General features: G+C 44.6%; 1 protein-coding gene across 1 annotated transcript; it reads right to left on the bottom strand.

The window, feature by feature from the left end:
- Window positions 1-119,444: 119,444 nt before the first annotated feature.
- On the bottom strand, window positions 119,445-120,382 carry LOC123452874 (photosystem I reaction center subunit II, chloroplastic). Its single transcript, XM_045129602.1, has one exon. The coding sequence runs from the start codon at window positions 120,264-120,266 to the stop codon at window positions 119,649-119,651; it is 618 nt and encodes a 205-aa protein (XP_044985537.1). The 5' UTR covers window positions 120,267-120,382; the 3' UTR covers window positions 119,445-119,648.
- Window positions 120,383-144,179: the final 23,797 nt, after the last annotated feature.

The raw sequence follows: 144,179 nt of genomic DNA, 5'->3' as shown, positions 1-144,179 counted from the left end.
TGAAGCACAACGAGAGCATCCTAAAGCATGTGAAAACCACATTTAAGTCTAACTTACTTCCTATGCATAGGCATTTTATAGTAAAACAGATTTTCAAGACAACCAATAGTTGCCATATGAAAGGAAGAAGGAAGAGACAATAGCAATCTCCACATAACGAGAGGTAATTTGGTAACATAAAAGTTTCTACCAAAATATTTTCCTCTCTCATAGCAATTACATGTGGGATCATATTCGAATTCAACAATGTAACTATCACAAAGAATATTCTTTTCATGATCCACATGCATGCAAAGTTGATGCTCTTCAACAATAGTGGGATTATCATCAACTAAAGTCATGACGTCTCCCATCCCACTTTCAATATTATTGCAAATATCATATTCATCATGAGGTTTAAACAAATTTTCAAGATCATAAGAAAGGTCATCACCCCAATCATGATTATTGCAACAAGTGGTGGACAAAGCAAAACTAGCATCCCCAAGCTTTGGGTTTTGCATATTTCACTACTGAAATTCAGAAATTTGTCGTCTGCCAAAGGGGACGGCAAAGGGTGCAACCACGGACGGCAAAGGCTTTGCCATCGGTCAGCAGACGACAAAGTAGACGGTAAAAAAAATCCGGTGAAGAGGTTCTTTGCCGTCTGCTTTCCCAAAGTGGACGGCAAAGAATCTTTGCCATGAGGGGGCAGACGGCAAATTAACTGGGACGACAAAGGGTGCAACGTCCCTGTTAAGTGTTAACGGCAGGCCTCCTCCCTTTGCCGTCTGCCTCCCCCCCTTTGCCATGTGGGGGCAGACGGCAAAGAGGGGAAAAAGAGGGGGCAGATTCCCCCCTTTGCCGTCTGCCTCCCCCCTTTTCCATGTGGGGGCAGACGGCCAAGAGGGGAGACAGAGGGGGGAGATTCCCCCCTTTGCCGTCTGCCTCCCCCCCTTTGCCATGTGGGGGTAGACGGCAAAGAGGGGAACCAGCCCCTTATTTATTTATTTTTTGTTATATCCAGCATTTTTAACAATAATCAGGATATATATATATATATATATATTTGACATAAATAAATTTCTTTCCGTACTCATAACCATATTAAAATAACCTCTTATATCCAGCTTTCAAGTTGCATCCCACGTGCATACAAAGTTTCATATATTACACCAGTTTCATCCACGTGCATACAAAGTTTCATATATTCATATACTACAATAGTTTCAATACAACCCATGGTACAAGAAATCATCTTCAAGCATTCCATCAATAGTTTCCAAGCTTCCCGTGAAGTGAAGGTAATCTGCAAAATGAGAAATAAGAAAGTTAGAAGAATAATACTAGATGAAGTAGTGTATATATAGGTTATTTCGGAGAGAAATTAGCTAAGTATAGACCATTTAGGAGCTAACTAAGCTAATTATGTCATTTAGGTGGAACCCTAGCTAACTATAGGTCGTTTCGGAGCTAACTTGGGTAAAATAGGTCATTCCGGAGCAAACTATGCTTATTAAGCCATTTTTGATCTAGCTAGGTTAATTATAGGCCATTTAATACCTAAGTTAGGGGGAATAGGTCATGTTGCAGCTACATAAGCCTTATTATGTCATTTAGGAGAGAACTTAGCTAAGTATAGGTCATTTTTTATTAAATAGACCATTTAGGAGCTAACTAAGCTAATTATGTCATTTAGATGGATAATTAGCCAATTTAGGCTTTGTTGGATGAGTCTAAGCTACGTAGAAGAAGAGAAAGAGAAGAAGAAGTAAAAGAAGGAGGAGGAGGAGGAGGAGAAGGAGAAGGAAGAGGAGAAGAAGAAGAAAAGAAGAAGGAGAAGGAGAAGGAGGAAGAAGGAGGAAGAAGAAGGAGAAGGAGGAGCTCCTTCTCCTTCTTCTCCTCCTTCTTCTCCTTCTTCTTATCCTCCTCCCTCTCCTTCTTCTTCTTCTCCTCTTCTTCTTCCTTCCTTCCTTTCATTTTTCCTCTTCCTTTCTTCGGGCTAAATTGGCTAAGAATGCCTTTTTGGAGCTAATTATGTCATTTCGAGGATAATTAGCTAAGTATAGGTCATTTTTTTATTAAATAGGTCATTTTGGAGCTAATTAAGCTAATTATGTCATTTAGATGGATAATTAGCCAATTTAGGCTTTGTTGGATGAGTCTAAGCTACGCAGAAGAAGAGAAAGAGAAGAAAAAGTAAAAGAAGGAGGAGGAGGAGGAGGAGAAGGAGAAGGAAGAGGAGAAGAAGAAGAAAAGAAGAAGGAGAAGGAGAAGGAGGAAGAAGGAGGAAGAAGAAGGATAAGGAGGAGCTCCTTCTCTTTCTTCTCCTCCTTCTTCTTATCCCCCTCCCTCTCCTTCTTCTTCTTCTCCTCTTCTTCTTCTTCCCTCCTTTCACTTTTCCTCTTTCTTCCCCTCTTGTCCCCTTCTTCGGGCTAAATTGGCTAAGAATGCCTTTTTGGAGCTAATTATGTCATTTCAAGGATAATTAGCTAAGTATAGGTCATTTTTTATTAAATAGGTCATTTTGGAGCTAACTAAGATAATTATGTCATTCTGGGGATAATTAGCTAAGTATAGGTCATTTCGAGGGTCAGGGGCGTCGGGGGTCGGGGGTCGAGGGTCAGTGGCGTCGGGAGTCGAGGGTCAGTGGTGTCGGGCGTCGGGGGTCGAGGGTCGAGGGTCAGTGGCTTCTGTAGTCGAGGGTCAATGGCGTCGGGCATCGGGGGTCGGGGGTTAGTGGAGTCGGGGGTCGGGAGTCGGGTCGGGGGTCAGTGGTGTCGGGCGTCGGGGGTCGGGAGTCGGGTCTCAGTGGCGTCGGAGGTCGGGGGTCGAGGGTCGGTGGTTGGTAGCGTCGGGCGTCGGGGGTCGTGGGCCGGGGGTCGGGGGTTGGGTTCCTTTTCTTTCTTCTTCTCCTCTGTCCTCTTCTTCTTCTTCTTCTTGATCATCATATTATTATTCTTCTTCTTCTTTCTCCTCCTCCTCCTCCTCCTCCTCTTCTTCTTCTTTCTTTTATCTTTCTCCTCCTTTCCTCTTTCTTCTTCTTCTTCTTCTTCTTCCTCTTCTTCCTTTTTCTTAAAGTTTATTATTCCCTTATTTTCTTCTACGTTTTTTTCTATCTATTGTTTTTTTTCTCTATCTACTTTTTCTACCTAATAAACTGACTATCTAATTTCACATAAGAAACGGAAAAAAACAAACTATCCAATTTAACACACACAAGTATATGTCATGTGAAGCCTAAACATGACATGTGAAGCCTAAATAAATGACACACTATATGTGAAGTGGGGGAGAGGAAAACGAGAGGCAACTGGCAACAAAAGTAAATGCAAGAGAAGAGTTTGTGAGACCTACTTGGATAGATCTTGATTTCTCCTCCCCGGCAACGGCGCCAGAAATAGGCATGTTGTCGGAAGAATATTCTTGACGATCCTCTTCCCCGGCAACGGTGCAAGAAATACTTCTGATTGTTCTGTTGTGTATCCCTTGCAACGGTGCCAGAAATACTTCTGCTACCTCAAAAAGATCCCTGGCAACGGTGCCATGAAGTAGTTGTGTCGACGGCACCAGAAATCATTCAGCTACGGCTATGCCTTAAGGGACTTCCTAGGCAAGTATGCAAAGGATTTCCCCCGTGGCCTTGGAGCCTTGCGTTGGTGTTCCCTCGAAGCGGAAAGGGTGATGTAGCACAGCGACGGTAAGTATTTCCCTCAGTTTGAGAACCAAGGTATCAATCCGGCGGAAGAGTATCTCAAGATCCTGCACAAACACAAAAGCTTGCACCCAACGCTATGAAGGGGTTGTCAATCCCTTATAGATTGTTCGCCAAGTGAGAACTGAAAGCAACAAAGTAACAAAGCAAAGTAAAAGCGGAGATGTAAACGATGGATATGAATAGACCTGGGGGCCGTAGTGTTTACTAGTGGATTCTCTCATAAAAGCAAGTAGACGGTGGGTGAACAAATTACTGTCGAGCAATTGACAGAACTGTGCAGAGTCGTGATGATATCTATGCAATGATTATTTCTATAGGCATCACGTCCGAAACAAGTAGACCGATACTTTCTGCATCTACTACTATTACTCCACACGTCGACTGCTTTCCAGCATGCATCTAGTGTATTAAGTCCATAAGAACAGAGTAACGCCTTAAGCAAGATGACATGACGTAGAGGGATAATCTCAAACCAATGATAAAACCCCATCTTTTTACCCTTGATGGCAACTGCTTGATGTGTGCCTTGCTGCCCCTAGTGTCACTGGGAAAGGTCACCACATGGCAGAACCCAAAACCAAGCACTTCTCCCATTGCAAGAATCATAGATCTAGTTGGCCAAACAAAACCCAAGACTCGGAGAGACTTACAAGGATATCAAATCATGCATATAAGAAATCAGCAAAGACTCAAATATATATCATAGATAATATGATCACAAGTCCACAATTCATCGGATCTCGAAAAACACACCGCCAAACAAGATTACATCGGATAGATATCCATGAAGATCATGGAGAACTTTGTATTGAATATCCAAGAGAGAGAAGAAGCCATCTAGCTACTAACTACGGACCCGTAGGTCTGAAGTGAACTACTCACGAGTCATTGGAGGGGCGACGATGATGAAGAAGAAGCCCTCCACCTCCAAAGTCCCCTCCGGCAGGGTGCCGGGAAGGGTCTCCAGATGAGATCTCGCGGAAACGGAAGCTTGCGGCGGCGGAAAAGTATTTTCGAGGCTCCCCTGATTTTTTGCGGAATATTTGGGAATATATAGGCGCAAGATCTAGGTCAGGGGTCGGCCAGGGTGGCCACAAGCTTGCCCACCGCCGCCTCCCCCCTGGTGGCGTGGTGGGAGCTTGTGCGCTCCCTGGGGCCCACCTGGCTTGGCCCAAAGGCTCCCTGGTCTTCTTTTGTTCGGAAAAAAATCATTTCGGGGTTTTTATTCCGTTTGGACTCCGTTCCAAAATCGGATCTGAAAAGAGTCAAAAACACGGAAAAAAACACGAACTGGCACTTGGCACTGAATTAATAAGTTAGTCCCAAAAAGATATAAAAAGGTACATAAAACATACAAAGAAGGCAAGATAATAGCGTGAAACCATCAAAAATTATAGATACGTTTGAGATGTATCACTATGTTACTTGCCCGAGATTCGATCGTCGGTATTTGCATACTTAGTTCAATCTCGTTATCGTCAAGTCTCTTTACTCGTTCCGTAATACATGATCATGTGACTAATTCATTTGTACCATTCCTTGCAAGCTTCTTGTAATGTTGTATTACCAAGTGGGCCCTAGAGATACCTCTACGTCATACGGACTGACAAATCCCAGTCTCGATCCATGCCAACTCAATAGACATCCTTGGAGCTACATGTAGAGCACCTTTATGGTCACCCAGTTATGTTGTGACGTTTGATACACACAAGGCATTCCTTCGGTGTCCGGGAGTTGCATGATCTCATGGTCATAGGAACAGGTACTTGACATGTAGAAAACAATAGCAATAAACTAACACAATCATATGCTACGTTCATAGTTTAGGTCTTGTCCATCACATCATTCTCCTAATTATGTGATCTCATTATCAAATGAAAACTCATGTGTATGGCCAAGAAACCTTGACCATATTTGATCAGCGAGCTAGTTCTTTAGAGGCTCACTAGGGACAGTGTGTTGTCTATGTATGCACACATGTATTTGAGTTTCCAATCAATGCAATTCAAGCATCGATAATAAAGGATTATCATGAACAAGGAAATATAATAATAACCACTTTATTATTGCCTCTAAGGCTTATTTCCAACAGTCTCCCGCTTGTACTAGAGTTAATAATCTAGCTCACATCACTATGTGATTTACATTGTAATGAATCTAACACCCATATAGTTCTGGAGTTGATCATGTTTTGCTTGTGGGAGAGGTTTAGTCAACGGGTCTGCAACATTCAGATTTGTGTGTACTTTTCAAATACTTATGTCCTCCTCCTTGATGTAATCACGGATGGAATTGAAGCATCGCTTTATGTGTCTGGTCCTCTTGTGAAACCTTGGTTCCGTGGCTAGAGCAATGGCACCAGCTATATCACTAAAAAAGTAATTGGATCGAGTGCACTTGGCACAACTCCAAGAACTCCTTCATACAAACACCTTCTTTAGCCGCCTTCGAGGAAGCTATGTACTCTGCTTCACATGTAGAATCAGCTACCAAACTTTTCTTGGAACTGCACCAGCTTACCACACCCACATTGAGAATAAATACATATCCAGTTTGAGACTTAGAGTCATCCGGATTAGTGTCAAAGCTTACATCAACGTAACCCTTTACGATGAGCTCTTGATGACCTCCATACACAAGAAACATTTCTTTAGTCCTTTTTAGGTACTTCAGAATATTCTTGACCGTTTTCAAGTGTTCCATTCATCGATCACTTTGAAACCTTCCTGCCATACTTATGGCAAGGCTGACATCAGGTCTTGTGCACAACATTACATACATGATAGAGCATATGGATGAAGCATGGGGGACGACACTCATCTTTTATCTATCTTCTGCAGTCACTGGGCATTGAGTCTTACTCTACTTCACACCTTGCAATACAGGCAAAAACTCTTTCTTGGACTGATCCATTTTGGATTTCTTCAAAACTTTGTCAAGGTATGTGCTCTGTGAAAGTCCTATTAAGCGTCTTGATGTGTCTCTACAGATCTTGATGCCTAATATGTAAGAAGCTTCTCCTAGGTCGTTCATTGATAAACTCTTATTCAAGTAATCCTTTACGCTTCCCAAAAATTCTACATTGCTTCCAGTCAGCAATATCTCATCCACATATAATATTAGAAACTCTATAGAGCTCCTACTCACTTTCTTGTAAATACAAACTTCTCCATTAACTTGTATAAACCCAAAAGCCTTGATCACCTCATCAAAGCGTTGATTCCAGCTCCAAGATGATTGCACCAGTCCATAAATGGATCGCTGGAGCTTGCATACTTTGTGAGCATTCTCTGGATCGACAAAACCTTTCGGTTGTGTCATATACAACTCTTCCTTAAGGAAACCGTTAAGGAACGATGTTTTGACATCCATGTGCCAAATTTCATAATCAAAAAATGCAGCTATTGCTAACATGATTCTGACGGACTTAAGCATTGCTACGGGTGAGAAAGTCTCATCGTAGTCAACTCCTTGAACTTGTGAAAAGCAGTTTTCCACAAGTCTAGCTTTATAAACGATGATATTTCTGTCCGCGTCCGTCTTCTTCTTAAAGATCGATTTATTATGAATGGCCTTTCGCCCTTCAAGTAATACTTCCAGAGTCAACACTTTGTTATCATACATGGATCATATCTCGGATTTCATGGCCTCTAACCATTTGTTGGAATTTTGGCCCACCATCGCTTCTCCATAGCTTGTAGGTTCATTGTTGTCGAGCAACATGACTATTAAGACAGGGTTACCGTACCACTAAGGAGAAGTACGTGCCCGTGTCGACCTAGAAGGTTCGACAGCAACTTGATCCAAAGCTTCATGATCATCATCATTGGCTTCCTCTTCAACTGGTGTAGGCTCCACACAAACACCTTTCTGCGTTGCGCTACTCTGTGGTTGAAGCAAAGGTTCAATAACCTCATCAAGTTCTATCTTCCTCCCACTCAATTCTTTCGATAGAAACTCTTTCTGAAGAAATGTTTCATTTTTAGCGACAAACACTTTGTCTTCAAATCTGAGATAGAAGGTATACCCAACTGTCTCTTTTGGGTATCCTATGAAGATGCATTTCTCCGCTTTTGGTTCCAGCTTTTCAGGCTGAAGATTTTTGACATAAGCACCACATCCCCAAACTTTAAGAAATGATAACTTTGGTTTCTTATCAAACCACAATTCATATGGCATCATCTCAATGGATTTAGATAGTGCCCTATTTAAAGTGAATGCGGTTGCCTCTAATGCATAACCCCAAAATGATAGTGGCAAATCGGCAAGAGACATCATAGAACGCACCATATGTAATAAGGTTCGATTATGACATTCAGACACACCATTGCGCTGTGGTTTTCCAAGCGGTGTCAATTGTGAAACAATTCCACATTGTCTTAGGTCAGTGCCAAACTCATAACTCAGATATTCTCCTCCTCGATCAGATCATATGAATTTGATCTTCTTGTTATGACGATTCTTCACTTCACTCTGTAATTGCTTGAACTTTTCAAATATTTGAGACTTGTGTTTCATGAAGTAAATATAACCATATCTACTTAAGTCATCGGGAAGGTGAAAAAATAATGATATCCACCGCGCGCCTCAATGCTCATTGGACCTCACACATCAGGATGTATGATTTCCAATAAGTAACTTGCTCGCTCCATTGTTCCGGAGAACGGAATTTTGGTCATCTTGCCCATGAGGCATGGTTCACATGTGTCAAGTGATTCAAAATCAAGTGACTCCAAAAGTCCATCAGCATGGAGTTTCTTCATGCGTTTTACACCAATACGACCTAAGCGGCAGTGCCACAAGAACGTGGTACTATCATTATCAACTCTACATCTTTTGGCATCAATGTAGTGAACATGTGTGTCATCACTATCAAAATGCAATAAGAGAAAGCCCCTCACATTGGGAGCATGGCCATAAAAGATATTACTCAAATAAGTAGAACAACCATTATTCTCATATTTAAATGAGTAATCGTCTCTCAATAAACCAGATCCAGATAAAATGTTCATGCTCAACGCAGGAACTAAATAATAATTATTTAGGTTCATCACAAATCCTGATGGTAATTGAAGTGAGAGCGTGCCAACGGCGATCGCATCAACCTTGGAACCATTTCCCACGCATATCATCACTTCGTCCTTCGGCAAGCTCCATCTATTCTGTAGTTCCTGCTTTGAGTTGCAAATGTGAGCAACCAAACCGGTATCAAATACCCAGGCACTACAACAAGAGTTGGTGAGGTACACATAAATAACATGTATATCAGATATACCTTGTTTGGTGTTGGCCGCCTTCTTGTCGGCCAAATACTTGGGGCATTTCCGCTTCCAGTGACCAGTCCCCTTGCAATGAAAGCACTCGGTTTCTGGCTTGGGTCCAGCCTTGGGTTTCTTCACGGGAGGGGCAACTGCTTTTCCACTCTTCTTAGAGTTACCCTTCTTTCCCTTGCCATTTTTCTTGAAACTAGTGGTTTTATTGACCATCAACACTTGATGCTCCTTCTGAATTTCTAACTCGGCGACTTTCAGCATCGCAAACAGCTCGGCGACTGATTTATTCATCCCTTGCATGTTATAGTTCAACAGAAAACCTTTATAGCTAGGTGGCAGTGATTTAAGAACTCTATCAGTGATTGCCTCTGGCAGGAAAACAATTCCCAATTCAGCTAGACGGTTGGAATACCCATACATTCTAAGTACGTGTTCACTAACAGACTCGTTCTCCTCCATCTTGCAAGCATAGAACTTATCGGAGGTCTCAGACCTATCGATATGGACAATCTTTTCAAAAATGAACTTCAACTCCTAGAACATCTCATATGTGCCATGACATTCAAAATGTCTTTGAAGTCCTGGTTCTAAGCCAAACAAAAACGTACATTGAACTACTGAGTAGTCATCTAGATGCGACTGCCAAACGTTCATAACGTCTTCATTCGCCGAGAGGGGGTGCATCACTAAGAGGTGCATCAAGGACATAAGCCATTTGGGAAACCATGAGGACAATCCTCAGATTACGGGCCCATTCTACAAAGTTACTTCCATCATCTTTCATCTTGGCTTTCTCTAGGAACGCATTCAAATTCAAGGGTGCTACTTTGGGAGCCATTGATCTACAACATAACTTTGCAAAGATTACTTAGACTATTGTTCAACATAATGAGTTTAGTTAATCATATTACTAAAAAATCCCACTCAAATTGACATCCCTCTAGTCATTCGAGTGATACATGATCCAAATCACCAACCCAAGTCCGATCATCACGTGAGATGAGCTGGTTTCAATGGTGAACATATACATGTTGATCATATCTACTATATGACTCATGTTCAACCTTTCGGTCTCTTGTGTTTCGAGGTCATGTCTGTACATGCTAGGATCATCAAGTTTAACACAAGTGTTCCACATGTGCAAAACTATCTTGCACCCGTTGTATGTGAACGTAGAGCCTATCACACCCGATCATCACGTGGTGTCTCGAAACGATGAATTTTTACAATGGTGCACACTCGGGGAGAACACAATTTTATCTTAAAATTTTAGTGAGGGGTCACCTTATAATGCTACCGTCGCCCTACGCAAGATAAGGTGCATAAAAAGGATTGACATCACAAGAAAATCATAAATGAAATGATGTGGCCATGATCTTGTGCTTTAGATCTCCATCTCCAAAGCACCGACATGATCTCCATCGTCACACGCACAACACCATGATCTCCATCATCGTGTTGCCATCAAGGTTGTCGCACAAACTATGTTTGTACTACTATTGCTACCATTTGGAGATAAAGTAAAGCATTACATAGCGCTTAATGATTGACACGCGGGTCATACAATAATTATATACAACCCTATGACTCATGCCGGTTGCCGTAGCAATGACATGCAAGTTGATATTAACTATTACAACATGATCATTAAATATATGCCATCGTGTCTTTGGCCATATCATATCAGAACATACCGTGCAAACACAAGTTAGACATCCTATAATTTGTTGTTGCGAGTTTTACGTGGCTGCTATGGGTATCTAGTAAGAATGCTTCTTACCTATGCAAAACCACAATGGTGATATGCAAGTTGCTATTTAACCTTCTGCAAGGACCGCCTATGTCGAATCTGATTCAACTAAAGCGGGAGAGACAAACACCCGGTAGCCATCTTTATGCAACAAGTTGCATGTCAGTCGATGAAACCGGTCTCTCGTACGTGGACGAGTAAGGTTGGTCTCGGCCGCTTCATCCCACAATACCGCTGAATCAAGAAAAGACTAAGGAGGAAAGCAATCTCGATGTCAACACCCACAAACTCCTTTGTGTTCTACTCGAGATGGCATCTACGCATAGACCTAACTCATGATGCCATTGTTGGGGAACGTTGCATGGGAAACAAAAAAATCATGCTCACATGCAAAATATAGCCATGGTGATGAGCATCTACAAGAGGAGAGATCGGATCAACATACCCTTGTATATCGGTAAGAGAGAAGCGTTAAGAAATGGGGTTGATGTAGTCAAACATCTTCGTGATCCAAACCGCAAGTCATCCCGTGATCCAATCACGATCTAATACCGAACGAATGGCACCTCTGTATTCAGCACACGTACAACTTGATGACGATATCCACCTCCTTTTGATCCAGTAAGCGAGGGTGGAGATTTAGATGAGTTCTTCGGAAGCACAATGGCGTGGTGGTGATGGTGGTGAACTAATCCGGCATGGCTTCGTCGAGCTCTACCAAACTAATCTAGAGGAGGAAGACGATCAAGAGAGGAGAGGGCATCACGTGGATTTTCAGGTGGTGGCTGCCCTCTAAACCTCCACCATATATAGGAGGAAGGGGTGGAGGAGGCACCCTAGGGTTTCCCCTAGGGCCTTTGGCCGCCAACCAGGGAGGTGGAGTCCACCTCCTACAAGGAGGTGGGCGTGGGGAGAAGTCCTACTCCAACAAGGACTCCTCTACCCTCCACCTTTTTCCCATTGGGCGCATGGGCCCCTTATGGGGCCGGCTACCCAGTCCACCAGGGGGTGGTGCACTGATGCATCTCCATTGTATCTACTTTTCCAAACTCTTTTGCCCTTGTTTTGGACTCTAAATTGCATGATTTGAATGGAACTAACCCGGACTTACGCTGTTTTCAAAAAGAATTGCCATGGTGTTGTTTTTGTGGAGAAATAAAAGTTCTCGGAATGACCTGGAAACTTACGAGGATTTTTTGTAGAATGTATAAAAAATACTGGCGCGAGAATTACCCGAAGACACGGAGCAAGGGGCCCACGAGCCCAGGAGGCGCGACCCCCCCCTAGGGCGCGCCTCGCAGGCTTGTGGGGCCCACGTGGCTCCGCAGCCTCCAACTCCAACTCTATATAATGTCTCTCGCCCAAAAAAAATCAGGAGAGAAGAGTTCATCGCGTTTCACGATACGGAGCCGCTGCCACCTCCTGTTCTTCCTCGGGAGGGCAGATCTGGAGTCTGTTCTGGTCTTCGGAGAGGGGAAATCGACGTTGTCATCATCATCAACCATCCTCCATCGCCAATTCCATGATGCTCTCCATCGTCCGTGAGTAATCTCATCGTAGGCTTGTTGGACAGTGATGGGTTGGATGAGATCTATCATGTAATCGAGTTAGTTTTGATGGGGTTTGATCCCTAGTATCCACTATGTTCTAAGATTGATGTTGCTACTACTTTGCTATGCTTAATGCTTGTCACTAGGGCCCAAGTGCCATGATTTCAGATCTGAACCTATTATTTTTTCATCAATATATGTGTGTTCTTGATCCTATCTTGCAAGTTGTAGTCACCTACTATGTGTTATGACCCGGCAACCCCAGAGTGACAATAGCCAGAACCACTCCGGGAGATGACCATAGTACGAGGAGTTCATGTATTCACTATGTGCTAATGCTTTGTTCCGATTCTCTATTAAAAGGAGACCTTAATATCCCTTAGTTTCCATTACGACCCCGCTTCCATGGGAGGGATGAACAAAAGATGTCATGCAAGTTCTTTTCCATAAACACGTATGACTAAATACAGAATACATGCCTACATTACATTGACGAACTGGATCTAGTTGCACATCACCCTATGTTATAACTGTTACATGATGAATGCCATCCGACATAATTATCCATCACCGATCCAATTCCTACGAGCTTTTCCTATACTGGTCCTTGCTAAGTTACTTTACCGCTACTGCTGTCACACTTGCTATACAAATTACTACTGCTACTGTTACCGCCGCTACCGTTACTGTCATACTACTTTGCTACTAAAACTTTTCTGCACATACTAAGTCTTTCAGGTGTGGTTGAATTGACAACTCAACTGCTAATACTCGAGAGTAATCTTTGGCTCCCCTTGTGTCGAATCAATAAATTTGGGTTGAATACTCTACCCTCGAAAACTGTTGCGATCCCCTATACTTGTGGGTTATCAAGACCTTTTTCTGGCGCCGTTGCCAGGGAACATAGCTCTATTCTCTGAGTCACTTGGGATTTATATCTGTTGATCACTATGAGGAATCCGAGAGATCCAAAAACTAAAGTCTTGCCCTCAACTACGAGGACAGGTAAGGAACTGCGATCTAGCTCTGCACTTGATTCACCTTCAGTTATGAGTAAATTTGCGACACCACCACCTACTAGTAATTCTGATATGTCGCATGTGCTTGATGATGCTACTTCTGCTATCCATGATGCTTATGATGATGCTTTGCTTGATAATGATATGTCACTGGGTGAATTTCTTGATGCACAAATTGCTAGAGTCACTGCTGAATCTGATGATACTTCTGAAACTCATGAAATTATTGAAATGGAACCTGCTGTTTCACTTGTTAGACCTATCTCTCCTAGATATGAATTGCCTAATATACCTAAGGGTTATGTTATGGAGGGAGAGGTAGATGAAGACTTTCTTGCTTGTAAGGATATCTATGATCTTGAGAATTTATTACGCAAGTGGAAAGAAAAATCTCTGAATGCTAGAATGAAATATGATCCTAAGTTTGCTACTTCACCCATCTTTGTTACTGATAAGGATTATGAATTCTCTGTCGATCCTGAGTTAATCACTTTGGTGAATCTGATCCTTTTCATGGTTATGAATCTGAAACTGTTGTGGCACATCTTACTAAACTGAATGATATAGCCACCCTATTCACTAATGAGGAAATAATTCACTATTGCTATATCCTTAAGTTGTTTCGTTTCTCACTAAAGGGTGATGCTAAAACTTGGTTTACTTCTCTTGCTCCTGGTTGTGTGCGTAGTCCCCAGGATATGATTTACTACTTCTCTGAGAAATATTTTCCTGCCCATAAGAAACAAGCTGCCTTGCAGGATATATATAACTTTGTGAAAATTGAAGAAGAGAGTCTCCCACAAGCTTGGGGGAGGCTTGTCCAGTTACTTAATGCCTTGCGTGATCACGCTCTTAAGAAAATGAAATACTTGATATCTTTTACAATGGACTAACCGATGCTTCTAGGGACCACCTAGATAGTTGTGTTGGTTGTGTTTTCAGGGAACGAACTGTGGAACAATCTGAAATTCTATTGAATAATATCTTGAGCAATGATAATGCTTGGACTATTCCCGAACCACCTCTGAAGCCAACTCCGAAGAAAAGAGGTATTCTATTCCTCAGTCCTGAAGATATGCAAGAAGCCAAGAAATCTATGCAAGAGAAAGGTATTAATCTGAAGATGTTAAGAATCTACCACCTATTGAAGAAATACATGGTCTTGATAACCCGACACAGGTAGTAAAGGTAAATTCTCTTCATAGATTCAATGAGAGTGATATTCCTTATGATAAACCTGCTAGTTTATGCTTAGATGAATTCGATAATTTTGTTGCCAAACAACAAAGTTTTAATGATTATGTTAGCACACAACTGAAACAAAATGCTCGTATGATTAGTCATATAAGTGCTTGTGTGGATAGAAATGTTAATGATCTTAAGCTTATTGGTAAACATGCTTCTATTGTCACTACTCAAGTAGAACAAGTACTTAAGGCTCAAAATGACTTGCTTAATGAATTGAATGACAATTCTGTTAGAGTTGTTACTCAAGATGGTAGAATGACTCGGGAACCTTTGTATCATGAGGGCCATCCTAAGAGAATTGAACAAGATTCTCAAGGAGTTAATACTGATGCACCTAGTCATCTTGGTAATAGGAAGAAAAAGAAAGATGATAGGGACTTGCATGCTAGTAAACATGTTGCTGTTACACCTGAGAATCCAAATGATGTTTCTATTTCTGATGCCGAAATACAATCTGGTGATGAACATGACCCTAGTAATAATATTGATAATGGTGTTCATGTTGATGCTCAACCTAGTAATGATAATGATGTGGAGATTGAACCTGTTGTTGATCTTGATAACCCACAACCTAAGAACAAGAGATATGATAAGAATGATTTTATTGCTAGGAAGCATGATAAAGAAAGAGAACCATGGGTTCAGAAACCCATGCCCTTTCCTCCCAAACCGTCCAAGAAAAAGGATGAAGAGGATTTTGAGCGCTTTGTTGAAATGATTAGACCTATCTTTTTGCAAATGTGTTTGACTAATATGCTTAAAATGTCTCCTTATGCTAAGTACATGAAAGATATTGTGACTAATAAAAGGAAGATACCTGATGTTGAGATTTCCATCATGCTTGCTAATTACACTTTTAAGGGTGGGACTCCTAAGAAACTAGGTGATCCCGGAGTGCCCACTATACCTTGCTCCATTAAAGGAAATTATGTTAGAACTGCTCTATGTGATCTTGGAGCCGGTGTTAGTGTTATGCCTCTCTCTTTATATCATAGACTTGAATTGGATAAGTTGGCACCTACTGAAATTTCTTTGCAAATGGCCGACAAATCAACTGCTTTACCTATCGGCATTTGCGAGGATGTGCCTGTTGTGGTTGCGAACGTTACTATCTTAACGGACTTTGTCATTCTTGATATTCCCGAGGATGATGCCATGGCGGTCATCCTTGGAAGACCCTTTTTAAACACCGCAGGGGCTGTTATTGATTGCACCAAAGGCAATGTCACTTTCCATGTTAATGGTAATGAGCACACGATGCACTTTCCGAAGAAACAATATCGAGTTCATTGCATTAATGCTATTGAAAAATCTTCATCAATTATTATTCGAAGCTTTGAATTCCCTATACCTACTGTCAAGATGAAATATGATATACTTATTGGGGATATGCACATCCCCGTTGAGGTAACCTAGTGATTATTCGAAAATTCTCCGGTTTTATGTGATTCGAAAAAAGTTTGTCAAGGAGACTTGATCAACCTCATTGACGAATTTCTTTTGATGACCATGAGATGGATGAATCTAGAAGTCACAACCTTCTGTTCCCAACTTTTACTTTCTGTTATTTAGTAGAAAAATAATATTTATAGCTTTATTTTCCTGTTTTCTGCTTTTCCTTTCATTGAAAAAAGTGACCTGAAAATAAAAGTCCTCCAAATGCCCTGAAATTCAAGTATGATTTTTTCTGGAATATTTAAAAATTTCTGAGATAGATAACTAGTGAGGGGGATGCACGAGTGGGCCACGAGCCCAGGAGGCGCGCCCACCCCCCCCCCCCCCCCCTGGGCGCACCTGGCAGGCTCGTGGGTCCCACGTGGCCCCCCTTCACTTATTCCAGCACCCATCTCCTTCGTCTACCTCCATAAAAAATCATTCCACAGCTCAAACCCGTGTTCTTGCTCATTTTGCTGCATTTCTCGATCTCCTTGTGCAAAGCCCCATTCACCAAACTGTTTTCGGGAATTGTTCCTTGGTATGTGACTCCTCCATTGGTCCAATTAGTTTTTGTTCTAGTGATTTATTCATTGCATATTATTGCTACCTTGACGACCCTGTTCTTGAGCTTTGCACGTTAATTTTAGTTGGTCCCAAGTAGTTTTGATGCATGATATGGCCTCTAGGCACTTGTAGGAGTAGTTGCTATGAGTTTTGTTAAGCCTTGTTCACTTTTATTTTGATTCACTAAAATTTTCAGAATTATTTCAGAAAAAGGAATATGTTCAGGAAAAACTATATGGTGGTTCCTCAAGCAAAAGGCGTCCCGGTCTCGTGATTCGGGAGCCAGATCTTTATCAGCCGAGGAACGCATCGGTGCAACCATGTGAATGGCCTTCCGATGAATTCATGATTGATGCAGGTTTCAAGGACGAGTTTGATACATTTGTTCGCAACGCCGGGCTCGAAGAATTCATTTCCAATAAATGTGAATAGTATACTACACTCACTACCTCTTTTGTTCATAGATTCAAATTTTCACTTGTCCGTGACACATCCATACTGTTCGATCTTTATGACAAATCGTATAATATGGATTTAGAGGATTTTAATAGAATATGCAAGATACCTGATTGAGGTAGTCCCAATGACCCTCCTAAGTCTTCGGTTAGAGATTTTATTTCTAGTATAACTGTTGGAGAAACTAGAGATATTACGCAGGCTACCATGGGGAGCATTCATTTTCCTGCTTTACATTATTTTTCCCTCTTCATAGGTAGATGCATTAACGGAAAGCATGAGCATAGTCACCTCTGCGCACCTGACCTTAGTTTTCTTAAGAGCGCAGTAACGGGTGATAGAAGTTTTAACATGGGAGCTATAATTTCGAGGAGGCTAAATAATAATGCTAATGAAGTGGATTTCTTTGGTGGGATCTATGTCACTCACATAGCAAATTTTCTTGGAATACCCATCCGCACAGGAGATCCCCCGCTCCATACAGCTTTCCTTGATCGCGCCGCTATGATACGTTATCAGTTCCTTGAGAGGGATAATGAATCCCTCCTATACCAGTTAATATTTAACCGACAGCGTGTTTTCCATATTACCCTTCCTGCTCCTGCCTTCTTTGACTTTCAGGGAAAACGGAGATATTAGATAACCAGAGGAGGGGTAGAGTAGTATGAGAAGGAGGTGAAGGCTGCTCGCCTCCGTGAGGCAGCTATTCAGGCGGTAGCTGTCGCGTTCCAGTATAACCCCCATTATAATTTTGGATATCGCCCGGACCAGCCGTGGAACTAAACCAACTTAGGCCAAAAGCCTAAGCTTGGGGGAGTACGTCTTTCTCACGGACTTTATATTCATGCTCACACATTCACTTTGATAGTCGGTGTTCACACTTTTCCATTGTATCATCCATGCTAGTTTATTTCTTTTTCTTGCTTTCTTCTCGTGTGTTTTTTAAAAAATGAGAAAAACAAAAAAAATAGTCGTAAGTTTACTTTCCAGCATGCTTAGTGGTAATTAAAACGAAAACCCAAAAATATTTCCCATTTTTCTCTTGCTTGTTGGGAGCTTTCCCGTGTAAATTGTTTTCTTTTTCTTTGGGTCGAGGTAGAAGACCATGATTAAAATGATTTGTGGCTCTCATATGCATTATTGTTTATCCATCAAAGAGTCATATTACTTTGTCTTCTCCTCTGAGTTTGCTTGCAGATTCCAGCTTAGTCCAATGCACGAACACTCTTATTATTATTCACATCATTCGGTCGTGCAAGTGAAAGGCAATAATGACGATATATGATGAAGTGTCTGAGCCTGGAAAAGCTGGTATGAACTCGACCTATTTTGTTTTTTGTAAATATGACTAGCTCATCGTTCCTAATTCAACATTTTTATGAGAGAAACATGTTTGCAATGACAAATTAGAGGTCATAGTTTGTGATGCCATGCTTAATTAGCTAGGAGCTTATAATGGTTTGTGTTGGATGCCAACATGAATTTCAAGATGATTATGATGTAGTATGATAGGATGGTATCTGCTGCGGCAACAAAAGCCCTTCCTTGGCACTAGGAATTCTTCTTGTTACTTCTCTGGTTTGCGTCGGTTTTTCCCTTGAAGAGGAAAGGGTGATGCAGCACAGGAGCAGTAAGTATTTCCCTCAGTTTGAGAACCAAGGTATCGATCCATAAGGAGGGTCTCGTCAAGTCCAAAGTACCTGCACAAACACAAACAAGCTTGCACCCAACGCTTCAAAGGGGTTGCCAATCCCTTCAAAATTGTTTGCAAAGTGAGATCTAAAGGCGGAAAGTGCAACAAAGTAAAAAGTGTAAGGCTGAAAATATGGTGTGGAGTACACCCTGGGGCCATAGTGTTCACTAGAGGCTTCACTCATAATAGCAAATATCATGGTGGGTGAACAAATTACTGTCGAGCAATTGATAGAACTGCGCAAAGTCATGACGATATCTAAGGCAATGATCATACATATAGGCATCAAGTCCGAGACAAGTAGACCGATACTTTCTGCATCTACTACTATTACTCCACACATCGACCGCTATCCAGCATGCATCTAGTGTATTGAGTTCATGATGAACAGAGTAATGCCTTAAGCAAGATGACATGATGTAGAGGGATAATCTCAAACCAATGATGAAAACCCCATCGTTTTACCCTTGATGGCAACAACACGATGCGTGCCTCGCTACCCCTTCTGTCACTGGGTGAAGTCCCACACGGTATGAACCCAAAACCAAGCACTTCTCCCATTGCAAGAGTCATAGATCTAGTTGGCCAAACAAAACCCACAACTCGAGGAGAATTACAAGGATATGAAATCATGCATAACAGAGATCAGAAGAAACCCAAATAAGATTCATAGATAATCTGATCATAAATCCACAATTCATCCGATCTCGACAAACAGACCGCAAAAGAAGATTATATCGGATAGATCTCCATGAAGATCATGGAGAACTTTGTATTGAAGATCCAAGAGAGAGAAGAAGCCATCTAGCTACTAGCTATGGACCCGTAGGTCTATGGTGAACTACTCGTGCATCATCGGACAGGTCATGGTGTTGATGAAGAAGCCCTCCGTGTCCGAATTCCCCCTCCGGCAGGGCACTAGAACATGCCCTAGATGGGATCTAGCGGAGACAAAAGCTTGCGGCGGCGGAAAAGTAATTTGATGATCTCCTAATTTTTTTGGTATTTTTAGGGAATTTATAGGAGCAACCCCTAGGTCAGGGGGCGCTCAGGGGGCCCACAAACCTATGGGCCACGGCCTACCCCCCCTGGGCGTGGGGTGGGGGCTTGTGGGGCCTCTAAGGCTCCCCTGCCTTGGCTCTCAAGCTTCCCGATCTTCTTCCGTTCTGGAAAAAATCTTTTCGGGGATTTTCTTCCGTTTCAAAATCTTCTCTGAAAGGGGTCAAAAACATGGAAAAAACAGGAACTGTCACTTGGCACTGAGTTAATAAGTTAGTCCCAAAAAATATATAAAAGGCATGCAAAACATCCAAAGTTTGAAAAGATAATAACATGAAACCATCAAAAATTATAGATACGTTGGAGACGTATCAAGCATCCCCAAGCTTAACTCCTGCTCGTCCTCGAGTAGGGAAGTGATAAAGAATGAATTTTTGATGTGGAATGCTACCTAGCATAGTGATGGGGAACGTCGCATGGGAAACAAAAAAAATTCTACGCGCACGAAGACCTATCATGGTGATGTCCATCTACGAGTGGGGATTTCCGATCTACGTACCCTTGTAGATCACACAGCAGAAGCGTTAGTGAACATGGTTGATGTAGTGGAACATCCTCACATCCCTCGAACCGCCCCCCGAACCGTCCCACGAACCGTCCCGCGATTCGTCGTACGATCTAGTGCCGAACGGACGGCACCTCCGCGTTCAGCACACGTACAGCTCGACGATGATCTCGGCCTTCTTGATCCAGCAAGAGAGACGGAGAGGTAGATGAGTTCTCCGGCAGCGTGACGACGCTCCGGAGGTTGGTGATGATCTAATCTCGGCAGGGCTCCGCCCGAGCTCCGCAGAGACGTGATCTTGAGGTAAAACCGTGGAGGTATGTGATCGGGCTGCCTTGAAAAAGTTGTCTCAAATCAGCCCTAATTGCTCCATATATATAGGAGGAGGGAGGGGAGGCTTGCCTTGAGGCTCAAGGAGCCCCAAGGGCTGCGCCACCAAGGGAGGAGGATTCCTCCTCCAATCCTAGTCCAACTAGGATTGGAAAGTGGAGTCCTTCTCTACTTTCCCACCTCCTTTTTTTCTTTCTCTTTGATTTTCTTCCTATGGCGCATAGGGCCTTCTTGGGTTGTCCCACCAGCCCACAAAGGGCTGGTGCGCCACCCCCAAGGCCTATGGACTTCCCCGGGGTGGGTTGCCCCCCCCAGTGAACACCTGGAACCCATTCGTCATTCCCGGTACATTCCCGGTAACTCCGAAAACCTTCCGGTAATCAAATGAGGTCATCCTATATATCAATCTTTGTTTCCGGACCATTCCGGAAACCCTCGTGACGTCCGTGATTTCATCCGGGACTCCGAACAACATTCGGTAACCAACCATATAACTCAAATACGCATAAAACAACGTCGAACCTTAAGTGTGCAGACCCTGCGGGTTCGAGAACTATGTAAACATGACCGGAGTGACTCCTTGGTCAATATCCAATAGCGGGACCTGGATGCCCATATTGGATCCTACATATTCTGCGAAGATCTTATCATTTGAACCTCAGTGCCAAGGATTCATACAATCCCGTATGTCATTCCCTTTGTCCTTCGGTATGTTACTTGCCCGAGATTCGATCGTCGGTATCCGCATACCTATTTCAATCTCGTTTACCGGCAAGTCTCTTTACTCGTTCCGTAATACAAGATCCCGCAACTTACACTAAGTCACATTGCTTGCAAGGCTTGTGTGCGATGTTGTATTACCGAGTGGGCCCCGAGATACCTCTCCGTCACACGGAGTGACAAATCCCAGTCTCGATCCATACTAACTCAACGAACACCTTGTGAGATACCTGTAGAGCATCTTTATAGTCACCCAGTTACGTTGCGATGTTTGATACACACAAAGCATTCCTCCGGTGTCAGTGAGTTATATGATCTCATGGTCATAGGAACAAATACTTGACACGCAGAAAACAGTAGCAACAAAATGACACGATCAACATGCTACGTCTATTAGTTTGGGTCTAGTCCATCACATGATTCTCCTAATGATGTGATCCTGTTATCAAGTGACAACACTTGCCTATGGTCAGGAAACCTTGACCATCTCTGATCAACGAGCTAGTCAACTAGAGGCTTACTAGGGATAGTGTTTTGTCTATGTATCCACACATGCACTGTGTTTCCAATAAATACAATTATAGCATGGATAATAAACGATTATCATGAACAAAGAAATATGATAATAACTAATTTATTATTGCCTCTAGGGCATATTTCCAACAGTCTCTCACTTGCACTAGAATCACATAGTTCTGGGGTTTGATCACGTCTTGCTCGTGAGAGAGGTTTTAGTCAACGGTTTTGAAACTTTCAGATCCGTGCGTTCTTTACAAATCTTTATGTCATCTTATAGATGCTGCTACTACGTGCTATTTGGAAATGCTCCAAATATCTACTCTACTATACGAATCTGTTTCACTACTCATTGTTATTCGGATTAGTGGCAAAGCTTGCATCGACGTAACCCTTTACAACGAACTCTTTAACCACCTCCATAATCGAGAAAAATTCCTTAGTCTATTTAGTTACTAAGGATAACTTTGACCGCTGATCAGTGATTCAATCTTGGACACTCTGTGTACCTCTTAACAGACTTGCTGCAAGGCACACATCAGGTGCGGTACTCAGCATGGCATACTTTAGAGTCTACGGCTAAGGCATAGAAGACGACCTTCGTCTATTCTCTTTATTCTGCCGTGGTCAGGTTTTGAGTCTTACTCAAATTCACACCTTACAACACAGTCAAGAACTCCTTCTTTGCTAATCTATTTCGAATTCCTTCAAAAACTTGTCAAGGCATGCATCTTGTTGAAACTTCTATTAAGCGTTTTGATCTATCTCCATAGATCTTGATGCTGAACGTTCAAGTAGCTCAATCCAGGTATTCCTTTGAAAAACTCCTTTCAAACAACCTTTTATGCTTCACAGAAATTCTATATTACTTCTGATCAACAATATGTCAACCCTATATACTTATCAGAAATTCTATAGTGCTCCCACTCACTTCTTTGGAAATACAAGTTTCTAATAAACCTTGTACAAACCCAAAATCTTTGTTCATCTCATCAAAGTGTATATTCCAACTCCGAGATGCTTGCACCAGTCCATTGAAGGATGGCTGGAGCTTGCATACTTGCTAGTATCTTTAGGATCAACAAAACCTCCTGGTTGTATCACATACAATGTTTGCTCAAGGAAACCGTCGAGGAAACAATGTTTTGACATCCTATGTGCAATATTTCATAAATAATGCAGCAACTACTAACATAATTCTAACAGACTTTTAGCATCGCTACGAGTGAGAAAGTCTCATCATAGTCAACTGTTTGATCTTGTCGGAAACATCTTTGTGACAAGTCGAGCTTTTCTTAATAGTAACTTATCACCATCATTAGAGCGGTGTGGAGGCACAATGCTCCCCAAGATGCCACTAAGGCCACCGTAATCTCCTCACGCCCTCGCACAATGCAAGATGCCGTGATTCCACTAAGGGACCCTTGAGGGCAGTCACCGAACCCGTACAAATGGCAAACCTTGGGGGCGGTCACCGAACCCGTACACGTGGCAACCCTTGGGGGCGGTTATCGGTACCCGGACAAATTGCTCGGGGCTATCTCCACAACCTAATTGGAGGCCCCGACGCTTGCCCGGAGCTTCACACCACAATGATTGAGCTCCGAGACACCACCAAGCTTCTAGGATGCCAAAGCATCCACGAAGAACAATACCAAAGGTAATAAGCTTCTCAACCTTCACTTCCGCGTATCACCGTGGAGAACTCAAACCGATGCAACCAATGCAATGGCAAGAACACACGAAGTGGTCAAGTCCCTCACACTCAAATCCCTCCACAACAACGAAAGCTATGGAGAAATATGAGAGGAAGAACAAGGAGCTCATAAAGAACTCCAAGATCAAGATCCAAGGGGTTCCCCTCACATAGAGGAGAAAGTGATTGGTGGAGATGTGGATCTAGATCTCCTCTCTCTTTTCCCTCTAGAACAAGCAAGAATCATTGGAGGGATTGAGAGTTAGCAAGCTCTAAGAATGTCAACAATCGAGGTAGAACAAGAGCTCAACGGATAGATGAGGCCAAGGGGGAAGAAGGCCCCCTTTATATAGTGGCACTCCAGCGGTACTACCGCTGACCAGGGGCGGTACTACCGCCAGCTAGCGGTACTACCGCTGGCACTCCAGCGGTACTACCGCTCGTCCCAACGGTACTACCGCTGGGCCCCTAGTAGTGCAAAGGCACTACCACCGCCAAGAAAGTCTTCGCAAAAAGGTCCGACGCAGTACAACCGCAAAGATGACGGTACTGAAAACTTGGAGCGGTACTACCGCTGGCCAGGGGCGGTACTACCGCTGGACAGTGGTACAACCGCCAGTACTAGCGGTACTACCGCTAGGGCCGGCGGTACTACCGCCAACTCTAGCGGTACTACCGCTAGGTCCAGCGGTACTACCGCTCGCCACTGAAACAGCCATAACTTTCGCATACGAGCTCCGAATCGAGCAAACCCAAGCTTGTTAGAATCACGTATCGTCGTCTTTGGTGTTCAAACCATAAGTGGCCCTCATCATGGATTCATAAGGCAATCTTATTTCTTTCTAGGAAAGTGTTCCATGCCCTTCCTTAAAGTAAATTGAAATCTAATATTCCCTTCCTTCATATCGATGATAGCACCGATAGTCCTTAGGAAAGGTCTACCAAGAATAATAGGGCATGTAGGATTGCAATCAATGTCAAGCACAATGAAATCCATGGGTACATAGTTCCTATTTGCAATAATAAGAACATCATTGATCCTTCCCATGGGTTTCTTGATAGTAGAATTAGCAAGATGCAAATTAAGAGAACACTCTTCAATCTCATTAAAACCCAGAACATCACATAAAGACTTTGGAATCGCAGAAACACTAGCACCCAAATCACACAAAGCATTGCACTCATAGTTTTTTATTTTGATTTTGATAGTAGGTTCCCACTCATCATGAAGCTTTCTAGGGATAGAGACTTCCAATTCAAGTTTCTCTTCAAGAGATTTTATCATAGCTTCGACGATATGATCGGTAAAGGCCTTGTTTTGGCTATAAGCGTGTGGAGAGTTTAACATGGATTGCATCAAGGAAATGCATTCAATCAAGGAGCAACTATCATAATTGAATTCCTTGAAATCCAAGGTAGTAATTTCATTACTACTCAAAGTATTAATATCTTCTACTCCACTTTCAATGCCTTTAGCATCAAGATAGATGGACTCCGAATCATTGGGGCATTTTTCAACCAAAGTGGATTCATATCCAGCCCCATCATCATTGGGTTTGACACAATAAAACAAAGATTCAATGGGAGTCACACCAAGTACTTTAAGATCTTCGTAATTCTCATCACGAGAACACGCCTTTTTAAGCCATTCATGTCTAGCACGAATTTGGGCGGTTCTTTCTTGGCTCTCAGTCATGGAAACACGCATAGCTTTCAAAGTTTCATCCATGTTGATTTTGGGAGTACCACATCTAACTTTCAAAGCATCAACATCACTAGAAATTCTATCAACGCTCTTAGCCAAATCGTCAATTTTGAGTAGTTTTTCCTCTATGGATGCATTGAAAATATTATGAGAGTTGATTAACTCTTTGATATTACTCTCTAGATCAGAGGGTAATCTATTGTAATTTCCATGAGTATTGTTGTAGGAGTTGCCAAAGTTATTAGAGGAGTTACTAGGAAAAGGCCTAGGAACATAGTTTCCTCTAAAAGCATTGTTGTTGCCAAATTATTCCTACCAACAAAACTAACGTCCAAGCTAGCGTTGCTAATCTCAATCAAAGAAGACAAGGGCATATCATTAGGATCCAAAGGAGCACTTCTACTAGCAACCAAATTCATTAACTTATCCATCCTAGCACTTAACGAGTTAATTTCTTCTATAGCGTGTACCTTCTTACTAGTAGGTGACCTTTCAGTGTGCCACTGATAGTAGTTCGTCATGATGTTGTCTAAGAGCTTTGTGGCTTCCCCTAACGTGATTTCCATGAACGTTCCACCTGAGGCGGAGTCCAAGATATTTCTAGAAGCGAAATTCAAACAAGCGTAAAAGATTTGAATAATCATCCAAAGACTCAAGCCATGAGCGGGACAATTTCTAATCATTAATTTCATTCTCTCCCAAGATTGTGCAACATGTTTATGATCAAGTTGCTTGAAATTCATGATACCTTACGGAGAGAGATGATCTTAGCCAGCGGAAAATACTTGGATATATAAGCATCTTTGCACTTATCCCAAGAATCGATACTATTTTTGGGCAAAGAAGAAAACCAAGTTTTTGCGCGATCTCGCAACGAGAAAGGAAAAAAGCTTCAATTTAATCACGTCATTATCCACATATTTTTTATTTTGCATATCGCAAATCTCAATGAAGGTATTGAGACGGGATGCGGCATCTTCACTAGGAAGGCCAGAGAATTGCTCTTTCATAACAAGATTCAGCAAAGCGGCATTGATTTCGTATGGCTCCGCACTAGTGGCGGGAGCAATCGGAGTACTAATAAAATCATTATTATTAGTATTTGAGAAGTCACAAAGTTTGGTGTTTTCGTTCATGGTGACTTCAGCAAGCAAGCACACAAGCAAACAAAGAGCAGGTGAGAAAAAGGGCGAACGAAAAGGCAAACGAAAAAGGCAAACGAAAAAGGCAAATTGGTGAAGTGGGGGAGAGGAAAACGAGAGGCAACTGGCAAACAAAGTAAATGCAAGAGATGAGTTTGTGACACGTACTTGGATGAATCCTTGACTTGATCTTCCTCCCCGGCAACGACGCCAAAAATTCTTCTGCTGCGGCAACAAATGTCCTTCCTTGGCGCTAGGAATTCTTCTTGTTACTTCTCTGGTTTGCGTCGGTTTTTCCCTTGAAGAGGAAAGGGTAATGCAGCAAAGGAGTAGTAAGTATTTCCCTCAGTTTGAGAACCAAGGTATCGATCCAGAAGGAGGGCCTCGTCAAGTCCAAAGTACCTGCGCAAACACAAACAAGCTTGCACCCAACGCTTCAAAGGGGTTGTCAATCCCATCAAGATTGTTTGCAAAGTGAGATCTGAAGGCGGAAAGTGCAACGAAGTAAAAAGTGTAAGGCAGAAAATATGGTGTGGAGTTGACCCTTGGGGCCATAGTGTTCACTAGAGGATTCTCTCATAATAGCAAATATCACGGTGGGTGAACAAATTACTGTCGAGCAATTGATAGAACCGCGCAAAGTCATGACGATATGTAAGGCAATGATCATACATATAGGCATCACGTCTGCGACAAGTAGACCGATACTTTCTGCATCTACTACTATTACTCCACACATCGACCGCTATCCAGCCTGCATCTAGTGTATTGAGTTCATGACGAACAGAGTAACGCCTTAAGCAAGATGACATGATGTAGAGGGATAATACAAACCAATGATGAAGACCCCATATTTTTACCCTTGATGGCAACAACACGATGCGTACCTCGCTACCCCTTCTGTCATTGGGTGAGGTCACCGCACGGTATGAACCCAAAACCAAGCACTTCTCCCATTGCAAGAATCATAGATCTAGTTGGCCAAACAAAACCCACAACTCGAAGAGAATTACAAGGATATGAATCATGCATAAGAGAGATCAGAAGAAACTCAAATAAGATTCATAGATAATCTGATCATAAATCCACAATTCATCGGATCTCGACAAACACACCGCAAAAGAATATTACATCGGATAGATCTCCATGAAGATCATGGAGAACTTTGTATTGAAGATCCAAGAGAGAGAAGAAGCCATCTAGCTACTAGCTATGGACCCGTAGGTCTATGGTGAACTACTCACGCATCATCGGAGAGGTCATGGTGTTGATGAAGAAGCCCTCCGTGTCCGAATCCCCCCTCCGGCAGGGCACCAGAACGTGCCCCAGATGGGATCTTGCGGAGACAGAATCTTGCGGCGGCGGAAAAGTAATTTCGATGATCTCCTGATTTTTTGGTATTTTTAGGGAATTTATAGGTGCAACCCCTAGGTCAGGGGACGCTCAGGGGGCCCACAAGCCTATGGGTTGCGGCCTACCCCCCTGGACGCGGGGTGGGGGCTTGTGGGGCCCCTGAGGCTCCCCTGCCTTGGCTCTCAAGCTTCCCGATCTTCTTCCGTTCCGGAAAAAAAAAATCTTTTCGGAGATTTTCTTCCGTTTGGACTCCGTTTCAAAATCTCCTCTGAAAGGGGTCAAAAACATGGAAAAATAGGAACTGGCACTTGGCACTGAGTTAATATGTTAGTCCCAAAAAATATATAAAAGGCATGCAAAACATCCAAAGTTTGACAAGATAATTGCATGAAACCATCAAAAATTATAGATACGTTGGAGACGTATCAGTCTCCTCCTTTGAATGATTCAAGTGGCTTGACTTGGCACATGTTCACGCATGTAGTTGACACAAAATCAACATAGCCTCTACGATATTCATGTTTATGGTGATTTATATCCTACTCATGCTTGCACTCAACATTGGTTAATTTCAATTCATATTGATGACTGTTGTCGCTCTCTAGTTGGTCGCTTCCCAGTCTTTTGCTAGCCTTCATTTGTACTAAGCGGGAATACTGCTTGTGCACCCACTTCCATAAACCCAAAGTTGTTCCATATGAGTCCACCATACCTACCTATATCCGGTATCTACCTGTCGTTCCAAGTAAATTTGCATGTGCCACTCTCTAAATCTTCAAATAATAATTGGTTTTGTATGTCCGAACCGCTCATGTGGTGACAAGGGGCGGTCAGTATCTTCCATGCTAGGCGTGTTATCCTCGATACGTGTTTATTCACTATCACTCACGATAAAGGGGTCGGTAATCGGAATGCCCAGTTCCATGCTCAAATCAAATCAAAAGTATAATTGCAAACAAATCTTAAGACCATGCAGATATGAAAATGCCAATGATATAGAGATGTGAGTCATCTATGAATGAAGAACTGGCAAAAACTCCAACATCGAAAACATCATAGTAGATGCATATGGACTCCGTTTTCGATGAACTCGAGCTTGTCACCAAGATGACCATAAGCTCTAAAACTCACAAAGAGAAACACCAAACAAGAACCTACAAGTATGATGCAAGGATGCAAATGGTTTGAGCTCTCAACGAACGATACGATCAAGCTACTCACTTTAGAGACCCCCCTTGATAGTACAACAATCTATCCTAAACGGAAAACCTATCAAGGGCAAACCTATACCTTGCACCTCGTCCTCTTGAGCTAGATGATGATGATCTTGGCTTCCTCAAGATGAACCACCTTTCTTGATTGCGTTGGCTTGATGAAGACTAGTTGATTGCTCCCCCATACTCACTATGGGTGAGCCACTCTTTAGCATATCTTCACAAGTCCATTGCCACCACAATGGACAGCAAGCTTCAAGCATGATATCTTCGTGCTGATCCACTTGAACTTGCACATCGCAATCTTGATGACGATCACAACTTGACGTCATACTTCATGGGTTGTATGAGATCTTCTCTTTGACGCAAGCCCATGGAAACACACCTAACCCCCACATAGAACTCTCACGAAGACCATGGGTTAGTACACAAACACGTAATGGACAATGCTTACCATACCATGGGATCACTTGATCCCTCTCGGTACATCTTGTACGCTTTGTGTGTCGATCATCTTGATTTACTCTTTGTATGAGATCTTGATCAACCTTGTGTCTCTATGACCATTCTTTGGATAATACCTTGAATACCACCTTGGTCATCATATAAACTCCTTGAACCCAACAGATGGACTTCAAGAAGTGCCTATGGACAAATCCTATAAATATAACTTAAGGCAACCATTAGTCCATAGGAATTGTCATCAATTACCAAAACCACATATGGAGATATATGCTCTAACACCTATGACCATCAAGTAGTTCTTCCAAAGTCTACACTTTGTTTTCATACATGGATCCTCTCTCGGATTTCATGGCTTCCAGCCATTTGTCGGAATCCGGGCCCACCATTGCTTTCTCCATAACTCGTAGGTTCACTGTTGCTCAACAACATGACCTCCAAGACAGGGTTACCGTACCACTCTGCAGTAGTACGCGACCTTGTCAACCTACGAGGTTTGTAGTAACTTCATCCGATGCTCGATGATCACCATCATCAGCTTTCACTTCAATTGGTCTAGGCGCCACAGGAACAACTTCCTGCGCCCTGCTACACACTGGTTGAAGTGATGGTTCAATAACCTCATCAAGTTCTACCACCCTCCCACTCAATTCTTTCGAGAGAAACCTTTCCTCGAGAAAGGATACGTTTCTAGAAACAAACACTTTGCTTTCGGATCTGAGATAGGAGATGTACCCAACTGTTTTGGATATCCTATGAAGATGCATTTATCCGCTTTGGGTTTGAGCTTATTCGACTGAAACTTTTTCACACAAGTGTCGAAGCCCCAAATTTCAAGAAACGACAGTTTAGAATTCTCTAAACCTCAGTCTATACTGTGTCATCTCAACGGAAATACGCGGTGCCCTATTTAAAGTGAATGTGGTTGTCTCTAATGCATAACCCATAAACGATAGTGGTAATTCGATAAGAGACATCATAGCATGCACCATACCAAATAGTGCGTGGCTATGACGTTCAGACACATCATCACACTATGATGTTCGAGGTGGCATGAACTGGGAAACAATTTCCATATTGTCTTAACTGCGTACCAAAACTCGTAACTCAGATATTCATTTCTATGGTCATATCGTAGACAGTTTATCCTCTTGTTACGACGAACTTCACTCCTGAAACAGAATTGAACTTTTCAATATTTCAGACTTGTGATTCATTAAGTAAATACTCTTGTATCTACTCAAATCGTCATTGAAGTAAGAACATAATGATATCCACTGCGTGCCTCAGCACCCATTGGACTGCATACATCAAAATGTATCACTTCCAACAAGTTACTATCTTGTTTCATCTCAATGAAAACAAGGCCTTGCTCATGTGGTATGATTTGCATGTCACTAGTGATTCAAAATCAAGTGAGTATAAAGATCCATCAGCATGGAGCCTCTTCATGCAATTTATACCAACATGACTCAAGCGGCAGTGCCACAAGTAAGTGGTACTATCATCATTACCTCATATCTTTTGGCACCAATATCATGAACATGTGTAACACTACGATCGAGATTCAATAAACCATTGAAGGTGATTATTCAAGCAAATAGAGTAACCATTATTCTCTTTAAATGAATAATCGTATTGCAATAAACACGATCCAATCATGTTCATGCTTAACGCAAGCACCAAATAACAATTATTTAGGTTTAACACCAATCCCGATGGTAGAGGGAGTGTGCGACGTTTGATCATATCAACCTTGGAAACACTTCCAACACGTATTGTCACCTCGCCTTTAGCTAGTCTCTGTTTATGCCGTAGCTTTCTTTTTGTGTTACTAATCACTTAGCAACCGAACCGGTATCCAATACCCTCATGCTACTAGGAGTACTAGCAAAGTACACATCAACATCATGTATATCAAATATACTTCTTTCGACTTTTGCCAGCCTTCTTATCTACCAAGTATCTAGAGTTGCTCCACCTCAGTGATCGTTCCACTCATAACAGAAGCACTTAGTCCCGGGCTTGGGTTTAATCTGGGGTCTCTTCATTAGTGCAGCAAATTCTTTGCCGTTTCACGAAGTATCCCTTCTAGCCCTTGCCTTTATCGAAACTTAGTGGTTTTACTAACCATCAACTATTGATGCTCCTTCTTGATTTCTACTTTCACAGTGTCAAACATCACGAATCGCTCAAGGATCATTGTATCTATCCTTGATATGTTATAGTTCATCACGAAGCTCTCACAGCTTGGTGGCAGTGACTTTGGAGAACCATCACTATCTTATCTGGAAGATCAACTCCCACTTGATTCAAGCGATTGTCGTACTCAGATAATCTGAGCACACGCTCAACGATTGAGATTTTCTCCTTTACTTCATGGACAAAGAATCTTGTCGGAGGTCTCATACCTCTTAACAAGGGCACAAGCATTAAATCACAATTTCATCTCTTTAGAACATCTCTTATGTTCCGTGACGTTTCAAAACGTCTTCGGCGCCTTGCTTCTAAGCCATTAAGTATTTTGCACTGAACTGTCGTGTAGTCATCAGAAACGTGTATGTCGGATGTTCACAACATCTACAGACGATGCTCGAGGTGCAGCACACCGAGTGGTGCATTAAGGACATAAGCCTTCTGCGCAGCAACGAGGACAATCCTCGGTTTTACAGACTCAGTCTGCAAAGTTTGCTACTATCAACTTTCAACTAAATTTTCTCTAGGAACATATAAAAACAGTAGAGCTATAGCGCAAGCTACATCGTAATTCACAAAGACCATTAGACTATGTTCATGAAAATGAGTTCAATTAATCATATTACTTAAGAACTCCCACTCAAAAAGTACATCTCTCTAGTCATTTGAGTGGTACATGATCCAAATCCTCTATCTCAAGTCCGATCATCACGTGAGTCGAGAATAGTTTCAGTGGTAAGCATCTCTATGCTAATCATATCAACTATACGATTCATGCTCGACCTTTCGGTCTCATGTGTTCCGAGGCCATGTCTGCACATGCTAGGCTCGTCAAGCTTAACCCGAGTGTTCCGCGTGTGCAACTGTTTTGCACCCGTTGTATGTGAACGTTGAGTCTATCACACCCGATCATCACGTGGTGTCTCGAAACGAAGAACTGTCGCAACGGTGCACAGTCGGGGAGAACACAATTTCGTCTTGAAATTTTAGTGAGAGATCACCTCATAATGCTACCGTCGTTCTAAGCAAAATAAGGTGCATAAAAGGATTAACATCACATGCAATTCATAAGTGACATGATATGGCCATCATCACGTGCTTCTTGATCTCCATCACCAAAGCACCGGCACGATCTTCTTGTCACGGTTGCCGTACCATCGTGCCGGTGCTTTGGTGATGGAGATCAAGAAGCACGTGATGATGGCCATATCATGTCACTTATGAATTGCATGTGATGTTAATCCTTTATGCACCTTATCTTGCTTAGAACGACGGTAGCATTATGAGGTGATCTCTCACTAAAATTTCAAGACGAAATTGTGTTCTCCCCGACTGTGCACCGTTGCGACAGTTCTTCGTTTCGAGACACCACGTGATGATCGGGTGTGATAGACTCAATGTTCACATACATCGGGTGCAAAACAGTTGCACACGCGGAACACTCGGGTTAAGCTTGACGAGCCTAGCATGTGCAGACATGGCCTCGGAACACATGAGACCGAAAGGTCGAGCATGAATCGTATAGTTGATATGATTAGCATAGAGATGCTTACCACTGAAACTATTCTCGACTCACGTGATGATCGGACTTGAGATAGCGGATTTGGATCATGTACCACTCAAATGACTAGAGAGATGTACTTTTTGAGTGGGAGTTCTTAAGTAATATGATTAATTGAACTAATTGTCATGAACATAGTCTAATGGTCTTTGCGAATTACGATGTAACTTGCGCTATAGCTCTACTGTTTTTATATGTTCCTAGAGAAAATTTAGTTGAAATTTGATAGTAGCAACCTTTGCAGACTGAGTCTGTAAAACCGAGGATTGTCCTCGTTGCTGCGCAGAAGGCTTATGTCCTTAATGCACCACTCGGTGTGCTGCACCTCGAGCGTCGTCTGTGGATGCTGTGAACATCCGACATACACGTTTCTGATGACTACACGATAGTTCAGTGCAAAGTACTTAATGGCTTAGAAGCAAGGCACCGAAAACGTTTTAAACGTCACGGAACATAAGTGATGTTCTAAAGAGATGAAATTGTGATTTCATGCTTGTGCCCTTGTTAAGAGGTACGAGACCTCCAACAAAATTCTTTGACCACAAAGTAAAGGAGAAAAGCTCAATCGTTGAGCGTGTGCTCAGATTGTCTGAGTACGACAATCACTTGAATCAAGTGGGAGCTAATCTTCCAGATGAGATAGTGATGGTTCTCCAAAAGTCACTGCCACCAAGCTTTGAGAGCTTCGTGATGAACTATAACATATCAAGGATAGATACAATGATCTTTGAGAGATTCGCGACGTTTGACACTGCGAAAGTAGAAATCAAGAAGGAGCATCAATAGTTGATGGTTTGAAAAACCACTAAGTTTCAAGAAAGGCGAGGGCTAGAAGGGATACTTCGTGAAACGGCAAAACAGTTGCTGCACTAATGAAGAGACCCAAGATTAAACCCAAACCCGAGACTAAGTGCTTCTGTAATAAGGGGAACAGTCACTGAGGCGGAGCAACTCTAGATACTTGGTAGATAAGAAGGCTGGCAAAAGTCGAGAGAAGTATATTTGATATACATAATGTTGATGTGTACTTTACTAGTACTCCTAGTAGCACGAGGGTATTGGATACTGGTTCGGTTGCTAAGTGATTAGTAACGCGAAATGAAAGCTACGGCATAAACGGAGACTAGCTAAAGGCGAGGTGACGATACGTGTTGGAAGTGTTTCCAAGGTTGATATGATCAAACGTCACACGCCCCCTTTACCATCGGGATTGGTGTTGAACCTAAATAATTGTTATTTGGTGCTTGCGTTAAGCATGAACATGATTGGATCGTGTTTATTGCAATACGATTATTCATTCAAAAGGAATAATGGTTACTCTATTTGCTTGAATAATCACCTTCAATGGTTTATTGAATCTCGATTGTAGTGTTACACATTGGTGCCAAAAGATACGAGTTAAATGATGATAGTACCACTTACTTGTGGCACTGCCGCTTGAGTCATGTTAGTATAAATTGCATGAAGAGGCTCCATGCTGATGGATCTTTACTCACCTGATTTCGAATCACTAGTGACATGCAAATCATACCACATGAGCAAGGCCTTGTTTTCATTGAGATGAAACAAGATAGTAACTTGTTGGAAGTGATACATTTTGATGTATGCAGTCCAGTGAGTGTTGAGGCACGCAGTGGATATCATTATGTTCTTACTTCACTGACGACTTGAGTAGATACAGGAGTATTTACTTAATGAATCACAAGTCTGAAATATTGAAAAGTTCAATTCTGTTTCAGAGTGAAGTTCGTCGTAACAAGAGGATGAACTATCTACGATATGATCATAGAAATGAATATCTGAGTTACGAATTTTTGGTACACAGTTAAGACAATGTGGAAATTGTTTCACAGTTCATGCCACCTGGAACATCATGGTGTGATGATGTGTCTGAACGTCATAGCCACGCACTATTTAGTATGGTGCATGCTGGGATGTCTCTTATCGAATTACCACTATCGTTTATGGGTTATGCATTAGAGACAACCACATTCACTTTAAATGGGGCACCGCGTATTTCCGTTGAGATGACACAGTATAGACTGAGGTTTAGAGAAATCTAAACTGTCGTTTCTTGAAAGTTTGGGGCTTCGAAACTTATGTGAAAAAGTTTCAGTCTGATAAGCTCGAACCCAAAGCGGATAAATGCATCTTCACAGGATATCCAAAACAGTTGGGTACATCTCCTATCTCAGATCCGAAAGCAAAGTGTTTGTTTCTAGAAAAGGATCCTTTCTCGAGAAAAGGTTTATCTTGAAAGAATTGAGTGGGAGGGTAGTAGAACTTGATGAGGTTATTGAACCATCACTTCAACCAGTGTGTAGCAGGGCGTAGGAAGTTGTTCCTGTGGCGCCTACACCAATTGAAGTGGAAGCTGATGATGGTGATCATTGAGCTTCGAATCAAGTTACTACAAACCTCGTAGGTCGACAAGGTCGCGTACTGCTGCAGAGTAGTACGGTAACCCTGTCTTGGAGGTCATGTTGTTGAGCAACAGTGAACCTACGAGTTATGGAGAAAGCGATGGTGGGCCCAGATTCCGACAAATGGCTGGAAGCCATAAAATCCGAGAGAGGATCCATGTGTGAAAACAAAGTGTAGACTTTGGTAGAACTACTTGATGGTCATGGGACTATTGGGTAAAATGGATCTTTAAAAGAAGACAGACGATGATGGTGATAAGTCACTATTAAGAAAAGCTCGACTTGTCGCAAAGATGTTTTCGACAAGATCAAACAGTTGACTATGATGAGTCTTTCTCACTCGTAGCGATGCTAAAGGTCTGTTAGAATTATGTTAGTAGTTGCTGCATTATTTATGAAATATTGCACGTAGGATGTCAAAACATTGTTTCCTCGACGGTTTCCTTGAGCAAACATTGTATGTGATACAACCAGAAGGTTTTGTCGATCCTAAAGATACTAGCAAGTATGCAAGCTCCAGTGATCCTTCAATGGACTGGTGCAAGCATCTCGGAGTTGGAATAAGCACTTTGATGAGATGATCAAAGATTTTGGGTGTGTACAAGGTTTATGAGAAACTTGTATTTCCAAAGAAGTGAGTAGGAGCACTATAGAATTTCTGATAGGTATATGTGGTTGACATATTGTGGATCAGAAGTAACGTAGAATTTCTGTAAAGCATACAAGGTTGTTTGAAAGAAGTTTTCAAAGGAGTACCTGGATTATGCTACTTGAAGGTTGAGCATCAAAGATCTATGGAGATAGATCGAAAGCGCTTAATAGAAGTTTCAACAAGATGCATGCCTTGACAAGTTTTTGAAAGAGTTCAAAATAGACCAGCAAAGAAGGAGTTCTTGGTTGCGTTGTGAGGTGTGAATTTGAGTAAGACTCAAAACCCGACCACGGCAGAATAAAGAGAATAGATGAAGGTCGTCTTCTATGCCTTAGCCGTAGAATCTAAAGTATGCCATGCTGTGTACCGCACCTGAAGTGTGCCTTGACTCAAAGTATGTTGAGAGGTACAGAGAGTGATCCATGTTTGAATCACTAGCAGCGGTCAAAATTTATCCTTAGTAACAAATGGACTAAGGAATTTTTCTCGATTATGGAGGTGGTTAAAGAGTTCGTCGTAAAGGGTAACGTCGATGCAAGCTTTGACACTAATCTGAATAACTATGAGTAGTGAAACGGATTCATATAGTAGAGTGGATATTTGGAGCATTTCCGAATAGCACGTAGTAGCAGCATCTATAAGATGACATAAAGATTTGTAAAGAACGCACGGATCTGAAAGTTTCAGAACCGTTGACTAAAACCTCTCTCACAAGCAAGACATGATCAGACCCCATAACTATATGGGTGTTGGATTCGTTGGAATCACATGGTGATGTGAACTAGATTATTGACTCTAGTGCAAGTGGGAGACTGTTGGAAATATGCCCTAGAGGAAATAATAAATTAGTTATTATTATATTTCTTAGTTCATGATAATCGTTTATTATCCATGCTATAATTGTATTGATTGGAAACACAATACTTGTGTGGATACATAGACAAAACACTGTCCCTAGTAAGCCTCTAGTTGACTAGCTCGTTAATCAAAGATGGTCAAGGTTTCCTGGCCATAGGCAAGTGTTGTCACTTGATAACGGGATCACATCATTAGGAGAATCATGTGATGGACTAGACCAAAACTAATAGACGTAGCATGTTGATCGTGTCATTTTGTTGCTACTGTTTTCTGCGTGTCAAGTATTTATTCCTATGACCATGAGATCATATAACTCACTGACACCGGATGAATGCTTTGTGTGTATCAAACGTCGCAACGTAACTGGGTGACTATAAAGATGCTCTACAGGTATCTCCGAAGGTGTTAGTTGAGTTAGTATGGATCAAGACTGGGATTTGTCACTCCGTGTGAACGGAGAGGTATCTCGGGGCCCACTCGGTAATACAACATCACACACAAGCCTTGCAAGCAATGTAACTTAGTGTAAGTTGCGGGATCTTGTATTACGGAACGAGTAAAGAGACTTGCCAGTAAACGAGATTGAAATAGGTATACGGATACTGACGATCGAATCTCGGGCAAGTAACATACCGAAGGACAAAGGGAATGACATACGGGATTATATGAATCCTTGGCACTGAGGTTCAAACGATAAGATCTTCGTAGAATATGTAGGATCCAATATGGGCATCCAGGTCCCGCTATTGGATATTGACCGAGGAGTCTCTCGGGTCATGTCTACATAGTTCTCGAACCCGCAGGGTCTGCACACTTAAGGTTCGACGTTGTTTTATGCGTATTTGAGTTATATGGTTGGTTACCGAATGTTGTTCGGAGTCCCGGATGAGATCACGGACGTCACGAGGGTTTCCGGAATGGTCCGGAAACGAAGATTGATATATAGGATGACCTCATTTGGTTACCGGAAGGTTTTCGTGCATTACCGGAAAAGTTTCGGGCTCATCGGTAGTGTACCGGGAGTGCCGGGAGGGGTGCCGGGGACCATCGGGAGGGGTGTCACGCCCCAAGGGGTCTCATGGGCTATGGGAAGAGATAAACCAGCCCCTAGTGGGCTGGAATAAGTTCCCACTAAGGCCCATAAGGTTTGAGAAGGAAAAAAACACAAGGTGGAAAGAGTTTCCAAGTGGGAAGGTGGAATCCTACTCCAAGTAGGATTGGAGTAGGACTCCTCCACCTCCAATTTCGGCCAAACCTTTAGGTTTTGAGGCTGCCTCCTCCCCTCCCTCCCACCTATATATACGGAGGTTTTAGGGCTGATTTGAGACGACTTTTCTCACGGCTGCCCGACCACATACCTCCATAGTTTTTCCTCTAGATCGCGTTTCTGCGGAGCTCGGGCGGAGCCCTGCTGAGACAAGATCATCACCAACCTCCGGAGCGCCGTCACGCTGCCGGAGAACTCTTCTACCTCTCCGTCTCTCTTGCTGGATCAAGAAGGCCGAGATCATCGTCGAGCTGTACGTGTGCTGAACGCGGAGGTGCCGTCCGTTCGGTACTAGATCGTGGGACTGATCGCGGGATTGTTCGCGGGGCGGATCGAGGGACGTGAGGACGTTCCACTACATCAACCGCGTTCTCTAACGCTTCTGCTGTACGATCTACAAGGGTACGTAGATCACTCATCCCCTCTCGTAGATGGACATCACCATGATAGGTCTTCGTGCGCGCAGGAAAATTTTTGTTTCCCATGCGACGTTCCCCAACATTAACATCACATGCAATTCATAAGTGACATGATATGGCCATCATCATGCGCTTCTTGATCTCCATCACCAAAGCACCGGCACGATCTTCTTGTCACCAGCGTCACACCGTGATCTCCATCAACGTGTCGCCATCGGGGTTGTCGTGCTACTCATGCTATTACTACTAAAGCTACGTCCTAGCAATATAGTAAACGCATCTGCAAGCACAAACGTTAGTTTAAAGACAACCCTATGGCTCCTGCGTGTTGCCGTACCATCGACGTGCAAGTCGATATTAACTATTACAACATGATCATCTCATACATCCAATATATCACATCACAAGCATATCCTGCAAAAACAAATTAGACGTCCTCTAATTGTTATTGCATGTTTTACGTGGTGACCATGGGTATCTAGTAGGATCGCATCTTACTTACGCAAACACCACAACGGAGATATATGAATTGCTATTTAACCTCATCCAGGGACCACCTCGGTCAAGTCCGATTCAACTAAAGTTGGAGAAACCGACACTCGCCGGTAATCTTTGAGCAACGGAGTTACTCGTAGCGATGAAACCAGTCTCTCGTAAGCGTACGAGTAATGTCGGTCCGAGCCGCTTCGATCCAACAATACCGCGGAATCAAGAAAAGACTAAGGAGGGCAGAAAAACGCACATCACCGCCCACAAAAACATTTGTGTTCTACTCGAGATTACATCTATGCATGAACCTAGCTCTGATACCACTGATGGGGAACGTCGCACGGGAAACAAAAAAAATTCTACGTGCACGAAGACCTATCATGGTGATGTCCATCTACGAGAGGGGATTTCCGATCTACGTACCCTTGTAGATCGCACAACACAAGCGTTAGTGAACGCGGTTGATGTAGTGGAACGTCCTCACGTCCCTCGATCCGCCCCGCGAACCGTCCCACGAACTGTCCCGCGATCCGTCCTACGATCTAGTGCCGAACTGACGGCACCTCCGCGTTCAGCACACGTACAGCTCGACGATGATCTCGGCCTTCTTGATCCAGCAAGAGAGACGGAGAGGTAGATGAGTTCTCCGGCAGCGTGACGGCGCTCTGGAGGTTGGTGATGATCTAATCTCGGCAGGGCTCCGCCCGAGCTCCGCAGAGACGCGATCTAGAGGTAAGACCGTGGAGGTATGTGGTCGGGCTGCCTTGAAAAAGTTGTCTCAAATCAGCCCTAATTGCTCCATATATATAGGAGGAGGGAGGGGAGGCTTGCCTTGAGGCTCAATGAGCCCCAAGGGCTGCACCACCAAGGGAGGAGGAGTCCTCCTCCAATCCTAGTCCAACTAGGATTGGAAAGTGGAGTCCTTCTCTCCTTTCCCACCTCCTTTTTTTCTTTCTCTTTGATTTTCTTCCTATGGCGCATAGGGCCTTCTTGGGCTGTCCCACCGGCCCACAAAGGGCTGGTGCGCTACCCCCAAGGCCTATGGACTTCCCCGGGGTGGGTTGCCCCCCGGTGAAGACCCGGAACCCATTCGTCATTCCCGGTACATTCCCGGTAACTCCGAAAACCTTCCGTAATCAAATGAGGTCATCCTATATATCAATCTTTGTTTCCGGACCATTCCGTAAACCATCGTGACGTCTGTGATCTCATCCGGGACTCCGAACAACATTAGGTAACCAACCATATAACTCAAATACGCATAAAACAACGTCGAACCTTAAGTGTGCATACCCTGCGGGTTCGAGAACTATGTAGACATGACCCGAGTGACTCCTCGGTCAATATCCAATAGTGGGACCTGGATGCCCATATTGGATCCTACATATTCTACGAAGATCTTATCGTTTGAACCTCAGTGCCAAGGATTCATACAATCCCGTATGTCATTCCCTTTGTCCTTCAGTATGTTACTTGCCCGAGATTCGATCGTCGGTATCCGCATACCTATTTCAATCTCGTTTACCGGCAAGTCTATTTACTCGTTCCGTAATACAAGATCCCGCAACTTACACTAAGTCACATTGCTTGCAAGGCTTGTGTGTGATGTTGTATTACCGAGTGGGCCCTGAGATACCTCTCCGTCACACGGAGTGACAAATCCCAGTCTCGATCCATACTAACTCAACGAACACCTTCTGAGATACCTGTACATCATCTTTATAGTCACCCAGTTACGTTGCGACGTTTGATACACACAAAGCATTCCTCCGGTGTCAGTGAGTTATATGATCTCATGGTCATAGGAACAAATACTTGACACGCAAAAAACAGTAGCAACACCTTTTTTGAGAGAGAGAAACATGCACTCATCGTGATTTTGCTAGAATGCTCATAGTGCTTCACTTATATCTTTTGAGCTAGATACTTTTGCTCTTTGTGCTCTTTGTATGAATCCTTGGCACTGAGGTTCAAACGATAAGATCTTCGTAGAATATGTAGGATCCAATATGGGCATCCAGGTCCCGCTGTTGGATATTGACCGAGGAGTCTCTCGGGTCATGTCTACATAGTTCTCGAACCCGCAGGGTCTGCACACTTAAGGTTCGACGTTGTTTTATGCGTATTTGAGTTATATGGTTGGTTACCGAATGTTGTTCGGAGTCCCGGATGAGACCACAGACGTCACGAGGGTTTCCAGAATGGTCTGGAAATGAAGATTCATATATAGGATGACCTCATTTGATTACCGGAAGGTTTTCGGAGTTACCGGGAATGTACCGGGAATGAATAATGGGTTCCGGGTGTTCACCGGGGGGGCAACCCACCCCAGGGAAGCCCATAGGCTTTGGGGGTGGCGCACCAGCCCTTAGTGGGCTGGTGGGACAGCCCAAGAAGGCCCTATGCGCCATAGGAAGAAAATCAAAGAGAAAAGAAAAAAAAGAGGAGGTGGCAAAAGGGGGAAGGACTCCTCCTTCCAAACCTAGTTGGACTCGGTTTGGAAGGGGAGGGTTGCCCCCCCCCTTGGCTCGGCCGAAGCCCTTGATGGTCCTTTGACCCCAAGGCAAGGCTCCCCCTCCTCCCCCTATATATACGGAGGTTTTAGGGCTGATTTGACACAACTTTGCCACGACAGCCCGACCACATATCTCCACGGTTTCACCTCTAGATCGCGTTTCTGCGAAGCTCGGGCGGAGCCCTGCCGAGACAAGATCATCACCAACCTCCGGAGCACCGTCACGCTACCGGAGAACTCTTCTACCTCTCTGTCTCTCTTGCTGGATCAAGAAGGCCGAGATCATCGTCGAACTGTACGTGTGCTGAACACGGAGGTGCCGTCCGTTCGGCACTAGATCGTGGGACTGATCGCGGGACGGTTCGCGGGGTGGATCGAGGGACGTGAGGATGTTCCACTACATCAACCGCGTTCACTAACGCTTCTGTTGTAAGGTCTACAAGGGTACGTAGATCACACATCCCCTCTCGTAGATGGACATCACCATGATAGGTCTTCGTGCGCGTAGGAAAATTTTTGTTTCCCATGCGACGTTCCCCAACAGTGGCATCATGAGCTAGGTTCATGCGTAGATGTCTTCTCGAGTAGAACACAAAAGTTTTTGTGGGCGGTGATGTGCGTTTTGCTGCCCTCCTTAGTCTTTTCTTGATTCCGCGGTATTGTTGGATTGAAGCGGCTTGGACTGACATTACTCGTACGCTTACGAGAGACTGGTTTCATCGCTACGAGTAACCCCGTTGCTCAAAGATGACTGGCAAGTGTCAGTTTCTCCAACTTTAGTTGAATCGGATTTGACCGAGGAGGTCCTTGGATGAGGTTAAATAGCAACTCATATATCTTTGTTGTGGTGTTTGCGTAAGTAAGATGCGATCCTACTAGATACCCATGGTCACCACGTAAAACATGCAACAACAAAATTAGAGGACGTCTAACTTGTTTTTGCAGGGTATGCTTGTGATGTGATATGACCAACGATGTGATGTGATATATTGGATATATGTGATGATCATGTTGTAATAGATAATATCGACTTGCACGTCGATTGTACTGCAACCGGCAGGAGCCATAGGGTTGTCTTTATACTAACGTTTGTGCTTGCAGATGCGTTTACTATTTTGCTAGGATGTATCTTTAGTAGTAATAGCAGGAGTAGCACGACAACCCCGATGGCGACACGTTGATGGAGATCATGGTGTGGCACCGGTGACAAGAAGATCGTGCCGGTGCTTGGTGATGGAGATCAGGGAGCACGTGATGATGGCCATATCATGTCACTTATGAATTGCATGTGATGTTAATCCTTTTATGCACCTTATTTTGCTTAGAACGACGGTATCATTATGAGGTGATCTCTCACTGAAATTTCAAGACGAAATTGTGTTCTCCCCGACTATGCACCGTTGCTACAGTTCGTCGTTTCGACACACCACGTGATGATCGGCTGTGATAGACTCAACGTTCACATACAACGGGTGCAAAACAGTTGCGCACGCGGAACACTCGGGTTAAGCTTGACGAGCCTAGCATGTGCAGACATTGCCTCGAAACACATGAGACCGAAAGGTCGATCATGAATCATATAGATGATATGATTAGCATAGGGATGCTTACCACTGAAACTATACTCAACTCACGTGATGATCGGACTTGAGCTAGTGTAAGTGGATCATGAACCACTCAAATGACTAGAGAGATGTACTTTTTGAGTGGGAGTTTAGCGAGTAATTTGACTAAGTTAAACTCTAATTATCTTGAACATAGTCTAAGTCCACTTTGAATATATTTGTGTTGTAGATCATGGCTCACGCGACAGTCACCCTGAATTTTAATACGTTCCTAGAGAAAGCTAAGTTGAAAGATGATGGAAGCAACTTTGTAGACTGGGCTCGTAATCTTAAGCTAATCTTACAAGCTGGGAAGAAGGATTATGTCCTTAATGCTGCGCTAGGAGATGAACCACCCGCTACGGCTGATCAGGATGTTAAGAACGCTTGGTTAGCACGTAAGGAGGACTACTCAGTAGTTCAATGTGCAGTCTTGTATGGCTTAGAACCGGGACTTCAACGTCGCTTTGAGCGTCATGGAGCATTTGAGATGTTCCAAGAGTTGAAGTTTATCTTTCAGAAGAACGCCCGGATCGAGACGTATGAGACCTCCGATAAATTCTATGCTTGCAAGATGGAGGAGAACTCGTGTGTCAGTGAACATGTGCTCAAAATGTCTGGGTACTCAAACCGTCTAGCAGAGCTGGGGATTGAACTCCCGCAAGAGGCTATCACTGACAGAATCCTTCAATCATTGCCGCCAAGCTATAAAGGCTTTGTGTTGAACTACAACATGCAAGGGATGAACAAGTCACCCGGCGAGTTGTTTGCGATGCTGAAAGTCGCAGAGTCTAAACTCCGTAAAGAGCATCAAGTGTTGATGGTGAATAAGACCACTAGTTTCAAGAGAAACGGCAAAGGCAAGAAGGGTAATTCAAAAAAGAGCGGCAAGCCTGTTGCCAATCCGACGAAGAAACCCAAAGCTGGACCTAAGCCTGAAACAGAGTGTTACTATTGCAAGGGTATGGGTCACTGGAAGCGCAATTGCCCCAAGTATCTGGCAGATAAGAAGGCGGCCAAAGAAAAATCAGGTATATTTGATATACATGTTATTGATGTGTACTTAACCGGCTCTCGTAGTAGTGCCTGGGTATTCGATACCGGTTCTGTTGCTCATATTTGCAACTCGAAACAGGAACTACGGAATAGACGAAGGCTGGCGAAAGATGAAGTGACGATGCGCGTAGGAAATGGTTCCAAGGTTGATGCAATCACCGTCGGCACAGTTTCACTTCAGTTACCATCATGATTAGTTATGAACTTAAATCATTGTTATTTAGTGCCTGCGTTGAGCATGAACATTATATCTGGATCTTGTTTATTGCGAGACGGTTACTCTTTGAAGTCAGAGAATAATGGTTGTTCTATTTCTATGAGTAACACCTTTTATGGTCATGCACCCAATGTGAGAGGATTGTTCATATTGAATCTTGATAGCGGTACACACATACATAACATTGAGACCAAAAGAGTTAGAGTTAACAATGATAGCGCCATATTTTTGTGGCACTGTCGCTTAGGTCATATTGGTGTAAAGCGCATGAAGAAACTCCATGCTGATGGACTTTTGGAGTCACTTGACTTTGATTCACTTGACATGTGCGAACCATGCCTCATGGGCAAGATGACTAAAACTCCGTTCTCCGGAACAATGGAGCGTGCAAGTGACTTGTTGGAAATCATACATACCGATGTGTGTGGTCCGATGAGCGTAGAGGCACGCGGCGGATATCGTTATTTTCTCACCTTCACTGACGATTTGAGTAGATATGGTTATGTCTACTTAATGAAGCACAAGTCTGAAACATTTGAAAAGTTCAAGCAATTTTAGAGTGAAGTTGAAAATCATCGTAACAAGAAGATCAAGTTCCTACGGTCTGATCGTGGGGGTGAATATCTGAGTTTCGAGTTTGGTGCTCACTTAAGACAATGTGGAATTGTTTCATAGTTGACACCGCGTGGAACACCAAAGCGTAATGGTGTGTCCAAACGTCGTAATCGTACTTTATTAGTGATGGTGCGATCTATGATGTCTCTTGCCAATTTGCCGTTATCGTTTTGGGGTTATGCATTAGAAACAGCTGCATTCACTTTAAATAGGGCACCATCAAAATCCGTTGAGACGACACCATACGAACTGTGGTATGGCAAAAGGCCAAAGTTGTCGTTTCTTAAAGTTTGGGGATGTGATGCTGATATCAAAAAGCTTCAGCCTGAAAAGCTGGAACCCAAAGCGGAAAAGTGCATCTTCATAGGTTACCCAAAATAGACAGTTGGGTACAATTTCTATCTCAACTCCGAGGGCAAAGTGTTTGTTGCTAAAAACGGAGCTTTTCTCGAGAAGGAGTTTCTCTCGAGATAATTGAGTGGGAGGAAGATAGAACTTGATGAGGTTGTCGAACCTCTCATCCCTCTAGGTGGTGGCGCAGGGCAAGGGGAAACCTCTATCGTTGCGACGCCGGTTGAGGAGGAAGTTAATGATGATGATCATGAAACTCCGGTTCATGTTTCTGTCGAACCACGCAGGTCGACGTGACCACGTGCTCCTCCAGAGTGGTACGGTAATCCCGTCTTGTCAATCATGTTGTTAGACAACAATGAACTTGCAAATTATGAAGAAGCAATGGTGGGCCCAGATTCCAACAAATCGCTAGAAGCCATGAAGTCCGAGATAGGATCCATGTATGAGAACAAAGTGTGGACTTTGGAAGTACTACCTGAGGGCCACAAGGCTATTCAGAACAAATGGATCTTTAAGAGGAAGACGGACGCTGACGGCAATGTGACCGTTTATAAAGCTCGACTTGTGGCAAAGGGTTTTTCACAAGTTCAACGAGTTGACTACGATGAGACATTCTCACCCGTAGCGATGCTTAAGTCCGTCAGAATCATGTTAGCAATAGCTGCATTTTTCGATTATGAAATCTTGCAGATGGATGTCAAAACGGCGTTCCTTAACAGTTTCCTTAAGGAAGAGTTGTATATGATGCAACCCGAAGGTTTTGTCGATCCTAAGAATACTAACAAAGTGTGCGAGCTCCAGCGATCCATTTATGGACTGGTGCAAGCATCTCGGAGTTGGAACAAACGCTTTGATGAGGTGATCAAAGCATTTGGGTTGATAGAAGTGGTTGGAGAATCTTGTATTTACAAGAAAGTGAGTGGGAGCTCTGTGGTGTTTCTAATATTATATGTGGATGACATATTGCTGATTGGAAACAACGTAGAGATTTTGGAGAGCATAAAGGATTACTTGAATAAAAGTTTCTCTATGAAGGACCTAGGAGAAGCTGCTTACATTCTAGGCATTAAGATCTACAGGGATAGATCAAAACGCCTGATAGTGTTGGAATTATGCCCGAGAGGCAATAATAAATATAGTTATTATTATAATTCCTGTATCAAGATAATCGTTTATTATCCATGCTATAATTGTATTGAATGAAAACCCATTTACATGTGCGGATACATAGACAAAACACTGTCCCTAGCAAGCCTCTAGATGGCTAGCCAGTTGATCAAAGATAGTCAGTGTCTTCTGATTATGAACAAGGTGTTGTTGCTTGATAACTGGATCACGTCATTAGGAGAATCACGTGATGGACTAGACCCAAACTAATAGACGTAGCATGTTGATCGTGTCATTTTGTTGCTACTGTTTTCTGCGTGTCAAGTATTTGTTCCTATGACCATGAGATCATATAACTCACTAACATCGGAGGAATACTTTGTGTGTATCAAACGTCGCAACGTAACTGGGTGACTATAAATATGCTCTACAGGTATCTCCGAAGGTGTTCGTTGAGTTAGTATGGATCAAGACTGGGATTTGTCACTCCGTGTGACGGAGAGGTATCTCGGGGCCCACTCGGTAATACAACATCACACACAAGCCTTGCAAGCAATGTGACTTAGTGTAAGTTGCGGGATCTTGTATTACGGAACGATTAAAGAGACTTGCCGGTAAACAAGATTGAAATAGGTATGCGGATACTGACGATCGAATCTCGGGCAAGTAACATACCGAAGGACAAAAGGAATGACATACGGGATTATATGAATCCTTGGCATTGAGGTTCAAACGATAAGATCTTCGTAGAATATGTAGGATCCAATATGGGCATCCAGGTCCCGCTATTGGATATTGACCGAGGAGTCTCTCTGGTCATGTCTACATAGTTCTCGAACCCGCAGGGTCTGCACACTTAAGGTTCGACGTTGTTTTATGCGTATTTGACTTATATGGTTGGTTACTGAATGTTGTTCGGAGTCCCGGATGAGATCACGGACGTCACGAGGGTTTCCGGAATGGTCCGGAAACGAAGATTGATATATAGGATGACCTCATTTGATTACCGGAAGGTTTTCGGAGTTACCGGGAATGTACCGGGAATGACGAATGGGTTCCGGGAGTTCACCGGGGGGGCAACCCACCCCGGGGAAGCCCATAGGCATTAAGGGTGGTGCACCAGCCCTTAGTGGGCTGGTGGGACAGCCCAAAAGGTCCCTATGCGCATTGGAAGAAAAATCAAAGAGAAAAGAAAAAAAAGGAGGAGGTAGGAAAGGAAAGAGGGACTCCACCCACCAAACCAAGTAGGACTCGGTTTGGGGGGGAGTCCTTCCCCCCTTTGGCTCGGCCGACCCCCCTTGAGCCCCAAGGCAAGGTCCCCCCTCTCCCGCCTATATATAAGGAGGTTTTAGGGCTGATTTGAGACGACTTTTCCACGGCAGCCCGACCACATACCTCCACGGTTTTTCCTCTAGATCACGTTTCTCCGGAGCTCGGGCGGAGCCCTGCTGAGACAAGGTCATCACCAACCTCCGGAGCGCCGTCACGCTGCCGGAGAACTGTTCTACCTCTCCGTCTCTCTTGCTGGATCAACAAGGCCGAGATCATCGTCGAGCTGTACGTGTGCTGAACGCGCACGTGCCGTCCGTTCGGCACTAGATCGTGGGACTGATCGCGGGATTGTTCGCGGGGCGGATCGAGGGACTGATCGCGGGATTGTTCGCGGGGCGGATCGTGGGACGTGAGGACGTTCCACTACATCAACCGCGTTCACTAACGCTTCTGCTGTACGGTCTACAAGGGTACGTAGATCACACATCCCCTCTCGTAGATGGACATCACCATGATAGGTCTTCGTGCGCGTAGGAAATTTTTTGTTTCCCATGCGACGTTCCCCAACAGTGGCATCATGAGCTAGGTTCATGCGTAGATGTCTTCTCGAGTAGAACACAAAAGTTTTTGTGGGCGGTGATGTGCGTTTTGCTGCCCTCCTTAGTCTTTTCTTGATTCCGCGGTATTGTTGGATTCAAGCGTCTTGGACCGACATTACTCGTACGCTTACGAGAGACTGGTTTCATCGCTACGAGTAACCCCGTTGCTGAAAGATGACTGGCAAGTGCCAGTTTCTCCAACTTTAGTTGAATCGGATTTGACCGAGGAGGTCCTTGGATGAGGTTAAATAGCAACTCATATATCTCCGTTGTGGTGTTTGCGTAAGTAAGATGCGATCCTACTAGATACCCATGGTCACCACATAAAACATGCAACAACAAAATTAGAGGACGTCTAACTTGTTTTTGCAGGGTATGCTTGTGATGTGATATGGCCAACGATGTGATGTGATATATTGGATGTATGAGATGATCATGTTGTAGTAGATTACATCGACTTGCACGTCGATGGTACGGCAACCGGCAGGAGCCATAGGGTTGTCTTTATACTAACGTTTGTGCTTGCAGATGCGTTTACTATTTTGCTAGGATGTAGCTTTAGTAGTAATAACATGAGTAGCACGACAACCCCGATGGCGACACGTTGATGGAGATCATGGCCTGGCGCCGGTGACAAGAAGATCGTGTCGGTGCTTTGGTGATGGAGATCAAGGAGCACGTGATGATGGCCATATCATGTCACTTATGAATTGCATGTGATGTTAATCCTTTTATGCACCTTATTTTGCTTAGAACGACGGTAGCATTATGAGGTGATCTCTCACTAAAATTTCAAGAAGAAATTGTGTTCTCCCCGACTGTGCGCCGTTGCTACAGTTCGTCGTTTCGAGACACCACGTGATGATCGGGTGTGATAGACTCAACGTTCACATACAACGGGTGCAAAACAGTTGCGCACGCGGAACCCTCAGGTTAAGCTTGACGAGCCTAGCATGTGCAGACATGGCCTCGGAACACATAAGACCGAAAGGTCGATCATGAATCATATAGATGATATGATTAGCATAGGGATGCTTACCACTGAAACTATGCTCAACTCACGTGATGATCGGACTTGAGCTAGTGTAAATGGATCATGAACCACTCAAATGACTAGAGAGATGTACTTTTTGAGTGGGAGTTTAGCGAATAATTTGATTAAGTTAAACTCTAATTATCTTGAACATAGTCTAAGTCCACTTTGAATATATTTGTGTTGTAGATCATGGCTCACGCGACAGTCACCCTGAATTTTAATACGTTCCTAGAGAAAGCTAAGTTGAAAGATGATGGAAGCAACTTTGTAGACCGGGCTCGTAATCTTAAGCTAATCTTACAAGCTGGGAAGAAGGATTATGTCCTTAATGCTGCGCTAGGAGATGAACCACCCGCTACGGCTGATCGGGATGTTAAGAACGCTTGGTTAGCACGTAAGGAGGACTACTCAGTAGTTCAATGTGCAGTCTTGTATGGCTTAGAACCGGGACTTCAACGTCGCTTTGAGCGTCATGGAGCATTTGAGATGTTCCAAGAGTTGAAGTTTATCTTTCAGAAGAACGCCCAGATCGAGAGGTATGAGACCTCCGATAAATTCTATGCTTGCAAGATGGAGGAGAACTCGTGTGTCAGTGAACATGTGCTCAAAATGTCTGGGTACTCAAACCGACTAGCTGAGCTGGGGATTGAACTCCCGCAAGAGGCTATCACTGACAGAATCCTTCAATCATTGCCGCCAAGCTATAAAGGCTTTGTGTTGAACTACAACATGCAAGGGATGAACAAGTCACCCGGCGAGTTGTTTGCGATGCTGAAAGTCACAGAGTCTAAACTCCGTAAAGAGCATCAAGTGTTGATGGTGAATAAGACCACTAGTTTCAAGAGAAACGGCGAAGGCAAGAAGGGTAATTCAAAAAAGAGCGGCAAGCCTGTTGCCAATCCGACGAAGAAACCCAAAGCTGGACCTAAGCCTGAAACAGAGTGTTACTATTGCAAGGGTATGGGTCACTGGAAGCGCAATTGCCCCAAGTATCTGGCAGATAAGAAGGCGGCCAAAGAAAAATCAGGTATATTTGACATACATGTTATTGATGTGTACTTAACCGGCTCTCGTAGTAGTGCCTGGGTATTCGATACCGGTTCTGTTGCTCATATTTGCAACTTGAAACAGGAACTACGGAATAGACGAAGGCTGGCGAAAGATGAAGTGACGATGCGCGTAGGAAATGGTTCCAAGGTTGATGCAATCACCGTCGGCACAGTTTCACTTCAGTTACCATCAGGATTAGTTATGAACTTAAATCATTGTTATTTAGTGCCTGCGTTGAGCATGAACATTATATCTGGATCTTGTTTATTGTGAGATGGTTACTCTTTTAAGTCAAAGAATAATGGTTGTTCTATTTCTATGAGTAACATCTTTTATGGTCATGCACCCAATGTGAGAGGATTGTTCATATTGAATCTTGATAGTGATACACACATACATAACATTGAGACCAAAAGAGTTAGAGTTAACAATGATAGCGCCATATTTTTGTGGCACTGTCGCTTAGGTCATATTGGTGTAAAGCGCATGAAGAAAATCCATGCCGATGGACTTTTGGAGTCACTTGACTTTGATTCACTTGACACGTGCGAACCATGCCTCATGGGCAAGATGACTAAAACTCCGTTCTCCGGAACAATGGAGCGTGCAAGTGACTTTTTGGAAATCATACATACCGATGTGTGTGGTCCGATGAGCGTTGAGGCACGTGGCGGATATCGTTATTTTCTCACCTGCACTGACGATTTGAGTAGATATGGTTATGTCTACTTAATGAAGCACAAGTCTGAAACATTTGAAAAGTTCAAGCAATTTCAGAGTGAAGTTGAAAATCATCGTAACAAGAAGATCGAGTTCCTACGGTCTGATCGTGGGGGTGAATATCTGAGTTTCGAGTTTGGTGCTCACTTAAGACAATGTGGAATTGTTTCACAGTTGACACCGCCTGGAACAACACAGCGTAATGGTGTGTCCAAACGTCGTAATCGTACTTTATTAGAGATGGTGCGATCTATGATGTCTCTTACCGATTTGCCGTTATCGTTTTGGGGTTATGCATTAGAAATAGCTGCATTCACTTTAAATAGGGCACCATCAAAATCCGTGGAGACGACACCATACGAACTGTGGTATGGCAAAAGGCCAAAGTTGTCGTTTCTTAAAGTTTGGGGATGTGATGCTTATGTAAAAAAGCTTCAGCCTGAAAAGCTGGAACCCAATGCGGAAAAGTGCATCTTCATAGGTTACCCAAAAGAGACAGTTGGGTACACCTTCTATCTCAAATCCGAGGGCAAAGTGTTTTTTGCTAAAAACGGAGCTTTTCTCGAGAAGGAGTTTCTCTCGAGATAATTGAGTGGGAGGAAGATAGAACTTGACGAGGTTGTCGAACCTCTCATCCCTCTGGATGGTGGCGCAGGGCAAGGGGAAACATGTGTCGTTGCGACGCCGGTTGAGGAGGAAGTTAATGATCATGATCATGAAACTCCGGTTCAAGTTCCTGTCGAACCACGCAGGTCGACGTGACCACGTGCTGCTCCAGAGTGGTACGGTAATCCCGTCTTATCAATCATGTTGTTGGACAACAATGAACCTACAAATTATGAAGAAGCAATGGTGGGCCCAGATTCCAACAAATGGTAGAAGCCATGAAGTCCGAGATAGGATCCATGTATGAGAATAAAGTGTGGACTTTGGAAGTACTGCCTGAGGGCCGCAAGGCTATTTAGATCAAATGGATCTTTAAGAGGAAGACGGACGCTGACGGCAATGTGACCGTTTATAAAGCTCGACTTGTGGCAAAGGGTTTTTCACAAGTTCAAGGAGTTGACTACGATGAGACATTCTCACCCGTAGCGATGCTTAAGTCCGTCAGAATCATGTTAGCAATAGCTGCATTTTTCGATTATGAAATCTGGCAGATGGATGTCAAAACAGCGTTCCTTAACGGTTTCCTTAAGGAAGAATTGTATATGATGCAACCCGAAGGTTTTGTCGATCCTAAGAATGCTAACAAGGTGTGCAAGCTCCAGCGATCTATTTATGGACTGGTGCAAGCATCTCGGAGTTGGAACAAACGCTTTGATGAGGTGATCAAAGCATTTGGGTTTATACAAGTGGTTGGAGAATCTTGTATTTACAAGAAAGTGAGTGGGAGCTCTGTGGCATTTCTAATATTTTATGTGGATGACATATTGTTGATTGGAAACAACGTAGAGTTTTTGGAGAGCATAAAGGATTACTTGAATAAAAGTTTCTCTATGAAGGACCTAGGAGAAGCTGCTTACATTCTAGGCATTAAGATCTACAGGGATAGATCAAAACGCCTGATAGGACTTTCACAAAGCACATACCTTGATAAAGTTTTGAAGAGGTTCAAAATGGAACAGTCCAAGAAGGGGTTCTTGCCAGTTTTACAAGGTACGATATTGAGTAAGACTCAATGCCCAGCAACTGATGAGGATAGAGAGCATATGCGCTCCGTCCCCTATGCTTCAGCCATAGGCTCTATCATGTATGCAATGCTGTGCACTAGACCGGACGTTAGCCTGGCCATAAGTATGGCAGGTAGGTTCCAGAGTAATCCAGGATTGGATCACTGGACGGCGGTCAAGAATATCCTGAAGTACCTGAAAAGGACTAAGGAGATGTTTCTCGTGTATGGAGGTGACGAAGAGCTCGCCGTAAAAGGTTATGTCGATGCAAGCTTTGACACAGATCCGGACGACTCTAAGTCGCGAACCGGATACGTATTTATTCTTAATGGGGGTGCGGTAGGCTGGTGTAGTTCCAAGCAAAGCGTCGTAGCAGATTCTACATGTGAAGCGGAGTACATGGCTGCCTCGGAGGCGGCTAAGGAGGGTGTCTGGATGAAGCAGTTCATGACGGATCTTGGAGTGGTGCCAAGCGCACTGAATCCAATAACCTTGTTCTGTGACAACACGGGTGCCATTGCCTTAGCAAAGGAACCACGGTTTCACAAGAAGTCCAGACACATCAAACGACGCTTCAACCTCATCCGCGACTACGTCAAAGGGGAGGACGTAAATATATGCAAAGTGCACACGGATCTGAATATAGCAGACCCCCTGACTAAGCCTCTTCCACGGGCAAAGCATAATCAACACCAGAACTGTATGGGTGTTAGATTTATTACAATGTAATTCGCATGATGATGTGAGGGCTAGATTATTGACTCTAGTGCAAGTGGGAGACTGTTGGAATTATGCCCTAGAGGCAATAATAAATATAGTTATTATTATAATTCCTGTATCAAGATAATCGTTTATTATCCATGCTATAATTGTATTGAATGAAGACACATTTACATGTGTGGATACATAGACAAAACACTGTCCCTAGCAAGCCTCTAGATGGCTAGCCAGTTGATCAAAGATAGTCAGTGTATTTTGATTATGAACAAGGTGTTGTTGCTTGATAACTGGATCACGTCATTAGGAGAATCACGTGATGGACTAGACCCAAACTAATAGACGTAGCATGTTGATCGTGTCATTTTGTTGCTTCTGTTTTCTGCGTGTCACGTATTTGTTCCTATGACCATGAGATCATATAACTCACTGACACCGGAGGAATACTTTGTGTGTATCAAACGTCGCAACATAACTGGGTGACTATAAAGATGCTCTACAGGTATCTCCGAAGGTGTTAGTTGAGTTAGTATGGATCGAGACTGGGATTTGTCACTCCGTGTGACGGAAAGGTATCTCAGGGCCCACTCGGTAATACAACATCACACACAAGCTTTGCAAGCAATGTGACTTAGTGTAAGTTGCGGGATCTTGTATTACGGAACGAGTAAAGAGACTTCCCGGTAAACAAGATTAAAATAGGTATGCGGATACTGACGATCGAATCTCGGGCAAGTAACATACCGAAGGACAAAGGGAATGACATACGGGATTATATGAATCCTTGGCACTGAGGTTCAAACGATAAGATCTTCGTAGAATATGTAGGATCCAATATGGGCATCCAAGTCCCGCTGTTGTATATTGACCGAGGAGTCTCTCGGGTCATGTCTACATAGTTCTCGAACCCACAGGGTCTGCACACTTAAGGTTCGACGTTGTTTGATGCGTATTTGAGTTATATGGTTGGTTACCGAATGTTGTTTGGAGTCCCGGATGAGATCACGGACGTCACGAGGGTTTCCGGAATGGTCTGGAAACGAAGATTGATATATAGGATGACCTCATTTGATTATCGGAAGGTTTTCGGAGTTACCGGGAATGACGAATGGGTTCTGGGTGTTCACCGGGGGGCAACCCACCCCGGGGAAGCCCATAGGCCTTGGGGGTGGCGCATCAGCCCTTAGTGGGCTGGTTGGACAGCCCAAGAAGGCCCTATGCACCATAGGATGAAAATCAAAAAAAAAGAAAAAAAAAGAGGAGGTGGGAAAAGGGGGAAGGACTCCTCCTTCCAAACCTAGTTGGACTCGGTTTGGAAGGGGAGGGTTGCCCCCCTTGGCTCGGCCGAAGCCCTTGAGGGTCCTTGGACCCCAAGGCAAGGCTCCCCCTCCTCCCCCTATATATACGGAGGTTTTAGGGCTGATTTGACACAACTTTGCCACGACAGCCCGACCACATATCTCCACGGTTTCACCTCTAGATCGCGTTTCTGCGGAGCTCGGGCGGAGCCCTGCCGACACAAGATCATCACCAACCTCCGGAGCGCCATCACGCTGCCGGAGAACTCTTCTACCTCTCCGTCTCTCTTGCTGGATCAAGAAGGCCAAGATCATCGTCGAGCTGTACGTGTGCTGAACGCGGAGGTGCCGTCCGTTCGGCACTAGATCGTGGGACTGATCGCAGGACGGTTCGCGGAGCGGATCCAGGGACGTGAGGACGTTCCACTACATCAACCGCGTTCACTAACGCTTCTGCTGTACGGTCCACCAGGGTACGTAGATCACACATCCCCTCTCGTAGATGGACATCACCATGATAGGTCTTCGTGCGCGTAGGAAAATTTTTGTTTCCCATGCGACGTTCCCCAACACTTTCATAGCATAAGCCAACTACCAAATCACGCACCGCCGTGCTCTAAAAGATATAAGTGAAGCACAAAGAGCAAAAGTATCTAGCTCAAAAGATATAAGTGAAGCACTATGAGCATTCTAGCAAAATCACGATGAGTGCATGTCTCTCTCTCTCAAAAAAGGTGTGCAGCAAGGATGATTGTGACACAACAAAAGGAAAAGACTCCTACAATACGATATGCTCCAAGAAAAAACACATATCATGTCGTGAATAAAAATATAGCTCCAAGTAATGTTACCGATGGATTGAAGACGAAAGAGGGGATGCCTTCCTGGGGCATCCCCAAGCTTAGGCTTTTTGGTGTCCTTGAATTTGGCTTGGGATTCCTTGGGCATTCCCAGGCTTGAGCTCTTTCCACTCCTTATCTCTTTGTCCATGAGAACATCACCCAAAACTTGAAAACTTCACAACACAAAACTTAAACAGAAACTCGTGATAACATTAGCACAAGAAAACAAACTACCACTTCTTTTGGTACTCTATCAAACTTGAATTCTATCTATATTGATGATGGGCTACTGTATTCTCACTTTTCCATGCCTAGTACCCCCCCCCCCCGATACTAACCATAGTTTCATCAAAACAAGCAACCAACTCAACAAAAACAGAATCTGTAAAAAACAGACCAGTCTGTAGCAATGTGTATACTTCGTATACTTCTGGTACCTCAAAAACTCTGAAAAATTATGAAGGCCTGGGAAAAAAGCAAATCAACCAGCAGCAAAAAGAATCAACTCAAAATCTCTTTCTGAATAAAAATGAAAAACCATCTCGTGAGCGAAAAAGTTCCTGTCTTTTTCCAGCAGGATCAAACAACCATTACCAAGACTAGTCATAAAGGCTTTGCTTGGCTCAAACACAAAAAGAAACACAAAAAACACAATCACAATAGAATTATGAAAGTGTGGACGCAAAAAAACAAAAATAAAAAGATATATTCATTGGGTTTCCTCCCAACAAGCGCTATTGTTTAACGCCCTTAGCTAGGCATAAAAGCGATAGAATCACGTATCGTCGTCTTTGGTGTTCAAACCATAAGTGGCCCTCATCATGGATTCATAAGGCAATCTTATTTTCTTTCTAGGAAAGTGTTCCATGCCCTTCCTTAAAGTAAATTGAAATCTAATATTCCCTTCTTTCATATCGGTGATAGCATCAATAGTCCTTAGGAAAGGTCTACCAAGAATAATAGGGCATGTAGGATTGCAATCAATGTCAAGCACAATGAAATCCATGGGTACATAGTTCCTATTTGCAATAATAAGAACATCATTGATCCTTCCCATGGGTTTCTTGATAGTAGAATCAGCAAGATGCAAATTAAGAGAACACTCTTCAATCTCATTAAAACCCAGAACATCACATAAAGACTTTGGAATCGCAGAAACACTAGCACCCAAATCACACAAAGCATTGCACTCATAGTTTTTGATTTTGATTCTGATAGTAGGTTCCCACTCAGCATGAAGCTTTCTAGGGATAGAGACTTCCAATTCAAGTTTCTCTTCAAGAGATTTTATCATAGCTTTGACGATATGATCGGTAAAGGCCTTGTTTTGGCTATAAGCGTGTGGAGAGTTTAACATGGATTGCATCAAGGAAATGCATTCAATTAAGGAGCAACTATCATAATTGAATTCCTTGAAATCCAAGGTAGTAATTTCATTACTACTCAAAGTTTTAATATCTTCTACTCCACTTTCAATGCCTTTAGCATCAAGATAGATGGACTCCGAATCATTGGGGCGTTTTTCAACCAAAGTGGATTCATATCCAGCCCCATCATCATTGGGTTTGACACAATAAAACAAAGATTCAATGGGAGTCACACCAAGTACTTTAAGATCTTCGTAATTCTCATCACGAGAACACGCCTTTTTAAGCCATTCATGTCAAGCACGAATTTGGGCGGTTCTTTCTTGGCTCTCAATCATGGAAACACGCATAGCTTTCAAAGTTTCATCCATGTTGATTTTGGGAGTACCACATCTAACTTTCAAAGCATCAACATCACTAGAAATTCTATCAACGCTCTTAGCCAAATCGTCAATTTTGAGTAGTTTTTCCTCTATGGATGCATTGAAAATATTATGAGAGTTGATGAACTCTTTGATATCACTCTCTAGATCAGAGGGTAATCTATTGTAATTTCCATGAGTATTGTTGTAGGAGTTGCCAAAGTTATTAGAGGAGTTACTAGGAAAAGGCCTAGGAACATAGTTTCCTCTAAAATCATTGTTGTTGCCAAATTATTCCTACCAACAAAACTAACGTCCAAGCTAGCGTTGCTACTCTCAATCAAAGAAGACAAGGGCATATCATTAGGATCCAAAGGAGCACTTCTACTAGCAACAAAATTCATTAACTCATCCATCTTAGCACTTAACGAGTTAATTTCTTCTATAGCGTTTACCTTCTTACTAGTAGGTGACCTTTCAGTGTGCCACTGATAGTAGTTCGTCATGATGTTGTCTAAGAGCTTTGTGGCTTCCCCTAACGTGATTTCCATGAACGTTCCACCTGAGGCGGAGTCCAAGATATTTCTAGAAGCGAAATTCAAACCAGCGTAAAAGATTTGAATAATCATCCAAAGACTCAAGCCATGAGCGGGACAATTTCTAATCATTAATTTCATTCTCTCCCAAGATTGTGCAACATGTTCATGATCAAGTTGCTTGAAATTCATGATATCCTTACGGAGAGAGATGATCTTAGCCGGCAGAAAATACTTGGATATATAAGCATCTTTGCACTTATCCCAAGAATCGATACTATTTTTGGGCAAAGAAGAAAACCAAGTTTTTGCGCGATCTCGCAACGAGAAAGGAAAAAAGCTTCAATTTAATCACGTCATTATCCACATATTTTTTATTTTGCATGTCACAAATCTCAATGAAGGTATTGAGACGGGATGCGGCATCTTCACTAGGAAGGCCAGAGAATTGCTCTTTCATAACAAGATTCAGCAAAGCGGCATTGATTTCGTATGGCTCCGCACTAGTGGCGGGAGCAATCGGAGTACTAATAAAATCATTATTATTAGTATTTGAGAAGTCACAAAGTTTGGTGTTTTCGTTCATGGTGACTTCAGCAAGCAAGCACACAAGCAAACAAAGAGCAGGTGAGAAAAAGGCGAACGAAAAGGCGAAGGAAAAAAGGCAAACGAAAAAGGCAAATTGGTGAAGTGGGGGAGAGGAAAACGAGAGGCAACTGGCAAACAAAGTAAATGCAAGAGATGAGTTTGTGACACGTACTTGGATGAATCCTTGACTTGATCTTCCTCCCCGGCAACGACGCCAGAAATTCTTCTGCTGCGGCAACAAAAGTCCTTCCTTGGCGCTAGGAATTCTTCTTGTTACTTCTCTGGTTTGCGTCGGTTTTTCCCTTGAAGAGGAAAGGGTGATGCAGCAAAGGAGCAGTAAGTATTTCCCTTAGTTTGAGAACCAAGGTATCGATCCAGAAGGAGGGCCTCGTCAAGTCCAAAGTACCTGCGCAAACACAAACAAGCTTGCACCCAACGCTTCAAAGGGGTTGTCAATCCCATCAAGATTGTTTGCAAAGTGAGATCTGAAGGCGGAAAGTGCAACGAAGTAAAAAGTGTAAGGCTGAAAATATGGTGTGGAGTTGACCCTGGGGGCCATAGTGTTCACTAGAGGCTTCTCTCATAATAGCAAATATCACGGTGGGTGAACAAATTACTGTCGAGCAATTGATAGAACCACGCAAAGTCATGACGATATCTAAGGCAATGATCATACATATAGGCATCACGTCTGAGACAAGTACACCGATACTTTCTGCATCTACTACTATTACTCCACACATCGACCGCTATCCAGCCTGCATCTAGTGTATTGAGTTCATGACGAACAGAGTAACGCCTTAAGCAAGATGACATGATGTAGAGGGATAATCTCAAACCAATGATGAAAACCCCATATTTTTACCCTTGATGGCAACAACACGATGCGTGCCTCGCTACCCCTTCTGTCATTGGGTGAGGTCACCGCACGGTATGAACCCAAAACCAAGCACTTCTCCCATTGCAAGAATCGTAGATCTAGTTGGCCAAACAAAACTCACAACTCGAAGAGAATTACAAGGATATGAATCATGCATAAGAGAGATCAGAAGAAACTCAAATAAGATTCATAGATAATCTGATCATAAATCCACAATTCATCGGATCTCGACAAACACACCGCAAAAGAATATTACATCGGATAGATCTCCATGAAGATCATGGAGAACTTTGTATTGAAGATCCAAGAGAGAGAAGAAGCCATCTAGCTACTAGCTATGGACCCGTAGGTCTATGGTGATCTACTCACGCATCATCGGAGAGGTCATGGTGTTGATGAAGAAGCCCTCCGTGTCCGAATCCCCCCTCCGGCAGGGCACCAGAACGTGCCCCAGATGGGATCTTGCGGAGACAGAAGCTTGCGGCGGCGGAAAAGTAATTTCGAGATCTCCTGATTTTGTGGTATTTTTAGGGAATTTATAGGTGCAACCCCTAGGTCAGGGGACGCTCAGGGGGCCCACAAGCCTATGGGTCGCGGCCTACCCCCCTGGACGCGGGGTGGGGGCTTGTGGGGCCCCTGAGGCTCCCCTGCCTTGGCTCTCAAGCTTCCTGATCTTCTTCCGTTCCGGAAAAAAAACTTTTCGGGGATTTTCTTCCGTTTGGACTCCGTTTCAAAATCTCCTCTGAAAGGGGTCAAAAACATGGAAAAATAGGAACTGGCACTTGGCACTGAGTTAATATGTTAGTCCCGAAAAATATATAAAAGGCATGCAAAACATCCAAAGTTTGACAAGATAATTGCATGAAACCATCAAAAATTATAGATACGTTGGAGACGTATCAGTCTCCTCCTTTGAATGATTCAAGTGGCTTGACTTGGCACATGTTCACGCATGTAGTTGACACAAAATCAACATAGCCTCTACGATATTCATGTTTATGGTGATTTATATCCTACTCATGCTTGCACTCAACATTGGTTAATTTCAATTCATATTGATGACTGTTGTCGCTCTCTAGTTGGTCGCTTCCCAGTCTTTTGCTAGCCTTCATTTGTACTAAGCGGGAATACTGCTTGTGCACCCACTTCCATAAACCCAAAGTTGTTCCATATGAGTCCACCATACCTACCTATATCCGGTATCTACCTGTCGTTCCAAGTAAATTTGCATGTGCCACTCTCTAAATCTTCAAATAATAATCGGTTTTGTATGTCCGAACCGCTCATGTGGTGACAAGGGGCGGTCAGTATCTTCCATGCTAGGCGTGTTATCCTCGATACGTGTTTATTCACTATCACTCACGATAAAGGGGTCGGTAATCGGAATGCCCAGTTCCATGCTCAAATCAAATCAAAAGTATAATTGCAAACAAATCTTAAGACCATGCAGATATGAAAATGCCAATGATATAGAGATGTGAGTCATCTATGAATGAAGAACTGGCAAAAACTCCAACATCGAAAACATCATAGTAGATGCATATGGACTCCGTTTTCGATGAACTCGAGCTTGTCACCAAGATGACCATAAGCTCTAAAACTCACAAAGAGAAACACCAAACAAGAACCTACAAGTATGATGCAAGGATGCAAATGGTTTGAGCTCTCAACGAACGATACGATCAAGCTACTCACTTTAGAGACCCCCCTTGATAGTACAACAATCTATCCTAAACGGAAAACCTATCAAGGGCAAACCTATACCTTGCACCTCGTCCTCTTGAGCTAGATGATGATGATCTTGGCTTCCTCAAGATGAACCACCTTTCTTGATTGCGTTGGCTTGATGAAGACTAGTTGATTGCTCCCCCATACTCACTATGGGTGAGCCACTCTTTAGCATATCTTCACAAGTCCATTGCCACCACAATGGACAGCAAGCTTCAAGCATGATATCTTCGTGCTGATCCACTTGAACTTGCACATCGCAATCTTGATGACGATCACAACTTGACGTCATACTTCATGGGTTGTATGAGATCTTCTCTTTGACGCAAGCCCATGGAAACACACCTAACCCCCACATAGAACTCTCACGAAGACCATGGGTTAGTACACAAACACGTAATGGACAATGCTTACCATACCATGGGATCACTTGATCCCTCTCGGTACATCTTGTACGCTTTGTGTGTCGATCATCTTGATTTACTCTTTGTATGAGATCTTGATCAACCTTGTGTCTCTATGACCATTCTTTGGATAATACCTTGAATACCACCTTGGTCATCATATAAACTCCTTGAACCCAACAGATGGACTTCAAGAAGTGCCTATGGACAAATCCTATAAATATAACTTAAGGCAACCATTAGTCCATAGGAATTGTCATCAATTACCAAAACCACATATGGAGATATATGCTCTAACACCTATGACCATCAAGTAGTTCTTCCAAAGTCTACACTTTGTTTTCATACATGGATCCTCTCTCGGATTTCATGGCTTCCAGCCATTTGTCGGAATCCGGGCCCACCATTGCTTTCTCCATAACTCGTAGGTTCACTGTTGCTCAACAACATGACCTCCAAGACAGGGTTACCGTACCACTCTGCAGTAGTACGCGACCTTGTCAACCTACGAGGTTTGTAGTAACTTGATCCGATGCTCGATGATCACCATCATCAGCTTTCACTTCAATTGGTCTAGGCGCCACAGGAACAACTTCCTGCGCCCTGCTACACACTGGTTGAAGTGATGGTTCAATAACCTCATCAAGTTCTACCACCCTCCCACTCAATTCTTTCGAGAGAAACCTTTCCTCGAGAAAGGATACGTTTCTAGAAACAAACACTTTGCTTTCGGATCTGAGATAGGAGATGTACCCAACTGTTTTGGATATCCTATGAAGATGCATTTATCCGCTTTGGGTTTGAGCTTATTCGACTGAAACTTTTTCACACAAGTGTCGAAGCCCCAAATTTCAAGAAACGACAGTTTAGAATTCTCTAAACCTCAGTCTATACTGTGTCATCTCAACGGAAATACGCGGTGCCCTATTTAAAGTGAATGTGGTTGTCTCTAATGCATAACCCATAAACGATAGTGGTAATTCGATAAGAGACATCATAGCATGCACCATACCAAATAGTGCGTGGCTATGACGTTCAGACACATCATCACACTATGATGTTCGAGGTGGCATGAACTGGGAAACAATTTCCATATTGTCTTAACTGCGTACCAAAACTCGTAACTCAGATATTCATTTCTATGGTCATATCGTAGACAGTTTATCCTCTTGTTACGACGAACTTCACTCCTGAAACAGAATTGAACTTTTCAATATTTCAGACTTGTGATTCATTAAGTAAATACTCTTGTATCTACTCAAATCGTCATTGAAGTAAGAACATAATGATATCCACTGCGTGCCTCAGCACCCATTGGACCGCATACATCAAAATGTATCACTTCCAACAAGTTACTATCTTGTTTCATCTCAATGAAAACAAGGCCTTGCTCATGTGGTATGATTTGCATGTCACTAGTGATTCAAAATCAAGTGAGTATAAAGATCCATCAGCATGGAGCCTCTTCATGCAATTTATACCAACATGACTCAAGCGGCAGTGCCACAAGTAAGTGGTACTATCATCATTACCTCATATCTTTTGGCACCAATATCATGAACATGTGTAACACTACGATCGAGATTCAATAAACCATTGAAGGTGATTATTCAAGCAAATAGAGTAACCATTATTCTCTTTAAATGAATAATCGTATTGCAATAAACACGATCCAATCATGTTCATGCTTAACGCAAGCACCAAATAACAATTATTTAGGTTTAACACCAATCCCGATGGTAGAGGGAGTGTGCGACGTTTGATCATATCAACCTTGGAAACACTTCCAACACGTATTGTCACCTCGCCTTTAGCTAGTCTCTGTTTATGCCGTAGCTTTCTTTTTGTGTTACTAATCACTTAGCAACCGAACCGGTATCCAATACCCTCATGCTACTAGGAGTACTAGCAAAGTACACATCAACATCATGTATATCAAATATACTTCTTTCGACTTTTGCCAGCCTTCTTATCTACCAAGTATCTAGAGTTGCTCCACCTCAGTGATCGTTCCACTCATAACAGAAGCACTTAGTCCCGGGCTTGGGTTTAATCTGGGGTCTCTTCATTAGTGCAGCAAATTCTTTGCCGTTTCACGAAGTATCCCTTCTAGCCCTTGCCTTTATCGAAACTTAGTGGTTTTACTAACCATCAACTATTGATGCTCCTTCTTGATTTCTACTTTCGCAGTGTCAAACATCGCGAATCGCTCAAGGATCATTGTATCTATCCTTGATATGTTATAGTTCATCACGAAGCTCTCACAGCTTGGTGGCAGTGACTTTGGAGAACCATCACTATCTTATCTGGAAGATCAACTCCCACTTGATTCAAGCGATTGTCGTACTCAGATAATCTGAGCACACGCTCAACGATTGAGATTTTCTCCTTTACTTCGTGGACAAAGAGTCTTGTCGGAGGTCTCATACCTCTTAACAAGGGCACAAGCATGAAATCACAATTTCATCTCTTTAGAACATCACTTATGTTCCGTGACGTTTAAAACGTTTTCGGTGCCTTGCTTCTAAGCCATTAAGTACTTTGCACTGAACTATCGTGTAGTCATCAGAAACGTGTATGTCGGATGTTCACAGCATCCACAGACGACGCTCGAGGTGCAGCACACCGAGTGGTGCATTAAGGACATAAGCCTTCTGCGCAGCAACGAGGACAATCCTCGGTTTTACAGACTCAGTCTGCAAAGGTTGCTACTATCAAATTTCAACTAAATTTTCTCTAGGAACATATAAAAACAGTAGAGCTATAGCGCAAGTTACATCGTAATTCGCAAAGACCATTAGACTATGTTCATGACAATTAGTTCAATTAATCATATTACTTAAGAACTCCCACTCAAAAAGTACATCTCTCTAGTCATTTGAGTGGTACATGATCCAAATCCGCTATCTCAAGTCCGATCATCACGTGAGTCGAGAATAGTTTCAGTGGTAAGCATCTCTATGCTAATCATATCAACTATACGATTCATGCTCGACCTTTCGGTCTCATGTGTTCCGAGGCCATGTCTGCACATGCTAGGCTCGTCAAGCTTAACCCGAGTGTTCCGCGTGTGCAACTGTTTTGCACCCGATGTATGTGAACATTGAGTCTATCACACCCGATCATCACGTGGTGTCTCGAAACGAAGAACTGTCGCAACGGTGCACAGTCGGGGAGAACACAATTTCGTCTTGAAATTTTAGTGAGAGATCACCTCATAATGCTACCGTCGTTCTAAGCAAGATAAGGTGCATAAAGGATTAACATCACATGCAATTCATAAGTGACATGATATGGCCATCATCATGCGCTTCTTGATCTCCATCACCAAAGCACCGGCACGATCTTCTTGTCACCGGCGTCACACCGTGATCTCCATCGACGTGTCGCCATCGGGGTTGTCGTGCTACTCATGCTATTACTACTAAAGCTACGTCCTAGCAATATAGTAAACGCATCTGCAAGCACAAACGTTAGTTTAAAGACAACCCTATGGCTCCTGCCGGTTGCCGTACCATCGACGTGCAAGTCGATATTAACTATTACAACCTGATCATCTCATACATCCAATATATCACATCACAAGCATACCCTGCAAAAACAAGTTAGACGTCCTCTAATTGTTATTGCATGTTTTACGTGGTGACCATGGGTATCTAGTAGGATCGCATCTTACTTACGCAAACACCACAAAGGAGATATATGAATTGCTATTTAACCTCATCCACGGACCACCTCGGTCAAGTCCGATTCAACTAAAGTTGGAGAAACCGACACTCGCCGGTAATCTTTGAGGAACGGAGTTACTCGTAGCGATGAAACCAGTCTCTCGTAAGCGTACGAGTAATGTCGGTCCGAGCCGCTTCGATCCAACAATACCGCGGAATCAAGAAAAGACTAAGGAGGGCAGAAAAACGCACATCACCGCCCACAAAAACTTTTGTGTTCTACTCGAGATTACATCTATGCATGAAGACCTAGCTCTGATACCACTGATGGGGAACGTCGCACGGGAAACAAAAAAAATTCTACGTGCACGAAGACCTATCATGGTGATGTCCATCTACGAGAGGGGATTTCCGATCTACGTACCCTTGTAGATCGCACAGCACAAGCGTTAGTGAACGCGGTTGATGTAGTGGAACGTCCTCACGTCCCTCGATCCGCCCCGCGAACCGTCCCACGAACCGTCCCGCGATCCGTCCTACGATCTAGTGCCGAACTGACGGCACCTCCGCGTTCAGCACACGTACAGCTCGACGATGATCTCGGCCTTCTTGATCCAGCAAGAGAGACGGAGAGGTAGATGAGTTCTCCGGCAGCGTGACGGCGCTCTGGAGGTTGGTGATGATCTAATCTCGGCAGGGCTCCGCCCGAGCTCCGCAGAGACGCGATCTAGAGGTAAAACCGTGGAGGTATGTGGTCGGGCTGCCTTGAAAAAGTTGTCTCAAATCAGCCCTAATTGCTCCATATATATAGGAGGAGGGAGGGGAGGCTTGCCTTGAGGCTCAAGGAGCCCCAAGGGCTGCGCCACCAAGGGAGGAGGAGTCCTCCTCCAATCCTAGTCCAACTAGGATTGGAAAGTGGAGTCCTTCTCTCCTTTCCCACCTACTTTTTTTCTTTCTCTTTGATTTTCTTCCTATGGCGCATAGGGCCTTCTTGGGCTGTCCCACCGGCCCACAAAGGGCTGGTGCGCTACCCCCAAGGCCTATGGACTTCCCCGGGGTGGGTTGCCCCCCGGTGAAGACCCGGAACCCATTCGTCATTCCCGGTACATTCCCGGTAACTCCGAAAACCTTCCGTAATCAAATGAGGTCATCCTATATATCAATCTTTGTTTCCGGACCATTCCGTAAACCCTCGTGACTTCTGTGATCTCATCCGGGACTCCGAACAATATTAGGTAACCAACCATATAACTCAAATACGCATAAAACAACATCGAACCTTAAGTGTGCATACCCTACGGGTTTGAGAACTATGTAGACATGACCCGAGTGACTCCTCGGTCAATATCCAATAGCGGGACCTGGATGCCCATATTGGATCCTACATATTCTACGAAGATCTTATCGTTTGAACCTCAGTGCCAAGGATTCATACAATCCCGTATGTCATTCCCTTTGTCCTTCAGTATGTTACTTGCCCGAGATTCGATCGTCGGTATCCGCATACCTATTTCAATCTCGTTTACCGGCAAGTCTATTTACTCGTTCCGTAATACAAGATCCCGCAACTTACACTAAGTCACATTGCTTGCAAGGCTTGTGTGTGATGTTGTATTACCGAGTGGGCCCTGAGATACCTCTCCGTCACACGGAGTGACAAATCCCAGTCTCGATCCATACTAACTCAACGAATACCTTCGGAGATACCTGTACAACATCTTTATAGTCACCCAGTTACATTGCGACGTTTGATACACACAAAGCATTCCTCCGGTGTCAATGAGTTATATGATCTCATGGTCATAGGAACAAATACTTGACACGCAAAAAACAGTAGCAACACCTTTTTTGAGAGAGAGAGACATGCACTCATCGTGATTTTGCTAGAATGCTCATAGTGCTTCACTTATATCTTTTGAGCTAGATACTTTTGCTCTTTGTGCTCTTTGTATGAATCCTTGGCACTGAGGTTCAAACGATAAGATCTTCGTAGAATATGTAGGATCCAATATGGCCATCCAGGTCCCGCTGTTGGATATTGACCGAGGAGTCTCTCGGGTCATGTCTACATAGTTCTCGAACCCGCAGGGTCTGCACACTTAAGGTTCGACGTTGTTTTATGCGTATTTGAGTTATATGGTTGGTTACCGAATGTTGTTCGGAGTCCCAGATGAGACCACAGACGTCCCGAGGGTTTCCGGAATGGTCTGGAAATGAAGATTCATATATAGGATGACCTCATTTGATTACCGGAAGGTTTTTGGAGTTACCGGGAATGTACCGGGAATGAATAATGGGTTCCGGGTGTTCACCGGGGGGGGGGGGGGGGGGGGGCAACCCACCCCAGGGAAGCCCATAGGCTTTGGGGGTGGCGCACCAGCCCTTAGTGGGCTGGTGGGACAGCCCAAGAAGGCCCTATGCGCCATAGGAAGAAAATCAAAGAGAAAAGAAAAAAAAAAGGAGGTGGCAAAAGGGGGAAGGACTCCTCCTTCCAAACCTAGTTGGACTCGGTTTGGAAGGGGAGGTTTGCCCCCCTTGGCTCGGCCGAAGCCCTTGAGGGTCCTTTGACCCCAAGGCAAGGCTCCCCCTCCTCCCCCTATATATACAGAGGTTTTAGGGCTGATTTGACACAACTTTGCCACGACAGCCCGACCACATATCTCCACGGTTTCACCTCTAGATCGCGTTTCTGCGAAGCTCGGGCGGAGCCCTGCCGAGACAAGATCATCACCAACCTCCGGAGCACCGTCACGCTGCCGGAGAACTCTTCTACCTCTCTGTCTCTCTTGCTGGATCAAGAAGGCCGAGATCATCGTCGAACTGTACGTGTGCTGAACACGGAGGTGCCGTCCGTTCGGCACTAGATCGTGGGACTGATCGCGGGACGGTTCGCGGGGCGGATCGAGGGACGTGAGGATGTTCCACTACATCAACTGCATTCACTAACGCTTCTTATGTACGGTCTACAAGGGTACGTAGATCACACATCCCCTCTCGTAGATGGACATCACCATGATAGGTCTTCGTGCGCGTAGGAAAATTTTTGTTTCCCATGCGACGTTCCCCAACAGTGGCATCATGAGCTAGGTTCATGCGTAGATGTCTTCTCGAGTAGAACACAAAAGTTTTTGTGGGAGGTGATGTGCGTTTTGCTGCCCTCCTTAGTCTTTTCTTGATTCCGCGGTATTGTTGGATTGAAGCGGCTTGGACCGACATTACTCGTACGCTTACGAGAGACTGGTTTCATCGCTACGAGTAACCCCGTTGCTCAAAGATGACTGGCAAGTGTCAGTTCCTCCAACTTTAGTTGAATCGGATTTGACCGAGGAGGTCCTTGGATGAGGTTAAATAGCAACTCATATATCTCTGTTGTGGTGTTTGCGTAAGTAAGATGCGATCCTACTAGATACCCATGGTCACCACGTAAAACATGCAACAACAAAATTAGAGGACGTCTAACTTGTTTTTGCAGGGTATGCTTGTGATGTGATATGACCAACGATGTGATGTGATATATTGGATGTATGAGATGATCATGTTGTAATAGATAATATCGACTTGCACGTCGATGGTACAGCAACCGGCAGGAGCCATAGGGTTGTCTTTATACTAACGTTTGTGCTTGCAGATGCGTGTACTATTTTGCTAGGATGTAGCTTTAGTAGTAATAGGAGGAGTAGCACGACAACCCCAATGGCGACACGTTGATGGAGATCATGGTGTGGCGCCGGTGACAAGAAGATCGTGCCGGTGCTTGGTGATGGAGATCAAGGAGCACGTGATGATGGCCATATCATGTCACTTATGAATTGCATGTGATGTTAATCCTTTTATGCACCTTATTTTGCTTAGAACGACGGTATCATTATGAGGTGATCTCTCACTGAAATTTCAAGACGAAATTGTGTTCTCCCCGACTGTGCACCGTTGCTACAGTTCGTCGTTTTGACACACCACGTGATGATCGGGTGTGATAGACTCAACGTTCACATACAACGGGTGCAAAACAGTTGCGCACGCGGAACACTTGGGTTAAGCTTGACGAGCCTAGCATGTGCAGACATTGCCTCGAAACACATGAGACCGAAAGGTCGATCATGAATCATATAGATGATATGATTAGCATAGGGATGCTTACCACTGAAACTATACTCAACTCACGTGATGATCGGACTTGAGCTAGTGTAAGTGGATCATGAACCACTCAAATGACTAGAGAGATGTACTTTTTGAGTGGGAGTTTAGCGAGTAATTTGACTAAGTTAAACTCTAATTATCTTGAACATAGTCTAAGTCCACTTTGAATATATTTGTGTTGTAGATCATGGCTCACGCGACAGTCACCCTGAATTTTAATACGTTCCTAGAGAAAGCTAAGTTGAAAGATGATGGAAGCAACTTTGTAGACTGGGCTCGTAATCTTAAGCTAATCTTACAAGCTGGGAAGAAGGATTATGTCCTTAATGCTGCGCTAGGAGATGAACCACCCGCTACGGCTGATCAGGATGTTAAGAACGCTTGGTTAGCACGTAAGGAGGACTACTCAGTAGTTCAATGTGCAGTCTTGTATGGCTTAGAACCGGGACTTCAACGTCGCTTTGAGCGTCATGGAGCATTTGTGATGTTCCAGGAGTTGAAGTTTATCTTTCAGAAGAACGCCCGGATCGAGAGGTATGAGACCTCCGATAAATTCTATGCTTGCAAGATGGAGGAGAACTCGTCTGTCAGTGAACATGTGCTCAAAATGTCTGGGTACTCAAACCGTCTAGCTGAGCTGGGGATTGAACTCCCGCAAGAGGCTATCACTGACAGAATCCTTCAATCATTGCCGCCAAGCTATAAAGGCTTTGTGTTGAACTACAACATGCAAGGGATGAACAAGTCACCCGGCGAGTTGTTTGCGATGCTGAAAGTCGCAGAGTCTGAACTCCGTAAAGAGCATCAAGTGTTGATGGTGAATAAGACCACTAGTTTCAAGAGTAACGGCAAAGGCAAGAAGGGTAATTCAAAAAAGAGCGGCAAGCCTGTTGCCAATCCGATGAAGAAACCCAAAGCTGGACCTAAGCCTGAAACAGAGTGTTACTATTGCAAGGGTATGGGTCACTGGAAGCGCAATTGCCCCAAGTATCTCGCAGATAAGAAGGTGGCCAAAGAAAAATCAGGTATATTTGACATACATGTTATTGATGTGTACTTAACCGGCTCCCGTAGTAGTGCCTGGGTATTCGATACCGGTTCTGTTGCTCATATTTGCAACTCGAAACAGGAACTACGGAATAGACGAAGGCTGGCGAAAGATGAAGTGACGATGCGCGTAGGAAATGGTTCCAAGGTTGATGCAATCACCGTCGGCACAGTTTCACTTCAGTTACCATCAGGATTAGTTATGAACTTAAATCATTGTTATTTAGTGCCTACGTTGAGCATGAACATTATATCTGGATCTTGTTTATTGCGAGACGGTTACTCTTTTAAGTCAGAGAATAATGGTTGTTCTATTTCTATGAGTAACACCTTTTATGGTCATGCACCCAATGTGAGAGGATTGTTCATATTGAATCTTGATAGCGATACACACATACATAACATTGAGACCAAAAGAGTTAGAGTTAACAATGATAGCGCCATATTTTTGTGGCACTGTCGCTTAGGTCATATTGGTGTAAAGCGCATGAAGAAACTCCATGCCGATGGACTTTTGGAGTCACTTGACTTTAATTCACTTGACACGTGCGAACCATGCCTCATGGGCAAGATGACTAAAACTCCGTTCTCCGGAACAATGGAGCGTGCAAGTGACTTGTTGGTAATCATACATACCGATGTGTGTGGTCCGATGAGCGTAGAGGCACGCGGCGGATATCGTTATTTTCTCACCTTCACTGACGATTTGAGTAGATATGGTTATGTCTACTTAATGAAGCACAAGTCTGAAACATTTGAAAAGTTCAAGCAATTTCAGAGTGAAGTTGAAAATCATCGTAACAAGAAGATCTAGTTCCTACGGTCTGATCGTGGGGGTGAATATCTGAGTTTCGAGTTTGGTGCTCACTTAAGACAATGTGGAATTGTTTCATAGTTGACACCGCGTGGAACACCAAAGCGTAATGGTGTGTCCAAACGTCGTAATCGTACTTTATTAGTGATGGTGCGATCTATGATGTCTCTTGCCGATTTGCCGTTATCGTTTTGGGGTTATGCATTAGAAACAGCTGCATTCACTTTAAATAGGGCACCATCAAAATCCGTTGAGATGACACCATACGAACTGTGGTATGGCAAAAGGACAAAGTTGTCGTTTCTTAAAGTTTGGGGATGTGATGCTTATGTCAAAAAGCTTCAGCCTGAAAAGCTGGAACCCAAAGCGGAAAAGTGCATCTTCATAGGTTACCCAAAAGAGACAGTTGGGTACACCTTCTATCTCAACTCCGAGGGCAAAGTGTTTGTTGCTAAAAACGGAGCTTTTCTCGAGAAGGAGTTTCTCTCGAGATAATTGAGTGGGAGGAAGATAGAACTTGATGAGGTTGTCGAACCTCTCATCCCTCTAGGTGGTGGCGCAGGGCAAGGGGAAACCTGTGTCGTTGCGACGCCGGTTGAGGAGGAAGTTAATGATGATGATCATGAAACTCCGGTTCAAGTTTCTGTCGAACCACGCAGGTCGACGTGACCACGTGCTCCTCCAGAGTGGTACGGTAATCCCGTCTTGTCAATCATGTTGTTAGACAACAATGAACCTGCAAATTATGAAGAAGCAATGGTGGGCCCAGATTCCAACAAATGGCTAGAAGCCATGAAGTCCGAGATAGGATCCATGTATGAGAACAAAGTGTGGACTTTGGAAGTACTACCTGAGGGCCGCAAGGCTATTCAGAACAAATGGATCTTTAAGAGGAAGACGGACGCTGACGGCAATGTGACCGTTTATAAAGCTCGACTTGTGGCAAAGGGTTTTTCACAAGTTCAAGGAGTTGACTACGATGAGACATTCTCACCCGTAGCGATGCTTAAGTCCGTCAGAATCATGTTAGCAATAGCTGCATTTTTCGATTATGAAATCTTGCAGATGGATGTCAAAACGGCGTTCCGTAACGGTTTCCTTAAGGAAGAGTTGTATATGATGCAACCCGAAGGTTTTGTCGATCCTAAGAATGCTAACAAAGTGTGCGACCTCCAGCGATCCATTTATGGACTGGTGCAAGCATCTCGGAGTTGGAACAAACGCTTTGATGAGGTGATCAAAGCATTTGGGTTGATACAAGTGGTTGGAGAATCTTGTATTTACAAGAAAGTGAGTGGGAGCTCTGTGGCGTTTCTAATATTATATGTGGATGACATATTGCTGATTGGAAACAACGTAGAGTTTTTGGAGAGCATAAAGGATTACTTGAATAAAAGTTTCTCTATGAAGGACCTAGGAGAAGCTGCTTACATTCTAGGCATTAAGATCTACAGGGATAGATCAAAACGCCTGATAGTGTTGGAATTATGCCCGAGAGGCAATAATAAATATAGTTATTATTATAATTCCTGTATCAAGATAATCGTTTATTATCCATGCTATAATTGTATTGAATGAAAACCCATTTACATGTGCGGATACATAGACAAAACACTGTCCCTAGCAAGCCTCTAGATGGCTAGCCAGTTGATCAAAGATAGTCAGTGTCTTCTGATTATGAACAAGGTGTTGTTGCTTGATAACTGGATCACGTCATTAGGAGAATCACGTGATGGACTAGACCCAAACTAATAGACGTAGCATGTTGATCGTGTCATTTTGTTGCTACTGTTTTCTGCGTGTCAAGTATTTGTTCCTATGACCATGAGATCATATAACTCACTAACACCGGAGGAATACTTTGTGTGTATCAAACGTCGCAACGTAACTGGGTGACTATAAATATGCTCTACAGGTATCTCCGAAGGTGTTCGTTGAGTTAGTATGGATCAAGACTGGGATTTGTCACTCCGTGTGACGGAGAGGTATCTCGGGGCCCACTCGGTAATACAACATCACACACAAGCCTTGCAAGCAATGTGACTTAGTGTAAGTTGCGGGATCTTGTATTACGGAACGATTAAAGAGACTTGCCGGTAAACAAGATTGAAATAGGTATGCGGATACTGACGATCGAATCTCGGGCAAGTAACATACCGAAGGACAAAAGGAATGACATACGGGATTATATGAATCCTTGGCATTGAGGTTCAAACGATAAGATCTTCGTAGAATATGTAGGATCCAATATGGGCATCCAGGTCCCGCTATTGGATATTGACCGAGGAGTCTCTCGGGTCATGTCTACATAGTTCTCGAACCCGCAGGGTCTGCACACTTAAGGTTCGACGTTGTTTTATGCGTATTTGACTTATATGGTTGGTTACTGAATGTTGTTCGGAGTCCCGGATGAGATCACGGACGTCACGAGGGTTTCCGGAATGGTCCGGAAACGAAGATTGATATATAGGATGACCTCATTTGATTACCGGAAGGTTTTCGGAGTTACCGGGAATGTACCGGGAATGACGAATGGGTTCCGGGAGTTCACCGGGGGGGCAACCCACCCCGGGGAAGCCCATAGGCATTGAGGGTGGCGCACCAGCCCTTAGTGGGCTGTTGGGACAGCCCAAAAGGTCCCTATGCGCATTGGAAGAAAAATCAAAGAGAAAAGAAAAAAAAGGAGGAGGTGGGAAAGGAAAGAGGGACTCCACCCACCAAACCAAGTAGGACTCGGTTTGGGGGGGAGTCCTTCCCCCCTTTGGCTCGGCCGACCCCCCTTGAGCCCCAAGGCAAGGTCCCCCCCCTCTCCCGCCTATATATACGGAGGTTTTAGGGCTGATTTGAGACGACTTTTCCACGGCAGCCCGACCACATACGTCCACGGTTTTTCCTCTAGATCGCGTTTCTCCGGAGCTCGGGCGGAGCCCTGCTGAGACAAGGTCATCACCAACCTCCGGAGCGCCGTCACGCTGCCGGAGAACTCTTCTACCTCTCCGTCTCACTTGCTGGATCAAAAAGGCCGAGATCATCGTCGAGCTGTACGTGTGCTGAACGCGGAGGTGCCGTCCGTTCGGCACTAGATCGTGGGACTGATCGCGGGATTGTTCGCGGGGCGGATCGAGGGACGTGAGGACATTCCACTACATCAACCGCGTTCACTAACGCTTCTGCTGTACGGTCTACAAGGGTACGTAGATCACACATCCCCTCTCGTAGATGGACATCACCATGATAGGTCTTCGTGCGCGTAGGAAATTTTTTGTTTCCCATGCGACGTTCCCCAACAGTGGCATCATGAGCTAGGTTCATGCGTAGATGTCTTCTCGAGTAGAACACAAAAGTTTTTGTGGGCGGTGATGTGCGTTTTGCTGCCCTCCTTAGTCTTTTCTTGATTCCGCGGTATTGTTGGATTCAAGCGTCTTGGACCGACATTACTCGTACGCTTACGAGAGACTGGTTTCATCGCTACGAGTAACCCCGTTGCTCAAAGATGACTGGCAAGTGCCAGTTTCTCTAGCTTTAGTTGAATCGGATTTGACCGAGGAGGTCCTTGGATGAGGTTAAATAGAAACTCATATATCTCCGTTGTGGTGTTTGCGTAAGTAAGATGCGATCCTACTAGATACCCATGGTCACCACATAAAACATGCAACAACAAAATTAGAGGACGTCTAACTTGTTTTTGCAGGGTATGCTTGTGATGTGATATGGCCAACGATGTGATGTGATATATTGGATGTATGAGATGATCATGTTGTAGTAGATTACATCGACTTGCACGTCGATGGTACGGCAACCGGCAGGAGCCATAGGGTTGTCTTTATACTAACGTTTGTGCTTGCAGATGCGTTTACTATTTTGCTAGGATGTAGCTTTAGTAGTAATAGCATGAGTAGCACGACAACCCCGATGGCGACACGTTGATGGAGATCATGGCGTGGCGCCGGTGACAAGAAGATCGTGTTGGTGCTTTGGTGATGGAGATCAAGGAGCACGTGATGATGGCCATATCATGTCACTTATGAATTGCATGTAATGTTAATCCTTTTATGCACCTTATTTTGCTTAGAACGACGATAGAATTATGAGGTGATCTCTCACTAAAATTTCAAGAAGAAATTGTGTTCTCCCCGACTGTGCGTCGTTGCTACAATTCGTCGTTTCGAGACACCACGTGATGATCGGGTGTGATAGACTCAACGTTCACATACAACGGGTGCAAAACAGTTGCGCACGCGGAACCCTCAGGTTAAGCTTGACGAGCCTAGCATGTGCAGACATGGCCTCGGAACACATAAGACCGAAAGGTCGATCATGAATCATATAGATGATATGATTAGCATAGGGATGCTTACCACTGAAACTATGCTCAACTCACGTGATGATCGGACTTGAGCTAGTGTAAGTGGATCATGAACCACTCAAATGACTAGAGAGATGTACTTTTTGAGTGGGAGTTTAGCGAATAATTTGATTAAGTTAAACTATAATTATCTTCAACATAGTCTAAGTCCACTTTGAATATATTTGTGTTGTAGATCATGGCTCACGCGACAGTCACCCTGAATTTTAATACGTTCCTAGAGAAAGCTAAGTTGAAAGATGATGGAAGCAACTTTGTAGACTGGGCTCGTAATCTTAAGCTAATCTTACAAGCTGGGAAGAAGGATTATGTCCTTAATGCTGCGCTAGGAGATGAACCACCCGCTACGGCTGATCAGGATGTTAAGAACGCTTGGTTAGCACGTAAGGAGGACTACTCAGTAGTTCAATGTGCAGTCTTGTATGGCTTAGAACCGGGACTTCAACGTCGCTTTGAGCGTCATGGAGCATTTGGGATGTTCCAAGAGTTGAAGTTTATCTTTCAGAAGAACGCCCGGATCGAGAGGTATGAGACCTCCGATAAATTCTATGCTTGCAAGATGGAGGAGAACTCGTGTGTCAGTGAACATGTGCTCAAAATGTCTGGGTACTCAAACCGTCTAGCTGAGCTGGGGATTGAACTCCCGCAAGAGGCTATCACTGACAGAATCCTTCAATCATTGCCGCCAAGCTATAAAGGCTTTGTGTTGAACTACAACATGCAAGGGATGAACAAGTCACCCGGCGAGTTGTTTGCGATGCTGAAAGTCGCAGAGTCTGAACTCCGTAAAGAGCATCAAGTGTTGATGGTGAATAAGACCACTAGTTTCAAGAGAAACGGCAAAGGCAAGAAGGGTCATTCAAAAAAGAGCGGCAAGCCTGTTGCCAATCCGAAGAAGAAACCCAAAGCTGGACCTAAGCCTGAAACAGAGTGTTACTATTGCAAGGGTATGGGTCACTGGAAGCGCAATTGCCCCAAGTATCTGGCAGATAAGAAGGCGGCCAAAGAAAAATCAGGTATATTTGACATACATGTTATTGATGTGTACTTAACCGGCTCTCGTAGTAGTGCCTGGGTATTCGATACCGGTTCTGTTGCTCATATTTGCAACTCGAAACAGGAACTACGGAATAGACGAAGGCTGGCGAAAGATGAAGTGACGATGCGCGTAGGAAATGGTTCCAAGGTTGATGCAATCACCGTCGGCACAGTTTCACTTCAGTTACCATCAGGATTAGTTATGAACTTAAATCATTGTTATTTAGTGCCTGCGTTGAGCATGAACATTATATCTGGATCTTGTTTATTGCGAGACGGTTACTCTTTTAAGTCAGAGAATAATGGTTGTTCTATTTCTATGAGTAACACCTTTTATGGTCATGCACCCAATGTGAGAGGATTGTTCATATTGAATCTTGATAGCGATACACACATACATAACATTGAGACCAAAAGAGTTAGAGTTAACAATGATAGCGCCATATTTTTGTGGCACTGTCGCTTAGGTCATATTGGTGTAAAGCGCATGAAGAAACTCCATGCCGATGGACTTTTGGAGTCACTTGACTTTGATTCACTTGACACGTGCGAACCATGCCTCATGGGCAAGATGACTAAAACTCCGTTCTCCGGAACAATGGAGCGTGCAAGTGACTTTTTGGAAATCATACATACCGATGTGTGTGGTCCGATGAGCGTAGAGGCACGTGGCGGATATCGTTATTTTCTCACCTTCACTGACGATTTGAGTAGATATGGTTATGTCTACTTAATGAAGCACAAGTCTGAAACATTTGAAAAGTTCAAGCAATTTCAGAGTGAAGTTGAAAATCATCGTAACAAGAAGATCGAGTTCCTACGGTCTGATCGTGGGGGTGAATATCTGAGTTTCGAGTTTGGTGCTCACTTAAGACAATGTGGAATTGTTTCACAGTTGACACCGCCTGGAACACCACAGCGTAATGATGTGTCCAAACGTCGTAATCGTACTTTATCAGAGATGGTGCGATCTATGATGTCTCTTACCGATTTGCCGTTATCGTTTTGGGGTTATGCATTAGAAACAGCTGCATTCACTTTAAATAGGGCACCATCAAAATCCGTTGAGACGACACCATACGAACTGTGGTATGGCAAAAGGCCAAAGTTGTCGTTTCTTAAAGTTTGGGGATGTGATGCTTATGTAAAAAAGCTTCAGCCTGAAAAGCTGGAACCCAATGCGGAAAAGTGCATCTTCATAGGTTACCCAAAAGAGACAGTTGGGTACACCTTCTATCTCAAATCCGAGGGCAAAGTGTTTGTTGCTAAAAACGGAGCTTTTCTCGAGAAGGAGTTTCTCTCGAGATAATTGAGTGGGAGGAAGATAGAACTTGACGAGGTTGTCGAACCTCTCATCCCTCTGGATGGTGGCGCAGGGCAAGGGGAAACCTCTGTCGTTGCGACGCCGGTTGAGGAGGAAGTTAATGATCATGATCATGAAACTCCGGTTCAAGTTTCTGTCGAACCACGCAGGTCGACGAGACCACGTGCTGCTCCAGAGTGGTACGGTAATCCCGTCTTATCAATCATGTTGTTGGACAACAATGAACCTACAAATTATGAACAAGCAATGGTGGGCCCAGATTCCAACAAATGGTAGAAGCCATGAAGTCCGAGATAGGATCCATGTATGAGAATAAAGTGTGGACTTTGGAAGTACTGCCTGAGGGCCGCAAGGCTATTTAGATCAAATGGATCTTTAAGAGGAAGACGGAAGCTGACGGCAATGTGACCATTTATAAAGCTCGACTTGTGGCAAAGGGTTTTTCACAAGTTCAAGGAGTTGACTACGATGAGACATTCTCACCCGTAGCGATGCTTAAGTCCGTCAGAATCATGTTAGCAATAGCTGCATTTTTCGATTATGAAATCTGGCAGATGGATGTCAAAACGGCGTTCCTTAACGGTTTCCTTAAGGAAGAATTGTATATGATGCAACCCGAAGGTTTTGTCGATCCTAAGAATGCTAACAAGGTGTGCAAGCTCCAGCGATCCATTTGTGGACTGGTGCAAGCATCTCGGAGTTGGAACAAACGCTTTGATGAGGTGATCAAAGCATTTGGGTTTATACAAGTGGTTGGAGAATCTTGTATTTACAAGAAAGTGAGTGGGAGCTCTGTGGCATTTCTAATATTATATGTGGATGACATATTGTTGATTGGAAACAACGTAGAGTTTTTGGAGAGCATAAAGGATTACTTGAATAAAAGTTTCTCTATGAAGGACCTAGGAGAAGCTGCTTACATTCTAGGCATTAAGATCTATAGGGATAGATCAAAACGCCTGATAGGACTTTCACAAAGCACATACCTTGATAAAGTTTTGAAGAGGTTCAAAATGGAACAGTCCAAGAAGGGGTTCTTGCCAGTTTTACAAGGTACGAGATTGAGTAAGACTCAGTGCCCAGCAACTGATGAGAATAGAGAGCATATGCGCTCCGTCCCCTATGCTTCAGCCATAGGCTCTATCATGTATGCAATGTTGTGCACTAGACCGGACGTTAGCCTGGCCATAAGTATGGCAGGTAGGTTCCAGAGTAATCCAGGATTGGATCACTGGACGGCGGTCAAGAATATCCTGAAGTACCTGAAAAGGACTAAGGAGATGTTTCTCGTGTATGGAGGTGACAAAGAGCTCGCCGTAAAAGGTTATGTCGATGCAAGCTTTGAAACAAATCCGGACGACTCTAAGTCACAAACCGGATACGTATTTATTCTTAATGGGGGTGCGGTAGGCTGGTGTAGTTCCAAGCAAAGCGTCGTAGCAGATTCTACATGTGAAGCGGAGTACATGGCTGCCTCGGAGGCGGCTAAGGAGGGTGTCTGGATGAAGCAGTTCATGACGGATCTTGGAGTGGTGCCAAGCGCACTGAATCCAATAACCTTGTTCTGTGACAACACGGGTGCCATTGCCTTAGCAAAGGAACCACGGTTTCACAAGAAGTCCAGACACATCAAACGACGCTTCAACCTCATCCGCGACTACGTCGAAGGGGAGGACGTAAATATATGCAAAGTGCACACGGATCTGAATATAGCAGACCCGCTGACTAAGCCTCTTCCACGGGCAAAGCATAATCAACACCGGAACTGTATGGGTGTTAGATTTATTACAATGTAATTCGCATGATGATGTGAGGGCTAGATTATTGACTCTAGTGCAAGTGGGAGACTGTTGGAATTATGCCCTAGAGGCAATAATAAATATAGTTATTATTATAATTCCTGTATCAAGATAATCGTTTATTATCCATGCTATAATTGTATTGAATGAAGACTCATTTACATGTGTGGATACATAGACAAAACACTGTCCCTAGCAAGCCTCTAGATGGCTAGCCAGTTGATCAAAGATAGTCAGTGTCTTTTGATTATGAACAAGGTGTTGTTGCTTGATAACTGGATCACGTCATTAGGAGAATCACGTGATGGACTAGACCCAAACTAATAGACGTAGCATGTTGATCGTGTCATTTTGTTGCTTCTGTTTTCTGCGTGTCACGTATTTGTTCCTATGACCATGAGATCATATAACTCACTGACACCGGAGGAATACTTTGTGTGTATCAAATGTCGCAACATAACTGGGTGACTATAAAGATGCTCTACAGGTATCTCCGAAGGTGTTAGTTGAGTTAGTATGGATCGAGACTGGGATTTGTCACTCCGTGTGACGGAAAGGTATCTCAGGGCCCACTCGGTAATACAACATCACACACAAGCCTTGCAAGCAATGTGACTTAGTGTAAGTTGCGGGATCTTGTATTACGGAACAAGTAAAGAGACTTGCCGGTAAACAAGATTGAAATAGGTATGCGGATACTGACGATCGAATCTCGGGCAAGTAACATACCGAAGGACAAAGGGAATGACATACGGGATTATATGAATCCTTGGCACTGAGGTTCAAACGATAAGATCTTCGTAGAATATGTAGGATCCAATATGGGCATCCAAGTCCCGCTGTTGTATATTGACCGAGGAGTCTCTCGGGTCATGTCTACATAGTTCTCGAACCCACAGGGTCTGCACACTTAAGGTTCGACGTTGTTTTATGCGTATTTGAGTTATATGGTTGGTTACCGAATGTTGTTTGGAGTCCCGGATGAGATCACGGACGTCACGAGGGTTTCCGGAATGGTCTGGAAACGAAGATTGATATATAGGATGACCTCATTTGATTATCGGAAGGTTTTCGGAGTTACCGGGAATGACGAATGGGTTCTGGGTGTTCACCGGGGGGGCAACCCACCCCGGGGAAGCCCATAGGCCTTGGGGGTGGCGCACCAGCCCTTAGTGGGCTGGTTGGACAGCCCAAGAAGGCCCTATGCACCATAGGATGAAAATCAAAAAAAAAGAAAAAAAAAGAGGAGGTGGGAAAAGGGGGAAGGACTCCTCCTTCCAAACCTAGTTGGACTCAGTTTGGAAGGGTAGGGTTGCCCCCCTTGGCTCGGCCGAAGCCCTTGAGGGTCCTTGGACCCCAAGGCAAGGCTCCCCCTCCTCCCCCTATATATACGGAGGTTTTAGGGCTGATTTGACACAACTTTGCCACGACAGCCCGACCACATATCTCCACGGTTTCACCTCTAGATCGCGTTTCTGCGGAGCTCGAGCGGAGCCCTGCCGAGACAAGATCATCACCAACCTCTGGAGCGCCGTCACGCTGCCGGAGAACTCTTCTACCTCTCCGTCTCTCTTGCTGGATCAAGAAGGCCGAGATCATCGTCGAGCTGTACGTGTGCTGAACGCGGAGGTGCCGTCCGTTCGGCACTAGATCGTGGGACTGATCGCGGGACGGTTCGCGGGGCGGATCCAGGGACGTGAGGACGTTCCACTACATCAACCGCGTTCACTAACGCTTCTGCTGTACGGTCTACCAGGGTACGTAGATCACACATCCCCTCTCGTAGATGGACATCACCATGATAGGTCTTCGTGCGCGTAGGAAAAATTTTGTTTCCCATGCGACGTTCCCCAACACTTCATAGCATAAGACAACTACCAAATCACGCACCGCCGTGCTCTAAAAGATATAAGTGAAGCACAAAGAGCAAAAGTATCTAGCTCAAAAGATATAAGTGAAGCACTATGAGCATTCTAGCAAAATCACGATGAGTGCATGTCTCTCTCTCTCAAAAAAGTTGTGCAGCAAGGATGATTGTGACACAACAAAAGGAAAAGACTCCTACAATACGAGATGCTCCAAGAAAAAACACATATCATGTCATGAATAAAAATATAGCTCCAAGTAATGTTACCGATGGATTGAAGACGAAAGAGGGGATGCCTTCCTGGGGCATCCCCAAGCTTAGGCTTTTTGGTCTCCTTGAATTTGGCTTGGGATTCCTTGGGCATTCCCAGGCTTGAGCTCTTTCCACTCCTTATCTCTTTGTCCATGAGAACATCACCCAAAACATGAAAACTTCACAACACAAAACTTAAACAGAAACTCGTGATAACATTAGCACAAGAAAACAAACTACCACTTCTTTTGGTACTCTATCAAACTTGAATTCTATCTATATTGATGATGGGCTACTGTATTCTCACTTTTCCATGCCTAGTACCCCCCCCCCGATACTAACCATAGTTTCATCAAAACAAGCAACAAACTCAACAAAAACAGAATCTGTAAAAAACAGACCAGTCTGTAGCAATGTGTATACTTCGTATACTTCTGGTACCTCAAAAACTCTGAAAAAGTACGAAGGCCTGGGAAAAACCAAATCAACCAGCAGCAAAAAGAATCAACTCAAAATCTCTTTCTGAATAAAAATGAAAAATCATCTCGTGAGCGAAAAAGTTCCTGTCTTTTTCCAGCAGGATCAAACAACCATTACCAAGACTAGTCATAAAGGCTTTGCTTGGCTCAAACACAAAAAGAAACACAAAAAACACAATCACAATAGAATTATGAAAGTGTGGACGCAAAAAAACAGAAAGAAAAAGATAAATTCATTGGGTTTCCTCCCAACAAGCGCTATTGTTTAACGCCCTTAGCTAGGCATAAATGCGATAGAATCACGTATCGTCGTCTTTGGTGTTCAAACCATAAGTGGCCCTCATCATGGATTCATAAGGCAATCTTATTTTCTTTCTAGGAAAGTGTTCCATGCCCTTCCTTAAAGTAAATTGAAATCTAATATTCCCTTCTTTCATATCAGTGATAGCACCAATAGTCCTTAGGAAAGGTCTACCAAGAATAATAGGGCATGTAGGATTGCAATCAATGTCAAGCACAATGAAATCCATGGGTACATAGTTCCTATTTGCAATAATAAGAACATCATTGATCCTTCCCATGGGTTTCTTGATAGTAGAATCAGCAAGATGCAAATTAAGAGAACACTCTTCAATCTCATTAAAACCCAGAACATCACATAAAGACTTTGGAATCGCAGAAACACTAGCACCCAAATCACACAAAGCATTGCACTCATAGTTTTTGATTTTGATTCTGATAGTAGGTTCCCACTCAGCATGAAGCTTTCTAGGGATAGAGACTTCCAATTCAAGTTTCTCTTCAAGAGATTTTATCATAGCTTTGACGATATGATCGGTAAAGGCCTTGTTTTGGCTATAAGCGTGTGGAGAGTTTAACATGGATTGCATCAAGGAAATGCATTCAATCAAGGAGCAACTATCATAATTGAATTCCTTGAAATCCAAGGTAGTAATTTCATTACTACTCAAAGTTTTAATATCTTCTACTCCACTTTCAATGCCTTTAGCATCAAGATAGATGGACTCCGAATCATTGGGGCGTTTTTCAACCAAAGTGGATTCATATCCAGGCCCATCATCATTGGGTTTGACACAATAAAACAAAGATTCAATGGGAGTCACACCAAGTACTTTAAGATCTTCGTAATTCTCATCATGAGAACACGCCTTTTTAAGCCATTCATGTCTAGCATGAATTTCGGCGGTTCTTTCTTGGCTCTCAATCATGGAAACACGCATAACTTTCAAAGTTTCATCCATGTTGATTTTGGGAGTACCACATCTAACTTTCAAAGCATCAACATCACTATAAATTCTATCAACGCTCTTAGCCAAATCGTCAATTTTGAGTAGTTTTTCCTCTATGGATGCATTGAAAATATTATGAGAGTTGATGAACTCTTTGATATTACTCTCTAGATCAGAGGGTAATCTATTGTAATTTCCATGAGTATTGTTGTAGGAGTTGCCAAAGTTATTAGAGGAGTTACTAGGAAAAGGCCTAGGAACATAGTTTCCTCTAAAAGCATTGTTGTTGCCAAATTATTCCTACCAACAAAACTAACGTCCAAGCTAGCGTTGCTACTCTCAATCAAAGAAGACAAGGGCATATCATTAGGATCCAAAGGAGCACTTCTACTAGCAACAAAATTCATTAACTCATCCATCTTAGCACTTAACGAGTTAATTTCTTCTATAGCGTTTACCTTCTTACTAGTAGGTGACCTTTCAGTGTGCCACTGATAGTAGTTCGTCATGATGTTGTCTAAGAGCTTTGTGGCTTCCCCTAACGTGATTTCCATGAACGTTCCACCTGAGGCGGAGTCCAAGATATTTCTAGAAGCGAAATTCAAACCAGCGTAAAAGATTTGAATAATCATCCAAAGACTCAAGCCATGAGCGGGACAATTTCTAATCATTAATTTCATTCTCTCCCAAGATTGTGCAACATGTTCATGATCAAGTTGCTTGAAATTCATGATATCCTTACGGAGAGAGATGATCTTAGCCGGCAGAAAATACTTGGATATATAAGCATCTTTGCACTTATCCCAAGAATCGATACTATTTTTGGGCAAAGAAGAAAACCAAGTTTTTGCGCGATCTCGCAACGAGAAAGGAAAAAAGCTTCAATTTAATCACGTCATTATCCACATATTTTTTATTTTGCATGTCACAAATCTCAATGAAGTTATTGAGACGGGATGCGGCATCTTCACTAGGAAGGCCAGAGAATTGCTCTTTCATAACAAGATTCAGCAAAGCGGCATTGATTTCGTATGGCTCCGCACTAGTGGCGGGAGCAATCGGAGTACTAATAAAATCATTATTATTAGTATTTGAGAAGTCACAAAGTTTGGTGTTTTCGTTCATGGTGACTTCAGCAAGCAAGCACACAAGCAAACAAAGAGCAGGTGAGAAAAAGGGCGAACGAAAAGGCGAAGGAAAAAAGGCAAACGAAAAAGGCAAATTGGTGAAGTGGGGGAGAGGAAAACGAGAGGCAACTGGCAAACAAAGTAAATGCAAGAGATGAGTTTGTGACACGTACTTGGATGAATCCTTGACTTGATCTTCCTCCCCGGCAACGACGCCAGAAATTCTTCTGCTGCGGCAACAAAAGTCCTTCCTTGGCGCTAGGAATTCTTCTTGTTACTTCTCTGGTTTGCGTCGGTTTTTCCCTTGAAGAGGAAAGGGTGATGCAGCAAAGGAGCAGTAAGTATTTCCCTCAGTTTGAGAACCAAGGTATCGATCCAGAAGGAGGGCCTCGTCAAGTCCAAAGTACCTGCGCAAACACAAACAAGCTTGCACCCAACGCTTCAAAGGGGTTGTCAATCCCATCAAGATTGTTTGCAAAGTGAGATCTGAAGGCGGAAAGTGCAACGAAGTAAAAAGTGTAAGGCTGAAAATATGGTGTGGAGTTGACCCTGGGGGCCATAGTGTTCACTAGAGGCTTCTCTCATAATAGCAAATATCACGGTGGGTGAACAAATTACTGTCGAGCAATTGATAGAACCGCGCAAAGTCATGACGATATCTAAGTCAATGATCATACATATAGGCATCACGTCTGAGACAAGTACACCGATACTTTCTGCATCTACTACTATTACTCCACACATCGACCGCTATCCATCCTGCATCTAGTGTATTGAGTTCATGACGAACAGAGTAACGCCTTAAGCAAGATGACATGATGTAGAGGGATAATCTCAAACCAATGATGAAAACCCCATATTTTTACCCTTGATGGCAACAACACGATGCGTGCCTCGCTACCCCTTCTGTCATTGGGTGAGGTCACCGCACGGTATGAACCCAAAACCAAGCACTTCTCCCATTCCAAGAATCATAGATCTAGTTGGCCAAACAAAACCCACAACTCGAAGAGAAATACAAGGATATGAAATCATGCATAAGAGAGATCAGAAGAAACTCAAATAAGATTCATAGATAATCTGATCATAAATCCACAATTCATCGGATCTCGACAAACACACCGCACAAGATTATTACATCGGATAGATCTCCATGAAGATCATCGAGAACTTTGTATTGAAGATCCAAGAGAGAGAAGAAGTCATCTAGCTACTAGCTATGGACCCGTAGGTCTATGGTGAACTACTCACGCATCATCGAAGAGGTCATGGTGTTGATGAAGAAGCCCTCCGTGTCCGAATCCCCCCTCCAGCAGGGCACCAGAACGTGCCCCAGATGGGATCTTGCGGAGACAGAAGCTTGCGGCGGCGGAAAAGTAATTTCGATGATCTCCTGATTTTTTGGTATTTTTAGAGAATTTATAGACGCAACCCCTAGGTCAGGGGACGCTCAGGGGGCCCACAAGCCTATGGGTCGCGGCCTACCCCCCTGGCCACGGGGTGGGGCCTTGTGGGGCCCCTGAGGCTCCCCTGCCTTGGCTCTTAAGCTTCCCGATCTTCTTCCGTTCCGGAAAAAAAATATTTTCGGGGATTTTCTTCCGTTTGGACTCCGTTTCAAAATCTCCTCTGAAAGGGGTCAAAAACATGGAAAAACAGGAACTGGCACTTGGCACTGAGTTAATATGTTAGTCCCAAAAAATTTATAAAAGGCATGCAAAACATCCAAAGTTTGACAAGATAATAGCATGAAACCATCAAAAATTATAGATACGTTGGAGACGTATCAGTCTCCTCCTTTGAATGATTCAAGTGGCTTGACTTGGCACATGTTCACGCATGTAGTTGACACAAAATCAACATAGCCTCTATGATATTCATGTTTATGGTGATTTATATCCTACTCATGCTTGCACTCAACATTGGTTAATTTCAATTCATATTGATGACTGTTGTCGCTCTCTAGTTGGTCGCTTCCCAGTCTTTTGCTAGCCTTCATTTGTACTAAGCGGGAATACTGCTTGTGCACCCACTTCCATAAACCCAAAGTTGTTCCATATGAGTCCACCATACCTACCTATATCCAGTATCTACCTGTCGTTCCAAGTAAATTTGCATGTGCCACTCTCTAAATCTTCAAATAATAATCGGTTTTGTATGTCCGAACCGCTCATGTGGTGACAAGGGGCGGTCAGTATCTTCCATGCTAGGCGTGTTATCCTCGATACGTGTTTATTCACTATCACTCACAATAAAGGGGTCGGTAATCGGAATGCCCAGTTCCATGCTCAAATCAAATCAAAAGTATAATTGCAAACAAAACTCCACCTGGATTGTTGTTGGTATGGACGGCACCCGAGGATTCGGCTAGTAGTGGAGTGTGATTGATCGGTGGTGGGGGAGTCAAAACTTTACTGTTCTATTTGGGAACCGCCTATAATATGTGTAGCATACAAGATGGTGAAAACTCTTGGTCATCGCGTTGAGAACGAAAGCATGCGACCCAAAATTATTTATCTCTGTTTTAAAAGCTTGAGCTCTGGTACCTCTGCAAATCAATGCTTCCCTCTGCGAAGGGCCTATCTATTTACATTGTTGTTGAGTCATCCTCTTCTTATAAAAGGCACCAATTAGAGAGCACCTCCATCATTTTTAGGATTTGCTATTAATTGATATTGAGTATGACTATGACTGGATCTTCTTTGCCATGAATTACAATGTTCAGTCAGCCCTTGGTCTTTGAAGGTGCTCAGCATTTATGTTTTGCGGTCTCAGAAAGGGCTAGTGAGATACCATCTATTCATATTGTATCATGATTGTTTTGATTGAAGTGTTGATGTTTGAAACTTATTATTATTGCTCGCTAGTTGATTATGCCATTGATATGAGTACACCATGAGACCTAAATGCTATTTCTTATGTGGTTAGCTTATGATCTTGCTGAAAATCCGAATATGAGTTAGACATAATTACAACAACAAGATCAAACAGGGTTCGTAAAAGTTTTTCTTTTGTCTCTTTCAGTTTGTCAACTGAATTGCTTGAGGACAAGCAAGGCTTTAAGTTGGGGGAGTTGATACGTCTCCATCGTATCTACTTTTCCAAACTCTTTTGCCCTTGTTTTGGACTCTAATTTGCATGATTTGAATGGAACTAACCCGGACTAACGCTCTTTTTAGCAGAATTGCCATGGTGTTGTTTTTGTGTAGAAATAAAAGTTCTCGGAATGACCTGGAAACTTACGAGGATTTTTTGTGAAATATATAAAAAATACTGGCGCAAGAATTACCCGAAGACACGGATCCAGGGGCCCACGAGCCTAGGAGGCGCCCCCTAGGGCACGCCTCGCACGCTCGTGGGGCCCACGTGGCTCCGCAACCTCCAACTCCAACTCTATATAATGTCTCTCACCCAGAAAAAATCAGGAGAGAAGAGTTCATCGCGTTTCACGATACGGAGCCGCCGCCACCTCCTGTTCTTCCTCGGGGGGGCAGATGTGGAGTCCGTTCTGGGCTTCATCAACCATCCTCCATTGCCAATTCCATGATGCTCTCCATCATCCAAGTAATCTCATCGTAGGCTTCTTGGACAATGATGGGTTGGATGAGATCTATCATGTAATCGAGTTAGTTTTGATGGGGTTTGATCCCTAGTATCCACTATCTTCTAAGATTGATGTTGCTACTACTTTGCTATGCTTAATGCTTGTCACTAGGGCCCGAGTGACATGATTTTAGATCTGAACCTATTATATATGTTTTCATCAATATATGTGTCTTCTTGATCCTATCTTGCAAATTGTAGTCACCTACTATGTGTTATGACCCGGCAACCCCGGAGTGACAATAGCCGGAACCACTCCCGGAGATGACCATAGTATGAGGAGTTCATGTATTCACTATGTGCTAATGCTTTGTTACGGTTCTTTATTAAAAGGAGACATTAATATCCCTTAGTTTCCATTAGGACCTCGCTGCCACGGGAGGGATGGACAAAAGATGTCATGCAAGTTCTTTTCCATAAGCACGTATGACTAAATACGGAATACATGCCTACATTACATTGACGAACTGGAGCTAGTTGCACATCACCCTATGTTATAACTATTAGATGATGAATGCCATCCGACATAATTATCCATCACCGATCCAATGCCTACGAGCTTTTCCTATACTGGTCCTTGCTAAGTTACTTTACCGCTACTGTTGTCACACTTGCTATACAAATTACTAATGCTACTGTTACCGCCGCTACCGTTACTGTCATACTACTTTGCCACTAAAACTTTTCTGCACATACTAAGTCTTTCAGGTGTGGTTGAATTGACAACTCAACTGCTAATACTCGAGAGTAATCTTTGGCTCCCCTTGTGTCGAATCAATAAATTTGGGTTGAATACTCTACCCTCGAAAAATGTTGCGATCCCCTATACTTGTGGGTTATCACGCACCACCTCTTGGGCCCATGTGCCCCCCCCCCGGTGGGTGGGCCCATTCCGGTGGACCCCCGGAACCCATTCTTCACTCCCAATACACTACCCGAAATGGTTGAAACCTTTCCGAAACCCAAATTCCACTTTCCTATCTGTAAATCTTTACCTCCGGACCATTCTGGAACTCCTCGTCACATTCGGGATCTCATCCGGAACTCTGAACAACCTTCGGTCACCAACACACATAACTCAATAATACCGAAACATCTCCTAACCTTATGTGTCCAGACCCTGCAGGTTCGAGAACTATTCAGACATGATCGAGACACTCTCCGGTCAATAACCAATAGCGGGACATGGATGCACATATTGGTTCCCACATAGTCTACGAAGATCTTTATCGGTTGAACCTCTATGTCAAGGATTCATTTAATCCCGTATGTTGTTCCCTTTGTACATCGGTATGTTACTTGCGTGATCGTCGGTATTTTCATACCTAGTTCAATCTCGTTACCAGCAAGTCTCTTTACTCGTTCTGTAATACAAGATCCCATGACTAACTCCTTAGTCTCATTGCTTGCAAGCTTCTTGTGATGTTGTATTACCGAGTGGATCCTAGAGATACCTCTCCGTCATACGGAGTCATAGATCCCAGTCTTGATCCATGCCAACTCAACAGACACCCTCAGAAATACCTATAGATCACATTTATAGTCACCCAGTTACGTTGTGACGTTTGAGACACACAAGGCATTCCTTCGGTGTCCGGGAGTTGCATGATCTCATGGTCATAGGAACACATATTCGACATGCAGAAAACAATAGCAATAAACTCACACGATCATGTGCTATGTTCATAGTTTGGGTCTTGTCCATCACATCATTCTCCTAATGATGTGATCTCGTTATCAAATGACAACTCATGTCTATGGCCAGGAAACCTTGATCATATTTGATGAACGAGCTTGTTCTTTAGAGACTCACTAGGGACAGTGTGTTGTCTATGTATCCACACATGTATTTGAGTTTTCAATCAATACAATTCAAGAATGGATAATAAACGATTATCATGAACAAGGAAATTTAATAATAACCACTTTATTATTGCCTCTAGGGCATATTTCCAACAAAATCCATATAAATGCTACGGCTCGCGTACTTACTTTGAGCGTCTTCAAAATGCTTGTTGATGTGATCTAGCTCCTCTTTGGAAAATCTTAATTTCTAATTCATTTCCACCAACTCCAAAGAGTTGGGGGCTGCGGCTGACGGAGAGGCGTGCAAAAGAGCATATTGTGTTCATTTTCAAATATCCTTTTTGCTAGGATGTGTTCTGGTTAACCCACCAGAGCCTTAGGGGCTGCACGCCTTGTTTTACAAATAATTCTAACCACTGCACGAGTCTTTCTAACTCACACAGGGCTTTGGGATACTGGGTATAATAAAATTTTAAGACACTGCATAGTTATAAACAAAAAAGTATGCGGTTTACCTTGATGCCTGCTAACAGTGTGTCGAAAGCTCCTTTGAGACCGCTATCAACGAAGTGAATACTTTGCAAAACTGCACTCATATGAGTGTGGCATTCTTCGGGAATGGAGGGGTCATTTAGACCTTCCTCCCTCAGCTCTGGCCATCTAGTCCGGACTGGTTCCGTCGTGGATGGCTCCAGGTGCGACGTAGTAGTCTCCCTTAGCGGAGAGACCACTACCGCTGGCACCGAAGACACGGGATTCTTCGAAGTAGTCTTTGGAGGAGTCTCCGAGGGTCCGGGCCCTCCCTCATTCATTGCCAAGGGGAGTTCATCCTCCTGGTCCTTGGTGACCGAAGTATTGGCCTCAGCCATGGTATCGTCACCCCCGGTCGTGGTATCCGGCTCAGTGGGGACCTCCTTGGATACCACTTCTACGGTCCCTTCGGCCATATGGGGAGGTGAGCAGGGTGATCCGGTCCCGCTTTCTCCCAGGTTAGCTGGCAGGGAATCCCCCTCTGAAATCTGATCGGTGGGAAGATCACGTTGTAGGCTGTAATACAAAGAATAAGCCTAATTAGAACCGCAATAATTTGATTGAAGTTGTGTTCGGATATTTCGTACATACCTTTTGGATTTGGGCTTCACCATGAGGATCCTTCGAGGGACCGGTGCTTCATCCGTAGACTCCTCATCTGAGTCCATAATATCATTGAATAGAACCATAGGGTCCCTACATGGCTTCTTCGAAGCAACAGGAGCATGGTCTCCCTCGGCGTCTTTGGACGCCACTCTCTTTTTGGTATGAGAGGAGTCACTCACCTCCTCCTCATCATCCTCTTCTTCTCCCTCCATGTGGGAGGGAGCTAGTGTCTCTTCAGACTTGGTATCCGGGGGACCCTTTGATTCCTTTCTTCTGTTCATCCTTCTCCCTCTGAGCCGTCTACGGTTTCTCAACCAACATGGCCGCCAGCACAGCGGTCATGGCGTCCTCGGGCAGAGGCATCACACAGTTAATCTGTCCAGATTTATTTTTCCACATCTACGGGTGTGAGGGAGGAATAGGTAAGTGACTTATTAGAGGATGCATGAAAGTTAAAACAATTCGGTAAAAATCTTATCGGTCTAGTGAGGAGGGAAAGGCCTTCATCCTCCTCCTCGTCGGGCCAAGTCTTTTGCGACTTGAATAGAGCCTTCCATAGCTTTTCGAGTGAGGTACGAAAAAAACTCCGTACCGAGCCAGCTGTATTGTCCGGATCCTCTGGATCATGCTCCCACATCGCGACGGGCCGACGCTGGTAGGGGAGAAGGCCGCAATGCAGCATCACATGTACCACGTTGGTAAGGTATATCTTCTCCGTTAGACTGGAGATCCTCTTCGTGAGCTCCTTCACGTCGGCGGCCTCCCTCTAATCTAGGGCCTTCTCCGTCGAGGATGTGAGGCGCGTAGCGGTGCCAGATCTGAATGCAGGAGGAGCTACTTCGTCGACATTGTGTGGCTCGGTGATGTAGAACCACTCCTTTAGCCGTGACTTGATAGTGTCGATGAATGCGCCCTTTGGCCATGTAGCCCCATTGAGCTTGTTGATCATTGCCCCTCCACAGTCAGCCTGCTAGCCGTTGACGACTTTGGGCTTGACGTTGAGGACCTTCAGCCACAGGACGAAGTGAGGTTGGACCCGTAGGTATGCCTCACAGACCATGATGAAGGCAGAGAGATGGGTTTTGGAGTTGGAGAGGAGATCGTGGAAGTCGAGACCATAGTAAAACATGATCCCTCGAACAAATGGGTGAAGGGGGAAGCTTAAACCTCTAATGAAATGAGGGATAAAAACCACTCTTTCCCCCATCCCATGGTGTGGGGATAACTAGGCCCTCCTCCGACGCACGGTGGCTATGTTTTCTGGGAGATAGCCATAGCTCTTCAGCTCCAAGATGTCTTTTTCAAAGATGGAGGAAACGCCCACTTCCCCTTGGAACCAGTGTTGGCCATTGCCGGACTGGTGACAGGGTTCAAATGCTTGGGAGGAGAAGAAGGGACTAGGGCGTTAGAGCTTGGAGAAAGGGGAACGACAATGGCAAGCAAGATCTGAGGTGCGGGAGGAGGCTGAGGTGACCATTTTTACCTTTTATGACTTGCTAGAATACCGAAGGCCTCGCTGATGTACCATAAACTCCGCCACCGCGTGATAAACTCGCGATTATGGGTGTGGGGGATAGGCCTAAGCCATAAACCATATCCCTGAAAATGGGACACGATCTCCATGATGGGACGTGCCAAATAAAACGCTCTTCAGCCGCTCGTTCAAAAAAAATTGTGGCCTTTCGGTTTAGGAAAGATGTCGCCCCTTGTTGAAAAAGGTAGGCCCGGGAATAAAAATATGTATATTTGACTTCATGTTTAAAAGGGAATGAATCGTCAAGAGCCGAGCTATCTTCGGTCGGACAATAAAGGAGGAACTCGCCTCGCAAGCCTTTATCCCATGACGTCAACTATGGAGGAGGATTTTGTTATTGGAGGCTAGTTCGGGGGCTAGTCAGGGAGTCCGGGACTAGGTGGTCCTCGGGCCGCTTTCCTATCGGTATGGGTCGGCTTTTCAGAGTAGTTCGACCCTTGACAGAAGTGGTGTATTCTAGATGGACTCTTCCGAAGACTTGGCGTGCAATCCAAGGAGATATAGGCATCGGCATATTCCTTTTCTGTTGTAACCAACCTTGTGTAAATCTTGACACCCCTAGCTTCTACATAAGCCAGGGGGTCATAGCTCGCACGGTACATCAAGCTCATTACAGTTAGGGTTTAGACCGCAACATCGATCTCACAGTAGTTCAACCTGGTACTCTGTACCATCTCATCAATAACAGCAAAAGCGTGACGTAGGGTTTTACCTCCATCAAGAGGACCCGAACCTGAGTAAAACACCACCCCCATCGTATCTTGTTACTCATCGACCCTAGATCCACAGTTCGGAACCCCTACTCGAGATCGGCCGATTTTCACACCGACAGCTGGTGGCCGGGCGTTGCAGCACATCGGCGGTCCAACATGGGCCGGCGAGAGGGGTGTGGCAGTGATGCGGCGGGTGGCTTGGTGGTGGTGCAGGCCGGCTGGCGGTGACGGCGGAGGCGGCTCCGTGCGTCCGGATCCGCCTCTGGCCCTGCGGGTCACGGGCGGCTTTTCTCGTCATGGCGTGATGCTGTGGGGGTAGCGCGACAACGGTGGATGTGGATGATCTCATCCAATCTGGCCCTTACGGCTGGATCGTGGCGCTCGGCACGGTAGGGCCTCCCTGGTGAGCTACCTCGGTTGCGGCGGCAGGTCGATCAGGTCTCCCTCGTTGGCAGGCACACATTTGCGGATGACCTCGCGGATCATCTGCCCTGGTTGGGTTGGCACAGCTCTACCAGCGGAGCGTTTCAGGGTAACTATCGGTCGAGGGCCGTCGGTTGATCCAAAGCCGAGTCCTTTGTGTAGGTCTCGAGGATGTCTGGTTGTAGGGTGGCGGCTCTAGCGGTGGGAGGCGCGGCGTTTGTGAGCAGAGCGTGCGTCTTAGGTGCGGACGGGCAACCATGGCCTGGCGGCTGGCGTGATTGAGGGTGGTTGACGGAATTTGGGTAGGCTAGTAGGGGCGAGTGTCGGGGTACACCACTTGCCGAGTCCTTTGACTCACCGACGGTAGTGCTACCAACGTCGTCGTACACTTCCCGAAGGCTTCATTGCCTCATGCCGTCTTGCTCCGGGTGAAAACTTGATCTTCCCGGATTGGGCGGTGGCGGCTATCTTGGTTGTACCCTTCTTGGAGACACTGCTTTGAAGGCTTGGATTCGTTATTGTCTGACTCACCTCTTTATTGTTGTCGATGGGGTGGTTTGTCGATGCCCGACATCTTTATATATTGCCTTGGGTGTGTGTATTGTGTGTGTTGTTTGGTCTTTCGGTTGTATTCGATAATGGTTGCTTTATCTTTACCTAATAATAAAGAGGCTATCGCTTCCTTCGGAATTTCCACCGCACCAGTTTGTTGGGGAACGTCGCATGGGAAACAAAAATTTTCCTACACGCACGAAGACCTATCATGGTGATGTCCATCTACGAGAGGGGATGAGTGATCTACGTACCCTTGTAGATCGTACAGCAGAAGCGTTAGTGAACGCGGTTGATGTAGTGGAACGTCCTCACGTCCCTCGATCCGCCCCGCGAACAATCCCGCGATCAGTCCCACGATCTAGTACCGAACGGACGGCACCTCCACGTTCAGCACACGTACAGCTCGACGATGATCTCGGCCTTCTTGATCCAGCAAGAGAGATGGAGAGGTAGAAGAGTTCTCCGGCAGCGTGACGGCGCTCCGGAGGTTGGTGATGACCTTGTCTCAGCAGGGCTCCGCCCGAGCTCCGCAGAAATGCGATCTACAGGAAAAACCGTGGAGGTATGTGGTCGGGCTACCGTGGAAAAGTCGTCTCAAATCAGCCCTAAAACCTCCGTATATATAGGTGGGAGGGAGGGGACCTTGCCTTGGGGCTCAAGGAGCCCCAAGGGGGTCGGCCGAGTCCAAGGGGGGAGGACTCCCCCCCCAAACCGAGTTGGACTTGGTTTGGTGGGAGGGACTCCCCCTTCCTTCCCACCTCCACCTTTTTTTTCTTTTTCTCTTGATTTTCTCTTCTTGGCACATAGAGCCCTTTTGGGCTGTCCCACCAGCCCACTAAGGGCTGGTGTGCCACCCTCAAGGCCTATGGGCTTCCCTGGGGTGGGTTGCCCCCCCCGGTGAACTCCCGGAACCCATTCGTCATTCCCAGTACATTCCCGGTAACTCCGAAAACCTTCCGGTAATCAAATGAGGTCATCCTATATATCAATCTTCGTTTTCGGACTATTCCGGAAACCCTCGTGACGTCCGTGATCTCATCCGGGACTCCGAACAACATTAGGTAACCAACCATATAACTCAAATACGCATAAAACAACGTCGAACCATAAGTGTGCAGACCCTGCGGGTTCGAGAACTATGTAGACATGACCCGAGAGACTCCTCGGTCAATATCCAATAGCGGGACCCGGATGCCCATATTGGATCCTACATATTCTACGAAGATCTTATCGTTTGAACCTCAGTGCCAAGGATTCATATAATCCTGTATGTCATTCCCTTTGTCCTTCGGTATGTTACTTGCCTGAGATTCGATCGTCAGTATCCGTATACCTATTTCAATCTCGTTTACCGGCAAGTCTCTTTACTCGTTTCGTAATACAAGATCCCGCAACTTACACTAAGTTACATTGCTTGCAAGGCTTGTGTGTGATGTTGTATTACCGAGTGGGCCCCGAGATACCTCTCCGTTCACACGGAGTGACAAATCCCAGTCTTGATCCATACTAACTCAACTAACACCTTCGGAGATACATGTAGAGCATCTTTATAGTCACCCAGTTACGTTGCGACGTTTGATACACACAAAGCATTCCTCCGGTGTCAGTGAGTTATATGATCTCATGGTCATAGGAATAAATACTTGACACGTAGAAAACAGTAGCAACAAAATGACACGATCAACATGCTATGTCTATTAGTTTGGGTCTAGTCCATCACGTGATTCTCCTAATGACGTGATCCAGTTATCAAGCAACAATACCTTGTTCATAATCAGAAGACACTGACTATCTTTGATCAACTGGCTAGCCAACTAGAGGCTTGCTAGGGACGGTGTTTTGTCTATGTATCCACACATGTAAATGAGTCTTCATTCAATACAATTATAGCATGGATAATAAACGATTATCTTGATACAGGAATTATAATAATAACTATATTTATTATTGCCTCTAGGGCATAATTCCAACAGTCTCCCACTTGCACTAGAGTCAATAATCTAGCCCTCACATCACTATGTGAATTACATTTTAATAAATCTAACACCCATACAGTTCTGGTGTTGATCATGTTTTGGCCGTGGAAGAGGTTTAGTCAGCGGGTCTGCTACATTCAGATCCGTGTGCACTTTGCATATATTCACGTCCTCTCCCTCGACGTAGTCGCGGATGAGGTTGAAGCGTCGTTTGATGTGTCTGGTCTTCTTGTGAAACCGTGGTTCCTTTGCTAAGGCAATGGCACCAGTGTTGTCACAGAACAAGGTTATTGGATTCAGTGCGCTTGGCACCACTCCAAGATCCGTCATGAATTGCTTCATCCAGATACCCTCCTTAGCTGCCTCCGAGGCAGCCATGTACTCCGCTTCACATGTAAAATCTGCTACGACGCTTTGCTTGGAACTGCACCAGCTTACTGCACCCTCATTAAGAATAAATACGTATCCGGTCTGCGACTTAGAGTCGTCCGGATCTGTGTCAAAGCTTGCATCGACGTAACCTTTTACGGCGAGCTCTTTGTCACCTCCATACACGAGAAACATCTCCTTGGTCCTTTTCAGGTACTTCAGGATATTCTTGACCGCTGTCCAGTGATCCACTCCTGGATTACTCTGGAACCTACCTGCCATACTTATGGCCAGGCTAACATCCGGTCTAGTGCACAGCATCGCATACATGATAGAACCTATGGCTGAAGCATAGGGGACGGAGCGCATATGCTCTCTATCTTCATCAGTTGCTGGGCACTGAGTCTTACTCAATCTCGTACCTTGTAGAACTGGCAAGAACCCTTTCTTGGACTGTTCCATTTTGAACCTCTTCAAAACTTTATCAAGGTATGTGCTTTGTGAAAGTCCTATCACGCGTTTTGATCTATCCCTATAGATCTTAATGCCTAGAATGTAAGCAGCTTCTCCTAGGTCCTTCATAGAGAAACTTTTATTCAAGTAATCCTTTATGCTCTCTAAAAACTCTACGTTGTTTCCAATCAGTAATATGTCATCCACATATAATATTAGAAACGCCACAGAGCTCCCACTCACTTTCTTGTAAATACAAGATTCTCCAACCACTTGTATAAACCCAAATGCTTTGATCACCTCATCAAAGCGTTTGTTCCAACTCTGAGATGCTCGCACCAGTCCATAAATGGATCGATGGAGCTTGCACACCTTGTTAGCATTCTTAGGATCGACAAAACCTTCGGGTTGTATCATATACAACTCTTCCTTAAGGAGACCGTTAAGGAACGCCGTTTTGACATCCATCTGCCAGATTTCATAATCGAAAAATGCAGCTATTGCTAACATGATTCTGACGGACTTAAGCATCGCTACGGGTGAGAAAGTCTCATCATAGTCAACTCCTTGAACTTGTGAAAAACCCTTTGCCACAAGTCGAGCTTTATAAACGGTCACATTACCGTGAGCGTCCGTCTTCCTCTTAAAGATCCATTTGTTCTGAATGGCCTTGCGGCCCTCAGGCAGTACCTCCAAAGTCCACACTTTGTTCTCATACATGGATCCTATCTCGGACTTCATGGCTTCCAGCCATTTGTTGGAATCTGGGCCCACCATTGCTTCTTCATAATTCGCAGGTTCATTGTTGTCTAACAACATGATTGATAAGACGGGATTACTGTACCACTCTGGAGCAGCACGTGGTCTCGTCGACCTGTGTGGTTCGACAGAAACTTGAACTGGAGTTTCATGATCATCATCATTAACTTCCTCCCCAACCGGCGTCGCAATGACAGAGGTTTCCCCTTGCCCTGCGCCACCATCCAAAGGGATGAGAGGTTCGACAACCTCGTCAAGTTCTATCTTCCTCCCACTCAATTCTCTCGAGAGAAACTCCTTCTCGAGAAAAGCTCCGTTTTTAGCAACAAACACTTTGCCCTCGGATTTGAGATAGAAGGTGTACCCAACTGTCTCTTTTGGGTAACCTATGAAGACGCACTTTTCCGCTTTGGGTTCCAGCTTTTCAGGCTGAAGCTTTTTGACATAAGCATCACATCCCCAAACTTTAAGAAACGACAACTTTGGCCTTTTGCCATACCACAGTTCGTATGGTGTCGTCTCAACGGATTTTGATTGTGCCCTATTTAAAGTGAATGCAGTTGTTTCTAATGCATAGCCCCAAAATGATAACGGCAAATCGGTAAGAGACATCATAGATCGCACCATCTCTAATAGAGTACGATTACGACGTTCGGACACACCATTACGCTGTGGTGTTCCAGGCGGTGTTAACTGTGAAACAATTCCACATTGTCTTAAGTGAGCACCAAACTCGAAACTCAGATATTCACCCCCACGATCAGACCGTAGGAACTTGATCTTCTTGTTACGATGATTTTCCACTTCACTCTGAAATCGCTTGAACTTTTCAAATGTTTCAGACTTGTGCTTCATCAAGTAGACATAACCATATCTACTTAAATCGTCAGTGAAGGTGAGAAAATAACGATATCCGCCGCGTGCCTCCACGCTCATCGGACCACACACATCGGTATGTATGATTTCCAACAAGTCACTTGCACGCTCCGTTGTTCCTGAGAACGGAGTCTTAGTCATCTTGCCCATGAGGCATGGTTCGCACGTGTCAAGTGAATCAAAGTCAAGTGACTCCAAAAGTCCATCAGCATGGAGTTTCTTCATGCGCTTTACACCAATATGACCTAAGCGGCAGTGCCACAAAAATATGGCGCTATCATTGTTAACTCTAACTCTTTTGGTCTCAATGTTATGTATATGCGTATCGTTATCAAGATTCAATATGAACAATCCTCTCACATTCGGTGCATGACCATAAAAGATGTTACTCATAGAAATAGAACAACCATTATTCTCTGACTTAAAAGAGTAACCGTCTCGCAATAAACAAGATCCAGATATAATGTTCATGCTCAACGCAGGCACCAAATAACAATGATTTAAGTTCATCACTAATCCTGACAGGAACTGAAGTGACACTGTGCCGACGGCGATTGCATCATCCTTGGAACCATTTCCTACGCGCATCGTCACTTCATCTTTCGCCAGCCTTCGCCTATTCCGCAGTTCCTGTTTCGAGTTGCAAATATGAGCAACAGAACCGGTATCGAATACCCAGGCACTACTACGAGAGCCGGTTAAGTACACATCAATAACATGTATATCAAATATACCTGATTTTTCTTTGCCCGCCTTCTTATCTGTCAGATACTTGGAGCAATTGCGCTTCCAGTGACCCATACCCTTGCAATAGTAACACTCCGTTTCCGGCTTAGGTCCAGCTTTGGGTTTCTTCGTCGGATTGGCAATAGGCTTGCCGCTCCTTTTCGAATTGCCCTTCTTGCCTTTGCCGTTTCTCTTGAAACTAGTGGTCTTATTCACCATCAACACTTGATGCTCTTTACGGAGTTCAGACTCTGCGACTTTCAGCATCGCAAACAACTCGCCGGGAGACTTGTTCATCCCTTGCATGTTGTAGTTCAACACAAAGCCTTTATAGCTTGGCGGCAGTGATTGAAGGATTCTGTCAGTGATAGCTTCTTGCGGGAGTTCAATCCCCAGCTCAGCTAGACGGTTTGAGTACCCAGACATTCTGAGCACATGTTCACTGACAGATGAGTTTTCCTCCATCTTGCAAGCATAGAATTTATCAGAGGTCTCATACCTCTCGATCCGGGCGTTCTTCTGAAAGATAAACTCCAACTCCTGGAACATCTCAAATGCTCCATGACGCTCAAAGCGACGTTGAAGTCCCGGTTCTAAGCCATACAAGACTGCACATTGAACTATTGAGTAGTCCTCCTTACGTGCTAACCAAGCGTTCTTAACATCCTGATCAGCCGTAGCGGATGGTTCATCTCCTAACGCAGCATTAAGGACATAATCCTTCTTCCCAGCTTGTAAGACTAGCTTAAGATTACGAGCCCAGTCTACAAAGTTGCTTCCATCATCTTTCAACTTAGCTTTCTCTAGGAACGTATTAAAATTCAGGATGACTGTCGCGTGAGCCATGATCTACAACACAAATATATTCAAAGTGGACTTAGACTATGTTCAAGATAATTAGAGTTTAACTTAATCAAATTATTCGCTAAACTCCCACTCAAAAAGTACATCTCTCTAGTCATTTGAGTGGTTCATGATCCACTTACACTAGCTCAAGTCCGATCATCACGTGAGTTGAGTATAGTTTCAGTGCTAAGCATCCCTATGCTAATCATATCATCTATATGATTCATGATCCACCTTTCGGTCTCATGTGTTCCGAGGCCATGTCTGCACATGCTAGGCTCGTCAAGCTTAACCCGAGTGTTCCGCGTGCCCAACTGTTTTGCACCCGTTGTATGTGAACGTTGAGTCTATCACACCCGATCATCACCTGGCGTCTCGAAACGACGAACTGTAGCAACGGTGCACAGTCGGGGAGAACACAATTTCGTCTTGAAATTTTAGTGAGAGATCACCTCATAATGCTACCGTCGTTCTAAGCAAAATAAGGTGCATAAAAGGATTAACATCACATGCAATTCATAAGTGACATGATATGGCCATCATCTCTTGCTTCTTGATCTCCATCACCAAAGCACCGGCACGATCTTCTTGTCACTGGCGCCACACCATGATCTCCATCAACGTGTTGCCATCGGGGTTGTCGTGCTACTCATGCTATTACTACTAAATCTACATCCTAGCAAAATAGTAAACGCATCTGCAAGCACACACGTTAGTATAAAGACAACCCTATGGCTCCTGCTGGTTGCCGTACCATCGACGTGCAAGGCGATATTTCTATTACAACATGATCATCTCATACATCCAATATATCACATCACATCATTGGCCATATCACATCACAAGCATACCCTGCAAAAACAAGTTAGACGTCCTCTAATTTTGTTGTTGCATGTTTTACGTGGTGACCATGGGTATCGAGTAGGATCGCATCTTACTTACGCAAACACCACAATGGAGATATATGAGTTGCTATTTAACCTCATCCAAGGACCTCCTCGGTCAAATCCGATTCAACTAAAGTTGGAGAAACCGACACTTGCCAGTCATCTTTGAGCAACGGAGTTACTCGTAACGATGAAACCAGTCTCTCGTAAGCGTACGAGTAATGTCGGTCCAAGCCGCTTCAATCCAACAATACCGCGGAATCAAGAAAAGACTAAGGAGGGCAGCAAAACGCACATCACCTCCCACAAAAACTTTTGTGTTCTACTCGAGAAGACATCTACGCATGAACCAAGCTCATGATGCCACTGTTGGGGAACGTCACATGGGAAACAAAAAATTTCCTACGCGCACGAAGACCTATCATGGTGATGTCCATCTACGAGAGGGTATGAGTGATCTACGTACCCTTGTAGATCGTACAGCAGAAGCGTTAGTGAACGCGGTTGATGTAGTGGAACGTCCTCACGTCCCTTGATCCGCCCCGCGAACAATCCCGCGATCAGTCCCACGATCTAGTACCGAACGGACGGCACCTCCGTGTTCAGCACACGTACAGCTCGACGATGATCTCGGCCTTCTTGATCCAGCAAGAGAGATGGAGAGGTAGAAGAGTTCTCCGGCAGCGTGACGGCGCTCCGGAGGTTGGTGATGACCTTGTCTCAGCAGGGCTCCGCCCGAGCTCCGCAGAAATGCGATCTAGAGGAAAAACCGTGGAGGTATGTGGTCGGGCTGCCGTGGAAAAGTCGTCTCAAATCAGCCCTAAAACCTCTGTATATATAGGTGGGAGGGAGGGGACCTTGCCTTGGGGCTCAAGGAGTCCCAAGGGGGTCGGCCGAGTCCAAGGGGGGAGGACTCCCCCCCCCCAAACCGAGTTGGACTTGGTTTGGTGGGACGGAGTCCCCCTTCCTTCCCACCTCCTCCTTTTTTTTCTTTTTCTCTTGATATTCTCTTCTTGGCGCATAGAGCCCTTTTGGGCTGTCCCACCAGCCCACTAAGGGCTGGTGTGCCACCCTCAAGGCCTATGGGCTTCCCCGGGGTGGGTTCCCCCCCCCCCCCCGGTGAACTCCCGGAACCCATTCGTCATTCCCGGTACATTCCCGGTAACTCCGAAAACCTTCCGGTAATCAAATGAGGTCATCCTATATATCAATCTTCGTTTCCGGACTATTCCGGAAACCCTCGTGACGTCCGTGATCTCATCCGGGACTCCGAACAACATTCGGTAATCAACCATATAACTCAAATACGCATAAAACAACGTCGAACCTTAAGTGTGCAGACCCTGCGGGTTCGAGAACTATGTAGACATGACCCGAGAGACTCCTCGGTCAATATCCAATAGCGGGACCTGGATGCCCATATTGGATCCTACATATTCTACGAAGATCTTATCGTTTGAACCTCAGTGCCAAGGATTCATATAATCCCGTATGTCATTCCCTTTGTCCTTCGGTATGTTACTTGCCCGAGATTCGATCGTCGGTATCCGCATACCTATTTCAATCTCGTTTACCGGCAAGTCTCTTTGCTCGTTCCGTAATACAAGATCCCACAACTTACACTAAGTCACATTGCTTGCAAGGCTTGTGTGTGATGTTGTATTACCGAGTGGGCCCCGAGATACCTCTCCGTTCACACGGAGTGACAAATCCCAGTCTTGATCCATACTAACTCAACTAACACCTTCGGAGATACCTGTAGAGCATCTTTATAGTCACCCAGTTACGTTGCGACGTTTGATACACACAAAGCATTCCTCCGGTGTCAGTGAGTTATATGATCTCATGGTCATAGGAATAAATACTTGACACGCAGAAAAAGTAGCAACAAAATGACACGATCAACATGCTACGTCTATTAGTTTGGGTCTAGTCCATCACGTGATTGTCCTAATGACGTGATCCAGTTATCAAGCAACTACACCTTGTTCATAATCAGAAGACACTGACTATCTTTGATCAACTGGCTAGCCAACTAGAGGCTTGCTAGGGACGGTGTTTTGTCTATGTATCCACACATGTAAATGAGTCTTCATTCAATACAATTATAGCATGGATAATAAACGATTATCTTGATACAGGAATTATAATAATAACTATATTTATTATTGCCTCTAGGGCATAATTCCAACACAGTTTTGCATAAAAACCCTTCTATTTTATGGTAATCAATCCGCTGCCCAAATCGAACCGAAAAAATTTGCGTCGTTGCTAAGGAGGCAGCAGGCGTTCCTCCCCGCCCCGCCCACCGCCTGCCGCGCCCCTGTCTCCCGATCTAACTCGACCTCCAACGCGCCGCCAACCAACTGAGGTCCGCGCGACACAGATTAGGCTGGGATCCAGCGCGGCGCTTCTGTGACAGCCCGAGACCGACGTTCCAGAAGCTTCTCCTTTTCTTTCCGTTTTTCGTCGTGTGGGTATTTTCAGTTGCCGCATCATCATCGCATCATGCGCATCATCGGCATTGCATCGGCATCTCCGTTGCTGCCCGTTTCCAAAACTTGCATTCGTTAGTAGTTGCCGGTTCTCGTCGTCGTCCGTTCTGAGTCCGACCGCACACGCACGCGCCCGCGGCACCGTCGGAACCCTGTTTTTAGTTTTTAAAGTGCGCTTAAAACTTTCTCTGATCGGATTGAGATTTGACGTGCGGTCGTGGTTAGTTATAGCGAGGCCGCCCGTTGAATTTCGTCGCGATCGGAGACCGTCTGGTTCCCGAACGGTCGCCCGTAGCGGCACCGTATTCGGTATACCGTCGGACGTGTCTCAGTGTTTTAAATCGCGTTGCCGCGCCGCCCGTTCTCCCTCTCGTCTCCGGATGTCTACACAACACGGCCATGTAGCACGCCCCGCGTTCGGAATCGTCCGAATCCGACCCCGCGGTTGGATCCGGATCGCGATTCCGGTTAACCGAGCCCCCTTTTCCTTATAAATACCCCCACTCCTCCTTAATTTTTAGACAGCCTCCCTCAAATTCCTCCTCAATTTCCGCACCCCACCAAACCCTAGCCGCCCCATAGCCTCTCTCTCCCCTCCCGGCGCAGCCGGGCCCGCGAGCCCGCAGCAGGCCCGCGCCGGGCCCATCTGGCGAGCGCCGCCGCCATGCCCGGGCAGCAGAGCCCCGAGCTTCCCCAGCGAGCCCGCGCCCCGCGCCTCCAGCGCCGTGCCCGGCGTCCGATCTGCCCCGCGAGCCCGTCCGGCCTCGCCGCTGCGCCACTCCGACGAGGTCCCGCCGCCGGCGAGCCTCGCCCCGTTCTTCTCTCTAAACTCCTCTCTTTTCTCTCCCTGAGAGGATTCTCTTTCTTCTCCCCGTAGATCCGTCGAGCCGCCATGGGAGGCTTCGCTGCGCCCCTCCGGCGATCCTGCCCGTAGCCGGTCGCTGCCGCCCCGCCGGAGATCCGACCAGGCGCCATTCAGGGCCGCCTCGCCGCGGGATCCAGAGCCGATCGAGGTCGAGGCCGCCTCGTGCCCCGTTGACCCAAGCCGCTGCGCCTCCCGCGAGGACGACCGGCAACCGCTCCAGCGCCGCCTCGCATGGGCCGCCCCGCGCCGGCCCATCTGCTTCCCTCCCCAGGCAGGCCGCGCCTCGCCCCGGGACCGCCTCGAGGCCTTCGGCCCAGCAACCTCCAGGCCGGTTGCTCCCGCTCTCCAGGCCGGCCCAAGTGGCCGAGGTGAAATTCCTCCGTCTGGGCATTTTTTCATTATATTGCGCCCCTTGTTAGGCCCGTTAGTCAATAGGAATTTTCGGAATTAATAAATTCCAGTTCTTAACCGAATATTAAAATGCCCGTATCTTTTTACCTGTAAGTCGGAACGACGCGTGTTATATATCGTTTTGGGGTAGCTTCGCGAGTAGAACACGATTATCCAACATGCATATTTATTTGACACCATTTAGGGTGCCTAATGCCTCGTTTTACGTGCTGATTAGCTAGGATCCATTCCGTAGTTAATTCTCGTGCGTGTCCGGACTGCCCGTATGCCATAGATTTAATGTCCATGTTTTAGGGACCATATTTCTACGTATTTTAGAGCGGTCACTCGTATTTTTCCGTGTAGGGTTTTGCCGGTAGTTTATTTCCCGTCTAGAGGTATTCTCCCGCATTATTGTGTGGCTTTATTTCGCGTGGCAAGCCCCACATATTGTATATGTTTTCGGGGTATTCTGTGCAATTAGTTTTAGCATTAGAGCAAGTTAGTTCGCGAGATATTTCGTCGTGAAGCCCTTTTGTTTAATTCGTAGGATTTATACCGTGCCTCGTTTGAATTAGTTGTCAACTAGAGAGTTGATCTCGGATGTTTTGATTAGCCCCTGGTATTTTTGGTTGCAATAGAAATGCATGTTTAGGTGTTGTTTGACTGCCCTCAAGTTGCTTGAATAGTGCTGTTTCAGAGGAGCTGAAATATTTCTAAGTCTGGATTCTGTTATTATTTTGTTGCTGTTTTGGTTTGCTTCTAGCTTGTGGTCTGTAGCTCTTTTGGAGTTGCTCCAATGGAGTTAGTTGTACCCCTTATGTTTCTCGAGCATGCTTTTAAGTTTCATGCCATTTGGAGTCCTGTAGCTTAGGTTTTTGCTGCTGTCAATATAGCTTCAGGCTGAAAACTGCACTTTCGCAAGGTGTAATTTTCACTAAGTCTGGAATAGTGTTTGAGATGCCATGTTGTGTCTTCTTTATCTAGTGTTCTGTGCTGCCATGTTAGTTGTTGTTAGTTGTTTGTAGTAGTGTGTCTTGCCCTCTTTCTTTCCATGCCTTGCTTGAGCTTATCGGAGTTGTGTAGCCGAAGTTGTGAGGCGCAGAAAGTGTCATGTCGCTGATTTCGGCAGATTGTGGTGCTTTCTTGTTTTGCTCGTAGTTTTCAAACCGTGGCTCCGTTTTGATCGTGCCCTACACGAAACTTGCTTAGAATCTCGTGTAGTTTCTTTTTCTCTTGCTGTTTGTATGTGTTGAAGTGCTCGTAGCCGCCGTTGCACACATTTTGCATTCATGCCTTCATATCTTGCGGTGCTTGTAACTTTTGATCCGTAGCTCCGTTGGAGATGTTCTCTACGTGTAGGTTGCTTGCCTTGACGCATAGAATCATGTGAACCTATTTATTTTTCTGTTTAACAACTAATTAAAGGCATTAATTCAGATCTGGACAGAATTGTAAATTAACATGTGAGGTCGTTTCGGAGGTGCTATATGTCATTTCCGACCTCACTTAAAATGTCTAGATAGGTAGTTTAATTTCCGCTTCACCTCTTGCATGTTTAACAACATTAATATTGCCGTGTAGATAACAGGGAGTGAACTAAATAATTGACGTGGAGTTTCGTCAATATGCAACTCGTGCATATTGAAATTCACTTAATGTGTAGTGTTTGATTGTGTGATTTGTCGTGCCGTGCATTAGACCGTTCATGCATCATGTGTGTCTTGCATCGTGTGGTGTATATTGTGTGTTGATGCTTGTTTCTGGTTTCCTCCGTCTCGATAGAGTTCCGCATCGTGCCGGATTGTGAGGACCCGTTCGACTACGTCGGTTCGTCTGCTTCACGGAGGCATTCTTCTTCCAAGCGGGATCTCAGGCAAGATGATCATTTCCCCAAATACCATTACTATCATTGCCATGCTAGTTTATCGCTTCTACCGTTTATGTTTCGTTGCCTACCACCTGTTAAATATCAGCCTCTCAACAATGCCATGAAACCCTCAACCTGTTCAACCTAGCAAACCACTGATTGGCTATGTTACTGCTTGCTTAACCCTGTTGATAGCGTTGCTAGTTGCAGGTGCAGTTGCTTCCATGTGAAAGCATGGGTTCCTTGTTATATCACCATATTAATGCTATTTAATTTAATGCACCTATATACTTGGTAAAAGGTGGAAGGCTCGGCCTTTCTAGCCTGGTGTTTTGTTCCACCTTTGCCCCCTTAGTTTTCGGCTACCGGTGTTATGCTCCATAAACGAGCGCTCCTAACACGATCGGGGTTGTTATGGGGACCCCCTTGATAATTCGTTTTAGATTAAAGCTGGTCTGGCAAGGCCCAACTTTGGTTCTCCTTTTTCCCAACATAATAATTTTGACAAGTTGAAATGCATAGGGAGTTAGCGCTACCCGAGGAGTAATTTTACATAAACAGGGGGGGCCAGTGCTGATGGTGTTGGTCCCAAACGGTCTGCCTGCGGGGCCACCGCGAGGAAACTCGAGGTTTGGCACCTGTAGCTAGTTCCATCCGTCGTGTCCTGAGAACGAGATACGCGGCTCCTATCGGGTTCGTCGACACGTCGGGCGGCCTTGCTGGATTAGTTTTACCTTTGACGAGATATCTTGTGCATCGGGATTCCGGTGATGCTTTGGGTAATCTCAGAGTTGAGGTTTTCCACCAGGGAATCCGACGAGATCGCGAGCTTCGTGATTGAGGATTTCTATGCGGCTTGTGGTAATTTGTGATGGACTAGTTGGAGCACCCCTGCAGGGTTAAATCTTTTTGGAAAGCCGTGCCCGCGGTTATGTGGCAATGTGGATACTTTGTTTAACACTGGTTCTAGATAACTTGAAGTTAATTTAATTAAAACTTGCCAACTGTGTGCGTAACCGTGATTGTCTCTTTCGTGAGTTCTTTCTCCGATCGAGGACACGGTGGGGTTATGTCTGACGTAGATAGGTGTTCAGGATCATTCGTTTGATCATCTATAGTTCCCGTCCGCTATGCGTAGACCTTCCCCCTCCTACTTCTTGTACTCGTAAGTTAGTCACCAAACATATGCTTAGCCGCTGCTGCAACCTCACCACTTAACCATACCTCACCTATTAAGCTTTGCTAGTCTTGATACCTTTGGAAATGAGATTGCTGAGTCCCCTGTGGCTCATGGATTACTACAACACCAGTTGCAGGTACAGGTAAAGATTACATGACGCGAGCGCGTTGATTGTTCATTTGGAGTTGCCTCTTCTTCTTCTTCTTCATCGATCTAGGATGGGTTCCAGGCCGGCAGCCTGGGATAGCAAGGATGGACGTCGTTCTTATTTTTCTCGTTTGTTTTCGTCCGTAGTCGGACCCTGCTCTTACTCTTGATGATTATGTAATGTACTGATGTGACTCTGATGTATCTTGTGGCGAGTGTAAGCCAATTCTATATGTCTCTTCTTTTCAGTACATGTACTTGTAACGATATCCATTCTTGCGACACGACGAGATGCGCTTCTATCCCTGACGAGGCCCTCATGCCAAATTGAGGATAGGGTCGCATCTTGGGCGTGACAAGTTGGTATCAGAGCCTGTACCGACTTAGGAGCCCCCTTGATTGATCGAACTTGGCGAGTCGAGTCTAGTGAAAAACTATTTGAGTCTTAGCTATATATCGGAGAGTAGGATTCTTTTTTCTCCTCTTCTATGCTCTGGTGAGGAATCTCGACGTAATAATTTATTCTACTCCTCTTCTTACTCAAAATTTTTTTAGGATCACGCGGATATTTTTGAAATCTATATGATGCCGATGTGACGGAGTTCTGTCTTGGTGCCTCCTGTCTGACTTGATCTTCTTCCGTGGAGTTGAGCTCCAGGGGATTCTTGAGCACATCGTTATCATTCAGATTTCTTAGTATCTAAGAACGAAGGATGTTCGTAATTGCTTCAATACTAGTAGTGGCGAGATAACCCCGATGTCCCCAGTACTGGTGCAGATTGTTCGGGAGTACTGCCATACTTTGTATCGTTGTGATCACGAGGGTCTGTTGTAGATGTAGGTCCGAGATTCAGGTCGTGTGTTGACGGATGTGATACAGGTGACGGGTTAGTATAGGAGTTGTGTGAATATTACTCCTTGTATCCGTGTACCAGATTGCATGACCAGATATTTCGGGAATTCTTAGGTGGGAATTCAAGTAGTTTCTTATAGGACAATCTTCCAACAAATGAATGATGTTAGGTTGGGGTTTGACATCTAGTGGATACGTTTGTTCACGGTCGACTTACAGCGGTACACGTTGTGTCTTAAAGAGTCCTTGTAGCTTGCTACGACTCGGGGATACTTCGTATGTCAGGTGCACTGCCTTGCACTTGGTGGCTACTGTAAATCGTGCCCGTGCGATCCTGCCCACGAAAATATCGAACGGAAATCTTTCTCATGAGTTTGTTCTGGCTTGTTTCGTAAGCCTCATCCCTTTGTTTTGTTGGAATATGGTAATTCAGTTGCTTCGATGTTAAGCGGTGCCTTCAGATCTTTTCTAAGAGGTGTGCTCATATTTATATGAGAGTATTAATTCTTTGGTTCGTTCCATTGTCATATCAGTTCTTGTCAACCGGAGTCGTCGTATCAATTCCATTCAACCAGTGTGTTTCTCTCCAAGTGGATTCAATCTTCTCCAGTTTTTGCAGATCATTCTCTCAATTCTTTCCAGAGTTCTCTCATCTGTCCCATGTTGTCTTTGTTTTTCCCCGCCCTCCCGCCCTTTTGCTTCAGTGATTGGATTTCATCCAAGTGCATTTCATTCCAGTGATGCTTCTGCTATCTCGTCTTCCTTTCCTAACCGGTGATTCATCGTGAAGATTCTCAGGAGCTTCATGTTCATCTTTATTCTTTCTTGTCATTTTTCCGGTGAATTCAATTCAGTTGCCCGTGTTCTTCATATCCTTTTCATCCTTGTAATTCCTTCCTATGTTGGAGATTCTTTCAGCCTATCTTGGTTATTCATCCCTCTCTTTTCTTCCGGAGTGTTGAAGATATCTCGGAAGTTTCGTGTTTTCAATTCTTTTAATTATTTCGAGGTGCTCAACCTCATCTAGTTCTCTTCATACCGGTGTTATATCAATCTTTCTAGTAATCTTTTCAAACGGTGATTTCTTTGAGTGGGCCCATAACCCACAGGTTCTTTCCCAGGATCTTACCTGGCTCTTTAATCATCTCCGGGGATCCTTAATTCTTTTCAACTATGACGTAAGTATGAATTTCATCAGTCATATCCCTTCTCCAAGATCAATTGGAATTAATTCTCATATTTGGCTCAACCTTTCATTCCTCATTATTCCGGAGTGTCTCAGCTATTCTTGGTGGTGTTGTTTCTCGTCATCATTCTCACCTTGCAAATTCGAAGGAGTGTTTCTATCAAATCTTGCTCCATTCTTGTGAAGGTTGTCATCTCAGCTTGGTGTCGTCATCTTATTTGTTCCAATCATGGGTATCCCTTTCTGGCTATCCGGTGCATTTCTGAATTGTTTTTATTTCTCGTCCTCCGAAGGCCATCATTTTAGAAGATTCTTCGTTCTCAGCTTTCAGCTTTCATCCTCAATTCTCCTCAATTGTTGTCTCTTCGTTCGTCTCTCGATTATCCGGTGCTTTGTTCAAGTTTTCTGTTAGGTGGATCATGATCTCTTCATTCTCGCGTATCTCCATTAATTTGTGGTGTTTCCTTCAATTTTGCCTCAAGTGGTGCTTTTCTCTCTGTTTCTCCAAGATTCATTTCTAGTAGAATAAGTGATATGCTAAATCCGTTGCTTGGCATCAGTTTAACTTGATGAAGGATAAGCATAATATAATTCCTATTCTTGTTTTTCCTTCTTCCAAGAGATTTAAATTCTTCTTCCGGAGTGGCTCTTGATATCGATTCTTTTCTCAGTTGCTTATCTTTCTTTTCCGGAGTTCTAAGTTTTCTCAAGTATCTCTTTGTGAGGCTTCATCTAAATCTTGGCAAGGCCATAATCTTATTCTGGTCTACCTTCATGCCGTTGCTTCGTTCATTTGTATACGGGGGTCATTCTTCGTGGTTCATCAAGGATGTGATTTATTCTGAAGTGTTCTTCAAGATTCTTGTTGGAGAACTCAAGTATTCTTTCTCTTGCATTTCCAAGTGCATTGGTTCTTCCTTTATCCTTGAGGTGGTATTATAGCCTTCTTGTTAGTGTAGGAGCCTCAGAGAGTTTTCCTTTTAAGGATTAGATAATTAAACCCTCCGATTCTATGGTGTTGAGATATTTTCAACCCATGATTTCTTCATTGAGCTATCTTGGTTTGGATTTCACCTAAAGCTTTTCCTATGGATTGTGCTATCATGGTGCTTGTCATTAATCCCAGTTCTCAATGTATCATCTCGGTGTAAGAAGTTTTCATATCTTTGCTCTCATCTATCCTTGGTTCTTGTAGTGGTTGGTTGTCACCTCATAGATGTTGAGATGATTTTCATAAGCCCACTACTATCTTGTTCTTTTTGTTGTTGTTTTTTCCAACAACTCCATCCAATTCTTCTTGCAAGGATGCTTGCCAAGTTCATTGGAGTTAGTAGTTGTCATTCTTTTCTTCATTCTCTTCTTCCGTATGATCTAGTTCCTATTCTATTGTTCCGGAGGCATTGTAACGTTGCTACTTTGGGTCAATCTTGTTGTTCTATCAAGTTCATGGTGTTCCCTTATTCTATTTACTTGTTTGTTGTGTTTATTGTCTATTTCTTTCATCTTATCGAATTTCTTGTCCCATTTTCCTACCGAAGTGCTGCCGAAATTTTCCGTGAATTCTTGCTTCTTCTCTTATCATTCCTCATCTCTTTGCAACCTTCAAGAATCGTTGGTTTCACTCGTTTTTCAAAGAAGCAATCAAATTTTTTTTACCTCTTGCCTTCTCATCCTCTCCCCCCTTTCATTCTTGGATCTCGGGGCGAGATCCTCTTGTAGTGTAGGAGTGTTGTGACAGCCCGAGACTGACGTTCCAGAAGCTTCTCATTTTCTTTCCGTTTTTTCGTCGTGTGGGTATTTTCAGTTGCCGCATCATCATCGCATCATGCGCATCATCGGCATTGCGTCGGCATCTCCGTTGCCGCCCGTTTTCAAAACTTGCATTCGTTAGTAGTTGCCGGTTCTCGTCGTCGTCCGTTCTGAGTCCGACCGCACACGCACGCGCCCGCGGCACCGTCGGAACCCTGTTTTTAGTTTTTAAAGTGCGCTTAAAACTTTCTCTGATCGGATTGAGATTTGACGTGCGGTCGTGGTTAGTTATAGCGAGGCCGCCCGTTGAATTTCGTCGCGATCGGAGACCGTTTGGTTCCCGAACGGTCGCCCGTAGCGGCACCGTATTCGGTATACCGTCGGACGTGTGTCAGTGTTTTAAATCGCGTTGCCGCGCCGCCCGTTCTCCCTCTCGTCTCCGGATGTCTACACAACACGGCCATGTGGCACGCCCCGCGTTCGGAATCGTCCGAATCTGACCCCGCGGTTGGATCCGGATCGCGATTCCGGTTAACCGAGCCCCCTTTTCCTTATAAATACCCCCACTCCTCCTTAATTTTTAGACAGCCTTCCTCAATTTCCGCACCCCACCAAACCCTAGCCGCCCCATAGCCTCTCTCTCCCCTGCCGGCGCCGCCGGGCCCGCGAGCCCGTAGCAGGCCCGCGCCGGGCCCATCTGGCGAGCGCCGCCGCCATGCCCGGGCAGCAGAGCCCCGAGCTTCCCCAGCGAGCCCGCGCCCCGCGCCTCCAGCGCCGTGCCCGGCGTCCGATCTGCCCCGCGAGCCCGTCCGGCCTCGCCGCTGCGCCACTCCGACGAGGTCCCACCGCCGGCGAGCCTCGCCCCGTTCTTCTCTCTAAACTCCTCTCTTTTCTCTCCCTGAGAGGATTCTCTTTCTTCTCCCCGCAGATCCGTCGAGCCGCCATGGGAGGCTTCGCTGCGCCCCTCCGGCGATCCTGCCCGTAGCCGGTCGCTGCCGCCCCGCCGGAGATCCGACCAGGCGCCATTCAGGGCCGCCTCGCCGCGGGATCCAGAGCCGATCGAGGTCGAGGCCGCCTCGTGCCCCGTTGACCCAAGCCGCTGCGCCTCCCGCGAGGACGACCGGCAACCGCTCCAGCGCCGCCTCGCATGGGCCGCCCCGCGCCGGCCCATCTGCTTCCCTCCCCAGGCAGGCCGCGCCTCGCCCCGGGACCGCCTCGAGGCCTTCGGCCCAGCAACCTCCAGGCCGGTTGCTCCCGCTCTCCAGGCCGGCCCAAGTGGCCGAGGTGAAATTCCTCCGTCTGGGCATTTTTTTCATTATATTGCGCCCCTTGTTAGGCCCGTTAGTCAATAGGAATTTTCGGAATTAATAAATTCCAGTTCTTAACCGAATATTAAAATGCCCGTATCTTTTTACCTGTAAGTCGGAACGACGCGTGTTATATATCGTTTTGGGGTAGCTTCGTGAGTAGAACACGATTATCCAACATGCATATTTATTTGACACCGTTTAGGGTGCCTAATGCCTCGTTTTACGTGCTGATTAGCTAGGATCCATTCCGTAGTTAATTCTCGTGCGTGTCCGGACTGCCCGTATGCCATAGATTTAATGTCCATGTTTTAGGGACCATATTTCTACGTATTTTAGAGCGGTCACTCGTATTTTTCCGTGTAGGGTTTTGCCGGTAGTTTATTTCCCGTCTAGAGGTATTCTCCCGCATTATTGTGTGGCTTTATTTCGCGTGGCAAGCCCCACATATTGTATATGTTTTCGGGGTATTCTGTGCAATTAGTTTTAGCATTAGAGCAAGTTAGTTCGCGAGATATTTCGTCGTGAAGCCCTTTTGTTTAATTCGTAGGATTTATACCGTGCCTCGTTTGAATTAGTTGTCAACTAGAGAGTTGATCTCGGATGTTTTGATTAGCCCCTGGTATTTTTGGTTGCAATAGAAATGCATGTTTAGGTGTTGTTTGACTGCCCTCAAGTTGCTTGAATAGTGCTGTTTCAGAGGAGCTGAAATATTTCTAAGTCTGGATTCTGTTATTATTTTGTTGCTGTTTTGGTTTGCTTCTAGCTTGTGGTCTGTAGCTCTTTTGGAGTTGCTCCAATGGAGTTAGTTGTACCCCTTATGTTTCTCGAGCATGCTGTTAAGTTTCATGCCATTTGGAGTCCTGTAGCTTCGGTTTTTGCTGCTGTCAATATAGCTTCAGGCTGAAAACTGCACTTTCGCGAGGTGTAATTTTCACTAAGTCTGGAATAGTGTTTGAGATGCCATGTTGTGTCTTCTTTATCTAGTGTTCTGTGCTGCCATGTTAGTTGTTGTTAGTTGTTTGTAGTAGTGCGTCTTGCCCTCTTTCTTGCCATGCCTTGCTTGAGCTTATCGGAGTTGTGTAGCCGAAGTTGTGAGGCGTAGAAAGTGCCATGTGGCTGATTTCGGCAGATTGTGGTGCTTTCTTGTTTTGCTCGTAGTTTTCGAACCGTGGCTCCGTTTTGATCGTGCCCTACACGAAACTTGCTTAGAATCTCGTGTAGTTTCTTTTTCTCTTGCTGTTTGTATGTGTTGAAGTGCTCGTAGCCGCCGTTGCATACATTTTGCATTCATGCCTTCATATCTTGCGGTGCTTGTAACTTTTGATCCGTAGCTCCGGTGGAGATGTTCTCTACGTTTAGGTTACTTGCCTTGACGCATAGAATCACGTGAACCTATTTGTTTTGCTGTTTAACAACTAATTAAAGGCATTAATTCAGATCTGGACAGAATTGTAAATTAACATGTGAGGTCGTTTCGGAGGTGCTATATGTCATTTCCGACCTCACTTAAAATGTCTAGATAGGTAGTCTAATTTCCGCTTCACCTCTTGCATGTTTAACAACATTAATATTGCCGTGTAGATAACCGGGAGTGAACTAAATAATTGACGTGGAGTTTCGTCAATATGCAACTCGTGCATATTGAACTTCACTTAATGTGTAGTGTTTGATTGTGTGATTTGTCGTGCCGTGCATTAGACCGTTCATGCATCATGTGTGTCTTGCATCGTGTGGTGTATATTGTGTGTTGATGCTTGTTTCTGGTTTCCTCCGTCTCGATAGAGTTCCGCATCGTGCCGGATTGTGAGGACCCGTTCGACTACGTCGGTTCGTCTGCTTCACGGAGGCATTCTTCTTCCAAGCGGGATCTCAGGCAAGATGATCATTTCCCCAGATACCATTACTATCATTGCCATGCTAGTTTATCGCTTCTACCGTTTATGTTTCGTTGCCTACCACCTGTTAAATATCAGCCTCTCAACAATGCCATGAAACCCTCAACCTGTTCAACCTAGCAAACCACTAATTGGCTATGTTACTGCTTGCTTAACCCTGTCGATAGCGTTGCTAGTTGTAGGTGCAGTTGCTTCCATGTGAAAGCATGGGTTCCTTGTTATATCACCATATCAATGCTATTTAATTTAATGCACCTATATACTTGGTAAAAGGTGGAAGGCTCGGCCTTTCTAGCCTGGTGTTTTGTTCCACCTTTGCCCCCTTAGTTTTCGGCTACCGGTGTTATGTTCCATAAACGAGCGCTCCTAACACGATCGGGGTTGTTATGGGGACCCCCTTGATAATTCGTTTTAGATTAAAGCTGGTCTGGCAAGGCCCAACTTTGGTTCTCCTTTTGCCCAACATAATAATTTTGACAAGTTGAAATGCATAGGGAGTTAGCGCTACCCGAGGAGTAATTTTACATAAACAGGGGGGGCCAATGCTGATGGTGTTGGTCCCAAACGGTCTGCCTGCGGGGCCACCGCGAGGAAACTCGAGGTTTGGCACCTGTAGCTAGTTCCATCCGTCGTGTCCTGAGAACGAGATACGCGGCTCCTATCGGGTTTGTCGACACGTCGGGCGGCCTTGCTGGATTAGTTTTACCTTTGACGAGATATCTTGTGCATCGGGATTCCGGTGATGCTTTGGGTAATCTCAGAGTTGAGGTTTTCCACCAGGGAATCCGACGAGATCGCGAGCTTCATGATTGAGGATTTCTATGCGGCTTTGTGGTAATTTGTGATGGACTAGTTGGAGCACCCCTGCAGGGTTAAATCTTTTCGGAAAGCCGTGCCCGCGGTTATGTGGCAATGTGGATACTTTGTTTAACACTGGTTCTAGATAACTTGAAGTTAATTTAATTAAAACTTGCCAACTGTATGCGTAACCGTGATTGTCTCTTTTGTGAGCTCTTTCTCCGATCGAGGACACGGTGGGGTTATGTCTGACGTAGATAGGTGTTCAGGATCATTCGTTTGATCATCTATAGTTCCCGTCCGCTATGCGTAGACCTTCCCCCTCCTACTTCTTGTACTCGTAAGTTAGTCACCAAACATATGCTTAGCCGCTGCTGCAACCTCACCACTTAACCATACCTCACCTATTAAGCTTTGCTAGTCTTGATACCTTTGGAAATGAGATTGCTGAGTCCCCTGTGGCTCACGGATTACTACAACACCAGTTGCAGGTACAGGTAAAGATTACATGACGCGAGCGCGTTGATTGTTCATTTGGAGTTGCCTCTTCTTCTTCTTCTTCTTCATCGATCTAGGATGGGTTCCAGGCCGGCAGCCTGGGATAGCAAGGATGGACGTCGCTCTTATTTTTCTCGTTTGTTTTCGTCCGTAGTCGGACCCTGCTCTTACTCTTGATGATTATGTAATGTACTGATGTGACTCTGATGTAGCTTGTGGCGAGTGTAAGCCAATTCTATATGTCTCTTCTTTTAAGTACATGTACTTGTAACGATATCCATTCTTGCGATACGACGAGATGCGCTTCTATCCCTGACGAGGCCCTCGTGCCAAATTGAGGATAGGGTCGCATCTTGGGCGTGACAGCTTCGTATTGGAGGTCGGCGGCAAAGCAGGACGACGACGACACGACTTCGGGAGGCGGGGAACAGCGGAGGTCGGCGCCATGCGGATCAGGTCGGGATCTAGCCACGGTGGAGACCAAGGTGGTCGTCACGATCGGTGGTTCCAGGGGCGTGCAGTGACCGCTCCCCTCTCTCTCTCTACATGTGTAAGTACTTCGTTGAGGGAGATGACTCGTCGAGCGAAGGCCCTAAATCATTGTGTTGATTAGCAACAAGCCACCAACATGGGATTGTACTGATGTCTAAACGACCGCCTGCTACTCGAGCTCGTGCGCTGCCTCTTTGCTCCTCCACCAAGGGAAGATCGATCACTCAAAATTCACAGGTATATATTATATTCTGATTTATCCTATGCATCCGTGCGTGCGTGTGGGTGAGGAGCTGCGGTTTTCTGACTTTTGCATGACAAGTTCTGCAGCTCCATATGATTTCTTCCGGACCATCAACATGGATGTTGAGGTATGGACTTCTTCCAGGTAATCCACACTCAAGCCAATATATATGCATGAGAACAATCATCTTAAGATGTGTGTGTGTGTCTTATCATATTTTACCACTACATTGGAAGAGGATGAGACGATTGGTCTGAATGCTTGAAACCAGATCAATCACCAGACAAGATAAGCTATCCATATAACTTTCATGTCTGATCTGCTTGGAATATATAAAGGAAGAGTGTTTGTACTTTCTGTCCTATTTCTGAATCAAATATGTATCATTGCATTTTCAGCCCATGCATGTGAATGCTTAGGAAGACACAACATACATAGTTCAATTTTGTTGTTGTTCAATGCTATTTACAGAAGCAGACCCACACATAAATTCAATTTATTTACTAACACTTCTCTATTGAGAATGCTTTCCATTAATTTGTCTCCTTGATAATTTATTTTCCCCTTCGCATCCATCCACCTCATGGACTCCGATAAATGAATCTTGGCTATCAATCTATATGATGTAATCCATGAAGGGCGTGGCATTAGTAGGATACAACAAAATATGTGAACGGTGAGCAAAACCGTATATTTTCAAATATTTCTTCTTTTGGTGCAGTGATGCTCAGTGAATCATCAGTTTTGTTTCAATGGTTATAACCAGCCCTCGGTGCAGAAGATAGTTGGATTGTTGAAAAGGATTGGTGGTCTACAATTCACTTGTGGACATATGGACATCCTGCTTTATTTTATCAGCTCACAATGCATGGTTTTGTGTTTGCCTGATTACTCAAATCGCGGCCTTGCGTTACAATAGGATTAAACAAATAACAGAAAATTAAATACTCAGAGGTCGACTCTACTATGAATTTTTAAGCTCTCACTAGAATTTTGATAAAATTGTATTGTATTCAGTATGATGCCTGTTATTCATATTCATATTTTTTAATTACATCGATAAAAATAGAGCCACCATCTGAACCATGTTGTTCTTTTCTAAAGAATACTTTTATTGCTTTTCTTCTTTCCACCACCACTCTGAATATTTTGATGTACTGAATAATACGTATCTCATTTCCAAACTTTCTGTCTCAGTGGTAATAGCTAATCAAAGTTTTGGTAGCTTAATAATAAATTTATCTTATTTTTCAATTTACCCAAAAATTTGCTAGCATAGGGGCATGGCAAATTTGGCCTGCTTAGTATAACAATTTTGTAGGTAGATATTCTAGATGTGTTCTGTTCTGTTAGAAGGGTGTGGGGATTGTGAAAGCAGCATACCCGAGTGTGATAATGAAGCTCATCATCTGAGATTGATCGTGTTCGTTATGAATAGATGGACAACATCACCAGGATGGCAAAGAGAGTGGTAACACAGATGGATCGTCTGGAACGTGCGAGGATTTATTTTTCCCGTTGCAACGCACGGACACATGTGCTAGTAATCTAAAAGGGAGGAAAATCCTTTTGGGGTAAATAGATCGGTTGGTTGTGTGCCGACAGGCCCAAATTTGGACCGTTCGACCGGCGCTTATCATTGCCGTAAATCTTATCTTGAGTAATTACTTTCACAAGAACATGCATGGAGAAGGCGTTGCCCACACATGCTGCGGGTTACCGTGTTTATGTGCTAGGCTTCATCTCTGGCCAAATGGATGAAAAAAGTGTACGCGTGTAACAAATTACTACCACCTCCGTTTCATTCTTTTGACACTACATTAGTCAACGTAAAAAGAAGCCGATCATGCATATCAACAATGTCAACATACGGTAGTATCATCATCAAATTACCATGTACATATAACCTGATGCAACCATTATCACCGAATCCATCATTCAAACTCGACAATTTTAAAATTACAGGACGTCCATCATCATCGCCACCCGCCAATAACTACCGGTCGATGAACTAGCACGTACGCATAAGCATGCACATATACGACGTACGAGCGAGATTAGATGTCGAAGGAGTTCTTGCCGGTGAACTTGACCTCGATGGGGCTGACGTTCTTGCCGATGCTGCGGAAGTTCTGTCCCACGCCCTGCCTGCCGGCGTTGACCTTCTCCGGGTAGACGCCGTCCTTGGGGTGGAGGTACTGCACCTCGCCGTTGGGGAAGACGCGGTAGAACTGGTAGGCGATCTTGTACTTGGAGCGGAGGCGGTTGCCGAGGGCGAGGCACTGCTCCTTGCGGGCGAGCTTGAGGAGGTTGGGGCCCTCGCGCATGATGGCGGCGCCGCCGGTGGGCATCTCGAAGACCTGCTCCTTGGGGGAGGTCCAGGTGATGACGTAGAACTCCTCGACCTGGGCCTTGCGGAGCAGCCCACCGGTGCTGCCGCCGAAGATCGGGGACGGCGTGGACGGGTCCAGCTGCGGCGGCACGAAGCCCGCGGGGGCGGGCTCCGCCGGCGGCGCGGCGGGCGCGGGGGTGTCCGGGGCCGCGGCGAAGAGCGGGGCCGGGCCGCGGGCGGAGGATGGCATGGCGAGGGTGGCGGGGCGGGGCTTGGCGGATGGCGACCAGGCCGCGGTGATCAGGTGGCGCGTCGCCGCCGAGGCTTGCGTGGCCATGGCCATGGCGGTGGCGCTCTAGCTTGTGGTTCTTGGCGAGGAGATGGGGAAGAGAGCGGAGACCACACGCGCGCGCGGGAGATGGAGTGGTGTCTGGTGGGCGATGAGTAGGAGAGGATGGCTGAGCTAAGAGGTACGGGGGCTTGGGGTGGAGACGGTGGGGGGGAGTGGATAAGGGGATATGGCGATATGAGGCCGGCCAATGGGGAGTGCCGATTTTGATACGGCCGGGCTCTCCGCACCGCCACCACACACATGTGCATGTATGCCCCGGTTGCCATGACGCGCAGCGGCCACGCGACGATATTCTGATCGCTCTCCACGGTTCATCGTCTCTTGATCCCGGCCACGTTCGCGTTTACGCTCATGGTGCGTGAAGAAGCCAGAAATATACACCGTGTGTGTGCCACTTTTCGGTGTCACTGGCTTTTTTATGGAACAAAACGTGCATCTCATTCTCATCGATATCCGTCAAAGAAAGTGAAAATTATATCTTTGCTCCTAAAATTGTATGTTTGCTCTCTCATGTTTATGTAAAGTTTGGCCATTCGTTGCTGGAGGAACCCATCGGACGAAGCCTGTCGGCCGAGGACGGTGGCGGAGGCGCTCTCCCCTCCCGGTTAGGTTTGGGTGATGCAGGGCACCCACGGGCGTGGGGCACCTGCCTGGATCTGGGTCACTGGCGGTGCGGCCTCTTTCCTCCGGCGATGGTCCGTGATGATGGATGTTTTAGAGTTGTTGATATATTACTTTATAAGATATTCAAGGATATTTAATAAAATGGTTGTATGCATCGTCCTGATGCACATGCTTTTCTAAAAAAACAATTTGAGAGAACTAGGTTGTAGCCTAGTGGCAAGGGAGCGTAGTGGCGTCTTCAGCAACCAGGGTTCGATCCACGTCGGGGACGAATTTCTGGTTTCTCATTAGGGATGCTTCTTCTATATCAATAAACCATGGGTGCTAGTGCCCATGGAGTTTCATTTTTTTTTTTTAAAACAATTTGAATAGTTCAAAACCAGACCCAAGCGGTAATCGGCATGGAGCTAACATGCCACTACTTTTTGGCTCACACTTGCTACGTTGTAGTCAAAACCAATATTTCTCCCACATTCGTTCTTCTCTCTCTCTCAACTCGCCACAAGTGCACTCGAAACTTAACCGCGGTTGATCCACTAGTAGAAAAAAAGGCTTTGGTCCACTTGATGAAATCTCATTAGTCTCGGTTCACTCACGAACCGGGACCCATGTGGGCATAGGTCACGATTCGTGAGGCCAGGGCGCCGGCCAGGCCTCATGGGCCATTTGTCCCGGTTCGTTTGTCACCTTCGGTCCCGGTTCCAAACACGAACCGGGACCAATGTGCCTCTCTCCTGGCTCACAACCAGTAGTCCCAGTTTATGGCTGGAACCGGGACCTCAGGTTGTCCTTTGGTCTCGGTTCTAGGCACAAACCGAGACCAACGGTTGGCCTATATATACCCCCGCGAGCAGAGCAGTGCACTGCTTTGTTTTTTCGGACGGTTGTGGGAAAGCTTTGTGGTGCTCTAGCTCACCTCCTATGCACATGAGGTATTCAATGAAATGTCCGAGCCACACTTAAGCTTTCTCCTTTATAAGCTCCTTGTCCAATCTCTATTTTCATCAAGATTTGTGTAGTTTTCAATACACTTTATTATATAACTCACGCAGATGAACCGTCAATGGATGTACAATGACCGACGCACCTCTAAGTATATTAATGTCCTGCATAATTTTCTCGAAGCGGCTAGGGCAAACAAGTGTAATGGTTTTATGCATTGTCCATGTACTGTTTGTGGGAATACGAAGAAATTCTCCGACTATAAAACCCTTCACTTCCACCTGCTTCAGAAGGGTTTTATGTCACACTATAATGTTTGGATCAAGCATGGAGAAAGAGGGGTTATGATGGAAGACAACATAGAAGAAGAGGATGATGACAACTACCCGCCCCCTGAATACGGTGATGCTGCAATGGGGGGGAGTTGAAGATCAAGAGGAACCAGATGATGTGCCCGATGATGATCTTCGTCGGGTCATTGTTGATGCACATAGAGAATGCGAAAGTGAAAGGGAGAAGTTGAAGTTCGATCGCATGTTAGAGGATCACAAAAAAGGGTTGTATCCAAGTTGCGAAGATGACAACACAAAGCTCGATACCACACTAGAATTGCTGCAATGGAAGGCGGACAATGGTGTATCTAACAAGGCATTTAGTTCGCTGCTAAAATTAATGAAGAAGAAGCTTCCAAAGGATAATTAATTGCCCGGCAGTACGTACGAAGCGAAGAAGGTTCTATGTCCTCTAGGATTGGAGGTGCAGAAGATACATGCATGCCCTAATGACTGCATCCTCCACCGCGGTGCGTACGAGAATTTGAACGCATGCCCGGTATGCGGCGCATTGCGGTATAAGATCAGAAGAGATGACCCTGGTGATGTTGAGGGCCAGCGCACCGGGAAGATGGTTCCTGCCAAGGTGATGTGGTATGCTCCTATAATACCACGGTTGAAACGTTTGTTCAGAAACAAAAAGCATGCCGAGTTGATGCAATGGCACATAAAAGACCGTAAGAAAGACGGGAAGTTGAGAGCACCCGCTGACGGGTCGCAATGGAGAAAGATCAAGAGAAAGTGGAGCGACTTTACACGTGACCCAAGGAACGTATGGTTTGGTTTAAGTGCAGATGGCATTAGTCCTTTTGGGGACAGAGCAGCAAGGCATAGCACATGGCATGTGACTCTATGTATGTATAACCTTCCTCCTTGATTGTGCATGAAGCGAAAGTTCATTATGATGCGAGTGCTCATCAAAGGCCCTAGGCAACCCGGCAATGACATTGATGTGTACCTAAGGCCATTAGTTGATGAACTTTTACAGCTATGGAATGGAAATGGTGTACGTGTGTGGGATGAGAACGAACAGGAGGAATTTAACCTACATGCTTTGTTGTTTGTAACCATCAACGATTGGCCTGCTCTCAGTAATCTTTCAGGACAGACAAACAAGGGATACAACACATGCACACACTGTTTAGATGACACCGACAGTATATATTTGGACAAATGCAGGAAGAATGTGTACATGGGGCATCGTCGATTTCTTCCGACCAACCATCAATGTCGAAAGAAAGGAAAGCATTTCAAAGGTGGGGCAGATCACCGGAAGAAGCCCACCCTCCATACTGGTGACCACATACTTGATATTGTCAATGATTTACAAGTAATCTTTGGAAAGGGTCCTGGAGGACTATCTGTTCTGAATGACGATACGGGTCACGCACTCATGTGGAAGAAGAAATCTATATTTTGGGACCTACCCTATTGGAAAGACCTAGAGGTCCGCTCTGCAATCGACGTGATGCACGCGACGAAGAATCTTTGTGTGAACCTGCTAGGCTTCTTGGGAGTGTATGGGAAGATAAAAGATACACCAGAGGCACGAAAGGAACATCAACGTGTGCATGAAAAAGACGGCATGCATCCAGAGCAGTATGAAGGTCCTCCCAGCTACGCTCTTACCAAAGAAGAGAAGGAAATCTTCTTTGAATGCTTGCTCAGTATGAAGGTCCCATCTGGCTTCTCGTCGAATATAAAGGGAATAATAAATATGCCAGAGAAAAGTTCCAGAACCTAAAGTCTCATGACTACCACGTGATTACGACACAACTGCTTCCGGTTGAATTGAGGGGGCTTCTACCGGAAAACATTCGATTAGCCATTGTGAAGCTATGTGCATTCCTCAATGCAATCTCTCAGAAGGTGATCGATCCAGAAATCCTGCCAAGGTTAAGAAGTGATTTGGTGCAATGTCTTGTTAGTTTCGAGCTGGTGTTCCCACCATCCTTCTTCAATATCATGACGCACGTCCTAGTTCATCTAGTCGACGAGATTGTCGTTCTGGGCCCTGTATTTCTACACAATATGTTCCCCTTTGAGAGGTTCATGGGAGTCTTAAAGCAATATGTCCGTAACCGCGCTAAGCCAGAAGGAAGCATCTCCATGGGTCATCAAACAGAGGATGTCATTGGATTTTGTGTTGACTTCATTCCTGACCTTAAGAAGATTGGTCTCCCTCAATCGCGGTATGAGGGGAGACTGATTGGAAAAGGCACACTAGGAGCAGAGTCAATAATGTGTACAGATGGGCATTCTTGGTCTCAAGCACACTACACAGTTCTACAGAATTCTACCTTGGTGACCCCGTATGTCTATGAACACAAGAATCTTCTGATCTCCATACACCCAGAGCGGTGTGACGACTGGATTACATTTGAACACATCAGGACTTTCAGCAGTTGGTTGCAAAAACGTCCCATGTGTGACAACACTATTTCTGATGAGTTGTACTCGTTGGTCAGCGGACCATCTTCGACTGCATTGACTTACAAAGGGTACGAGATAAATGGGAATACATTTTACACGATTACCCAAGATCAAAAGAGCACCAACCAAAACAGCGGTGTCCGCTTTGATGCAGCAACCGAGAGGGGAAAGGACACATATTATGGTTACATAGTGGACATATGGGAACTGGACTATGGACATGATTTGAAGGTCCCTTGGTTTCATTGCAAATGGGTCAATCTGTCAGGAGGCGGGGTACAGATAGACCCACAGTACGGAATGACAACAGTGGATTTGTACAATCTTGCGCATGCAGAGGAACCATTCCTCCTAGCCAATGATGTGGCGCAGGTTTTCTATATGAAGGACATGTCTACAAAACCGAGAAAAAGAAAATATAAGGAAGCGAATACATCATACAATGAGCCAAAGCGCCACATAGTTCTTTCAGGAAAAAGAGACATCATGGGATTGGAGGGCAAGACAGACATGTGTGAAGATTATGAAAAGTTTCATGAAATTCCTCCCTTCAAAGTCAAGACTGACCCAAGCACCCTGTTAAACGATGAAGATTATCCATGGTTACGGTGCAATAAGCAAGGAACACAAGCGAAGAAAAAGTGAAGAAATGAAATACCCTTTGTAAGAGATGAGTTTTCGTATGAAATCCTCATACTTCGAAAGATATTGTCCGTTTTGTACACGAAGTGCATCCAGTTTTTGCCGCAACCCTCTCAAATTTTTAGCACATGTTATGTGGGTGAAATGATGATACCATGCCAACTTTCAATCTTTTCAGAGTTCATTTGTAGTGCTTTTCAATTTAAGGGTCATTTAACTCAAAAAAATCACTAAATGCATGAAAAATACAAAATGAAGTCAGAAATAGTTAAAAATTGATGATTTGTCTTTGAATGGTGCATTTTGAACACATAAAAAGTCTAGAGTTCAAATAAGTTCAAAAATTTGAAATCCCTTTGTAACAGATGAGTTTTTGTATGAAACCCCGATACTTTGAAAGAGATTGTCCGTTTTGTACACGAAATGAATCCAGTTTTTGGCGCAATCCTCTCGACTTTTTAGCACATGTTATGTGGGTGAAATGATGATACCATGCTAACTTTCAACCTTTTCAGAGTTCATTTGTAGTGCTTTTCAATTTAAGGGTCATTTAGCTCAAAAAAAATCACTAAGTCCATGAAAAATACCAAATGAAGTCAGAAATAGTTAAAAATTGATGATGTGTCTTTGAATGGTGCATTTTGAACACACAAAAAGTCTGGAGTTCAAATACGTTCAAAAAAATGAAATCCCTTTGTAACAGATAAGTTTTCGTATGAAACCCTCGTACTTCGAAAGAGATTGTTCATTTTTTTACACGAAGTGCATCCAGTTTTTGCCGCAACCCTCTCAACTTTCTAGCACATTCTATGTGGGTGAAATGATGATACCATGCGAACTTTCAACATTTTCAGAGTTCATTTATAGTGTTTTTCAATTTAAGGGTCATTTAGCTCAAAAAATCAGTAAATGCATGAAAAATACCAAATGAAGTCAGAAATAGTTGAAATTGATGATGTGTCTTTGAATGGTGCATTTTGAACACACAAAAAGTCTGGAGTTTAAATAAATTCAAAAAATGAAATCCCTTTGTAACAGATGAGTTTCGTATGAAACCGTGATACTTCGGAAGACAATGCCCGTTTTGTACACAAAGTGTATCCAGTTTTTACCGCAACCCTCAACTTTTTAGCACATGCTATGTGGGTGAAATGATGATACCATACCAACTTTCAATATTTTCAGAGTTCATTTGTAGCGATTTTCAATTTCAGGGTCATTTAGCTCAAAAAATTCAGTAAATGCATGAAAAATACCAAATGAAGTCAGAAATAGTAATGGTTCATTTGTCAGAAATAGTGATTTTCAATTTCAGGGTCATTTACCAAATGAGTTCATTTGTAGTGATTTTCAATTTCAATATTTTCAGAGTTCATTTGTATTGATGATATGTCTTTGAATGGTGCATTTTGAACACACAGAAAGTCTGGAGTTCAAATAAGTTCAAAAAACTGAAATCCCTTTGTAACACATGAATTTTCGTATGAAACCCTAATACTTCAAAAGAGATTGTTTGTTTTGTACACGATGTGCACCCAGATTTTGCCGCAACTCTCTCAACTTTTTAGCACATGCTATGTGCGTGAAATGATAATACCATGCCAACTTTCAACGTTTTCAGAGTTCATATGTAGTGCTTTTCAATTTAAGGGTCATTTAGCTCAAAACAAAAATCAGTAAATGTATGAAAAATATCAAATGGGCTGATGGACCTTTTGTCCCTGTTCTAGCCATCAACCAGTACGAAAGTACTCTTCTTCCTCCCTTTTGGGCCAGCGAAAGTTTGGCTTTGGTCCCGGTTGATTCCACAAACCGAAAACAAAGGTTTCGCATATAGTGCGGGACTTGTCGAAATTAACCTTTAGTCACGGTTGGTGTAACAACCCAGGACTGAAGGTGTGCTTTGGTCCCGGTTTGGTCCACTGCTACTTCTCAAACAAGAGCGCCAGAAATTGGCACATTGACGGAGATTTGACTTGTGTTGGTTTTTCCATTGAAGAAGAAAGGGTGGTGCAGCACAGGAGCAGTAAGTATTTCCCTCAGTTTGAGAACCAAGGTATCCATCCAGTAGGAGGATCGTGTCAAGTCCAGAGTACCTGCACAAACACAAAAGAGCTTGCACCCAACGCTATAAAGGGGTTGTCAATCCCTTCAAGATTGTTTGCAAAGTGAGAACTGAAAGCGGAAAGCAAAACAAAGTAAAAGTGTAAGGCTGAAAATATGGTGTGGAGTAGACCCAGGGGCCATAGTGTTCACTAGAGGCTTCTCTCAAAATAGCAAGTATCACGGTGGGTGAACAAATTACTGTCGAGAAATTGATAGAACCACGCAAAGTCATGACGATATCTAAGGCAATGATCATACATACAGGCATCACGTCCGAGACAAGTAGACCGATACTTTCTGCATCTACTACTATTACTCCACACATCGACCGCTATCTAGCATGCATCTAGTGTATTGAGTTCATGACGAACAGAGTAACGCCTTAAGTAAGATGACATGATGTAGAGGGATAATCTCAAACCAATGATGAAAACCCCATATTTTTACCCTTGATGGCAACCAAGCACTTCTCCCATTGCAAGAATCATAGATCTAGTTGGCCAAACAAAACCCACAACTCGAAGAGAATTACAAGGATATGAAATCATGCATAAGAGAGATCAGAAGAAACTCAAATAAGATTCATAGATAATCTGATCATAAATCCACAATTCATCGGATCTCAACAAACACACCGCAAAAGAAGATTACATCGGATAGATCTCCATGAAGATCATGGAGAACTTTGTATTGAAGATCCAAGAGAGAGAAGAAGCCATCTAGCTACTAGCTATGGACCCGTAGGTCTATGGTGAACTACTCAGGAATCATCAGAGAGGTCATGGTGTTGATGAAGAAGCCCTCCATGTCCGAATCGCCCCTCCGGCAGGGCACCAGAACGTGCCCCAGATGGGATCTTGCAGAGACAGAAGCATGCGGCGATGGAAAAGTACTTTCGATGATGTCCTGATTTTTTCTGGGATTTTAGGGAATATATAGGCGCAAAACTTAGGGCAGAGGTGGCCTAGGGAGCCCACAAGCCAGGGTGGCGCGGGCCCCCCTCGCCGCGCCATGAGGGCTTGTGGGGTCCCTGCAGGCCCCCTGCCCTGATTCTCCGGCTTCCCGATCTTTTTCTGTTTCGGAAAAAATCTTTTTGGTAGTTTCACTCCGTTTGGACTCCGTTCAAAATCCTCCTCTGAAAGGGGTCAAAAACATGGGGAAAACAGGAGCTTGCACTTGGCACTGAGTTATTAAGTTAGTCCCAAAAAATATATAAAAGGCATGCAAAACATCCAAAGTTTGACAAGATAATAGCATGAAACCATCAAAAATTATAGATACGTTGGAGACGTATCATCCACCAACCGGAACAAATGTGTTTGTATATTGCGGGAGTTGTTGAAATTTCCACCAACTTTCATCCCCCCCCCCCGTTCTCTCTTCATCGCCGTCACACCCGAGCCCGTCAACGCCGGCTGGCGCCTCCTTCACGAGCTCGTTGTCGCCGTCGCCATCGCTCACGAGCCCGTCGTCGCCCCGAGCCCATCGCCGTCGCCGTCGCTTCCGAGCCCGTCGTCATCGCCTTCGCCATCGCCCCTGAGCCCATCGCCGTCGCCGTCGTCGTCGTCGCCCGTTGCCGCCCGTCGTCGTCGTCGCCCGTCGTCGTCGTCGCCTGTCGTCGCCGTCGCCATCGCCCCCGAGCCCATCGTCGTCGTCATTCCGAAGTCCACCGTCGTCGACAGTCAACGCACCGGTAGCACGTCCATCGATCTCTCCATCTCCCTATTTGCGAATCCATGTGTGTGAGAAGACGTAGTCTAATTGTGAATCCATGTGTGTGTATTACAGTCATATTAGATTCAATTTCAATAGCAAATAAAGTTATAAAAATTACAAAAATATTTAGATTAGATTCAGTTTCAGTAGCAAATAAAGTTATAAAAATTATTAAAAAAATTAGATTAGATGAAGTTACAAATTCAGTTTCTATGTTAATATTTGGGATTATGTATAAAGGGCTTCCCCCACTTTGAAATATTTGCAGAAACAATGGATATTCCAAGAGACATGGAAAAAGAAGAAATTTTGGGGGATATAATCCACGGCGACGGTAGTAATGTCGATTTTTTGCTCAGCAAACTCGATGACTACCGAATCCCGGAGGAAGGACATTATCATGATGGCTTCGGTGATCGAGCAATGGAGGAGGAAGGAAATTATCCCGATGGCTTCAGTGACTACCGAATCCCGGAGGAAGGAGACCATGATGACGGCTCCGGTGACCGAACGGAGGAGGGAGCTATTGAAAAGTCCGGATCGAGCCAAACTTGGGTAACGAGACGAGGCCCGACGAGAAGGTTAGGCAAGGATCAAAAGTTCACGATCACAGAACTGTCGGATGATGGCCAACCGATTGAACCCAAGCGGACCAGGGACGCATTTTCTGCTCAGTGCGGAGCTATTGTCAGGGACAACATCCCGATCAGCATCAAGCAATGGAATAAGCCTAAGGGCGAAAACGTCCCTGAAGGTGATTATGTCATCGATAGGCTGAAAGATGATCTTTGGACCGCGTTGAAGGAAAAATATACCCTACCGCCAGAGGAGGATCTGAATAAGCCAGTTATAGAGCCACTGGTCAAGGCGTGTGCTCTTAAGTAGATGGCAGAACTATTCAGGAGGTGGAAGAAAGAGTTGAAATCAAAGTATGTCAAAAAAGGGAAGACTCTAGAATTCGTCGGCCGATTTGAGAAGATTAGAGATCACTGGCCCGCATTTGTGGCCTACAAGTCATCGGACAAGAGTAAGGAAATGTCAGAGAGAAACAAGAACAATGTTGCAAAGAAGCAGTATCACCATCACACGGGGTCAGGTGGCTACCTCAAAGGCCGTCCGTTGTGGGACAAAGCTGAGAAAGACTTGATTGCTAAAGGGGTCCAACCACACACATGGAGTTGGCCTGACCGTTCAAGGAAATGGTTCTTCAGAGTTGGGGTACTTTGGACTCTGAAACAGGGGATTGTCGTTGGGCGGACGAGAAACTTGCAACACCCATCAACAAGCTTCAGAAGTGTATCACCACAGCGCGGGAAGGGGCGTTCTTTCCCGAAAGAGAGAAGGACGAGCTAACTGAGGCCCTAGGGAATGCTGAGCACCCTGGACGAACACGAGGCACACCAAGCTCCATTCTTTGGAAGGTTGGGTTTCCTGGCGCAGCCGGTTACAGAAGCCGAGCGAAAAAGAGGAAAGCGGAGCTGAGCAACATGCAGAATATCAGTGCAAGACTACAAATTCTAGAGGAACTTCAGAGCCAGCGAGCTGTCGACCAACCATCTGAGCGGCACGAAACTACCCCAGAATTTACCCCGCCATCTAAGCGGAGAAGCAGCTTGGCTTCCATGGAGCTTGTTCAGCCTGACTTCATGGCTCCTAGCTACCCCGTGGATACTATCACGGAGTCTCAACCTTGCGAGATTTTGACGAAATGTCGGAACGTCACTTTCAAGGCTGCTATTGGCGTTGTTGCACCTCCTCAATCCAATGGAACTTTTCACTGCCGTCCGATTCCACGTGGTTATGCTCTTGTGATGGTGGATGAAGTAAATAAGGATTTTGAGCAGCTCGAGCTTGACCGCCCTACAGGTGAAGATGAGAATAATAAGCTGGTTCATGCTTTGAGGAGTTCATGTCTATGGCCGAAGGAGTACATCAATCTTCCAAACTGGAAGCCTCCTCCTCCTACTCCTTCGGCGAGTGATCACGGCACTCCTCATCCTCCTCCGGCGACTGATCAGGGCACTCCTCATCATCTGCCGACGAATGATCAGGGCACTCCGGCTCCTCCGACGCGTGAGGTCACTCTTCCTTCTTCTTCGTCTCCTCCTCTGACGCGTGAGGGCACTCGGCCTCCTTCTTCGACTCCTCCTCCGGCGCGTCGGAGCAGTCTGCCTCCTTCTTCAACTCCTCCTCCGGCGCGTCGGAGCACTCCGCCTCCTTCTTCGACTCCTCCTCCAGCGCGTCAAAGCAGTCCTCCTCCTTCGGCTCCTCCTCCGGCGCGTCGAAGCACTCCGCCTCCTTCTTCGGCTCCTCCTCCGGCGTGTCGGAGCAGTCCGCCTCCTTCTTCGGCTCCTCCTCCGGCGTGTCGGAGCACTCCGCCTCCTTCTTCGGCTCCTCCTCCGGCGCGTCGGAGTACTCTGCCTCCTTCTTCGGCTCCTCCTCCAGCGCGTCGCAGCAGTCCTCCTCCTTCGGCTCCTCCTCAGGCGCGTCAGAGCACTCCGCCTCCTCTGCAACAGCGGAAGACACACATCGTCGTCGCTCTGCCGAAAATTACACAAGTAAGAAAGATGCCTCCTCCTCCTCCTTCTCTCAAGCGAAAGACAGACTCCACCGCCGCTCTGGCGGCTAGCGGCGATGCAATGTTAGCAAAACAAAGAAGTGGGAAAACAATTCCCCAGCTCGGCCAACAAAAGAAGCAATCGTGCCCCCCGCTCAAGGTGTCTAGTGATATCGTCGTCGCTAATGATTCGGGGTTGCTGCCTGATACGTCTCCGTCGTATCTACTTTTCCGAACTCTTTTGCCCTTGTTTTGGACTCTAATTTGCATGATTTGAATGGAACTAACCCGGACTAACGCTGTTTTCAGCAGAATTGCCATGGTGTTGTTTTTGCGCAGAAATAAAAGTTCTCGGAATGACCTGAAAATTTAGGGAGAATATTTCTGGAATTTTTTAAAAATACTGGCGCAAGAATCAGCGGAGGATGTGGAGCGTGGAGCCCACAAGCCCACTGCTACTGCAACAAAAGACCTTCCAACGGCGCCAGAAACAAGCGTGCTGACGGGAGACTATTCTTGTCAATATACTACTCAGCAACGGCACCAGGAATCCTTCTGCTATGACTACGCCTTTAGGGACTTTCTTGGAAAATATGCAAAGGATTCCCCCGTGGCCTTGGAACCTTGTGTTGGTGTTCCCTCGAAGCGGAAAGGGTGATGTAGCACAGCGGCGGTAAGTATTTCCCTCAGTTTTGAGAACAAAGGTATCGATCCAGTGAAGGATTATCACAAGTACCTGCACAAACACAAAGAGCTTGCACCCAACACTATGAAGGGGTTGTCAATCCCTTATAGATTGTCTGCCAAGTGAGAACTGAAAGCAACAAAGTAACAAAGCAAAGTAAAAGCAAAAGTGGAAACGATAGGTGTGAATAGACCCGGGGGCCATAGTGTTCACTAGTGGCTTCTCTCATGAAAGCAAGTAGACGGTGGGTGAACGAATTACTGTCGAGCAATTGATAGAACCGCGCAAAGTCGTGACGTTATCTATGGCAATAATTATATCTATAGGCATCACATCCAAAACAAGTAGAACGATACTTTCTGCATCTACTACTATTACTCCACACGTCGACCGCTATCCAGCATGCATCTAGTGTATTAAGTACAAAAGAACAGAGTAACGCCTTAAGCAAGATGACATGATGTAGATGGACAATCTCATATCTACGATAAAAGCCCATCTTGTTACCCTTGATGGCAACAACATGATGTGTGCCTTGCTGCCCTTTCTCTCACTGGGAAAGGTCACCACACGGTATGAACCTTGCAAGGATCATAGATCTAGTTGACCAAACAAAACCCAAGACTCGGAGAGACTTACAAGGATATCAAATCATGCATAAAAGAAATCAGCAAAGACTCAAATATATATCATAGATAATCTGATCACAAATCCACAATTCATCGGATCTCGACAAACACACCGCCAAAGAGGATTACATCGGATAGATCTCCATGAAGATCATGGAGAACTTTGTATTGAAGATCCAAGAGAGAGAAGAAGATATCTAGCTACTAACTACGGACCCGTAGGTCTGAAGTGAACTACTCACGAGTCATTGGAGGGGCGATGATGTTGATGAAGAAGCCCTCCAACTCCAAAGTCCCCGCCGGCAGGGCACCGGGAAGGGTCTCCAGATGAGATCTCGCGGAAACGGAAGCTTGCGGCGGCGGAAAAGTGCTTTCGTGGATGCCCTGATTTTTTCTGGATTTTTAGGGAATTTGTAGGCCAAAGACCAAGGGCAGGGGAGCGCCAGGGGGGCACAAGCTTGGTTGACGCGGCCTCCCCCCTGGCCGCGGCAATAGGGCTTGTGGGCTCCCTGTGGGCCCACTTGCTTGGCCCTCAAGCCTCCCGATCTTCTTCCGTTCTGGAAAAATTTATTTCGGGGATTTTATTCCGTTTGGACTCCCTTCCAAAATCAGATCTGAAAAGAGTCAAAAATACACAGAAAACAGGAACTGGCACTTGGCATTGAGTTAATAAGTTAGTCCCAAAAAAGATATAGAAGGTAAACAAAACATCCAAAGTTGACAAGATAACAGCGTGAAACCATCAAAAATTATAGATACGTTTGAGACGTATCACCCACCAGGCGCCCCCCTGGCCGCGCCTGGCAGGCTTGTGGATCCCACGACGCTCCACCGCCTCCAAATCCAGCTCTATTTAGTCTGTCTCACCCGGAAAAAATCAAGGAGAAGAGTTCATCGCGTTTTACGATACGGAGGCGCCGCCACCTTCTGTTCTTCATCTGGACGGCAGATCTGAAGTCCGTTCTGGGCTCCGGAGAGGGGAGATCGTCGCCATCGTCATCACCAACCTTCCTTCATTGCCAATTCCATGATGCTCTTCACCGTTCGTGAGTAATCTCATCGTAGGCTTGCTGGACGATGATGGGTTGGATGAGATCTATCATGTAATCGTGTTAGTTTTGACTGGGATTGATCCCTAGTATCCACTATGTTCTAAGAGTGATGTTGCTACTACTTTTCCATGCTTAATGCTTGTCACTAGGGCCCGAGTGCCATGATTTCAGATCTGAACCTATTATGTTGTCGCCAATATATGTGTGTTCTTGATCCTATCTTGCAAGTTGTAGTCACCTACTATGTGTTATGGCCCGGCAACCCCAGAGTGACAATAGCCGGAACCACTCCCGGAGATGACCATAGTATGAGGAGTTCATGTATTCACCAAGTGTTAATGCGTTGGTCCGGTTCTTTATTAAAAGGAGAACCTTAATATCCCATAGTTTCTATTAGGACCCCGCTGCCACGGGAGGGATGGATAATAGATGTCATGCAAGTTCTTTTCCCTAAGCACGTATGACTACATACGGAATACATGCCTACATTAGATTGACGAACTGGAGCTAGTTACTTATCTCTCCGTGTTATAATTGTTACATGATGAATCACATCCGGCATAATCATCCATCACCGATCCAATGCCTACGTGTCTTTTACTACTGGTCCCTGCTACGTTACTTTGTCGCTACTACTGTCACTGCTGCTACTATTACTCTGCTGCTACTCGTTACTGTTGCTACTGCTGCTATCACCCTACTTTTCTACTAATACTTTGCTGCACATACTAAATCCTTCAGGTGTGGTTGAATTGACAACTCAACTGCTAATACTTGAGAATATTCTTTGGCTTCCCCTTGAGTCGAATTAATAAATTTGGGTTGAATACTCTACCCTTGAAAACTGTTGCGATCACCTATACTTGTGGGTTATCAAGACTATTTTCTGGCGCCGTTGCCGGGGAAGCACAGTTATATTCTCTGAGTCACTTGAGATTTACGTCTGCTGGTCACTATGAGGAATCCGATAGATCCCAGAACTAAAGTCTTGCCCTCAACTACGAGGACATGTAAGGAACTGTCATCTAGCTCTACACTTGATTCACCTTTAGTTATGAGTAAGTTTGCGGCATCACCTCCTGCTAGAAATGTTGATATGTTGCATGTGCTTGATGATACTATGCTTGATACTGCTTTGCCTGATGATGCTATGCTTGATACTGCTTTGCCTGATGATGCTATGCTTGATACTGCTTTGCCACTTGGTGCATTCCTTGATGCACAAATTGCTAGAGTTGCTGCTAGATGTGATGATACTTCTAAAACTGCTGATACTATTGAAGTAGAACCTACTATTTTTCCTGCTAGAACTAGCTCTCCTAGAAATGAATTGCCTGATATGCCTGAGTGTTATGTTATGGAGGGAGAGATAGCTGAGGACTTTCTTGCGTGTAAGGATAGCTATGATGTTGAGAAATTACTGCTCAAGTGGAAAGAAAAATCTCTGAACGCTAGGATGAAATACGACCCGAAGTTTACTACTTCGCCTATCTTTGTGACCGATAAGGATTATGAATTCTCTGTCGACCCTGAGTTAATCACTCTGGTCGAATCTGATCCTTTTCACGGTTATGAGTATGAAACGGTTGTAGCCCATCTTACCAAACTGCACGATATAGCCAACCTATTCACTAGTGAGGAAAAGATCTGCCACTACTATATCCTCAAGTTGTTTCCTTTCTCGCTAAAGGATGATGCTAAGACCTGGTTCACTTCTCTTGCTCCTAGTTGCGTGCGTAGCCCCCAGGATATGGTCTACTACTTCTCTGAAAAATATTTTCCTGCTCATAAGAAGCAAGCTGCCTTGCAGGAAATATACAACTTTGCGCAAGTTGAAGAAGAGAGTCTCCCACAAGCTTGGGGAGGCTTGTCCAGCTTCTGAATGCTTTGCCTGATCACCCTCTTGAGAAGAATGAAATACATGATATCTTCTATAATGGACTTACCGATGCTTGGAAAGACATCCTAGATAGTTGTGTTGATTGTGTTTTTAGGGAACGAACCGTAGAACAAACTGAGATCCTATTGAATAAGTTGAGATCCTTGTGCAATGAGAATGCTTGGACTATTCCCGAGCCACCTCCTAAGCCAACTCCGAAGAAAAGAGGTATTGTATTCCTCAGTCCTGAAGATATCCAAGAAGCTAAGAAATCTATGAGAGAGAAAGGCATTAAATCTGAAGATGTCAAAAATCTACCACCTATCGAAGAGATCCATGGTCTTGATAACCCGATACAGGTAGTAGAAGTAAATTCTCTGCGTAGGTTTGATGAGAGTGATATTCCTTTTGATAAACCTGCTAGCTTATGCATGGATGAATTTGATAACTTTGTTGCTAAACAACAAAGTTTCAATGATTATGTTAGCAAACAATTGGAACAGAATGCTCGTATACTTAGTCATTTAAGTGCTTGTGTGGACAGAAACGTCAATGATCTTAAGTTTCAATGATTATGTTAGCAAACAATTGGAACAGAATGCTCGTATACTTAGTCATTTAAGTGCTTGTGTGGACAGAAACGTCAATGATCCCGATACTTACTCAGGTAGAACAAGTACTTAAAGCTCAGAATGACTTGCTCAGTGAGTTGAATGACAATTCTGTCAAAGTCGTCACTAGAGGCGGTAGAATGACCCAGGAACCTCTGTATCCTGAGGGTCATCCGAAGAGAATTGAACAAGATTCTCAAGGAGTTAGCACTCATGCACCATGTCATCCTAGAAAGAAGAAGAAAGATGATAGGAACCTGCACGCTAGCAACCCTGTTGCTGCTACACCTGAGAGTCCAAACGATGTATCTGCTTCTGATGCTGAAACGCGATTTGGTGATGAACATGAGCCTAATGATAATACCAATAGTGATGTTCATGTTGATGCTCAACCTAGCAGTGATAAGGATGTGGAGATTGAACCTGTTGATCTTGATAACCCACAGCCTAAAAATAGAAGATACGATAAGAACGACTTCGCTGCTAGGAAGCATGGTAAAGAAAGGGAACCATGGGTTCAGAAACCCATGCCCTTTCCTCCCAAACCATCCAAGAAAAAGGATGATGAGGATTTTGAGCGATTTGTTGAAATGATTAGACCTGTCTTTCAACAAATGCGTTTGACAGATATGCTCAAAATGTCTCCGTATGCTAAGTACATGAAGGATATTGTGACTAATAAAAGGAGGATACCTGAGGTTGAGATTTCCACCATGCTCGCTAATTATACCTTCAAGGGTGGAACTCCTAAGAACTAGGTGATCCTGGAGTGCCCACTATACCTTGCTCCATTAAAGGCAACTACATTAGAACTGCGTTGTGCAATCTTGGAGCCGGTGTTAGTATTATGCCTCTTTCTCTTTATCGTAGACTTGAATTGGATAAGTTGACACCCACTGAAATCTCTTTGCAAATGGCCGACAAATCAACTGCTTTCCCTGTCGGCATTTGCGAGGATCTGCCTGTTGGGGTTGCTAATGTTACTATCTTAACAGACTTTGTTATTCTGGATATTCCCGAGGACGATGCCATGGCGGTCATTGATACGTCCATTTTGCATCATGCTTTCATGTTGATATTTATTGCTTTTTGGGCTGTTATTTCACTTCACGGTACAATACTTATGCCTTCTCTCTCTTATTTTGCAAGGTTTACTTGAAGAGGGAGAATGACGGCAGCTGGAATTCTGGCCTGAAATTGGAGCAAGTTTGAGATGCCTATTTTGCGCAACTCCAAACGACGTAAAAATCAACGAGGATTTTTTTCGGGTATTATAAAAAATACGGGGGCGAAGAAGTGCCAGAGGGGCGCCAGCAGGTGGCCACAAGCCTGCTAGGCGTGGCCACCCCCCTGTCCGCGCCTAGGGGGCTTGTGGGCACCCAGCTGGCCCTCTGGCCCCCTCTTCTGCTATATGAAGGGTTTCGTCCAGAAAAAAAATAAAGAGGAGGCTTTTCGAGGATTCGCCACCGCCACAAGGCAGAACTTGAGCAGAACCAATCTAGAGCTCCGGTAGGACGATCCTGCGTGGGAAACTTCCCTCCCGGAGGGGGAAATCGTCGCCATCATCATCACCAACACTCCTCTCATCAGAGGGGACTCATCATCATCAACATCTTCATCATCACCATCTCATCTCCAAACCCTAGTTCATCACTTGTAACCAATCTCCATCTCGCGACTCCGATTGGTACTTGTAAGGTTGCTAGTAGTGTTAATTACTCTTTGTAGTTGATGCTAGTTGGATTACTTGGTGGAAGAGTTTATGTTCAGATCCTTGATGCTACTCATTACCTCTCTCGTCATGAATATGATTATGCTTTGTGAGTAGTTACTTTTGTTCCTGAGGACATGGGATAAGTCATGCTAATAGTAGTCATGTGAATTTGGTATTTGTTCGGTATTTTGATGTGTTGTATGTTGTTTTTCCTCTAGTGGTGTTATGTGAATGTCGACTACATAACACTTCACCATTATTTGGGCCTAGAGGAAGGAATTGGAAAGTAGTAAGTAGATGATGGGTTGCTAGAGTGACAGAAGCTTAAACCCTAGTTTATGCGTTACTTCGTAAGGGGCTGATTTGGATCCACTAGTTTAATGCTATGGTTAGACTTCGTCTTAATTCTTCCTTCATAGTTGCGGATGCTTGCGAGAGGAGTTAATCATAAGTGGGATGCTTGTCCAAGTAAGGGCAGTATCCAAGCGTCGGTCCACCCACATATCAAACTATCAAAGTAACGAACGCGAATCATATGAACATGATGAAAACTAGCATGACAGAAATTCCCGTGTGTCCTCGGGAGCGTTTTTTCCTCCTATAAGACTTTGTCCAGGCTTGTCCCTTGCTACAAAAGGGATTGGGCCACTTTTCTGCACCGTTGCTACTTTTGTTACTTGTTGCTTGCTACGAATCATCTCACCACACAATCACTTGTTACCGATAATTTCAGTGCTTGCAGATATTTCCTTGCTGAAAACCACTTGTCAGATCCTTCTGCTCCTCGTTGGGTTCGACACTCTTACTTATTGAAATGACTACGATAGATCCCCTGTACTTGTGGGTCATCAAGACTCTTTTCTGGCGCCGTTGCCGGGGAGTGAAGCGCCTTTGGTAAGTGGAAATTGGTAAGGAAACATTCATATAGTGTGCTGAAATTTATTGTCACTTGTCACTATGGAAACTAATCCTTTGAGGGGCTTGTTCGGGGTATCTTCACCTCGAACGGAAGCGCAAATAGTTTCTCCTCAACCTGCTGCACCTACTGAAAATATTTGCTTTGAATTTCCTTCGGGTATGCTTGAGAAACTACTAGCTAATCCTTTTACAGGAGATGGAACATCACATCCAGACTTGCATCTAATCTATGTAGATGAAGTTTGTGGTCTATTTAAGCTTGCAGGTTTTCTCGAGGATGAGGTCAAGAAGAAGGTCTTTCCTTTATCTTTGAAGGATAAGGGGTTGACATGGTATAGGCTATATGATGATACTGGATCATGGAACTACAATCGGTTGAAATTGGAATTTCATCAAAAGTTTTATCCTATGCATTTAGTACATCGTGATCGGAATTATATTTATAATTTTTGGCCTCGTGACAGAGAAAGCATCACTCAGGCTTGGGGGAGGCTTAAATCAATATTATATTCATGCCCCAACCATGAGCTCTCGAGAGAAATTATCATTCAGAACTTCTATGTTCGACTTTCTCATGATGATCGCACCATGCTTGACACTTCTTCTACCGGTTATTTTATGAAGAGAGATATTGACTTCAGATGGAATTTATTGGAGAGAATTAAACACAACTCTGAAGATAGGTGCTACGGTAACAAAAGTCCTTCCTTGGCGCTAGGAATTCTTCTTGCTACTTCTCCGCTTTGCGTCGGTTTTTCCCTTGAAGCGGAAAGGGTGATGCAGCAGAGGAGCAGTAAGTATTTCCCTCAGTTTGAGAACCAAGGTATTGATCCAAAAGGAGGGTCTCGTCAAGTCCAGAGTACCTGCGCAAACACAAACAAGCTTGCACCCAACGCTTCAAAGCAGTTGTCAATCCCTTCAAGATTGTTTGCAAAGTGAGATCTGAAGGAGGAAAGTGCAACGAAGTAAAAAGTATAAGGCTGAAAATATGGTGTGGAGTAGACCCGGGGGCCATAGTGTTCACTAGAGGCTTCTCTCAAAATAGCAAATATCACGGTGGGTGAACAAATTACTGTCGAGCAATTGATAGAACCGCGCAAAGTCATGACAATATCTAAGGCAATGATCATACATATAGGCATCACGTCCGAGACAAGTAGACGACACTTTCTCCATCTACTACTATTACTCCACACATCGACCGCTATCCTGCATGCATCTAGTGTATTGAGTTCATGACGAACAGAGTAACGCCTTAAGCAAGATGACATGATGTAGAGGGATAATCTCAAACCAATGATGAAAACCCCATCTTTTTACCCTTGATGGCAACAACACGATGCGTGCCTCACTACCCCTTCTGTCACTCGGTGAGGTCACCGCACTGTATGAACCCAAAACCAAGCACTTCTCCCATTTCAAGAATCATAGATCTAGTTGGCCAGACAAAACCCACAACTCGAAGAGAATTACAAGGATATGAAATCATGCATAAGAGAGATCAGAAGAAACTCAAATAAGATTCATAGATAATCTGATCATAAATCCACAGTTCATCGGATCTCGAAAAACACACCGCAAAAGAAGATTACATTGGATAGATTTCCATGAAGATCATGGAGAACTTTGTATTGAAGATCCAAGAGAGAGAAGAATCCATCTAGTTACTAGCTATGGACCCGTAGGTCTATGGTGAACTACTTACGCATCATCGGAGAGGTCATGGTGTTGATGAAGAAGCCCTCCGTATACGAATCCCCCCTCGGCAGGGCACTAGAACGTGCCCCAGATGGGATCTTGCAGAGATAGAAGCTTGCGGCGGCGGAAAAGTACTTTCGATGATCTCCTGATTTTTTTGGGATTTTTAGGGAATATATAGGCGCAACCCCTAGGGCAGAGGGTGCTCAGGGGGCCCACAAGCCTGTGGGCCGCGGCCTCCCCCCTGGCCGCGGGGTGGGGGCTTGTGGGTCCCCTGAGGCTCCCCTGCCTTGGCTCTCAAGCTTCCCGATCTTCTTCCGTTACGGAAAAAAGCTTTTCGGGGATTTTCTTCTGTTGGGACTCTGTTTCAAAATCTCCTCTGAAAGGGGTCAAAAACATGGAAAAAACAGGAACTGGCACTTGGCACTGAGTTAATAAGTTAGTCCCAAAAATATATAAAAGGCATACAAAACATCCAATGTTTGACAAGATAATAGCATGAAACCATCAAAAATTATAGATACGTTGGAGACGCATCAAGCATCCCCAAGCTTAACTCCTGCTCGTCCTCGAGTAGGGAAGTGATAAAGAATGAATTTTTGATGTGGAATGCTATCTAGCATAGTTGTCCTTTGCAACTTCTTTCACGTGACATGAATGTTCAGATCCGTACGATTCGAAACAATAGTTTGCTATTGACATGAAAACAATAATACTCCAAGCAAACTAGCAAGGTAATCATGAACTTTCAAAATAACAAGGCCAAGGAAAGTTATCCCTACAAAATCATTTAGTCTGGCTATGCTCCATCATCCTCACACAACTAATGTAAATCATGCACAACCCCGGAATTTGCCAAGTAATTGTTTTCGCACTCTTACTTTCTCAAACTTTTTATAACTATCACACAATACCTGAGCGCGAGCCATGGATATAGAACTATAGGTGGAATAGAGTGTGGTGGTGGTTGTGAGACAAAAAGGAGGAGATGGTCACATTGACTCGGCATATCAAAGGGCTGTGGAGATGCCCATTAATAGATATCAATGTGAATGAGTAGGGATTGCCGTACAAGAGATGCACTAGAGGTATAAGTATGTGAAAGCTCAAAAGGAAAACTAGTGGGTGTGCATCCAACCTGCTTGCTCACGAAGACCTAGGGCAATTTCTAAGGAAGCCCGTCATTGGAATATACAAGCCAGGTTATATTGTGAAGATTCCCACTAGCATATGGCAGTGAGAAAGCAAGAAGCTCTCAATCATGAAGAACATGGTGCTATTATGAAGCACAAGTGTGGAAAAGATAGTAGCATTGTCCCTTCTCTCTTTTTCTCTCTTTTCTTTTTTTCATTTGGGCTCTTAGGCCTCTCTTTTTTTTCTTTTTTTGGGGCTCTTTGGCCTCTCTTTTTTATTTCGTCACATGGGAAAATGCTCTAATAATGATGATCATCACACTTTTATTTACTCGCAGCTCAAAAGTCAAAATGATGACTCCATAGGAAATGCCTCCGGCAGTGTACCGGGATGTGCAACGACCTGGCATGGCGTATGACGTTGAAACATCTCGCTAGCTATCTTACGATCATGCAAAAGCAATATGAGAGTGACGGCACAAGTCATGAGACGGAACGGTGGGAGTTGCATGGAAATATATCTTGGAATGGCTATGAAAATGCCATAGTAGGTAGGTATGGTGGCTGTTTTGAGGAAGGAATATGCTGGGTTTGTGCACCGGCGAGAATTGCGCGGTACTAGAGAGGCTAGCAATGGTGGAAGGTGAAAGTGCATCTATACCATGGACTCCCATTAGTCATGAAGGACTCACATACTTGTTGCGCAAGTTTTTATTAGTAATCGAAACAAAGTGCTAAACGCATACTCCTAGGGGAAGGGTTGGTAGGTGTTAACCATTGCGCGATCCCGACCTCAACACAAAGGATGACAATCAATAGATCAATTATGCTACGACTTCCTAACATAGTGGTTCACCATACGTGTATGCTACGGGAATCACTAACTTCAACACAAGTATTTCTCGATTCACAACACCCTACTAACATAGCTTTTAATATTACCAAATCCACGTCTCAAAACTAATTGAGAGGAATCAAAACTTCTCTTTCTACTCAGTGCACATGAAGATGGAGGTTTTTGCATCCTCTTTGGGTACCTATCACATTTGAGACTACTTTCATAGCATAAGCCAACTACCAAGTCACGCACCGCCGTTCTCTAAAATATATAAGTGAAGGACACAGAGAAAAAGTATCTAGCTCAAAAGATATAAGTGAAGAACTAGAGCAAAAGTATCTAGCTCAAAAGATATAAGTGAAGCACTATGAGCATTCTAGCAAAATCACAATGAGTGCATGTATCTCTGTATCAGAAAGGTGTGCAGCAAGGATGATTGTGACACAACAAAAGGAAAAGACTCCTATGATACAAGACGTTCCAAGCAAAACACATATCATGTGGTGAATAAAAATATAGCTCCAAGTAATGTTACCGATGGATTGAAGACGAAAGGGGGGATGCCTTCCTGGGGCATCCCCAAGCTTAGGCTTTTTGGTGTCCTTGAATTTGGCTTGGGCTGCCTTGGGCATCCCCAAGCTTGAGCTCTTTCCACTCCTTATCTCTCTGTCCATGAGAACATCACCCAAAACTTGAAAACTTCACAACACAAAACTTAAACAGAAACTCGTGATAACATTAGCACAAGAAAACAAACTACCACTTCTTTTGGTACTGTAGCACACTTGAATTCTATCTGTATTGGTGTTGGGCTACTGTATTCTCACTTTTCCATGGCTAGTACCCCCCTATACTAACCATAATTTCATCAAAACAAGCAACCAACTCAGTAAAAACAGAATCTGTCAAAAACAGACCAGTCTGTAGCAATCTGTATACTTCATATACTTATGGTACCTCAAAAAATCTGAAAAATTACGAAGGTCTAGGGAAAAAGCATATCAATCAGCCGCAAAACGAATTAACTCAAAAGCTCTTTCTGAATAAAAATGAAAAATCATCTCGTGAGCGAAAAGTTTCTGTCTTTTTCCAGCAAGATCAAACAACCATTACCAAGACCAATCATAAAGGTTTTGCTTGGCTCAAACACAAAAAGAAACACAAAAAACATAATCAGAACAGAATTGTGAAAGTGTGGACGCAACAAAACATAAATAAAAAACATAAATTCATTGGGTTGCCTCCCCACAAGCGCTATTGTTTAACGCCCTTAGCTAGGCATTGATAACTCAATGATGCTCACACAAAAGACAAGAATTGAAGCACAACGAGAGCATCATAAAGCATGTGAAAATCACATCTAAGTCTAACATAATTCCTATGCATAGGCATTTT

This window comes from Hordeum vulgare, chromosome 5H (genome assembly GCF_904849725.1).
Source record: "Hordeum vulgare subsp. vulgare chromosome 5H, MorexV3_pseudomolecules_assembly, whole genome shotgun sequence".
In the NCBI taxonomy this organism is placed as follows: Eukaryota; Viridiplantae; Streptophyta; class Magnoliopsida; order Poales; family Poaceae; genus Hordeum; species Hordeum vulgare.
Note: the sequence above shows the minus strand (reverse complement) of the source record. Positions and strands in the feature narration are given on the sequence as shown.

What these genes read in the sequence shown, in the direction of transcription:
- LOC123452874 (XM_045129602.1), bottom strand. Translation starts at nt 120,266, where the DNA reads ATGGCCATGGCCACGCAAGCCTCGGCGGCGACGCGCCACCTGATCACC.